The sequence below is a fragment of the Hemitrygon akajei genome, chromosome 6, assembly GCF_048418815.1.
Source record: "Hemitrygon akajei chromosome 6, sHemAka1.3, whole genome shotgun sequence".
NCBI classification, from domain to species: Eukaryota; Metazoa; Chordata; class Chondrichthyes; order Myliobatiformes; family Dasyatidae; genus Hemitrygon; species Hemitrygon akajei.
The window spans coordinates 54,235,222-54,375,805 of record NC_133129.1 but is presented as its reverse complement, the minus strand read 5'-3'; the positions used below and the strand labels follow the sequence as shown (position 1 = coordinate 54,375,805).

At 40.9% G+C, this 140,584-nt stretch overlaps 3 protein-coding genes across 3 annotated transcripts; 1 reads left to right on the top strand and 2 right to left on the bottom strand.

The window, feature by feature from the left end:
• Positions 1 to 27,778: 27,778 nt before the first annotated feature.
• On the top strand, positions 27,779 to 123,786 carry LOC140729792 (uncharacterized bromodomain-containing protein 10; the record flags this gene model as incomplete). Its single annotated transcript, XM_073050008.1, has 8 exons — positions 27,779 to 28,728; positions 51,919 to 52,107; positions 56,401 to 57,848; positions 85,369 to 85,451; positions 100,037 to 100,126; positions 100,832 to 100,947; positions 109,590 to 109,771; positions 119,437 to 123,786. Coding segments are annotated over 8 exons (6,690 nt in total), but the record flags the coding sequence as incomplete, so codon positions are not given.
• LOC140729071 (uncharacterized) lies at positions 65,378 to 69,086 on the bottom strand. The gene is made up of 2 exons (XM_073048371.1): positions 65,619 to 69,086; positions 65,378 to 65,485 (listed from the first exon to the last, which is right to left on the bottom strand). Exon 1 carries the CDS (start codon positions 69,032 to 69,034, stop codon positions 67,451 to 67,453), a length of 1,584 nt encoding a protein of 527 aa, XP_072904472.1. The 5' UTR covers positions 69,035 to 69,086; the 3' UTR covers positions 65,378 to 65,485; positions 65,619 to 67,450.
• Positions 123,787 to 132,391: 8,605 nt separating the features above from the next.
• Positions 132,392 to 140,226, bottom strand: mlana (melan-A). Its single transcript, XM_073047677.1, has 5 exons — positions 140,111 to 140,226; positions 139,780 to 139,872; positions 134,834 to 134,930; positions 133,492 to 133,608; positions 132,392 to 132,719 (listed from the first exon to the last, which is right to left on the bottom strand). The coding sequence occupies exons 2-5, from the start codon at positions 139,851 to 139,853 to the stop codon at positions 132,651 to 132,653; spliced, it is 357 nt and encodes a 118-aa protein (XP_072903778.1). The 5' UTR covers positions 139,854 to 139,872; positions 140,111 to 140,226; the 3' UTR covers positions 132,392 to 132,650.
• Between the last annotated feature and the right edge of the window lie 358 nt (positions 140,227 to 140,584).

Below are 140,584 nucleotides of genomic sequence, written 5' to 3'. Positions count from 1 at the left end.
AGCTGGGCTGTAAGTGAAATGGTCTTAGGTTTTAGAGCTGTGAAGGCCAAGGCATGAAATTTTCAAAGTGTGCCATTTGGTATGAGAAAAGATGAAGATTTAAATGTTAGCTTTATTTGTTACATGTATATTGAAACACTGAAATGTACAATACATTGCTTGTGTCAAATCTAATCAGTGAGGATTGTGCTGGGCCATGCTTCCAGAGCCAACGTAACGTACTCACAACTCACTACGCACTAGTCATAACCCATATATTTTTTTATCCACAAGTGAGACTGGGGGAAAAAACCTGGTCAGAGGAAGTTGAAGGGAGATGATTTAGGTGAGATATAGCTTGGAGGAAACATACCTGACTGAGGAAGGGAAGTGGAGGCAAAGGGAGATGTGAGGGTGTGGGAGAGGGGTAGCAATGGAAGAATGATGAGATGAAAGATTGGAGAAAACGTGGAGATGAAGGGAAAATATTAAAGTAAATTGAGTGGAAGACACAAAGATTAAAGAGTATCGATGTAGCAGAGGAGATCTCTAGAGGTAAGTAGGGTAATGCAGAGGATGAAGAAGTGAAAATCAGGCACACAGCTGAGTGACAGGTCTTGAGAAAGATGGAGGCTAAGTCTCCAACAACTTTCGTCAAAGATCAGATTGGTTTATTGTCATTATATGTGAGGATGCAAAGAAATTCCTTGCTTGTATGAAGCTCACAGTGTAAATAAAATAATTATAACAACAATTACTGCAAAAACTGCCAAAAACAGAATGGTGCAAAAATAGTTGTGCAGCCTGAAGTAGTACAAAAAGAATTAGTTAAGAGACAGTGACAGAACAATCAAGAGACTGGGAACATGGCAGCACCAACAGGAAGGGGGAATAAGCATTGACCCAAACCTAAATTTCCTCAGCATCACTTGCCCTAACTATCTCCTCTCTGTCCTTCTGTCATCATCAATATCCTACTACTGTGCTGCCATCCATTATCGATCACCCCACAACCCCAGCATTTCTGAAGTGTTTCCTGGCAGAGCAGTTCATTTCTGTAAAATGCTCCATCTAGTGGACTGATGCTGCTTTTTGCAGATTGTGTCAATGATGATGAAGCAAAAATGACAGTAACTTTTCATTTGAGAATAATCTGTGAAGTTATTCTGACAGAGATATTCTCTCCCAAACTGTTTGACTCTTTCTATTCTCTGTCCAAAAGAATATGGCCAGTCTGTTCCATGTGGACCAATGCAGTGGTACAGCTGGCAGAAATGTCTCATAGCTCCAAATACCTCTCTTGGACCCTGGCCACAGGTGTTTCCTGTAAGCATTCGCCATGAGTTTTCTCTATAAGCTCTGCCTTTCTCCTACATCTCAAAGATATGAGTTGGCAGGTTTACAGGGTGATGTAAATTACCTCTATGTAGGTGAGTGAGTGAATGGAGGAGTTGATGGAGAGAATGAAATAAGAGTTGATGTCAATGGGCGCTTGATTGCTGATCCCTACTTGATGGGCCTGTTTTGAAAGTTGGTGGAAGAAAAAGTAGTATGATTTTAACGTTTATATTACCAAGTGAAAAACTGCTGCTTCAGTACGCTGAATTCTTGTGACACTATTTTTCAGAAAATTACTTCAGAAAGGGTGATGTTGAAGTCATAGTCCAATAACAAAACTGAAAATCTAGCACATTCCCCTGAGACTTCAGTGCTTTCTTGCTGTGAACAATCATGGACCTCAGGAATGGAATTACCACAAGACTACCACATCTATTAACCCTGCACTGTGAACGTTTTTGGAATATCTGAACATGCATATTTTAACATGGAAATGATTAAACTGCAATCAGTGATTCAAACCCACTTCAGTGGCCTTTTTTTTTTACAGTTTCCTTTATAAATAATGGGAATCAAGTGAACTATTGCAACTTAAAATGTGCTTACAAGTAAGTCTTTAAATTGTTTATCAATATTCTTACTTTGTTTTATTACAGGGGTAATTCAGCCCATCAAGATTTATACTGGTCCTCAGAGCAATCTCATTCCACAATTATTTTCCTGTAACTAATTCTCTGACACAAAAACCAGCCTTGTCTTCATTGACTCTGTCTGCACTACCTGCTACCTTGGGAAAACAGTCAACAAAATCAAAAGTCCCTCCCATTCCAGTCATTCCCTCTTTTCACCCCTCCATTGGACAGAAGATTAAGAAGCTTGAGAACACGTACCACCAACCTCAAGGAGGCTTCTAACCTGATGTTATAAAACCCTTGTAGAGACCTCTTGAACAATAAAGATGAACACTTGATCTTCCAATCTAGTTGGTCATGGGCCTTACAGCTTATTTATCTACCTGTACTGTATTTTCTCTGTAGCTATAACACTGTATTCTGTCAGTGCTTTACCTTTTGTGCTACCTTGAGGTACTTATGTATGGAATGACCTGTTTGGATAGCATATGAGACATATTTTCCACTATATTTCAATACATATATCAATAGTATAGGTCGTCCTAATTGGAAGACCACAATCTGTGTGGATTGGTGATAACATCTCCTCCTCGCTGACGATCGACACTGGTGCACTTCAGGGGTGTGTGCTTAGCCCACTGCTCTACTCTCTCTATACCCATGATTGTCTGACCAGGCATACCATTCTCAAATATTATCTATATATTTGCTGATGATACAACCATTGTTGGTAGAATCTCAGACGGAGACGAGAGGGCGTACAGGTGTGAGATATGCCAACTAGTGAAGTGGTGTCGCAGCAACAACCTGGCACTCAACATCAGTAAGACAAAAGAGCTGATTGTGGACTTCAGGAAGGATAAGACATAGGAATACATACCAATCCTCATAGAGGGATCAGAAGTGGAAAGAGTGAGCAGTTTCAAGTTCCTGGGTGTCAAGATCTCTGAAGACCTAACCTGGTCCCAACATAGCAATGCAATTATAAAAAAAAGGCAAGGCAGCGACTATAATTCATTAGGAGCTTGAAGAGATTCGGTATATCAACAAGCACTCAAAAACTTACATAGATATACTGTAGAGAGCATTCTGACAGGCTGCATCACTGTCTGATATGGGAGGGGGGTGGAGGGGCTACTGCACAGGACCAAAAGAAGCTGCAGAGGTTTGTAAATATAGTCGGCTCCATCTTGGGCACTAGCCTACGTAGTACCCAGGACATCTTCAAGGAACGGTGTCTCAGAAAGGCAGCGTCCATTATTAAGGACCTCCAGCACCCAGGGCATGCTGTTTTCTCACTATTACAGAAGCCTGAAGGCACACACTCAGTGATTCAGGAACAGCTTCTTCCCCTCTGCCATCTGATTCCTAAATGGACATTGAACCCGTGAACACTAGCTCACTTTTTAAATATATATTATGTCTGTTTTTTGCACTATTTTTAACCTATTCAATATATGAATACTGTCATTGATTTACTTATTTATTATTATTTTTTCTCCTGCGTTATGTATGGCATTGAACTGCTGCTGCTGCTAAGTTAAATTTCATGACACTTGTGGTGATAATAAACCTCATTCTGATTCTGATAATATAAAACAATTACTTTTTCATATGTTCATTCTGACTCTGATGTTTCTAAAAGTCACCCAAGGGATAGCTTAAAATAGACAAATAATGAATACAGTATATGTTTTGACTTGTGGGTGGAAACTGGAGCACTGGGGAAACATCCACATGATCTCCAGCAGAGGTCAGGATAGAACCCCAGTTCTATCTACCTGTTGGATTGCTACAGTTCATGAGGTAAAAATGGATACTAATGAAATATTAAGCAATCTTTCCAAAATTACAAAACAATTATTTGTGTGGGATTATAGTTCACACAGATAAATAAATACAAATGTAATAGATGTTAATATTTTTAAATTGTTTCAGAAAAAGTTTATTTGATATTTCAGTTCCAAAATAAGTTATATATACAGTACTGTGCAAGAGTCTTAAGCACAAATATATAGCTGGGGGCTTAAGACTTTCACACAGAAATGAAGTAATTTAATAAATTTTCTGTACTGCTGCACAAAAAAAGCAAATTTCATGACATATGTGAGTGATGATAACCCTGTTTCTGATAGATATATTTCTTACACACGCACACACACACATCTCAAGCTCAAGTTTAATTACTTTGAAAGCTACAGAATATGGTCACTGTCCCCCAATCCACACCTCCACCTCCTGACTGGTTTCTTTTCTTAAAATAAGGTTGACTATTGCCCTTTCTTTGGTAAGCTATCTTTACACTGTATCAAAAGAATTATTTTAGATTCACTTAATAACTGCCACCCCATCTAAGATATTTGGACTCGGATAATCCCAGTTAAATTCCCTCTAAAATCTGATTTGTCTTTACACCTTCTTGCAATATGCTTGCATATCTGTTGCTCCAGTTCTCTCTGACTATCGGGAAGCCTATTGTATAACTCCAGCAAAATAATTGTCCCTCTCTTATTTCTAAGTTCTTCACGTATGGCTCAGTTAAATGATCCCTCCAAGATATCATCTCTACCGACTGCTATGATGCTCTCCCTAATCAGATGTACCACCCCTCCTCTTCTTTTGCATCCCTATCTGTCACTACTGAAACTTCTCATTGAGCACATTAAGCTGTCAGTTCTACCTTCACTCAAACATGTTTCTGTGATGCAACAAGGTCATATTTCCATCTGATGATTATGGACGTAGTGGGTCAAAATCATGTTTCTGTGCTATGTCACCCAATGGATCTTACTTCCAAGTCTATGCCAAATGCTTCCTTTTTGAAATATATTCACTCTTCTTAAACTGTGGCTTCCACACTACTATAGTGGACAGTAGCACACCTCTGCTCTCAGCCCTGGACAGAGTAAAAATAGTGTTTCCCTAGTTCTCGCCTTCCACCTCATCACCCTTCAACTTTCCTAATATAAACTGGGACCACCTTAGTGTATGGGGTTTAGATGGAGCTGAATTTGTTAAGTGTATCCAGGAGGGTTTCTTAGATTAATATGTGGATGGTCCAAAGAAAGGAGGTACTGTATTGGACCTGGTGTTGGGTAATGAACCTGGCCAGGTGATTGACCTTTCAGTTGGTGAACAGTTAGGGAACAGTGACCACAACTCCTGAACTTCCAGGATAGCTGTAGATAAGGATATGGTCCTTGTGGGAGAATGTTACTTGGAGTAGGGCAAATTATGAGGGCATTAGGCTGAAGTTAAGTAACATTAAGTAGGATCACCTTTCCTCTAGCAAGTCCACATCAGACATGTGGAGGGTTTTTAAAGATGAATTGCACAGAGTCAAGGAAAAGTATTTTCCCATTAGAAGGAAGGATGGGGATGGAAAGGTAAGGCAACCTTGGATGTCAAGAGAGGTGATAAATTTGGTCAAGAAGAAAAAGGAAAAGTATGTAAAGCTTCAGATGTCAGGATCAACCAAAGTACATGGGGAGTATAAAAAAGCCAGAAAAGAACTAAAGAAGGGAGTTAGGAGGGCCTGGAGGGGCCATGTCCTCTCTAGCCGCAGGCGAGGTCCAGGAGGACCGGTGAGTGCAAAGGTTGTACCTGTATGTAAGAAGGGAACAAAGGAAAATCCTGGGAACTATAGACCGGTGAGTCTCACATCAGTTGGAAGGAAATTGCTGGAGAAAATTCTTAGGGATAGGATATATGAGCATTTGGAAACCCATGGCCTAATTGAGGGGAGCCAGCATAGCTTTGTGCACGGCAGGTTGTGCTTACCAACTTGACTGAGTTTTTTGACAAGGTGACGAGAGAGATTAGTGAGGGTAGGGATGTGGATGTTGTCTGCATGGATTTTACTAAGGTGTTTGACAAAGTTCCTCATGGGAGGCTAGTCCAGAAGATTAAGATGCATGGGGTCCCCTGGGACTTAGCTGTTTGGATTCAGAACTGCCTTGCACCTAGAAGACAGAGGGTAGTGGTTGAAGGGGCTTAGTTGAGTTGGAGGTCTGTAATTTGTGGTGTTCCACAGGGATCTGTGCTGGGACCTCTGCTGTTTGTTATGTATATAAATAACCTGGATGAAAATGTAGATGGGTGGGTTGGTAAATTTGCTGATAATACCAATTTTGGGGGAGTTGGGGATAGTGTAGAAGACTGACAAATAATAAAGCACAATATAGATCATTTGCAGATATGGACTGAGAAAAGGCAGATGGAGTTTAACCCAGATAAATGTGAGGTGTTGCACCTCAGTAGGGCAAATGCAAGGTGACAGTCCACTGTTAAGGGTAAGATCCTTAACAGTGTTACTGAGCAGAGAGATCATGGGATCCAAGTTCATAGCTCCTTGAAAGTGACTACACAGTTTGATAAAGTGGTTCAGAAGACTTATAGAATGCTTACTCCTATTGGTCAAGGCTTTGAGTTCAAAAGTCAGGAGGTTTTGATGCAACTTTGTAAAACTCTAGTTAGGCCACATCTAGAGTATTGCATACAGGTTTAGTTGCCCCACTCTAGAAAGGATGTTAAGGCTTTGGAGAGGGTGCAGAAGAGTTTTATCAGGATACTGTCTGATTTAAAGGGCATGTGCTATCACGAGATTTTGGATAAACTTGGGTTGTTTTCTCTGGAGAACCAGAGGATAAGGGAAGATTTACAAGATTATGAGAGGCATAGATAGAGTGGACAGAGTGCATCTGTTGCCCAGGGTTGAAATGTTTAATACCAGGAGGCATGTATTGAAGGTGAGAAGGGGTAGGTTCAAGCGGGATGTGAGAAGTAAGTTTTTTACTCAGAGAGTAGTGGATGACTGGAATGTGTTGCCTGGTATGGTGGTAAAGGCAAGTACATTGGAGGCTTTCAAGTGACATTTGGATAGGCATATGCTGTCAGTTTGCTATAGCCTGCAAAGTCAAAAACTAATGTACTGAAGTAAGATTATATTGTTATCATTGTAAACCCACACATTTGTGGTCCAATATCTTTCTCTCTATTTCTTCAGATGTCAATAATTCTTCATGGTCCTGTGGACATCCATAGCTCTCTCTACTCCCAGTCTGTTTGCAATCCATATATCTGTGCCCTTTTGTATCAATGATCTTTCCTCAGTTGTTGGGTATGATTCATTCACTGCCCTATTGCAAACATGAGATTCCATTTTTGTGGTTTCACTAGAAACCACAGTCTGTGATTGTCTCTATTTGACCAAGTCTATGAATGGTTTTGTTTTGTACCTGAAGTCTCATTGATCTGTCTGTATATGTATATACGGTATCATCTTGATCTCTGACTCAATTTGTACTGATATTTCTCTGTTTCCCTCTCTAATATTTCCACAACAGCTTCATTATGACTATGGTTTACTCTCTGTATGTCAGTGTTCTTTTAAAAAAAAAGATGTTCAAGAAATGTGTTTTTTGTTTCTTTAACTAACGGCAAAATAAATAAAAGAGAAATTAAAGATTGCCTTCTGAATTTGCTGCGGCATTTGGTAAGACCATATCCTCAGTGCCACTTTCCTGCACTAACCCAATGTCCCTCCGATCCCCTCGTTCCATCTGCCCGGCATCCCCTTCCCAACTGTTTCCACATATCACCTAAAGGTGTCCTTCTCTTACTCACCACCTCCCCCCCAACTAGTACTGCTGTACACTGGCAATCCTTCTTCTTCCTTCTCAGGCCTGTTGCAGGGTGTTGACCCAGCATGTCGACTTGCGTTTTGATACATTGGGAAATCAGGTTGGTGCTGGATCCCAAGAGAGGAAATTTGTAGAATACCTACAAGATTGCTTTTCTTTTTAGAGCAGCTTAAGCCCACAAGGGGAAAGGTAATACTGGATTGGGTGTTCTGTCGTGAAACAGATTTGATAGGGAGTTTACTGTACAGGAAGCTTTAGGAGGCAATGAGCATAATATGATAGAATTCACCCTGCAGTTTGAGAGGATGGGTGGCAGGGTGGAGATGGGTCTCTACCAAAGGAGGTGTAAGACACCCCTTCCCTCAGCGAGCCTACACCCTTGGGTAAGGTGTAACACCTGCTTAGTCACCCAATAGGGGTCACATTTGCTATGGCAGCAGGTGGTGGATGGTTATATGAGTTGCTGGTGTATATCACAAGACCTGGTTATACGACCACTGAAGCTAGACAGGCAATCTCTGAAGAGTATTGATAGTGGCTGGGGTCACTTGCCTTGTAAAGACACTGCCCAGAAGAAGCCGATGCCAAACCACTTCTGTAGGAAAAGAACAATCATGGTCATGAGGCCATGATCACCTACATCATATGACACGGCACATGGTGGTCATGATGATGAGTTTGAGAGGGAGAAGATAATGTGAGATGCATCAGTATTACAGTATAGTAAAGAGAATTATAGAGGCATGAGAGAGGAGGTGGTCAAAGTTGATTGGAAGGGAACACTACCAGGGATGACTGAGTTTCTTGGCAATTCAGAAGGCACAGAATAGATGCATCCCAAAGATGAAGTATTCTAAAGGGAGGATGAGGTAAATGTGGCTGACAAGGGAAGTCAAAGGAAAGGAGAGGGCATTATAATAGAGCAAAAATTAGTGGAATGTTAGAGGATTGGGAAGTTTTTAAAACCCAACAGAAGGCACCTTAAAAAGCCATAAAAAGAGAAAAGATGAAATATGAAGGTAAGCTAGCCAATAATATAAAAGGGGATACCAAAAGCTTTTTCAAATATATAAAGAGTGAAAAACAAGGTGGGAGCAGATATTGGATTGCTGGAAAATTATGATGGAGAGGTAGTATTGGGAGAATAAAAAAATGATGGACGAACTTAATAAGTATCTTGTGTCAGTCTTTGCTGTGGAAGACACTAGCAATATGCCAGAAATTCAAAAATATCATTCTTGATATTCTTGGGCAGAAGTGAGTGTTGTTGCTATTATGAAGGAGAAGGTGCTTGGGAATCTGAAAGGTCTGAAGGTAGATAAGTCACCTGGTCTAGATGGACCACACCCCAGTGTTTTGAAAGAGATAGCCAAAGAGAGTGTGGAGCCATTAGAAGTGAACTTCCAAGAATCACTAGATTCCAGGATAGTTCCGGAGGAATGGAAAATTACAAATGTCACTCCACTCTTTAAGAAAGGAGGGAAGCAGAAGAAAAGAAATTATAGACCAGTTAACCTGACCTCAGTGATTGGGAAGATGTTGGAATTCATTATTAATGATGAGGTTTTGAGGTACTTGGAGGCACATGATAAATTAGGCCAAAGTCTGCATGGTTTCCTTAAAGGGAAATGTTGCCTGACAAATCAGCTTTGAGGAAATAATGGACAGGATAGACAAAGGAGAATCAGTGGATGTTGTGTTCTTGGATTTCAGAAGACCTTTGACAAGGTGGTGCACTTGAGGCTGCATAACAGGATAAGAGCTCCTGGTATTACAGCATGGATTGAAGATTGGCTGACTGGCAGGAGGCAAAGCGTGAAAATAAAGGGGGCCTTTTCTGGTTGACTGCCGGTGACTAGTGGAATTCTACAGGGTTCAGTTCGTTTCACATTATGTCGATAATTTGGATGACGGAATTAATGGCTTTGTAGTTTTTAGCCAATACAAAGATAGTTGGAGGGGCCATTAGTGTTGAGGAAGCAGGAAATCTGCAGAGGAACTTAGACAGATTGGGAGAATAGGCAAAGAGGCTCATTCTCCCAATCTGTCTAAGTTTGTAGGTAAGTGTATGGTTATACACTTCGGTAGAAGGAATAAAGGCATAGTCTATTTTCTAAACCTGGAGAAAATTCAAAAACCAGAGGTGCAAAGGGACTTGGGAGTCCTCATGCAGGATTCCCTAAAGATTAATTTGCAGGTTGAGTCCTTGGTAAGGAAGACAAATGCAATGTTATGATTTATTTTGACAGAACTAGAATACAGGTGCAAGTATTTAATGCTGAGGCTTTATAAGGGATTGGTCAGATCGCACATGGAATGTTGTGAGCAGCTTTGGGTCCCTTATCCAAGAAACTAGGTGTGGGCATTGGAGAGGGTCCAGAGGCGGTTCACAAGAATGGTTCTGGGAATGAAAGTGTTAATATGAGAGAAAGGGTCTGCATAATAGATCTGTGCCTGTAATCGCTGGAGGTTAGAAGAATGGGGAGGGCAATTTTATTTTAAGTTATTCAATATTGAAAGATTTGGATAGAATGGATGTGGGGAGGATGTTTCATCCAGTGGGTAAGTCTAGGACCAGAAGGCAGAGCCTCAGAATAGAGGGACACCTGTTTAGAACAGAAATTAGGAGAAATGTCTTTAGCCAGAGAGTAGTAAATCTGTGGAATTCATATCCACAGGTGGCTGTGGAGGCCAAGCCGTTGAGTTTAAAGTGGAGTATTTAAAGTGAAGGTTGACAGTTCTTGATTAGTCAGGGCATCAAAGGTTACGGGAAGAAGGTGGGAGAATGGTATTGGGAGGGATAATAAGTCAGCCATAATGGAATGGAGAACAGACTCAATGGGCCAAATGGCCTAATTCTGCTCCTTTGTGTTATGGTCTTATGCTCTTACAGCTTTTGCTCTGGAAAAGCTGCTTGACCCATTGAGTTATTCCATGACTTGTTTATTTTTGTGTTCAGTCCTATCTAAATATATGTTAACAGTTTTTTGTGGATGATGAATGTACAATTTTTTCTGTTTAGCTTAAAACCAACACACCCACTCCCATGCACACTCAGTTTCTTCTCCCATTGTCCACCTTTCTCATAACCACCGTCTTCCCCTTCCTGTTGCCCTGCCCGTCATCTCCATCCCCTCACCTGATTTCACTTATCAGCCACTGAGCCACTCCACCATCATACTGCTGTACAACACCAATTGTTCGTCTTCCCTCTCAGCCCTGATGCAGGGTCTTCAGCTGAGGCATTGTCTTACAGCCTTAGCCTCCCCAGATGCTGCTTGAACCTTTGAGTTTGTCCACTATTAGATACTGTAGCAATTATACTACCTTACTCACAACAGAAACCAATATGTTTCTTGTTCAGCTTTCCTCGGTGTACTACATGGGATCCAATTGAGCGGCACATTAGCATAGCAGTTGGTGTAGCATCAACGACCCGGGTTCAGTTCCACCGCTGCCTGTAGGGAATCTACACGGTTTCCCCATGACCATGTGTGTTTCCTCCCACATTCCAACAACATACAGGTTTATATAGGTTAATTAATCACATGGGTGTAATAGGGCAGCACACATTCACTGAGCCAGAAGGACCTGTTACCGTGCTGCATCTCTAAATAAATAGATAAATAAATTCTGTCCACACCTCCTACATTACATGTTAAAGGAACTTGAGGCTGCAGGATTACCTTAAAGCATAGAAAGAGATGCAGTAAATGGATAAAAGTTCTTTACTTTCTTTCCTCCCTGTCTAGTATTAACTGGGCCACTTCTGAGGCAGCATATCCCATCAGGACACTGAGGTTAAGGCTTTACACACCTGACCCAAGATATGTCTCAGGAGTTACTGTTGCCTTACCTATCTCTTTTTAAAAGTTTTATTTCAGCATCTGGACATTGCTGCCAATTTAAATGTTTTATTGTCCATCTCTAAATTCCCATGAATTAAATTTCTTCCTTGGTCATTTCAGATTTGTGGATCTGGAGTCAAATTGAAGCCACACTGAAATCCATTAGTGAACAAATGGAGTTTTAATAACTGATATCTACTAATCATAGCCAATGGCTTTTCAAAATAAATCCATAAAATTAAGTGAGTATAAATTTCACCACTGTCATGGGATCTGAACTCATCACTGAATGACTAATCAGCAACTTAACCTCTGCACCTTCTCTAGTACTGTATCAATGAATCAACTCCATTTCATGTTTAGCGATCCTTCAACAATTAATTTTTAAAAAACACAAATGAGGGAGATTTTGCAAATTGCAGCAGTGCCCTGCAAAGAAGACATCAAAGCTGGTTCACTAACAGCTAAACTTATGCAGCACATTGTCTACCCCATGTTCTAGTCTCCAGAAACAAGAGAAAAATCATTATCTATCTCTTCACCAAATCTTACAGCTTCAGCATTCCTAATTTCCATTGAATTCCCATGCCCAACAAGTTGACTTTCAATCCTTTTGTTGAACTTGTAATTACTTTGCCAAAACTACATGCTCACACACTACCAAATTCAGTCAGAATTATCTAGATGGAGCCCCTCTCCTCAGACATGGAGATATTAATTTCCCACCACTCTCTGCCACCACTGGTGAGCCCTCCACATGGCAAAAAGCTATTGATATCTACAACTCCCTACTGAAATCTGTACCCCATCTATGTAATTGCTTTCTACACATTCAAAAGTCTTTTTAAAACTTTGTCCATGATAGTACATTTCCTTTTCTTTGACTCCCATTTATTGCACTCTCCATCTTATATACTACGTCTTTGTCTGCTATCTTGCAGGATACCTGAGCATGAAGATCTCATTTGGAAAACAAACTGTTGTTGCAATTTAACTTGGCAAATCATGGGGAGCTGATTTGCATCCCAGTAAGAACTTCATACCTGCAGGAAAGGAGGAATGGAGACAGGAGAAGATTGGTGGGGTGGGAAATAAAAGGAAGGTCATGCTGTGAAATTGTTGCATCACTCCAACCGTTCACTAGGGGGAGTCAAATTAAAAGTCAAGCTACCAGTAACTTAATACATTCAATCTTACCAAATGCATTTATCATGTTTCTGAAAGAAGACTCTAAATGCTTTGTGCAATTTTTTTTTATGGTATACAGTTGTGGTATGTAAGTTAAACCATCAAACCAGTAATCTAGAAACAGCAACGTTGAAAAAACTCAACCAGTCAAGTAACATCTACAAAACAAAACCCAATAGAATGAATGGCAGCGATGCTTCACTACCAGATGAACTCAACCCCTCCCATGCATGCTTTGAAAGGGAGAACACAACTACAGCTGCACCTGATGACCCTGTGATCTCTGTCTCAGAGGCTGATGTTAGACTGTCTTTAAAGAGAGTGAACCCTCACATGGTGGAAGGTCCCAATGGAGTACCTGGCAAGACTCTGAAAACTGGTGCCAACCAACCAGCAGTATTCAAGGACATTTTCAACCTCTCACTGCTATGGGCAAAAGTTCCCACTTGCTTCAAAAAGGCAACAATTATACCAGTGCCTAAGAATTATTATGTGGGCTGCCTTAATGATTATCACCCGGTAGCACTCATATCAACAATGATGACTGTGTGGCTAGGCATAGCTCAAATACGATCTATAAATTTGCTGATGATACAACCATTGTTGATAGAATCTCAGATGGTGACAAGAGGGTGTACAGGAGTGAGATATGCCAACTAGTGGAATGGTGCCACAGCAACAACTTGGCACTCAACGCCAGTAAGACAAAAGAGCTGATTGTGGACTTCAGGAAGGGTAAGACGAAAGAACACATACCAATCCTCATAGAGGGATCAGAAGTGGAGAGAGTGAGCAGTTTCAAGTTTCTGTGTTTCAAGATCTCTGAGGATCTAACCCGGTCCCAGCATATCGATGTAGGTATAAAGAAGGCAAGACAGCAGCTATACTTTATTAGGAGTTTGAAGAGATTTGGCATGTCAACAACTACACTCAAAAATGTCTACAGTTGTACTGTGGAGAGCATTCTGACAGGCTGCATCACTGTCTGGTATGGAGGGGCAACTGCACAGGACCGAAAGAAGCTGCAGAAGGTTGTATATTTAGTCGGCTCCATCTTGGGCACTAGCCTACTAAGTACCCAGGACATCTTTAGGGAGCAGTGTCCCAGAAAAGCAACGTCCATTATTAAGGACCTCCAGCACCCAGGGCATGCCATTTTCTCATTGTTACCATAAGGTAGGAGGTACAGAAGCCTGAAGGCACACACTCAGTGATTCAGGAACAGCTTCTTCCCCTCTGCCATCCGATACTTAAATGGACATTGAAGCTTTGGACACTACCTCTTTTTTTTAATATACAGTATTTCTGTTTTTCCATGTTTTTAAAAATCTATTCAATATACGTAATTGATTTACTTGTTTATTTATTATTTTTTTTCTCTGCTAGGTTATGTATTATATTGAACTGCTGCTGCTAAGTTAACAAATTTCACGTCACATGCCGGCGATAATAAACTTGATTCTGATTCTGAACATCTATGACAAGAGAAACCAGATATAATGAAGCATCTTTGACCCAAAATTATTGACTAGTTTCTCTGTCCATTGATTGTGCTTGACTAGCTGTGCTCTTCCAGCATTTCTGTTTTAGTTTCAGATTCTAGTATCTGCAGTTTTATTTATTTCCCGGTGATCCAGAATGTGTAAATTCTGTGTGCCACAGTTCCCGTGGGGATGTCGGATTGTGTGTTGCAGGAGAGAGATTTCAAATGAAGTGAGCAGGAGCAGTCTGGATATTCTGTATCCCACAACTCCTTTGGAGCTATTGGATTGTGCATATTTAGGCACTTGGCAAAGGCCAATAAAAGCTAGGATTAAGTGGAGCAGCCACAGCGGGAGCAGCCATCATGTGAGTGGGCCAGTGGTAGAGTGGCGAGTTCAGGCTTTGGCTCGCAGAAGCTTCGGCGAGGAGAGGCGAAGGCTGTAGGTGTATTTTTTCGCTTAATTTTTCTTTCTTTCTTTCTTTCTTTCTTTCTTTCTTTCTTTCTTTCTTTCTTTCTTTCTTTCTTTCTTTCTTTCTACACAGTTAAAGCAGTGGGGATATCAGGCAGGATAGCGGATGTGGGAAGGCTGGGAGACCTCCAGTGTCACTGATGACTACACCAACAAGAAGTGTATCCAGCTGCAGCTTCTTTCAGACTGTGTTAAGGAATTGGAGCTGGAACTGGATGAACTCGAGATCATTCAGGAGGCTGACGGGTTGATTGACAGGTGATACAGAGGGGTAGTTACATCCAAGGTGCAGGACACAGGTAACTGCAAGACCATCAGGAGGGGGGAAAGGATAGGCAGAGTACACCTGTGGCCATTCCTCTCAACAACAGGAAACTGCTGGAGGATGACCTTGTAGAGGAGAGCCACAGCAGTCAATTATCTGGCACTTAGTCTGGTTCTGTGGCTCAGAAAGGAAGGGGAGAAGAAAGTAGGGATTCACTGGTTTGGACAACAGACGATAGATTCTGTGGACAAGAATGAGATTCCTGGATGGTATATTGCCTCCTGGGTGCCAGAGTCAGGGATATCTTGGATCACATCCTCAGCATTCTTAAGTGGGAGGAAGAGCAGCCGGAGGCTGTGGTCCATATTGGTACCAATGATGTGGATAGGAAGGTAACTTCAAACAATAAAACTAATTGAAAGAAAAGCAAGGGAGCCCACAAGATGTAATTAAACTTGCTTTTTAATTTTTACAAGGTGCACGCATATGATGTGGTGGTGTAATGACGTATGTCATTCACATAATTTTACACATAACCCGGAATGAATAACGTAACAACAAAGAATACTTAGTCAAACAATACATTTACAATATTACTCAAATATTGCTGAAATATTAAATACACTACACTCTTTCTGTTTAGCTATAAATTTCAACTCAATATAGAAAGCATCACAACTTATATACATATATATCAGTTTTCTTCATAATATAACTACTATATAGACATCCACAGCATAGTAAATTTTAAGCTGTCCCATTCAGGTCTACAGATTTAATTGCTGTGAAGGCTTTCTTACTCCTGCGGGTTAACATCTTTCCTGACAAGGGAGATCACTCTGCTTGGTAGGTGAGATTTGTGGCTGTGAAACGATCTCAGGTCCAGAGATGGAGATTCCTGGAGATTCCTCCATGGTGGTTGTAGGAATTCATTCTAAGACTGCAGGAAGTGATTCTGACAACTCTGGATGCCCTTCTTCTCTAACAATTGACTCTGTTCTTCTCAACTGATCGATGAGTCATCTCCAGATGATAGCAGACACAGTCTCTACTACATAGAATGGTCCTATTTTGTCCTTAATCTTTCCAAGCACTCGCTTTTGAACACTTCTGTAGGACTGCTTGTCCAGGAATGAAACATCCAACTTCCTAATCTGAGAAGTCCGCAGTTTGACTCAGCTGTTTGTCCTGTATACACCTGATATTGAGGAGATCCAAACATGAACCCAAGGCATGACCCAGGAACAGCATAGCTGAAGAGTATTTATTTGTGGATTGTGCTGCATTGCGGTATGCAAGGTGGAAATCGCAAGCTTCTGATTCAGTGTCAGTGTTGTGTGTTCTGCTGACACTGCTTACAGTGCCTCCATTAAACTCTGGACCGATCTTTCTGCCAACCCATTTGTAGCTCGGTGGTACAGTGCAGATGTAATAATTTTTTTTTCCATTCATTTTCAGGAATGACTGAAATTGTTCTGCAAGAAACTATGGTCCACTGTCACTGACTAAGTGTTCTGACTAAGGCTTCTCAACACATCAGCAGTGTGCAAGACTGTAGTGGCAGCTTGTGATGGACATGGACTGAGCCTTTAAAAGAAAGAGAGAGAGAGGGAGACACTGACTACAGTACTGCTGCCTGCTTCTGGGTTGCTATGGTGAGTGAGAGGTGGAGTTATGTGATAGACTGTTGATGATTACAGTTGCTTCACAGCGTGTTTATTTAAGTAAGTTCAGGTGATTCTCACACAGACACACAGCTGGAATCGACCAGGGAAGGAGACCGGTGACAGAAGAGTCACTGGATGGAACTTTCGAGTGCCCACAAGGGTGGGTTGAGGATCGATCAGGAGAATCGAACAGTAGCTATCACGATGTGTAGAAGGGCTGACCCTATGGAGGCCACCGGTGTGTTTACCCTTGCCTGGGTTGTAGGTTTCCCTCAAAGACCATACCCTTTGTGATAAGCTATGTTTAGTTAACTCAAGAGTGGATTCGGAGTCCGACGACGGAAGACCAACGATATCTGTTTATTCGTTCTTCTCCTGTTGTGGATTTCACCTCGGCTTATAGACACTCATTTCTGGTGTGAGTCTGGCTTGTCTATTGTTAGTTTTCACATTGTAAATCTCAAGTCTACCCACTCACATCATTATCAGATTTTTCATCAACAGTTTGCAGATTAGCATTCTTTTTGAAACTGCAACTTGACTTTTTATCTTTTTCTCTTCCCTGTGTAGTCTATTTATGTTTGTTTGCCTGACATGCTATTTGAATGGGTTTCACTTTGTTGCATTTTCTGCAAGTTTTGCCTTTAAATATGCATTAGTCTTTTTGAGCTCCTGGCAAATGGTGACACAATTTGTTCAGTCAGGCCATTTTCTGTTGAGATGTTGCAATTTTATGCACATTCACTTTCGTTCCTGACTGCAACTCAATTGCATCTCTGTCTGCTGTTTTCATTGATACAGAGATTACAATTGCTTTTTAAAATATAAGTTGTGTTTCAGATGAGAGCCATTTTTAAATGCTTTCTTGTAAAATTTCAGAAACTGAGCGATCTCTCGGTGCATCATTAGATCCATCACTGACAATGCTCAGTCAATTTCTTCAATTCAGCCAAATTCGCTGAACTGGACTCCTTTTGATCCACTTATGAAATCTAAAGTGTTCTGCAATCAACAGTGGTTTTGGTTCTACATGTTCCTGCATTACTTTCACAATATCAGCAAAGCTCATTTCATTGGATTTGGTTAGAGCAATCAAACTTCTAAGCAAACTGTACGCTCTCCCACCATATATACTCAGCAAAACTGGCACTTGACCAAAACATTGGCCACTTCATTTGCTTATAAATACTGCTTAATTTGCTCAGTATACAATATCCAGTTATCTCTTGTACAATCAAACACATCTATCTTTTCAAAGTAGTCAGGCATTTCTGCTTTTCTTTAATTTACATTTATTATCACTGTACTCATTGTTTATCAACCCATGCAATTTGCTTGTATTCTGCCTTTTAAAAAAAACTGTAATGCCATGCTGTGCTTTTTTTTAAAAAAACTCAAGTGTCTTGCAGCACTTCAACAGGTAGGTAATCAGCTTGGGTTAATTTAAAACTTCATTGTCACCACTGTTATGTTTTGTAATTCAAAATATAAAACTAATCAAAAGAAAAACAAAGAAGCCCAAGAGTTGCATGTAAACTTGTTTTTTACTTTCAGTGAGGCATACACATATGACATGGTGATGTAATGGTGCATGCCATTCGTGTAGTTTTACATATAAACCATAATAAATTATGTAAACAACAAAGAATGCTTAATCAAACACTATATTTAAAATATTACTCAAATATTACTGAAATATTAAATACACAACAATGAGTTCTGGGACTTAGGTGCTAAGTTAAAGGACAGGACCTCAGTGGTTGTGATCTCAGGATTGCTACCTGTGCCATGTGCCAAAAACAGGAAGATCATACATTTTAACACATGGCTAAGAAGATGGTGCAGGAGGGAGGTCTTCAGATGTTTGGATCATTGCGCTCGCTCTCTTCCAGGGAAGTCGGACTTGTGCAGAAGGGATGGTTTCTACCTGAACTGGAGGGTGACTAATATCCTTATGAAAAGGTTTGAGAGTGCAGCATGGTGGAAGGAAGGTTTAAAATAGAGTTGTGTGGTTATGAGAATCCAGGCGCCAGAGCAGGTAATTGAGTGGTTGTGGAGTAAGATGTTGTTGAGCCTACATACAAAGTCAGGCATTGAAAGGTTGAACAATGTGGGACTAATGTTCTGAATTGTGTATATTTCAATGCAAGGAGTATTGTATGAAAGCAGATGAGCTCAGGGCATGGATATGTATGTGGAAATCTGACAGATAACCTGCTTTCTCTGTCTGTATCAGAAAGAGTTATTTTTGCTCTAAGTCTGTGATATTAGCTCGGTGTTTCTCTCTTCTCTATTAACACACACTCATTCAATATTTTAAAGTACCACTCTCTGTCACTGTCCCATTAACAACCCTGAAACATTAATTCTGATTTTCTTTCCACCGATGCTTTCTGACCTGTTGGAGTATTTCTAGTATTTTCAGCTTTTGTTTCAGAATTCCAGTGTCAGTAGCTTTGCTGGAAGCGAGGATGCCGTGCTTGGTCTACAGTACAATTGAAATGCAGAGGCCTTAGATTTCCACACCTGGCTCTCCTGCTGGTGAAGGTACAGTACCTGGCAAATAAAACTGAAGGCCTCAGAGGGACTGCTGTGTACTCTGCTTCACTGAAACATGGCTATCCCCTGCTGTTTCAGACGCACGATGTAGCTCGAAGGCTTCTCCATTCTCCGCAAAGACAGGACAGCTGAGTCATTTAAATGCAGAGGAGGTGGAGTATGTTTTATAATTAATTCATTGTGGCGCACAAACAGGGTGGTTCCTTATTTGTGGCCTGTTTTTCTTGTGCCACAAGCCACAGGTCGTTAACTGATATGTCAATTGTGAGTAAAGTGAATTCTGTGTAAAATCTAAACAGCTTATTGCAAAATTTGGTGTCTTAAAACATAAATAAACTTTTAACTTTTAAGTGTGGAGGTGATGGATTTGTGAAAGTTAGCAAAAATAGCTGGTAAATGGGCTTGCTTGATATTTTGCATCCTCACAGGATTGTTTGGTAAATCACGGTGTGCATTTGATTGAAGTAAATATACTTGTGGTTTGCTCATCAGAAAGATGCTGATAATTGTTTGTTAGAACAAGTGCATTATTTGCAATTTATTCCTAGGCTGGATCCTGTTGTTAGAGGTCACATTGATGAAGAAAACAACTGCTGGAAATTAGTTCAGGTAGTGACAAATAACCACAAACTACCAATCTTTGTGAAAAAAAGGAACAGATACTATCTACATATGATCTGGTCAAGGTAATTATTTAGAGTTCCTCTTTATTCTTATTTCTAAAGATAATGAGTCAAATTCTGGTTAATTTTAGTGGATAAAATGCAAGACAGAGCTGGACTTAATTATTTTAATCAACATACTTTGTATTACAAATTATTTTCAACATGAAGACCTTTACTGGAATGCATGACTACTTAAAAACAGATGGAAAGCAAAAATCAATCTTCTTGACAACACAGCTGAGGTTGCCACATAGCGAGAGAGGAGAAACTTACAATGTTCATTCAGCCGGTTGGCTCTTAAAGTCAGGCATAGCAAAACAAATCAAAGATATTAATTGATAAATGATGTCTTTCACTTATTTCAATGGGAAGCAAGTTGCCTTGATTCAGAGCTTGCTGCATAAACATCATGACAATATTAATTAATAAATGGCCTAAAAGATGTTTTTTTAAAATATATTCTTCACTCCCCATTTTCAGGTTCTAGTTTACTGAAGCTGAATGTGCAGTGACACTTGCGGGTGTCCCAGCACATATAACAATTACAGCACGGAAACAGGCAATCTCGGCCCTTCTAGTCCATGCTGAACGCTTACTCTCACCTAGTCCCACCAACCTGCACTCAGCCCATAACCCTCCTCACGTTGTGTTGGTAATTAACATGAACGACGCTTTTCACTGTATGTTTCGATGTACATGTTATAAATAAAAGAAAGCTCACTGCCCGTAGACTGAACAATACAGAGTCAGACAGTTGAAACGGTCGATGGAGCAAATGGGGGGGACGTGGTAGCGTGGTGGTTAATATAACACTATTACAACGCCAGAGACCCGGGTTCAATTCCCACCACTGTCTGTAAGGAGTTTGTACATTCTGACCATAAGCACATGAGTTTCCTCCGGGTTCTCTGGTTTCCAAAGACATACCAGTTAGTAAGTTAATTGGTCATTGTAAATTGTCCTGTAATTAGGCTAGGGTTAAATAGATGGGACGCTGGGTGGTGCAGCTCATTGGACTGAAAGGCCTGTTCTGTGCTGTATCTCTGAATAAATTTTAAAATGAAGTTAGATTCTGAAAATTCAGGGAACTAAATGCCAATAGAGTGCCTGGTTAAGAATGCAAAAATTAGGAATAGGGACACCTGACCCCTTGAGTCTGCTCTGCCATTCATCAGGATAAAGCTGATTTTCTATTTCCTGTTTCAATATCCGGAAAACAATCTATCCTTATTTTGAATGAAATGAATAATTGAGGTTCCATAGCCTTCTGAAATAGAGAATTCTAAAGACTCAAGGAAATTTCTCATCTCAATCCCAGGTGGCTGGCCTCTTATTCTGTAGTTGTTCATAGGAGTTAACCTCCTCAGTCATTCCTACTTGGAGAGGAAATGGAACTAGATTTTCTATTGTGGAATTGTCAATCAATGATTAAATAGGCTGCAGGGAAATATCTTCACCACAAAGAGCATCTTTGGAATCTGGAAGTTGCTACCTCTGAGATTAATTAACTTAGATGCATTTAAGGGAATCCAGATAAACACATTAAAATAAGATTGGATGGAAAAGGATGAAGTGTGAGGATCATGAGGGATCTGTATGCAGTGCAGATTCCAGCTGTAAATGCTGGAATTATACACTATATGTGGAATTTAGCATGCGGTTGTGGGGGCGGAAAGGATCGTGTAATGTCCCTTGCTTTCTATGGTACATATGTCAATGACCTAGATTTAGAAATAGCAGTCATGATTAAAAAGCTTGCATATGCTGAGATGATTGAGTCCAGAACAATAGGCTATGGTCCAAGGTTTAGCTACTTATGACTGGGTTGATGAATTATTTCTATACGTATAAGCTTTAGGTCTTTGGTGTTTTCTACTCAAAAGACTGTTGATGCTTAGCCTTGAACACACTTAGTGATTGAGATTGATAGAATTTTGGATGCTGGGAGAATCAGAAGGTGATCAGGAGGCCAAGTGGATAGAACTACAAGAATGGAAGACCAGGTTTGAGGTACAGGGTTACAATAGATATCCTTACTGGGATTAACAAGCTATATAGAACAATTGAGTTTTGTGGCCAATGCTTAGAATAGAATGGAAGATAATGCCCATACTATTGAACCACAGTAGTTTGGCCACAGCCACAGTATTGTGTACAATTCTACAAATTACATCACAGAAGAATTGCACTTACACTAGAGAGAGTCCAAAGCAGTAATGAGAACATTGCTAAGGCTGCAGAATATTCATTTTGAAAGGGCTGGATATTTAGATTCATCTTTGCTCTTACCCCATTTACCTGCAAAGTTTTCCTTGTCATATACAATTCCCTTTAGAGAATTTCTGTTGACTCTGTTTCAACTTATTGGAAGTACAGACAATTGGAGTAGTTGATGCTGAGGAGCAACATTCCCCCTTTTTTTTTGTACAGTACAGCTGCACGGACCAAACATAGCTCTGAGCAGGAAATTTTTGCATGGCCTGAAAACTGTCTGGCACTTTAAGTGTTGATTTGCAAAATGAATACTATGAATATTTAGAATGAAAATTTTAAAGTCACATGTGTTTGATTTTATTTATTAATTGAAGGGTATAATGAAATAGATTGGGTGGGGGAGGGGGGTTTGATGGAGATACATCTCTACAGAGAAAGTGTAAGGTGCTCCTTCCCTCCACTAGCCTGCAGGTCACCCATGGGTAAGGTGTAGCACATGTTTGGCTCTCCAATCAGAGTCAGGTGAAGCCATGGGAGCAGCTGGTGGACGGTTGTATGAGCAACTGGTGCATTTCACAAGTCCTGGTTATGCAAACACTGTCGCCAGGTAGACAATCTCTGACGGGCATTGATAATGGCTGGGGTCACCCATCTTGTAAATACACTGCCCAGAAGACGACAATGGCAAACCACTTCTGTAGAAAACTTTGCAAAAAACAATCATGGTCATGGAAAGATCATGATTGCCCATGTCATAGAACATGGCACAAAATAAATGAACAAATTAATACAATAAACCAAAGTAAATCTTTCTCATTTCATAAACTTTTTCTCCTTTGTCTTTATTCCAAATCCATTGCCTATAAACACAGTCCAGATTAACTTCACATCCAGATGAAAGATACATCTTAATCCTCATTAGATCATCCAAATGTTCCACTGCATTTGCACTTGATTGATTTCATAAGACTAAATCCACTTTCGCAGCCAGCACTGGAAACCTGAATTGTTCCAGTGATGTAAACAAAAAGTGACAGTTCTTCAAATTCTTTGTTCTTAAGCATAAAATTCAACATATCAGTGAGCGGCTTAATTGAACCAGTTTTAACTTTCTCAGCAGGCCAGCAGTTTATTAACAATGAACTATTGACTTCCATTCTGTGTTTATCACTACAATGTAACAGTGTTGTAGCTTGAAACACTGACAATGTAGCATGTTGAAGCTCTTAAAATGTTTCAAAGTAAAGCTTGTGGGGGTATGTTTATTATTTAGAAAATGTCTGGATTATATTTATTATCACATAATTAATTACAGGGTATCACAATTATATTAATATAGATTTCAACATTATATTAACATAATTTAAAAATTGTATTGACATTATATAAAAGAAAATTGCAGTTGTGCAGCCACAAAGGCTATGTGTGCAGGAGCATTTTAGTTATTGTGCGGCCATGCACCTGCACAGCTTAGAGAGAACAGTGCTGAGGAGGATGGCCATAGGTGTATAATCAATCAAATCACATCAAGTTTAATTATCATTCAGACCATACATGGATACAGTCAAACAAGACAGCGTTCCTCTGGGGCCGAGATGCATACATACATTAAAAATAACTAGATAGAAACACACAGATGCACGCATCGTTACGCCAAGAAAACACATGTATAGAACTAGTCCCTGAGCGACATGCAAATTGATGGTACCGCTCCCGGTGATCAGCCTGTCATTCTGACAGTCAAACACTGGAGGGCAGCACTGATGGGAGAGGCCAGCTTCCAACCGAGGACAGACTCCACGCTACTGCCTCCAGCATCGTCTCACCTGGACTGCTGCAGCAGGCAAGCCCATTTCAGGCCTTGCCCTCACTACAACCAAGACTGCACTGCTGCCTCATCACCTGTCTCACCACCAAACAAGGGAAACAGGCCTGCAGCATCTCACGTTATCAATGTCCAACAGGCTCTTACAATCAGAAGAGAAAAGTTCATGACAGTGACTCACAGTTACATTGCACACTGCTTTCATGCACCAACTCCCATGTCTTCAAGTAGCTGGCAGCAGCACCGTCTGCACCCTGGTCAGCTCCTCTGAACCTCTACTGGCCTGTTCACCAGCTTCACCTTCTCCAGGCCGAGTGCCATAGTGGCCATTGGAGAGCAGCACTGCAAACCTCCATCCAGCCTGAGAAACAAGAACTCAGTCCCGATGCAGGGCCTCACCCTGAAACTTTGACAACTTATGTCTTCCCACAGATGCTGCTCAATCTACTGAATTCCTCCAGTCAATTGCTTGAAAGAACAGGCCCCCAAAATGTAATAACATGCAACATGACATGTAACAGATATGGCGAACTTAACCCTAGCAGTCTGGGTGAACTCTGCCTAAGGAAATTAAGGAGTCCCTGTAAGAGTATATTGACTGGCTGCCTCTCAGCACAGCGTAGTATAGAAACACCAATGTCTTTAAACAGAAAATTCCACATAAAAGTACTGGATTCAACACAGCACATCCCAGATAAAGCTCTCCAAATCATTGAGCACATCTACATGAAAAGCTGTCATTGGAAAGTAGCATCTATCACCAAGGATCCTCTCCACCCAGGACATGCTCTCTTCTCACTGCTGCCATCAGGCAGAAGGTACAAGAGCCTCAGGACTCACACCACCTGGCTTAAGAACAGTTACTACCCCTCAGTCATCAGGCTCTTGAACAAAAGTGGACAACTACACTCAACTTCACTTGCCTCATCATTGAGATGTTCCAGCAACCAATGATCTGACTTTCAATGATTCTTTATCTCAGACAGATAGACAGACAGACATACTTTATTGATCCAGAGGGAAATTGGGTTTCGTTACAGTCACACCAACCAAGAATAGTGTAGAAATGTAGCAATATAAAGCCATAAATAATTAAATAATAATAAGTAAATTATGCCAAGTGGAAATAAGTCCAGGAACAGCCTATTGGCTCAGGGTGTCTGACACTCTGAGGGAGGAGTTGTAAAGTTTGATGGCCACAGGCAGGAATGACTTCCTATGACGCTCAGTGTTGCATCTCGGTGGAATGAGTCTCTGGCTGAATGTACTCCTGTGCCTAACCAGTACATTATGGAGTGGATGGGAGACATTGTCCAAGATGGCATGCATGTCATGTTATTTATTTATATATATTTGCATTGGTACAGCTTGTTGTCTCCTGCACTCTGATCAATCTTTCATTGATCCTGTTACAGTTACTGTTCAACAGATTTGTTGTGTATAGCGACAAGAAAATGAATCTCAGGGTTGTGTATGGTGACATGCATGTACTTTAAAAACAAATTCAAAGTTCAAAGTAAATGTTATTTTCAATGCATTTGTGCTTGCTAACTCTTTAGTAGTTAATTCTTATTCAAAAAATTATCAGTTTTACTCTCTGTATCAGTGTCAGCAGCTCCCCAGCCACCAAGATTAAACTAATATTCTCTGCAGAGGACTCTGCACACATATTGCTTGATTGGTCTTTTGTGTTCTTACTCTTTACATTACAAAAAAGTGCACTTCAAAAGGTATTACATCAGCTCTGAAGAATTTGATCATTTTATTGATGCCTATTTCTTGTTATACAAAACTTCTCCTCACCAACTAAAGGATTAACTAGATAAGTCAAAAGATATTTAAAAAGGGCAACCAGATGTTAATGGAAGATAAAACAATTAATGGTTGAGGTAGCTTTTGGCTGCTGCTGAGGAGCAAGGATAGAGGGGTCACTGCCACTGATCCTCCACCAGGAGACAGACCAGGGCTAAGGGAGCGAAACCCGTAAATCTGATTAAACCGCATTTAATTTGATGGTGTGGTACTGCACTGTCATTAAAAAAAAAATTTGATGGGAAATTAGAATATATTTAGACCTGACTTGCAGATTTAAACTGATATTTTGTTTTAATGCTTGCTCAGCCTGCACACGGGATATGGAATTTAAAATATCTCAAGCTTTAACCTGCCAGCCCACCTTTCACATTAAAAAAAATCACTGTGCAAATCGAGGCTGAGAATTGTGTTGCGAACATCAATTGACATCCCTTAGTCAGAAAAACGTTCAGAATTTTTAACAATTTGAAGTGGCAGGAGGATCTGTTTCCAAATGACAATACTTAAATGAATCATGGAAGCGATGTTTTAATTTAAAGAGACAGTGTAGAGCTACCAGTGTAAACAAACTACGATTCTTTCACAGCACCGGGAAAGGCAGAATTGGCCGAATGGTCTCAAGTATTGATTAGAGGAATGATGATAATAACTAATTGCGATATTAATTAATAATAGTATAGGTGCGATAACAGCCAGCCAGTTTCTTACAAGTTGAATAGATTGTGCAATTACTGCGCAATACAAGTGGCTCTGACTACCATTTGGCTGGAGTACTAATTAATAGAACAAAACATAAATGTCGACTTAAAACTAGATTGTCTATAAATCCCGATCTCAGCAAATCGAGATTTAAGTCATCACTCCGTGAGTGCAAATTTGGCACATCAACGAGAACTTCCAATGAGACAAGTTCAGCTGCAATACTCGTCAGGTCGATTAATTTACCGGGAACGTTTGCCGTTTCTGCATTGATGCTAGAGCAAAGCATAAAAATGCTGGGGGAAATGATCAGATAAAGGTCTAGACCCGAAACGTCAATTGTTTATTTCCCTCCACAGATGCGGTGTGGCCCCACCGACTTCTAGTGTCCCTGTGTGTCGTCGCACCTTCCAGCACCGACACATTTTTGTCTCTGTATAGATACTGCCCGCGCCAACGAGTACCTCCAATAGTTTCTGTTTTTCATTTCAGGATAAACCAGCTTCCTGAACTCAAATCAGCCTCGATTACGTCGTGTCATTAAAAGTAAACTTATTATCAAATTTCGTACTATTACCACCCCGAGATTCATTTTCTGGCAGGCATTCACGATAAAGAAACAATAGCATTTTACGAAAAGCTATATTGAAATTGACTGACGAACGCCAATGGCAAAACCCCCTTCGTCGAGAAAAATAACACTGAGAAGACAAGTTGTAATAAGTTCTTAAAGTGAGCGCATAGATGTAGAGTCAGTTCAGAGTTGTGGTGATTTAAGTTATCCACGCTGGTTCAGGAGCCTGATTGCTACAGGATAACAAGTTGTTCCTGAACCAACAACCAACTTCCCGGCCAATATAGCAGTTCAATTACTGCAGTGTGGTTCTTCGCAATAATGTTAAAATGAAACTCTTGCGATATAAAAAAAATGTGAAACTGCGGCGAATGCATAATGTGCATACAGAACACTCGGGTAAATTCTAGATGCAGCGATTAAGCATTTATTCGGCAGACAGTCGGGGTGACAGGTACAGCTTACAACTAAGCTTAAGACTACAACAAGATGCTTCTTTAAAAAATTCTTGGACATGGCAACCAGTCTCCAATGAATGCAACTGATATTTGATGTTCATTGTGGCCAAACATTTCAATAGTCCGAACACGTTTATTTATTTTGCAACGCTAGGATCGATTCTTGGACCGAGCATCCTCTCCCTGCTCCTCTCCGCGCGACGCCGGATTTTCTCTCGCGAGGGTCGGGCCGACCAATAGCGCACGGCGGGGCTCTCGCCGCCCGGTGTCAATCAGGTGGCGCCATCCAATTGGGGCAGGGAAGGGATGGGAGGGAAAGAGCGAGGCCGAAGCCAGCGCTGGAGGGTGCCCGATAGCGAAGCCGAGGGCTGTAGGCCGAGCCGGCGGTGGTAGCGGCTCCGTGTCGCCACCATCTTCCCGGCTCGTTCCATCAAGGGCGGCGGCAAGAGGGGAGTTGAGGTCCGGCTCCGGCCCGAGCCCGGGGTCTCCATCCACTACCAGCCTCCGCCCCCCTTCCTCCTCCCCGGCCCGGCTTCAGAGCGACTCCGTGGTGCCTGCGGCCTGGCGCAGGATGGAAGAGGCGGCGGTGGCCGCGGCAGGAGCTGGTGAGGGAGGCGGCGGCGGAGAGGTGGCATCTACGGCGCCGCGGCGACGGAAAAAACGACAGCTCGGTCGAAGAGGACAAACCGAACCCGACGGCGCGGAGGAGAAGCAAGAGGCCGCGGCCTGCGAGCGATGAACGGAGCGGCGCCGGTGTAGCAGCAGGCTCGAGTGTGGAGCAGTCGCCCTCGGCCTCGGAGTGCGCGCCCAGTGATGAGGCGGGAGACCCAGACGGCGGAGACCAGCATCAGCCAGAGGTCCCCGGAGCAGCGCACAGCGGCGGCGAGTCGCCGCAGGAGAGGGCCGAGGCCACCGGGCCCCGGACTCGCTCAGCCAGCATCAGGCTCTGCAAAGTCAACGGCGTCAGCGGGCGGCGCTCCACTCCGCCCAGTAGCCGGCCCCGAGCGGAGACCGACACGGACGGCAGGTGCAAGGAGGCCGAGTCTCCCGGGCACGCCGATAGCGAGAGCGACGGTGAGGCGGAGACCGAGGACCCGAGTTATGAGGTGCAGCAGGGCCGCAGGATCCTCAGCGAGTTTCTGCTCGATAAGCACAAGACCCTGACGGCGCCCTTCGTGCAGCCCGGCGAGTCCGAAGGCGGCTGCCAGCCGCAGTCGCAGCCCGTTTGGTTCCGCAAGATGGAAGAGAAATTCGACAATAACCAGTACGGTGGCATCACGGACTTCGTGGCCGACTTTCGGCTGATGCTGGAGAACTGTTACCGCTACCACGGCGTGGACCACTGGCTCTCCAGACAGGCTCAGAAGTTGGAGATGATGCTGGAGCAGAAGTTGACGTTGTTGTCAAGGTGAGCTCTTACAACGTTGCTGGGAAACACGTGAATTTGTACCCCGGGCAATTATGAAACGACAATCGAAGCTACAATTTGGTTACAAAGGTTCTTTTTTGTTTAAAATGTCAGCGGCATTTATCTCAATCAGTCTGAAGCTATATTCTCTCAGGGATGAAAATAATTCAGATTTATTATTGGTGACGCAAACAGCGTCGCCGACTCTTACTGGTACGTTGGTTCATCTTTCTTTCCCTTCTTCCACTACTATTTTCTGTTTTATCTTCCTTTGCTTCTCTGTCCTTCCCCGAATTTTCTCATGCAGAAACTCAATTTGTAATATTCAAAAATAAAATGGTTAATCTGCTATTTTAGCACAGAATAGGTTGTTTTTCGCAAATATTTTTAAAGACGTTTATTCTTTCTAAAAGCCTTCTCCCACGTTAGTGATATACTCAGTAACCTCTGGGATGTTTTTCATTTGTCATTGCTTTCCATTCCGAGAGAACGTCCAAGATATTCCCCAAAAAGTTAACAGGAGGATGTTTATCCATTGGCTGTTTTCAACTTGTATTCTAACTAAATGAATAATTTTGCTTCAACCTTCCTTTGCACATTCAGTGCAACTTCTTTAAACTTAGATTATTCCTTTTAGCCAGCATGCAGGTAGTTTGTAATTTTTGTTTCACTGGATTTTTCATGAGCAAATTTAGTTCTCCATATTCAATTCAGTTTTTTCATATACAAATTCTCTGTCTTCATTGGTCAGTTAGTCCTAACCTAAATCTGTTTATGGTTCTCTACCAGAACTTTTAGGAGCAATTTGTTAAATTCCTTTATAAATATGCAGATGTGAAAAAGCTCTGATTTAATACAGTATCTTGTAGGAGCATAAAATCCAGGAATGTTGTAAGGAAAAGTTCTTTTCGGCAGCAGTTATGGTCCGGGATGCACAGCCTGGGTACAGATTCAATTTTAAGTAGAATTTGGATGAATATTTGAAAGTGACATTTGTGGGGTAAAGAGAAGATAGTGGGACTTGTGGATTGCTTGAAAAAGCAAGCCAGAATAGATAGGCTAAGCAACCAATGCTGTGATGTAGGAGAAAAGTTAAAAAGAAATTGGTGTTAAAGTCTATAGTGAATTTATTTCTCATCGTGTTCTTACTGCACCTGCCATTAGAAACTGTTTTGCACGTTCAGTGTTCTCTGTGTTGAAGTACAGTATTTTGATATAACCTATGGGCACTTCTGTTTTCCAAGATTAAACAGAACACTGTGGCCCTTAATTTGAAATTAGTAGCTGCTTGTTTCAAAAAATCTTGAATATGAGCTCGACATTTCTTCTGAGTAGAAGCAAGATTTCAATGTGTTTTCTCTTTGCTTCCTTCTCTAGCGATATATCCTTACATTATGTAGACATCATCCAGTGTTAGTTAATGGGAGTTTGGAGAGTATCATTAAACTTTTCTGAACTGCCATACTCTGCAAAAAGTTTCAATGACTGATCTGTCTTTTTGTTCACATTTTGACATTGTCTGGTCTAGTTACCTATTCTTTGACCATTTATATTCCCATTATGCATGTCCATCTATGCTTCTCATTCCCCATTTGCTATTCTCCATTGATTGAACCTGCTCCCAAATTTAATGTCATCTTGCGTTTTGTTTCTGTGTCCATCTATTCATTCATCTATTTGTGTTCATTTTCTTCAGTTCATCAAATATAATGTAGTTTCAATCTGTACTGAATTGAGAAATTCTGTTCCACATAATATTAATTTGTTTATACTGTGGAAAAAGTGTGGGCAAATTCGAGGCTTTGGAGAAGATGCAGAAGAGATTTACCAGGTTAGAGGGCATATGCTATAACAAAAGGTTGTGCGAACTTTGGATGTTTCTCTGGAGCAGCAGAGGCTGAGGGGAGAACAGATAGAGATTTATAAGATTATGAGAGGCACAGATGGAGTAGGCAGGCAGTACCTCTCTCCCATGGTTGAAATTTCTAATGCCAGAGTATGCATTTGAGTATGAGGGGGTATTTTTAAAGGAGATGTGGGAGGCAAGTTTTACTACATTGAGAGTGGTGGGTGCCTGGAATGTGCTGCCAGGGTGGGGGCAGAGGCAGACACATTAGAGATTTTTAGGAGAAATTTAGATAGCTACATGAGTATTTGGGACATGGACATTGTGTAGACATAAGGGATTAGTTTAGTTGGCCATTTGATTACTGATTTATTTGGTTTGGCACAACATTGTGGGCTGAAGGGCCCATTCCTCTGGCTGTACTGTTGTATGTTCTAAATGAATATGATTTGATTTTGGTCATCTGGAACAGGAGGAGACATATCAACATTGCTTCTTGTGCCTTTTTTTAAAAATTTAAAGACATCCATTAAAGAGTTCTGTGCAGATTAAGTCTCCATTTGATATATATAGAATGCATTGTATGGCCAAATAACTTGCTATTTATGATTACTAATAACAAATCACCGCTTTACTGAAGCATCTATGAAACTATACCTCAAGATTATTGTCCGCAGTGTAAGAAACAAGAATATTCATCGAATGTTCATTTAGAAATGGTTCTGCAATATTTCTACCACTTATTCCCTTGGGTTAATTCTGTATTGCTGCCATTAAAATTGAATAATAAGCATAACAACATATTCGGGTCCATCTATCCATTTGGCACAACTTTGTGCTTACACTTCAAAAGCCAATGAAGGTTGCATAAGAAGCAGAAGAAACATATTTTTAACTCCTGTCTTAATCTGAAATTTGTGCACATTGCTCTTCATTGAAAGGTTGGAGACTTGAGAGTGAGCAGGCTTATGGTTCTTATCTCCACTTAAAAATGCCCCACAGACATGTGGTCCTACTTGTGGCCCTGTTTTTATTTACTGTCTATGATCCATAGAGATGGAATAAGGGAGGTATCAAATTTGGGCCCTTAATGATATGATACTTTCTGCATGAACATTAACATTTTGAGTCAATAGAAAGTTAGCACAAATATTGAAAGCCATGCTTTGTCAGTTTGCGTATAAGGAGAAGGTGGGAGTGGAGGATGCTATCACGTATTTGCTGCACAAATCACTCTCTCACCTAGAGGGGGTCAGTTGTGCTGTGAGGATTACATTCCTTGACTTCTCTAGTGCCTTTAACACCATCCAGCCCAAGATCTTAAGGCACAAACTAACGGAGATGGGAGTAGACTCTCACATGGTGGATTGGATAGTGGACTACTTGACAGATAGACCTCAGTATGTGCGGTTGGGAGACTGTAGGTCTGACACGGTGGTCAGCAGCACAGGAGCGCCGCAGGGAACCGTACTCTCTCCGGTCCTGTTCACCCTGTACACATCAGACTTCCAATATAACTCGGAGTCCTGCCATGTGCAGAAGTTCGCTGATGACACGGCCATAGTGGGGTGTGTCAGGAATGGACAGGAGGAGGAGTATAGGAAACTGATACAGGACTTTGTGATATGGTGCAACTCAAACTACCTGCGTCTCAATATCACCAAGACCAAGGAGATGGTGGTGGACTTTAGGAGATCTAGGCCTCATATGGAGCCAGTGATCATTAATGGAGAATGTGTGGAGCAGGTTAAGACCTACAAGTATCTGGGAGTACAGTTAGACGAGAAGCTAGACTGGACTGCCAACACAGATGCCTTGTGCAGGAAGGCACAGAGTCGACTATACTTCCTTAGAAGGTTGGCGTCATTCAATGTCTGTAGTGAGATGCTGAAGATGTTCTATAGGTCAGTTGTGGAGAGCGCCCTCTTCTTTGTGGTGGCGTGTTGGGGAGGAAGCATTAAGAAGAGGGACGCCTCACGTCTTAATAAGCTGGTAAGGAAGGCGGGCTCTGTCGTGGGCAAAGTACTGGAGAGTTTAACATTGGTAGCTGAGCGAAGGGCGCTGAGTAGGCTACGGTCAATTATGGATAACTCTGAACATCCTCTACATAGCACCATCCAGAGACAGAGAAGCAGTTTCAGCGACAGGTTACTATCGATACAATGCTCCTCAGACAGGATGAAGAGGTCAATACTCCCCAATGCCATTAGGCTTTACAATTCTACCGCCAGGACTTAAGAACTTTTTAAAAGCTATTATTAATGCTTTTTGAGATAGTGATTTAGATGCATATCATATTTTTTACTGAGTTAAGTATTGTATGTAATTAGTTTTGCTACAACAAGTGTATGGGACATTGGAAAAAAAGTTGAATTTCCCCATGGGGATGAATAAAGTATCTATCTATCTATCTATCTATACTGAAGGTGCTTTCTCAGTCACAGTGATGGTCCCTGAGCATAGGGTAATAGTGATAAGCCATTAAAGTACAGCCCTGTGAGCTTTTGGTTGTCATGTATAGAATATCTATGGTTTCATAATTAAGTTCACCTATAATAACAAAGTTGGTGAAGATTTAGACAGTTTCGTAAGAATGTAGAGGGACATAGATCAGCTGCAAAGTAGTGACAGAGTTTAACCAGAGAAATGTGAGGTAATGCATTTTCGTTTGTCTAATACTGGCTGTACATGCACTGTAATTGGCAGACACTTCAGAAGCGTTGTTCAGAAGGATCTTGAGGTGCAATTCATAGCTCCCTGAAAATAGTGATACTGGTGGATAATGTAGTGAATATGATATTTAGCCTCTCTTCATAGGCAGGGTATTCAGTATAAGAATTGGGACATGTTGTATATGACTGGTCAGCATACCATTGGAGAGGATGTGGTAGAATGAGAAAAAGTGCATCAGTGATTCTGAAAGAAGTTGCCTGGAATGGAGGGCTTTGTGTGTACACGTACTTTAGTTATAAGGAGAGATGGATAAGCTGGGAAGATTCTCAGTGGAGCAAAAGAGCCTGAGAAGTAGCCTTGTAGATGTTTATAAAATTATACAGGCCGTTGATAGGTTGAATAGTCAGACTTCATCCAACAGCAGTGAAGCTAAAACTAGAGGGCATAGGCTTAAGGTTGAGAGGGAAAGACTTAAAGGAGATCTGAAGGGCATGTTTATTACACAGGTTGTAGAGGCTGGTGCAGTCATAATGTTTAAAGAAATTTTGGACATGTATATTGATAGGAAACAAATAGAGCTGGGCAATCCCAACCTTAATTATGCCATGGACCAAAACCATTAAGCAAGGGGTTTGCTGAACCCTTGGAATCGAGGGATATAGAGCAAATGCAGCAATTGGGATCAGTGTAATTTGATGTCTTGTCGGCATAGATAGATAGATAGATACTTTATTCATCCCCATGGGGAAATTCAACTTTTTTTTCCAATGTCCCATACACTTGTTGTAGCAAAACTAATTACATGGATGAGTTAGGCCGAAGGGCCTTTTTCTTTGCTGTATGACTCTGACTCTATAGTTTTGTTTTATTGTTTTAAAAGCAATTGGATGCATTGTCAATCACTTCAGAGTCTCATCTGTAAAGAATCCAACTTTTGTTTCTGCTCTTATTAACATCTGAATACATTTCATTGCAAACTGATTTTTCACTCAACTATTGAGTAGAGAAAGTCATTCCAGAATGTGTATTAGCAGCTATTAATGCAAGGGCCAAATTTAATGCTATTTGCAAAACACTAGGTAAAGATTAATTTCAGATTGTTCAGAATTAGTCAGCTGTAACAGCTGGGTTTTGTTTTGATCTCATATTTTCTTGATTGGATCTTGGCTGTGGTTTGTAGTTTTGTTTCTGGAATTGCAACCAGTTAATTTTTATGTAGAATGCTTTGTACGTCCTGCTTTAATTGTTTACAATTCATTGTAGGTTGTGCAGCTGAGTGTGCTTACAGTTTTGACATGTTCTATGATGACCACATGAGAATTGCTAGTTTAGGAAAACCATTTTGCTCTTGTGAATGGTATCATATTTTCTTGTATACCCAGTCTCTGTGGACTTCAGAGATTCAAAGTACATTTATTATCAAAGAATTATACTGCTTTGAGGTTTGTTTGCTTACAGGTAGCCACAAAGCAAGAAACCCAAAAGAACCCAATTAATAAAAATAAAAGACCAACACCTGATTCACAAGAGAAAGGGGAGAAACAAATCATGCCAACAATTGAAGTGCGAAACGACATCCTCAGATCTGGACCCCAGAGTAGGCCCAAAGCTTCGCTTATCAGTTCATCATCTTAGTGAGTGCGGAGCACTGCAGGTGGGGTAGTCTTCACTGCCTCAGATCATAGAGAGAGGAGTGACCATTGCAGAGAGTGAGTGAAATCAGCTCTCACCTCAGTATCATAGTAACTTATATTAAATTTCTGGCATGGCGAGCCAATATATTATCCAAAGGTGACGTACTGCATTTGCTGGAAATCTAAAAGAAAAGAAAATGCAGATTGAACTTAACTAATGTACCAGGATCTTTTTCTCTCCATCATCCTGTAAAATAAGGTGTGAACCATTTGCGTGGTGAAGCTTTGCAATACTCTGAGGCAGAGGACCATGGACAAGTAGTCATTGTGTTGAAAACAAGTGCAAGATTTCTGGATATTGAAGGAATTGAAAATGTAGAGTTAGGGCAGGAAAATGATGTTTAAGGTAGAGAATCAACTATGTTTTACTGAATTGTGCTGGAGCTTGGTGGGCCATAATCTAATACTGCTATTTCTGTTCTGAGCTTTAACTTTAGATTCTCTATATAGACTTGTGCCATCTACAAGTTGATTTTAATATGTACAAACCTTATGTTTCTCCCTTGTACTGTCTAAGATTTTCATTTACAAAATACCCCAAGGTGCAAGTTATCAAAAATAAATTGATGCTAAGTCATGCAAGGAGGTTAGGTTTTTAGCTTTAAGGTGCATCTAACATGAAAGAGATGGAGAAGATTGTGAATGATTTTTGCAACAATGGTCACATTTGGCTTTTTAAAAAAAATTACATTTATTGGAATTTAGCTGTCCTGCTTTTCTGTTTCTCATTAAATTTCAGAAACTGCAATTTATATTATATTTTGACTGTAAATTTTGCTTCGACATCACCTCCCTCTTCATTGGCTTTCCATAATTTAGCATGTTAATTTCAAATATTAATTTACCATTTTAAAAGCCTTGTCACCTGAGGATATACATAAGAAAATGATGTGGTGGAACCCTTGGAGGTGCTGAGGAATTGGTTGATGCTAATACGCATGTATAAAGACTCTGGAAGCCGTCAGTTCAGGTAGATAGGTTGGCGAAGCAGTCACATAGTGTATTTGTCTGCCTTAATCAGGATATAGGATATTATTGCAGGGAGGTTATATTTCAATTATATAAAACATTAGTTGGGCCACATCTAGAGTAGTTCTGGTCACCACACCATAGGATGGATGTGATTGCACTGAAAAGGGTATGGAAAAGATTTACCGTAGATTCCGGACTACAGAGCGCACCTGATTAAAAGCCGCTGGCTCTAATTTTAGAAATAAAATCAATTTTTTACTTCTAAAGGCCGCACCGGATTTTCGGCCGCAGGTGTCCCACATTGTAATATGAGATATTTACACAGAAAGATATTACACGTGAGGATCTTTTAACTTTTAATTAAATCCATATGGTAACAAAAACAAATACATATTGCAAATGCTTTTTTTCGAACCGTGCCCGTAACGCGGCTACTTTTAAATATATGTTGCGTATACTTCTTTACTGAACAACATTCCAATATCTCCTAACGACTGGTAAAAAATATATATACTGCAGCCTACCAGGAAAAGTTATTGATCGCCTTTAACTTAAAAGCAGCGTTCGCTCAGATCCAAAGCCGCTCGCGTAATGTGCTCCCCCCCTCCTTTCCGTTTATCGCAAACGGCATTTTTCCCACAAGACGCGGCGAAACCGGGTGTGACGTCATAGCATCCCGCGATGTAGTACAGAAAACAAATATAGTTAAAACTCTTCTAACTTTAACTAGAAAATGAATTACTAAGCGAAAATATTATAAACTAAATAACTGCCATAAAGGCAGCACAATGCTTTTCTTCGAGTGTTTTCCATGTTGATGAGGGTGAGTACAAATGACTGATTTACAATAATTTAATTGTGAAAGTGCGCTTGATTTATCGTACAATTTCATTGGACCTCTGTGAACTACTCATCAATTTTATTGGTCTACTGTTATGAGGCAAAATGTTTACGAGGCGGCATGAAAAAAATCATGCATTAGCCGCTCCGGATTATAGGCCGCAAAGTTCAAAGCTGTTCAAAATGTGGGAAAAAAGTAGTGGCTTAAAATCCGGAATCTACGGTACTTGGATGGGACAATTCAGTTACGAGGAGAGGCTGGAAAAACATTTCCTTGAAATCTGGAACTGAATGCCTAGTGGGTTGGTGTAGTCTACCTGTTGGGATGGTGAGGGAAGGTATGCTCTCAATGCACATGCAGTATGAGCACATGAAGTAACATGGCATAAAGGCTGGATGTTGAAACTTGGAATGAGATTGGATTTTGGTGTTTGGCATGGATACTTTCTCATGACTTTCTCATGCTATGTCAATTTTTGATGATAAGCTGATGATTTGATCTGGTTAAAGATGGTGCTGATGAAACAGTGATGACTTGCTGGCAGAAAACACAACTATTAAGTGCTTTATTACTCATACTTTTTCTCAAAAGTGCATCACTGCTATTAATAGCCTGCAACGTCCCTTTCGAAGTTGAGCTTTCAAACTGCCTGTGTGGCCTGGCATTTTTGTGGTGTGAACTGAAGTCTCAAAGGAGCAGGACGGTTGTGGAGTGTACGGACTGAATGAAGATGGCAGGGCCAAGGCCCAAGAGAGGGGAATGAGACAATGTTTGGCTGCTGGAGTGGACTTGGAGCCAAGTGGCAGAACCAGGGAAGTACTAAGTTGAGGCAGCCAGGCCCAACAGCAAGCTGATGTTTGACCAACTTAAGCGTTGAGTTACATTGGAAAGGTCAGATACAGGTGGAATTGAGGTGGTGGGGCCTGAGCATATATCAAAGTGGCGGTCTCTGGATCTGAGAGCAAGGAGTGACCCACTGTTTGGTCAATTTAAGTGCTGGGCCAGATTGTTGGGTGTGAGGTGAGGGACTGGTCAGTGTTCATTTTGCTGCTTGCAGGATTTACTTGTCTCTGTGCTGAAGTGAGGCTGTGGCCTGCAACTAATGGGCTCCTGGATTGGCTGTGAATAGCTTCGTGGCTGTAAACTCACTTTCATGAACTTCAGTTCCAAATGTTGCTTGCTTTTATTGTTTGCACAATTTGTTTTTTTTCTGCACATTGGGTGTTCGGTCTTTTTCAATGAGTTCTATTGGGTTTCTTTGTTTTGTAGCTGCCAAGAAGGAGACGAATCTCAAGGTTGTATACAGTATACATACTTTGATAATAAATGTACTTTGAACTTTGATTATATTTTATCTTCATATTATACTTGAAAACCTGGCTTGCATTTTTCATAACTACTCTTACAACTTGTGCCATCTCATCAGGAGTTAAACTAGTTTCTCCATAGTACTTATGTTCCTTGAACAACTTTACTCCACACAAAAGACAAAAAAAAAATGCAATAAATTTCTGACAATCCTGCTAATGGAAAGATTGTGATAATGAATTTTAATAGTTGTTTCTCAGTTTTAAAAACAAGTGATATTTGGATAATTTGTATGTCACCAGACTCCAGCAAATTTCTATATGGAGAACATTCTGACTGGTTGCACACTGCTGTTGGATTGGGCTGTAGAATTGTTATTTTTATTGTAGTTTAACATTTCTATGCTTGCTTGTGTTTTATGTATCACCTATATTTGTGTTCTGAGTTTTTCAATGGTTACAATTGCCTCTGTATTTTTCTGGAAACTTCTTGGTTTCACTGGTAGATATATTACTTGAATTTGGCTATCTGATTAATGTTATCAATGGAATTTCTGTTATCAGTAGTTTTGAATATGAAGACCACACTACTCCCTTTTCCTTGAAGCTCCTTTTTCTCTTCCTTTTCTGCCCTTTCTTCATCCACTTTTTTGTTCTCTCTCTTCCCCTGCGCTGCTCCCTCATTCCTGCCCTTCCCTTTGTCTGCCTCTCGTTTCTCTGTCTCTCGCTATTCGTCTTCTCTTCTATTTGCTCTTGTAACACTTAATAAAACCACTGTAAGTAACAAGTTTTATGTCTCATTCTTGACTTCTGAAGAACCTTTGGATCACAAAAGCATCAGGATCTAACACGGCCTTGTACGATCGTTCCAAGATTTGCAGAGGCTTGCAGACACAGCTAGCTCCATTGTGGGCACTAGCTTTCCCACTATTGAGGATATCTTCAAATGGTGGTGCCTGAAGAAGGTGGCAGGAGACAGGGCCTTCTGGAGTATGCAGGACTCTCCTTTACATGTTCTACCAGTCTGTTGTCACCAGTACAACCTTCTATGCAGTGGTGTGCTGGGGCAATGGCATCAACACGGGTGATGCCAACAGGCTTACTAAACTGATTAGATTGACGGGCTGTGTTATAGGAATCAAACTGGACACACTGGAGGCTGTGGTAGAACAAAGGACCCTATGGAAGCTCATGGCAATTCTAGACCAATGTTTCTCACCCTCCGCTTGCTACCTTGGCTGAACAGAGGAGCACTTTCAGTAATAGATTAAGACAGCTGTGCTGCTGCAAAGAATGTTATATAAGGTCATTCCTATCCTTGGCCATTAGACTTTATAATGAGACAACTTATAGCCGGGGAAGTGATGACCCCCCTCCTTTTAGACTTTACCAGACCTCTGTTTAGCTCTTTTTACCACATCGTGCTATCAGGAACACCCTGCGCAATACGGTGCAATAATACCATCATGACTTATGTGGACGGTGTGAATGTGCACCCATTACTGTATAATATTGTGGTAATTCTTGCACTACCATCTTATCAGCGTGGAAGTCTTGTAATCTTTGAATTGTAAATCTCTTCTAATATTTGTATATCTGTGCACTTGTAATGCTACTGTGACACTGTGATTTCCTTTGGAATCAATAAAGTATCTATCTATCTATCTGTTATCAAGGGCCCTCAACATCCAGGAGATGCCTTCTTATTAGTACCATCAAGGAGGTGGTATAGGAACATGAAGATACACACGTGTTACGAATAATTTCTTTCCTCTCTGACATTAGATTTCTGAACGGTCCATGGATCCTTCACCACTACCTCACTACTTTATTCTCTTTCTGAATTATGTATTTATTTTACTGTATATTCCTGATTGTAATCTGTAAGTATACCCAAGAGTTCTGAAAGAGGAGGCGGAAGAGATCATGGAGGCATTAGTAAAGATCTTTTAAGAATCACTAGATTCTGGAATAGTTCCGGAAGATGGAAAATTGCAAATCACTACACTGTTCAAGAAGGGAGAGAGCAGAAGAAAAGAAACTATAGGCCAGTTACTCTGACCTCAGTGACTGGGAAAATGTTGGAGTTGATTATTAAGAATGAAGCCTCAGATTACTTGAGGCACATGATAAAACAGGCCGTAGTCAGTATGTTTTCCTCAAGGGAAAATCTTGCTTGACAAATCTATTGGAGTTATTTGAAGAAATAATAATTAGGATGGGCGAAGGAGAATACGTGTATTTTCAGAGGAGTGGTGCCCCACGGGTCTGTATTGGGACCAATTCTTCTTGTGTTTTATGTCAATGACTTGGATGGTGGAATTGATGGCAAAGTTTGCAGACGATATGAAGATCAGTGGAGGGGCAGGTAGTTTTGAGGAAGTAGAGAGGCTACAAAAGGATTTAAACAGATTACAGTGTTAGGAAGTGTATGGTCATACACTTTGGTAGAAGAAATGAACGGGTTGACTATTTACTAAATGGAGAGAAAATACAAAAAAACTGAGGTGTAAAAGGAATTGGGAGTCCTTGTGCAGATTCCCTAAAGGTTAATTTGCAGTTTGAGTCTGTGGTGAGGAAGGCAATTGTAGTGTTAGCATTCATTTCAAGAGAACTGGTATATAAAAGCAGAGATGTAATGTTGAGACTTTATAAAGCACAGGTGAGGCCTCACTTGAAGTATTGTGAGCAGTTTTGGGCCCAATATCTTAGAAGGGATGTACTGAAACTGGAGAAGGTTCAAAGGAGGTTCACAAAAGAAGATTTCAGTATTGAATGACGTCATATGAAGAGCATTTAATGGCTCTGGGCCTGTATTCACTAGAACTCAGAAAAATGAAGAGTGATATCCTTGAAACCTTTCAAATGGTGAAAAGCCTTGAATGAGTGGATGTGGAGAGGATGTTTCTCATGATGAGAGGGTCTTAAGACCAGAGGATACAGCCTCATTATAGAAGGGCCTCCTTTTAGAACCATAGAACATTACAGCACAGAAGCAGGCCTTTTGGCCCTTCTTGGCTGTGCCGAACCATTTTTCTGCCTAGTCCCACTGACCTGCACCTGGGCCATATCCCTCCAAAGACCCCACCCTGTCTCCTGCAAAAATGCTATCCCTTTCTCTCAATTCCTCCGCCGCATTTGCTCTCAGGATGAGGCCTTTCATTCTAGGACAAAGGAGATGTCTTCCTTTTTTAAAGAAAGGGGCTTCCCCTCGTCCACTATCAATTCTGACCTCCATCGCGTCTCCTGTATCTCACACACCTCTGCCCTCACCCCATCCCCCCGCCAGCCCACCAGGGATAGAGTCCCCCTGGTCCTCACCTATCACCCTACCAGCCTACAGATCCAACGTATAATCCTCCGTAACTTCCGCCAGCTCCTACGTGATCCCACCACCAGCCACATCTTCCCCTCCCCCCCCCCACTCTCGGCTTTCCGCAGGGATCACTCCCTACGCGACTCCCTTGTCCATTCATCCCCCCCCACCGACCTCCCTCCAGGCACTCATCCCTGCAAACGGAAGAAGTGCTACATCTGCCCCCACACTTCTTCCCTCACCACCATCCCAGGCCCCAGCCAGTCCTTTCAGGTGAGGCACCACTTCACCTGCGAGTCAACTGGGGTGATATACTGTATCCGGTGCTCCCGATGTGGCCATTTATACATTGGGGAGACCCGCCACAGACTGGGAGACCATTTCGCCGAACACCGGCGCTCAGTCCTATAGCAGTGGTGGGATCTCCCTGTGGCCACACACTTCAATTCCACAGACCACTCCCACTCCGACATGTCTGTCCATGGCCTCCTCTACCGTTAAGATGAGGCCACACGCAGGTCGATGGAGCAATACCTTATCTCCCGCCTAGGTAGCCTCCTGCCTGCCGGCATGAACATCCAACTCACAGACCTCCGTTGATACCCCTGCTCCCCCCTTATCCCCATCCCTATCTATTATTTTAGTCTGGTTTTCTCTCTCTTTTTCCCCCCTCACTATAATCTCCCCCCAGCCCTACCTTTCTTTCTCTTTTATTTCCCATAATTCTCCACCTTCCCCCTAGCCCAGGGGTGTCAAACTCATTTTAGGTCACGGGCCGGATTGAGCAAAATGCAGCTTCATGCGGGCCGGATCAGTCGGACGCGTGCGAACACAGTTTTCGTTGCCTCCGTTTTTTCAGCCTGCTCTCATGTGTCTCAGTCTCTGCTATAATTACAAAGTGTTTCACTTTACAAATTCCGTTTCTTATGAAGAGGACTGCCGAATAAACACTAAAAACCCTGAAAACCTGGTACCTGAATAAACTCAGCATTAGCCATATCATACGCCATAGGCACTTCGATTATTGGGGCCAGCTTTAATAGTAATTAGATATTATCTCGCGGGCCAAAGATAATTCCACCGTGGGCCAGATTTGGCCCGCGGGCCTTGAGTTTGACATATATGCCCTAGCCCATTTCCCTCTAGCCTATCACTTCCCAGCTCTCTACTTCATCCCCCCCCCCCCCCACTTCTTATCCCCTCTCCACCATCCCATGTTGCTTCACTCCAGATGAAGGGTTTCGGTCCGAAGCGTAGTCACTACCTCCTCTCGTAGGTGCTGTCTGGCCTGCTGAGTTCTGCCAGCATTTTGTGTTTTTATTTATTTCCAGCATCTGCAGATTCACTCGTGTGCCTTTGAACACAATACTCCAAATTCGGTCTCACCAATGTCTTACACAGCCTCACCATTACATTCCAACTCTTATACTCAGTACTTTGATTTATAAAGGCCAATGTACCAAAAGCTCTACTTGTGATGCCACTTTTAGAGAATTATGTATCTGTTCTCCTAGATCCCTCTGTTCTACTGCACTACTGTGTCCTACCATTTACCTCGTATGTTCTACCTTGGTTTGACCTTCCGAAGTGCAATACCTCACACTTGTCTGCATTAATCTCCATTTGCCATTTTTCAGCCCATTTTTCCAGCTGGTCCAAATCCCTCTGCAAGCTTTGAAAACCTTCCTCACTGTCCATGACACCTCCAATCTTTGTATCATCAGCAAATTTGCTGATCCAATTTGCCATATTATCATCCAGATCATTGATATAGATGACAAATAACAATGGACCCAGCACTGATCCCTATGGCACACCACTAGTCACAGGCCTCCAATCAGAGTAGCAATCCTCCACTACCACTCTCTGGCTTCTTCCATTGAGCCAATGTCTAGTCCAATTTACTACTTCTCCATGTATACCTAGCGACTGAATCTTTCTAACTAACCTCCCATGCGGGACCTTATCAAAGGCCTTACTGAAGTCCATGTATACAACATCCACTGCCTTCCCTTCATCCACTTTCCTGGTAACTTCCTCGAAAAACTTTAATAGATTGGTTAAACATGACTTTTTCTAATAAGTCCCTATCTATCCAAATACTTGTAGATCCTATCTCTTAGTATTCCTTCCAATAACTTACCTACTACCGATGTCAAACTTACTGGCCTATAATTTCCCAGCTTACTTTTTGAGCCTTTTTAAAATAATGGAACTACATGAGCTATCCTCCAATCCTCCGGCACCTGACCTGTGGATATCGACATTTTAAATATTTCTGCCAGGGCCCCTGCAATTTCAACACTAGTCTCCTTCAAGGTCCAAGGGAATACCCTGTCGGGTCCTGGGGATTTATCTACTCTGATTTGCCTCAAGACAGCAAGCGCCTCCTCCTCTTTAATCTGTATAAGTTCCATGACCTCCTTACTTGTTTGTCTTGTTTCCATAGACTCCATTCCAGTTTCCTTAGTAAATACAGTTGCAAAAAAACCCATTTAATATCTCTCCCATTTCTTTTGGTTCCATATATAGCCAACCACTCTGATCTTCAAGAGGACCAATCTTATCCCTTACTATCCTTTTGCTCTTAACATACCTGTAGAAGCTCTTAGGATTATCCTTCACCCTTACTGCCAAAGCAACCTCATGTCTTCTTTTAGCCCTCCTGATTTCTTTTTTAAGTATTTTCTTACTTTTTTTTATACTCAAGCATCTTATTTCCTCCCTGTTGCCTATACATGTTATGCATCTCTCTCTTCTTTATCAGAGTTCCAGTATCCCTCGAGAACCAAGGTTCCTTATTCTTATTCATTTTGCCTTTAACCCTGACAGGAACAAAACTCTGCACTCTTTTAGAACAGAGATAAAAAGGAATTTCTTTAGCCAGAGGGTGGTGAATCTGTGGAATTTGTTGCCACAGATAGCTTTGGAGGCCAAGTATTTATGTATACTTAAGGCAGGGGTTGATTGGTCAGGGCATGAAAGGATATGAGGAGAAGGCAGGAAATTTGAGGCTGAGAGGAAAATTGGATCCACCATGATGAAATGGCAGAGTAGACTCAATGGGCCAAATGGCCTAATTCTGCTCCTATATCTTATAGCCTAAGTAATGTTTTATGAATTGCATTGTTCTGCTACAAAACAACACATTTCACGACTTAGGTCTAATTCTGATTTTGAAATGAAGATTTTTTTTCTTTGAGCAGAAAAGGCAAAAGGCAAGATTTGAATGAAGCATTTAAATTAATGAGAACTTAGATTAATGCTCTGATAGGTCATTTACATTTCAAGTGATAAATGCATTCATTTTTGGGGGATGGAGGTGGTTAGTATGTTTTCATGCAAAGAAGAGATGTGGTTTGGATTGCACTAACAGAGGGTAGTAGATATAAATTCAATGATGACATTCAAGAAAACTGAATAAGTGTGCATATAAAGCTTGTCTGTCAAAGTGCTGATAGATTTGATGGGCCAAATAATTTCTTCTCTCGCAGTATTCTTATCAAGTGACATCAAATGTAAACAAACACAGCTGTCTTGAGAATTTTTTGCTTATTTTGATTCTTTCATTTGGGAATCAATGAAACATTTAAAAATGCCTTAAAGATAGGGCACAGTTTCCTTTTGGACACACAAGAAACAAAAACACGCAAGCACAGATTTATAAAGTTGTTCAACAGTATGATTCCCGGCAGTGGCTTTTGTAGTCAGTTTGAAGTTAAATGAATCATTATTTCCTCAATTTTTAACCACGTTCTGTTTTCAGCCATCAAGTTTTCATCTCTTTGTGTGACAGATGGTTAGCTTTTGTCAGTCTGCTTAGTCAGTGTATTTAGCTTGTCGGTCCTATGCATGATAAAATAAATTATTAAAATGTTGGTCTGTCTTGAGTAATCTGAGACAGAAAGCAAAATAATGTACTTTTCTTAGCTGTTTGTAGAATTGTAGTTGGTCAATTACAAGGAAATGTTACCTTAACAAAGTTCCTGGTTTCTGATTTATAGGATGCTTTTGATGAGACTGAAGTACCGTAGATTCTGGACTACAGAGCGCACCTGATTAAAAGCTGCTGGCTCTAATTTTAGAAATAAAATCAATTTTTTACTTGTACAGGCCGCACCGGATTTTAGGCCGCACCGGATTTTCGGCCGCAGGTGTCCCACGTTGTAATATGAGATATTTACACAGAAAGATATTACACGTGAGGATTTTTTAACTTTTAATTAAATCCATATGGTAACATAAACAAATACATATTGCAAATGCTTTTTTTCGAACCGTGCCTGTAACGCGGCTACTTTTAAATATACGTTGCGTATACTTCTTTACTGAACAACATTCCAATATCTCCTAACGACTGGTAAAAAATATATATACTGCAGCCTACCAGGAAAAGTTATTGATCGCCTTTAACTTAAAAGCAGCGTTTTCGCTCCGCCGCTCGCCCCCCTCCTTCCCGTTTATCGCAAACCGGTATCCCACAAGACGCGGCGAAACCGGGTGTGATGTCATAGCATCCCGCGATGTAGTACAGAAAACAAATATAGTTAAAACAGTTCTAACTTTAACTAACAAATGAATTACTAAGCGAAAATATTATAAACTAAATAACTGCCATAAAGGCAGCACAATGCTTTTCTTCGAGTGTTTTCCATGTTGATGAGGGTGAGTACAAATGACTGATTTACAATAATTTAATTGTGAAAGTGCGCTTGGTTTATCGTACAATTTCATTGGACCTCTGTGAACTACTCATCAATTTTATTGGTCTACTGTTACGAGGCAAAATGTTTTTGGCGGCATGAAAAAAAATAATGCATTAGCCGCACCGTATTAAAGGCCGCAGAGTTCAAAGCTGTTCAAAATGTGGGAAAAAAGTAGCGGCTTAAAATCCGGAATCTACGGTACTTACAACATCTTCATTTTTTAACTAGAGGTTAAAGTATTGCAAAAAATATGAAACATTTCAATTTTATGATAACATAGTATTTATTATATTAAAGAAAACCTCTAAGTAGGGAAATGATGATGTATTACTTTCTCTTCAAGTCTATTTATATAGTAAGTGGCCTGTTAAGTTATTATTAGTTCTTTATTGGTCACGAAACAGTTTCATGTCGAGCAATTGCTTTGGAATGGAATCGGCATCTGATTGATTGGAATGCAAATACCAATATGATTTAGAATAGGGGACTTCATAACTTCAGATCTATAAAATATACTGTTTACATTTTCTGCATGTGTTAGCAGCTGGATTAATTGTCTAGATGGAATAAAATATGAGAAATAAAACATATGTTATGAATATAAACTAATTCTACATTGGTGCTAAAAGACAATAAGATCATAAAACATAGCATAATTAAGCCTTCACCCCATCAAGTTTGCTCTACTATTCGATCATGGTTGACTTGTTTTCCATCTCTAACTCATTCTTCTGCCTTCTCTGCAGACTTGAAGGAGACTAGTGTTGAAATTGCAGGGGCCCTGGCAGAAATATTTAAAATGTCGATATCCACAGGTCAGGTGCCGGAGGATTGGAGGATAGCTCATGTAGTTCCGTTATTTAAAAAAGGCTCAAAAAGTAAGCTGGGAAATTATAGGCCAGTAAGTTTGACATCGGTAGTAGGTAAGTTATTGGAAGGAATACTAAGAGATAGGATCTACAAGTATTTGGATAGATAGGGACTTATTAGAAAAAGTCATGTTTAACCAATCTATTAGAGTTTTTCGAGTAAAAGGTTATTGTGGCACTACTCAACCATATTTTTAATCTTCCTCCCATATGCCAGTTTGTCACCTTGTTTGATTTGGCCAACAACAGTACTGTCTTAGCAAACTTAAAATACAGCATTGGAACTGTACTTAACCACACAATTATAAGTATGAATTGAGTGGGGTGGGGGGAGGGGGAAGTACATAGCACTATGGTGCTGTGAATATTTTATCAGGTCCCAATTGAAGCAAAAATAAATTTATTAACCACAGTATATCTAGAATCCAGCTAATTTGGTTGGTTTAGATATTTTCTGGGTGAGCATTCATGAGCATTGGAATATAAAAATACAGGAAATAAAACATGTGTTTTCTCAGAAATAGGATTGGAATAATTCATTTATGGATTTATTCTCCCTAGAATGTGAAAGCTGAGGGATGATCTGATTAGAAATATATAAAATGTAAGGGGAATAGAGAGGGTAGATAGTATAAATCTTTTCCCGATGGTGAGACAGATACTCTTATGACTTTTAAGAAGCATTTAGACAAGTACTTGAATTGCTAACCCATAGAAGGTTATGAAGCTGAAGTGGGAAATGGGATTAATTTGGATTGGTGCAATGAGTGGCATGGATGTGGCGGATCGAAGGACTTGTTTCTGTGCTATATGACTCAATGAGCTATATTAGATATCTCACTTACTGTAAGTGCCTATGCATTATCGGGGTGACACTATGACGGGTTGCACACCACTGAATGCCATGAAACATGTCTAGGCTCCTCTGGAGGAGAATCATATATTTTGTGAAAATTTCACAATTTTCCACTGCAGTTGATTGCTTGTTGCTTATTGCAATTAAATTGTGTGGAGCTGCGTGACCTAATTTCCAACATATTTACTCAGTGCTTCTGATTTTCTACCTAGTGCTAAAGTTTTGGGTTTCTACTGCAGGTACTTTGATTTACTGCTTTGTGAAAGCACTGCACAGCATTATTTTAATCACCAAGAAGATGTAATGCAAAGTATTCACTTACATTGTCCAAGGAGGTTAATTCTTTTTGTTTTTAATCCTGATATATTCCATTCTTTTGTCATCATAATGACATCCGTAATCCTGATCAGTCTACAGAAAAAGGATTAAAACATGCACACTGAATTTAAAAATGTAGACTAATTAGATGTGGAAATATTTTGACTTTTCATCCACATATTTCAATTGTCTAGTACTTGGAGGGTGTTAAGTCGTATGTAATAAAACACATTCACAATGTTTTGGAAGCATCTTTACACTAATCTGCAGAATTTCAGTATTTCATTATAGGTAGATTCTACAATATATTCTAGTAGGATGATTGAACACTCAGACCCCGCATATGCAAACTTGTTACAATACAGTTATTCAATTCCTTATAGAAATTTTTAAAAATGACAATAATTCATTCTGAACAACACTCAAAACTTCTAAGGAGTGGCCACTATTTGAGTAAGCAAATGAGAGTGACTTGCGTATGCCCTGAGCCACCTGCAGCCAATCATATATTAGTTCACTGTCTGCCTCCCCATTGTGTGTAAGTATTCTTGCTCCCTCGCCAAGTTATTCTGTTTTTTTCACCCATAATGTCTGGAAAATAGCGTACAAATCCCAGTGAGGATAGTACATCTAAGGTGTCTAGGAAAAGCATTAGCACGGATGTGAAACTGCAAGTGATACTGCAATTGGAAACTGGTAGGTGTCAGGTTGATGTTGCCACCTCTTTGAAATTGGCCACATTGAAGATCCGAACAATTATATAAAAAAAGACAAGATAAAAGCTTCTGCAACAGTTACCTCAAAATTATCATCAACGAAGGTGAATCATTCAAGGGGCCATTTGCTTGAAAAAATGGAAAATAGACTAAGTATATGGGTGGATGACTAAACACAAGAAAACATGCCCCTATTCCAGCTGATACTAATAAAAAAAAGCAAGAAGCATCTTCATATATATTCAAGAAGAAGATACATTGGTAAAATTCACAGCCAGCAGAGGTTGGTTTGATAGACTTACACATGTTATGGAGGTTACAGTGCTGTTTATCTCTGATGAAGCAGCTGGTATCCTGAATTTTCCTGAAACTCTGAAGGCCATAATCGAGAAGGACAGTTATCCTCCTGAGCTTGTCTTCAATGTGGATGAAATGGGCCTATTTTGGAAAAGAATGCCTTCTAGTGCTTTCATCTTCTGAGAAGAGAAACATGCATCTGGGTTCAAAGCTGCAAAGGACAGTTAACTCTCTTGCTGGGAAGCAATGCTAAAGGTGTCTTTAAGTTAAAGCCAATGATTGTGTATCACTCTGAAACATCATGAGCAGTGAAAGGCATTTTGAAGTCAAGTCTATCAGTGATTTGGAAATCAAACAAGAAAGCCTGGGTGACGATTGATGTTTAACAAAATTGGTTCGTTTCATTTTTGTCCAGCATTGAACCAGTATTGTGATGAGCATGACCTTGAACCAAAAGCATTGTTAATGCTTGATAATGCGCCAGGCCACCCTAAGAACTTTGACAGGCTGCGGACCTGCATTGCTGTAGAAGTGGTTTACCTTCCACCCAACATCACTTCATTACGCCAACTAATGGATGGAGTAATATCAAATTTTAAAGCCTACTACCTTTGTTGCACATTCAAGCAACTTGTAGAGGAAACTGAAGGTCAAGACAAATAATCTATCAAGCAATTTTGGAAAATCTACAGTCATGAAAGCTGTAGACCATATCAGAGCAGCCTGGTATGAAGTAACTTCAAAATGCACGAACGGAGTGTGGAAGAAGCTATGGCTAGAAGCATGCAACAACATCCTAGGATTTCAGGCAGAACCAGTCATCCAAAACATCGTTGAACTGGCCGATAATGTGGGATTAGAGGAGGTTAATGATGATGATGTTGAAGAGTTACTACATTCTCGTGGTGATAGGCTTAATAATGAAGAACTTGGAAATTGGCAGAGCAACGCATCCTGGGTGAATCTGAGGACACGGATGGAGAAGAGGAAGCACCAGCAAGAAACCTCACCACAAAATTCCTCTGCACTAGCATCACCATGATCATACAGATCGTGGACCAGTTCATTGATAATGACCATGGCTGGGCGCGAAGGAATAATGCAAAGAAAGTGTTCTCGACATGATTTTCTGCTTCTGAGAACTGCTGCATGAGAGGAAACTTAGGAAAAGGCAGTCAAATCTTGAAGCCTACCTGAAGAAGAAGCCAAAGTTAGAGGGGAACACACAGTCGGGCCCTTTTAAGATGTAACCACCACTCTCTTCCTCCACTGATGTTGCGATGTGTTGGTGCTCCAGTGATGTACAGATTAGGCCTATTTGTGTGTTTGTTACTGCATGAATTACTGTGTATACATAAAATAATATATCTTGGGTTTGATTATTTTTTAAAATCACACACATCGATTTACGTAATGTTATAATGACCCCACATAGCACTGATTTACATAAAGCTACAGCTTAAGAGAATGAACCCTCAGCATTAAGCAGGGTCTGAGTGTAACGACTGGCATAAATTTTTATACAACTGACAAATTAGTTCATTGCTGTAAAGATTAGCAATATTTGCAACTAGTACAAAACTCCAGTTCATTCTAGCTGTTTATGAAGTAATGTTATGTGGAAATGTTTTTCTCTGTGTGGTATTAAAAGCGAATCTTGAAATCTTGAATCTTACGGAGTTGCTGTAGTGAATTTTGTAAATGATATACATGACAGGCAGGATCTACTTTGGAAGGGATTAATGTTATGGATGAAGGACCTGAAGCCAATTAAATTGACTGCTTTTAATCATTGGTGTTTTGGTTTGGAAAATAATGGAGTTACACTCAAAAGATTCAATGTACACTTTTAAAATTCCAACTCTGAGATGCAAATTAAAAATATTAATTTTTCTGGTTTGTGGAAGGGTTTGATATGACAGCTACTTGCAGGATACTCAACTTTGAACTGCTGTTGCAATCACATTATTTATGTGATTGGTTTGTTTTAGATTCTGGTTAATGGTGCCAGAATTCTCTCAATTCTGTGAGAGATTGATAATGTGGGACTTGGTAATTGTGCCTTGGAAGATCAAAGATCTGCGATTAGAGTCTCTGAGGTGGCCATTTTCCTTCATACTGTGCCATGAATATTTCTTGCCACTGGTTTGGGCTGTTGATATTTCAGAGCAGACTTCTTGTTGGGTTTAGAATTATGTGCAGGCCAGTCTGGGGACTGCAGGTAGATCTTCTGTACACATGCAAAATCTACGTTTTTAATTTTTGTATGATTCATTTTGCTTAATTTGACAAACATACCTTTTCAGACTGCCTGCATATTACTGTCATATAATGTTTTCTCTATTACTATACAGTATATAATTTTCTTTTTAACAAACATATTCCAGCCTCTTGTAACCAAAAAAATGCTATATCTATAACATGTGCCTAAAGATAGAGGTACCTAAATATGACATCTGTTTACATTGCATATTTGGATATGTAATTCAATATTCTTTCATTCGTTGGGTATTGACATAAGACTTGTGTTTATGGTACAGCTCTAAAGCTTGTGAACATTTTAGTTGCTGCAGAATGTTTATTGTAGGCAGTTATGTCTGAGCAGTTCAAGACAATTTAATGACCATTATATAAAGATTTGGAATGTATCTTCCACTCCTAATGCATTTTGGTATCAATGCGTTAAATCATGCTTGTTGAATGACTTGATTCATTATTCAGCTTCTTTGGTCATTACTACTTTTTTGTCATGGATTATTGTTTCTTCTGTACATTCAAGACCGTTAAGAGAAAAGACGACCATCGCAGTTACGTCAAAAGGCCGTTATGGTTTGGAAGAGGAGCGAGGGGCCACTCGTCGACGTTCCACGCCACGCAGCTTAGGCGGCATGTCCACAGGTGTCACAGAGTCCATAATGATTCAGGCTTTGAGACAAGAGGAACAGCAGCGAGCAAGGGAAGAAAAGAGGTGAGGTATTATTCAAGATTATACTAGCATTTCTATTTGAACAGAAGTAAAGTGTTTGGTTCTTATAATTCCTAGAAATTCCAATATAGAGGAAAGCTATTTAATTTATCGTGTCTCTGCTGGTGCTAACAAAATAACCAGTGCTTTGAATTTCAGTCTTTTTTCAGTCTTTTTATATTCCTTTTCAAATCCTTATCATTAACTTTTGTAATATAGAATTCTTTTCCTTAACAGCAACACGCAGCAAATCCTAGTGTCATCTTTCCAATAATTGAGTTTCTTTTCTATTTGGTCCGTGTACTCTTATCTGTTTTCTGAGTGCTCTGTGTTTAATTTTAATTATCTGTTTGATTCCCACTTGGCATTCACTGTTGATTAGAAAAGTACATCAAATTGATCATTGCTTTTATATATTAAAAGTTATACAACAGATTAAATGTTTACAACATATTTCAGGAAAAAGGGGCTGTTTGACCTGTTAAGTCTGTATAGGCTGTGAGTTCATTCAGTCTAAGTCCACTCCCCATAGCCCTTCAAATTCTTCCTTTTGAGTGATAATCCAGCATTAAAACTGAGTCTTCTACTACTACCTGGCAAGTTTTTCAGATCCCACATCCTAGTTCTTTATCCCTTTGTCAGTGGAAACTCTTTCTACCTCTCTGTTTTGTCCATATTCTTCCTGATTTTAAATGTTTCCATTGGATTTTCCTGCAATCAGTTTTTCCAAGGAGAACAGCTCCAGCTTTTCCACCACTCTAGAGTCATTTAGGTAAATTGCTTTAGTAACCTTTCCAAAATTTTATTTGTCCACCAATGATTGGATTGTGACTTGCATTCTGTTTAGAACATATGGAACAAGCAAAGTACTAACATTCTATGTTTTTGTATATTTGTTAATTAAATTTATTGCTTCTGCTGTTAAGTTTCAGGTTTGAGGACATGAACTATTTCAGCATTCCTCCATTTTCTTTATGGGGATGATTTTTGCTATGGTGTGAGGAAGTCTGTGCAACTCATCTCAAAAATCATTGTGCAGGTTAAAACACATTTCCTAATGAAGTATTCACCCTAAGTATTGAGGGTGTGAATTCAGCTGGGATGTGATTTTATGATACTCAGTACACCGGTACCTCAGCTGGAGAGGAGATGTGCCTAAAAACTGGATGAGAATAAAGCACCCAAGAAAACTAAAAATACACTTTGCACACTAATAGACTTTCCAGTGCATTATCGAATAAGCAAGTATTTTGTATCTATTCATTTAATGGGTTGGATAGTAGGGGTACCTGAGGTGAGGTGATGTAGTTGGAGCTAAGTAGCTTTCATTATGTTGTGCTTGCTAGTTTTTTGCTGCTCTGGTGTAAAGTAATCAAATATCTGTGATTTTGAGCATTCAGGATTCCTTCATGGAATAGTAAATTGGAAGTCATGGAAGAAACTGTGCTCACTGTTAGGTGAATGTTATTCATCGTGACTTTCTTCCTACTGGTACTTAAGATCTTGTAAGAACCTATATCCACTATTGATCACACTGAGTATTCAGTTAGTGTTACCTGGCTGTTGAGTTTAAGGAGAGTAGAACCTACACATCCATGCCAGATTGTGCAGGAGGCCTGCAATATTGGGCATCTATCTCTACTAAAGGAGATGAACATTCCTTGATTTGTCAAACAATACAAATGCTGCTGATATGTTACTCTTCTTCTTACTGAGTTAAGTATTGTATGTAATTAGTTTTGCTACAACAAGTGTATGGGACATTGGAAAAAAGTTGAATTTCCCCATGGGGATGAATAAAGTATCTATCTATCTATCTAAAGGGATCAGTAACAGCCAAACTAAGAGCAGCATTGTGTATTAATATATAGATTACCATTATGTTGGATCTTGCCACTGGGTCTGTATTATCCCATTTCCAGGGGGATGTCTTGTAATTGACTTGTTTACCTTAGCTGAACACAGCTGCCAAGAGCCAAGAATCAGGACCTGCTGTGACTCGGTTATCACCGCAGGGATGTGAGATTAGCCCCTGTTCTACTTGCTTTACACCTATGACTATGTGGCTACGTACAGCTCCAACACCATCTGGAAGTTTGCTGATGACACCACGGTTGTGGGCTGTATCAAAGGTGGTGATGAATCAGTATACAGGAGGGAGATTGAAAAATTGGCTGAGTGGTGTAATAACAACAACCTCTCACTCAATTTCAACAAGACCAAGGAACTGATTGTAGACTTCAGGAGAAGGAAACCAGAGGTCCATGACCCAGTAATCATTGGAGGATCAGAGGTGGAGAGGGTCAGTAACTTTAAATTCCTGGGTGTCACTATCTGAGAAGAACTTATCATATAAATATTATTGCAAAGAAAGCACTATGGCTCCCTCTGCTTTCTCAGGAGTCTGCGGAGGTTTGGCATGCAATCAAAAACCTTAGCAAACTTATATGGATGTGAAGTGGAAAGTATGCTGTCTGGCTGATTGACGGCTTGTATCAGAACACTGATGCCTTTGAATGGAAAATCGTACAAAAAGTAGTGGATCACGTATATCACAGGTAAAACCTTCCCAACAGTTAAGCACATCTACTTGAAACCTTGCCATAGAAAAGCAGTATCCATCATCAAAAATCCTCACCAAGCTCTTTTCTCACTGCTGCCATCAAGTAGAAAGTGCAAGTGCCTCAGGACTCTCACTGGTAGGTTCAAGAATAGTGTCTACCCCTCAAACATCAGGCTCTTGAACAAAACACTCATCTGCTTTTGGTATTCCCGCAACTGGTGGTCTCACTTTAATGAATCTTTATCTTGTTATTTATTGCTATTTATTTAAATTTGCACAGTTTGTGTTCATTGATCCTGTTTACAGATATATAGATTTGCTGAGTATGCCCACAGAAAAAGAATCTCAGGGTGGTATGTAGTGACATGTTTGTATGTACACTGATAATAAATTTTACTTTGAACTTTGTTGTAGCTGTAAATAACAGCTTTTAAGAAAGGATATTACAGGGAGGATGTCATAGAGCTGAATCAAAGGATTCAGTTGTGGAAAAGGAGCAGTAATCTGTGAATGCAACAGAACAAATAAAAGCAAGCTCTGAAGCAAATGTTGATAATACTTTAATCACTTTTCAATACTTAGTTTCTCTTTTGCCTCTCATGTCATCATGAACCTTGTATTTATTTATTTATGCTTATTTACCGTATCACAGTTTCATCCTTCTCTTCCTCTTCTGACTCACCACAACCAGTTTTTATGACATTTTCCAGATCTGACAGTGTTATTGGACTGAAATATCAACTTTTTCTCTGAGTAGATGCTGCCTTTACATGTATTTCCAGTGTTTTTTTTTGTATATCCAGCATTTCTAGTATTTTGTAACATTTAACAACATTGATCATTGGGTGTTACTATCTGAGCAACTCAGTCTCAACTTATGACTGATTTAACAGTACAGAATTACGGTAATTTTAGATTGATTATGTAATCATGATGTTAACTTAGTGGACCTATTGCCATGATATATTTCCAAATCTGAATTATTTTATAGAAATTTAACTTCTGCACATAGCAGCTGTAATGTTCTTTCAGTATTCCTCCCCTTTCACTACCTGCTTGATCTACATGTCTGTCATAGTTCAATCACCCACCTCATCCCTGCTGTTGCCTCTACTACTCCTCCCCTGTAAATTGGCTATCTCCCCTCTTCACTCTCAAACCTGATGCAGGGCTTAACACAAAACTATCAACATTTCTTCTCCCCAGACATGCAGTTTGACCTGATGAATTTTCATGTAGATTTGATAGATTTCCTTTACACTGACAAACAGGGATTTATTCTTGACATAATATTTTTATGCACATAACAGGTTCTAGGATTATGAGACATCCATTGACTATCTCGCCACACTTTAGTTTATTTCTGCATTATATTGTATAAAATATTTTGAATAGGGACACAACATTAATAAATATAATTGATTTTGCAGTTGCTGGAAATCCAGGGCAACAAACAAAATGGTGAAGCAGCCTAGATGCATGATATCAAACATCTTTGACCAATGGTCACTGCTCCTTTTCCACAGCTGAATCCTTTGATTCAGCTCTATGACATCCTCCCTGTAATATCCTTTCTTAAAAGCCGTTATTTACAGCTACAAGAAAGTTCAAAGTTAGAATGTTTTAGGTGCTAGTGTGTGCACAATTCCAGGATTTTATATAAAATCATGCTTTTGTTAGATGACTTTAGGTATCTTTATTATTAGACTGATGTTGAGTTTTTGCATCTCCAGATTACGTGAACAGGAGAGGAAGGAGGCAGAGGAAGCTGTCCAAAAAGAGATTGAAGAATGGGAGAAGAATCTACGAGGCCTGGCTGAACCTACTCGCATGGAGACACTTTGGGAGATTCCTGCCATTGGTCATTTTCTGTGTTTGGCTCAGCAGATTCTTAATTTGCCCGAAATTGTCTATTTTGACCTTGAACGCTGCCTTCTAATGCCCAAGTGTAGTAGTTTTCTGGCTAAGATAATGACTTCTTTACTGAGCCCTCATCATCGCCGTGCAACTTTGCACCGTAAGCCACCTTTGCCATACAAAATGTGGGAGGCTGCATTGAAAAGAAAAGTGCAGCATTGGTATGTGGTGGTTGGACAGGCTGAAAATCCCAATCTTCAGGCTGAAAAACTTGGACTTTGTCCACAGTTTTTCCATGTTCTAGGAGAAACTAGTCCTTTGGAGACCAAGGCTTTCCACCAGATAACATTCTATAAGCGAGTTTGGTTGCTAAAGGGTCTAAGTGATCATGTATATGAAACACAGAAAGAGGTCCAAGATGCAGTTTTGGGGCAGCCCATCCATGAATGTAGGGAAGTAGTATTAGGATATGACTCTCATGAGAATGCTTATGTCCATTTTCCACAGTTCTGTGGTGCAGACTTGCGGGTTTATAAACAATGCCCTCTTCCACCTCCTGAATTTCCTATTCCACCGATCAAGATCTTCAGAATGTCACAGCAGAGATCAGAGGAGGCAAGAAACAGACTATCATTGGAAAGCCCGGAAAAAACAAAATGTGATAAAAAAGAAACCACTAACAAAATAACTCACAATTCCAAAATGTCCACTGAAGGAATTGACTCTAGTGACTTGGAAGGTTTTTATGTTAAAGTGGAATCAGGTTCTCAGTTTCTTTCTCAAAGTGAAGAAGAAATGAAAATCAGTTGTGAATGTAAAAATCATAGAATTTCAGCAGTGAAAAAAGAAAATGTTGGCTCCTGTAAAGAAAACTTGGTGAAGCCTGCTAGCCCTGGAGAAGTCGTAGGGTATGGGGAACCCCTTAGCCCGGGAGAAATTCGGATAACTGAAAATGGGGAGTTTTGTACTGATGACCCAGAACTGAGGAAAGGTGTGAAGCCATTGACAGAGAAAGCAATCAAAAGCTGCAAAACGCTCATTAATGGAAGTCACTCTGAAAATTTGGATGTTAGCTGTCTGGTTGGTAAATTAAATAATATTTCTGCAAAACATTACCTTGAAAAAATTGAGGAACTTGAGATGGTTAAGTTGCATGTCAAGAAAAAGAAGAAGAAGAAAAAGAAATTGAAAGATGCAATGAATAAGACCTCACAGTTAAGATCAGATATAGTATGTCCAAATCCACTGAAGATTTGGAAGCCAGGAATCCAGAAAAAATCTCTACTAATAAAGAAGAAAACAAAACACAAAAAGCACAAATCTGGTTAGTGGCCTCTTGTATTTTATATTCCATGTGAAGCTATTATGTGTATATGTTGATGTCTGTTTCTTCTGCCTAAAATATTAATATTTTAAAGATAGTGTACCATTTTTTATTACTATGTTTATTTCATACACGTCACAAACTGGAAGATAATAGCATTGAACCCCTTCAGTTGAGTTTGTTTGGTTAGCTGGCAGAATTCATAGACGCAAATGCATTATAATGCTGATATTGGTACATTGATATATGCAGCCAATGCTTGGTATTTTCTTATACATCCCTTCTCATCTGTAAAGTGCTGTTGAACTACCGTGGACTGGAGTCTCTGTTGTAACTTGACAATTCAAATAGATAAATACTGATTGATCAAAGAATTTAGGTCTACATGAAACTGCCACTGAAGAAGCCACAATCATATTGAATGGTGGGGTAGAGGGTACTCTGCCTCCTGTTCTCTTGTGTCAAAATTCCAAATGGCAGATGGAGCTTAATCCAAGCAAGTGTGAGGTGTCGTAAGTCAGAGGGATCTTGAGATGCAATGCAAGGAGATAGTAACAAATAAGGCATTCGACAGACTTGCCTTCATTGATTCGGACCTTGAGTATGTATAAAAGTCAGGAAGTCATGTTGCAGCTGTATAAAAGTTTGGTTGGATTGTACTTGGAATATTGTGTAGTTTTTGTCTCCCTATTATAGAAGGGATGTGGAAGCTTTGCAAAGAGTGCAGAGCAGAGAGAAGTTCACCTGGATACTGTCTGGGTTGGAGAATATTATGTAAAAGAAGAGGTTGAACAAATTTAGACTTGCTTTCTTTGGTTTGTGAATAGGGATAGCCAGAGCCTGTTGTACAGGGTTGAAATGCTTAATACCAGAGAGCATGAATTTAAGGCTGTAGTTCCCCACCTGGCATCTGCTGACCCCTTGCTTAATGGTAGGAAGCCATGGCATTAAAATAAAGTTGGTAACCCCTTATTTAAGATGAAAGGGGGAAGAGAGAAAGTTAACAGCGGATGTGCGGCAATATTTCTTCACACAAAATGGTGGGTGCCTGGAATGTGCTACTTGGGGTGGTGATGGAAGCAGATGTGATAGCAACATTTAAAAAGCATTTAGACAGGCACATGAATATGGAGGAACATGGATCACATCCAAACAGATTGGATTAGTTTAAATTAGTGTCATGGTTGGTACAAACATGGTGGGCCAAAGGTCAAGTTCCTGTGCTGTATTCTTCTATGTTCTTCGTTCTATATACTATTGAAAGAGCTTACTACATTAAATTTGAGCCACCAGAACTGTAATTCTAAAAATTTGAAAACCATTTTCAAAACATCAGAATTGGTTGAAACATGAAATATCTGCAATGGTCATGACATTTTCTTTATTAAATTCTGTGCTGGAAGGATGCTTTTGTTTTTGGAGAGGGATAACTATTATGCATTCCTCAAATCAAGGTTTACCTGGCACGAATGAATTTGGGTATATTTCAGGTAAAAGTTTATTTGTATAGCATAGTGTGCCAAGGAAAAATAATGGTAGAATTTGCAAATAATATTAAACACCATATGAAATACACATCACAAACCAAGATAGTTTATTAAACGAATTGAGTGCCAGAAATTTCTTAACTACTTTGCAGAATTGTGGTCCATACCAATCATCATCTTCAGGAGACTTATAATAGAAAAGTAACACGTTTAACCAAAAGTCATTGAGAGTTTTAGGAATCCTGAATATATCTGTGTTAACAAAGTAAGTTACTTGGTCAGAGAAAGCTTTCAGTGTTGCTCTGAGTGAGTAATAAAGCGTGGAACAGGCCTTTGGCCAATCTCATCCATGCCAACCATGGTGTGTACCAAACTATTCCTGTTTATTTAGTTTGGCCCATGTCCCTCTAAACCCCTCTCCCTATACATGTACTTCTCTAAATTACTTTCTCTATTGTAACTACCTTTTCAACCTCAATTCCTTTGTTTTGTCTACCCTTCATGTATAGGTTTCTTAGATTCCAACTTACTTTGCATTGACATTTTGGCATTTAACAATACTTAAGTCCTTTGGATTTTAACTTCTTGTCAATGTGGCAACATTCTTAAGATGCATAATTGTAGGCTCAAGCCATATAATAGTCTCAGGAGTTGCTGTGGATTGAAGTTTTAAGTGCAGTGATAACAAATGCTATGTGGTAGAATGTTCCACTTCCTATGTAAACAGTTATCTTTTTGTAGATGTTTTGATGTTATCACATCAGTTTAATGTTTAAAATCAATAATCTGCAGAGATAAGCAAAACCATATTTCCCCCTCAAAACCACTGTTATCAAAACAAATCAGGTTATCTGCCCATTCATGTTTATGATTTATTTTACATGAAAATTGGCTGGTATATTTTTCCTACATTGAGTGACTGCTCAAATATGATCCTTTATCTAAAACTGAACTACCTGAGGACTTCAAAGCTGTAACTAAATCAATGCTTTTTCTTGTATGTATTGTTATAATATTATTTCCTGGTTGGGGAGAAGCCTCTTCCTGTTTCCTCTATTTATTTTAATTTTCTTGGTTAGATCATCCCTTGAACCCTCATCACAATATGATTACTTTAACCTAAACTTCAACATCCTAGTATTCCAACTGCTTTCATCCCAACCGTGAATTTAATTTAGGCTATTTATGTGTTTGCTCACTTTTCTTGTTCTCGATTTACCCCCCCCCCCCCCATATTTTGGATTTCAGGAGAGTCCCAGCTTCTTGTGACTTTGGCCATCTTTACTGGCCGAGTTGTTAACATTACCTTTTGGTAATAGTTTATGATAAAGTTGCTTAATTTGGGCCATTTTATCTATGGAGTGAATATTTAAGACGCAACATTTGGGAAACATCATCTAATACAAGAATATTTTCATTTTTATTTCAACTTGTTTTCCAGCCATCAAGTAATTTAAAATCTTCATTATGCAGTTGCTTTTTAACTTGTTTTTCCATATTAGTAGTCTTTTAATGTGCAATTACACATTAGCCATATGACAAGGCTTGAGGTTCTAAGGACTTCATTGTAGATACAATTAATGATTTTAAAGAATATTTTCAACCTGCAGTAAAATTTTGATTTAATTTCACTATTAGGCGAGGAAGCCATTCTACAACTAATGTCATTGCTCGACAGAAAGGCTATTAACATTTGTTACGGAATATTTAGAATTATACTTAAACTTTTGGCATGAATGTTATTTAATTGAACAAGCCTATTGCAAATGATCACAAACATAGTTGGTTTTGATCTCCATTTTGAATGACTGACAGTTGATTTCTGATAGAGGAAAGCAAGAGTTCCCTTATCACTTGATTATGTTGAGCACTGCTCAAACAAGAAATAGTTTGTTGGGTTTTGCAACCTTTTTTAAGTTTTATGCAAAATCAGTCTGGAGACAGTTTAAACTAAAGCTAGAGTACAGCAATTTCTACAATAAATTTGTTTAATACCATTGTGAACAACATTATTCAGTAATGCAGGTTACACTTATGTGTCGTTCAAAGTAAAATGTAAGTTTGTTGAATATGTTTATGTAATCTACTTCAATAAGAGTTGACAGTAACACGATGTCAAATGCGACATGTCAGTTTCCTGAGCAGGTGTTCAATGATCCTTGGGTTGTGCAAGTTTTCAGCTTCATTTTGTCTGTGGAAATGTGAGTTTAGTATGGCACAAAGTAACAGGACTGCTTACAGTAATCCTTGTGAAGCTGAATGCAAAGAAAACCCCTCTAAATTGCTTGACATTTGCTATATGAAGACTGGAAAATTGCAAATGTCACTCCACTCCTTAAGTAGGAAGAGGAGCAGAAGAAAGGAAACTATAGGCCAGTTAGTCGGACTTCAGTGGTTGGGAAGATGTTGAAGTTGATTATTAAAGATGAGGTCTCAGGGTACTTGAAGGCACATGATAAAATAAGCCGTTGTCAGCATGATTTCCTCAAGGGAAAAATCTTACCTGACACATCTGTTGGAATTCTTTGAAGAAATAACAAGCAGGATAGACAAAGAAGAATGGGTTGTGTTGTGTACTTGAATTTTCAGAAGGCCTTTGACAAGGTGCCATGCATGAGGCTGCTTAACAAGCTACGAGTTAAAGGTACTACAGGAATTCCAGGACTGAATGGCTTGTCATATGAAGAGCAGTTGATGGCTCTGGGACTGTATTCACTAGAATTCAGAAGAATGAAGAGTGACTTCATTGAAACCTATCGAATGATGAAAGGCCTTGATAGAGTGGTTGTGGGGAAGAGGTTTCCTATGGTGGGAGAGTCTAATAATAGAGAACACAGTCTCAGAATAGAGGGGTGTCCTTTTAGAATGGAGATGAAGAGGAATTTCTTTAGCTAGAGAGTGGTGAAGCTGCGGACTTTGCCACAGGCAGCTGTGGAGGCCAAGTTTTTATGTATATTTAAGTTGATAGATTCTTGATTGGTCAGGGCATGAAGGGATACCAGGGAGAAGGCAGGAGTTTGGGGCTGAGTGGAAAATTGGATCTGCCATAATGAAATGGAGGAGCAGATGTAATGGGCCAAATGGCCTAAATCTGCTCCTATATCTTATGGTCCAGTCATCTTAAATCATACTGAAATGCATCAGCCAGTACTTTCCAAAGATGCCTTCTGTTCTGATTATGTTTTATACCATTAAGCTACCTATTTGCTATTAATGTTTTCTTTCTACTGAAAGTTACATTTTAGTGTGTGCCAATTCAATGCCAAAAACATAACTACTTTTATTTACAATATATTGCACCCCTTGTGTATGGAGCGAAAGTAATAGAAGTTGGTGGCATGTGACTAGATGGTTGTGCTTCTTTGCTTTTAATCTTCCTAAACATAAAAGGAATAGAAAGATGAAAAATCCCTATTTTCAAGAGAAGGACAGAAGAACTAGGACATAAAAGGAAGCCCATGCTAATCTGGAGTTATAGAATGACACTCAAAAATTTGGTTAATAAGTTTGGGTAAACCAAAGCATGCTATAGATAATGGCATGTAGTTTTCAGTGGTAATTTAAGATATGATGGAATAGGTTTGGAAAGTGATCAACAGAATCTTGAAACTGCATCCTTTTTAGGATTGAGATACATGGAGGAAGAATTAGTCACAACGGAGCTTGAGTAGTGGAATTTGTCCAGTAGTGTTTGTCGGTTGCTGAATTCTGTACTGGGTAGTACTTTTGAAGACTTAAATTGAAAGGTCAAAGAGATGGACACTGGAATGTAAGCATTGTCAAACATTAGAAGCTGTCAATTAATGTAGCTGTTGTTTTAGTGAGAAGATGTGAAGCACAGGTTAGCAATGATTGAAAGCAGTGATATTGATACAAGATATCAGCTGCATTAATTTGCAGTAATCAAACATAGTAGAGGGTAGTGTATGAATGGGGGACATCCAGGACATTAGGTGCCCTTTGTTTGAAAATGGCCCTTCTACATGCATTAAACTGGATGAACCAAGTATTAAGGAATTGGTTATGTTTTCCTCAATATTTTCCTTTCCTGCTCTGGAATCAGCAGAATATTATTTCGGTTCATTTTCTGACCTTTGAATTCCTGATTCATTGTCAATCTAGTTCTTTTATATGCAATGTTAATAGGCTTTATAATCAAAGGAGGCAGAGTTTTTTACAACAGCAATGTTGATGGGATATGGAACATTATTACCATCATGATCCATTGTTGGATTCCTGTCTCTCCATGCACCACAATTGCTAATATTTTAAAGTGAAGAGGGTTGCTGATATGTTATAGGTAACATGATATTTCATTGTTATTTGGTCTGGTGGAAGAGATTAGCCCATTATTGTAAGAAAGAATCTTGGTGATTTGTTGAGTTAAGATAATATCTGGGTATGCTGTATTTGGCTTTCAACAGTTTGTCCCCTGTAGTTGAGAATTATTTGTGAACTAATGCCAGCATGATATACTGTATGATAAGAAAGTTCCAAGAATCAGGGCCAGCACAGCTGGAAGATGATGAATATTATTTCTATTCATTTGCTAGCAACTTCACTCCCCCCACCCCAGTCCACTGCATGTGAATATGCACATAGTTCTTGATCCCCATCTCTCCTTCCACGTCATTTCAATCACTCCACCATATTCACAGGTCCTGAAGCGTACTAACTCTTAAAAGCACAATGCTTTTGAGAGTTAGAATGCTTTTGTGTTGGCCATCAATTCCAGAGAGGACAGGGTAAAGTGGGTAAAATTTGTACATGCCAACTTCTAATTCAATATCCAGTGTTTTAAAATGCATATAGTCTTGGTACACTGGTTGTTTATAGTTTACAACTTGTGTGTATCCTTGCTTTTGTGGGTCACTTTGTAAATAGTTTTCTGTTATGAGTTACATTTTGTGCAGGTTTCACTGCAATTGAAGTTGGTATCGTGAACCAATTTTTGCACTAGTCATAGAGTAATACAACAAGGAACCAGGGCCTTTGGTCCAACTGGTTCATGCTGATCACAGCATCCTCCTTTCTAGTCCAAGTTGCTCGTGTTCAGCCCATAACTCTCCTAGCTTCTCTGTTCCATGTACCTGTCCAAATGCTTTTAAAATATTGCAATTGTATCCACCTCGGCCACTTCCTCTGGTAGCTCATTCTAAGTACTCATTACCCTCTGTGTAAAGAAATTACCTCCAAGTTCTCTTAAACCTCTGCCCACTTGTATCTGTGTCCTTTAGTTTTGGACTCCCCAACCCTTGGAAAAAGACCATCACTGTCCACCTTATCTATATCCCTCTGATTTTATAAACATCTATGAGGTTGCACTTCATTCTCCTACTTTCCAAGGAATAAAAGTCCCATGGCCAACTTCGAAAAATTCAGGGCTTCTATCCAGATAGCATCCTTGTAAATCCCTTCTACACCATTTACAGCTTGAAAATGTCTTCTATAACATGGTGACTAAAACTGTTCACAGTATCCCAAGCGTAGCCTAACAACAACTTGCATAACTGCCAGATAATGTCCCTACTCCGAAACTGGGTGCCCTGATTGATGAAGGCCAGGATTCTAAACGCCGCCTTAACAGTTCCATTTACTTGAGCGGCCACTTTCAGTGAGCTGTGCACTTGTACTCCCAGATCCCTCTGTTCCACGACACTCATCAGTGACCTGTCATTTATGAAGGTTTCTAAAATGCAAGAGGGCAATACATTTAGGGTCCAGGAAAATGTGGCATGATAGCATTGTGGTTAGCACATGCTTTATAGTACTCCTGACCCACATCAGCTCCCCGTGCTGTCTGTAAGAAGTTTGTATGTTTTCCCCGTGACCTCATGGGTTCCCTCCGGGTGCTCTGCTTTCCTCCCTCAGACCAAATACTTGCTGGTCAGCTGGTTATTGTCGTGGTTTTTCGTGCCTTACAAATGACCAAGAGACGCAGAAGATTCTTCAAGAAGGGTTAAACTTTAATTTGCAAATCAAAGCTGAGACAGTCATTGAGCTAGTCGCTGATTTCCCCCCCCCCCCCCCCCCAATCCCCGGACACTGCAGCTTTTATAGCAATCTCTAGTTGCATACTGCACGTACATCATGTCCCTTTTGTTCCTATCAATTGGCTTAATCATGTTTTAATCTACATCTCTTAGCTACCTCTCATTAACACACCATTGTCTTCCACATTTTTAAGACTTCGGTCTCCTACCAAATTGGATACATGCATAGAAAATAATAAACTCAGAACTGAGCAATGTTCTAATCTACATTTCTTTAGTTCTTTAGCTACCTCTCATTAACACACCATTGTCTTCTACATTCCTAAGATTTCATTCTACTAAATTGAGTACATGCATAGCAAATAACTGACTTCATAGTTAAAGTTTATACTTTTATACTCCAATATATCCCCCCTTTGAGACCCAGAGGGTCTCACACAGAGAAGGAAGACGAAGAGTCTGCGCACAAAAGCGCCAATAAACTCAAGCACTTATTCCCAAATCTCGGGTTAAACTATAATTTTCTGCGCCAAGACCTCAAAGTATTCTCTCCCTGTTACCCTGGGCTGCTGAGCCAAAAACCTGTCCCTATGTATCTGAGACAGGGAAAAAGACTCAGAAGCCCTTACAATCTACTCCCACACTGTCGTTTTGCTCCTGTTCATCCTGCAGGTGTTGTAGGCTGTAACAATACATTTTCGGTGTTTCTTTCTCCACTAAGCTTGCTTCAGTAATTGCCACGAGCATCGGAAATTGTTTGGTTGCAGCACGCACTATAAGAGATTTGAGACAAGGAAGAAAACAGCACAGCACAAACGCACAGCTCAACAATATAATACTGACAGTTATTGCTATTTTAGTCAGCCATGCTCCCCATCCTCCGAGTCTACTTTCTAACCAATCAAAGAACTGATGTCCGAACCCTGCATTCTGTTTGACCTCCGTCCACAGATTCTTTAACTTATTCATTGCTCTGGTGAAAGACCCTTCTGGGCTAGTATTGTTCGGTATGAAAGTGCAGCATTGTTCTCCAAACATTACACACACCCCCCCTTTCTCTGCCAAAAGCCAATCTAGTACCTGTCTGTTTTGCCACGCCACCCTGCTAGTTGCATCTAGCTGTTGCCCTAAGGCCTCCAGTGCATCATCGGTGTAGTTGATGAATCTCTGCTGATTATAGTATATATAGTTTATCCATTCAACATTTTTGCTCACCCCTATCACAGGTATGATGGCTTCCCAGCCTGCAGCAATCTCATTTCGTGCCTTGAATTCATTAGGTATACCTCTTGGCTGCCCTATACTGTCAATCCGGATTGTCGGATCCGGGTCATATTTTCTCTTCTGCCGTAGCAGAGTCCACTGCTCAGGGAAGTCAGCATTGGACTGTACTTCAGGGGACATTATAACTTCCTGAAGCAGCATGACACGCGTACATGTTCCTTCCCACCTGAGGGGGAGCGTAGATCTCAGCCCTCCTTCCTGTCCACACAGCCACCAAGTGTCTGCTAATGGGGTAGTCTGAGACTCCATTGCACCCTCAGGAGGAGGGGAACCCGTCAAGTGTCTTTTACCTGGGGTTACATCCCATGTCTGAGTGCAGTTGCCTCGGAAATGGCCAACCGGGTGAGTGCCCACCTGCATGAAACATTCATAATTCAGATGGTCCTGCATTATAAGCTGTTGCAGTGTAGGTGTCTGGCTTCTTTTGTTTATAGTCCAGGGTCTGCTATAATTACAGTGATAGGCAAGCTTGTCTTGGTCAAACTGCGAGGACACCTGATATAGCATACACCAATATGGGCACATTGGTGCATTGTTCATACAGTTTTGATAGCAGGAATCTGCTTTAATGCAAATCCTCATGAAACAAGCCCTACCCGGACCTGGACACTGTCGTTCGCATTGTTCCCTGTGCTCTCTTTGCCACCGCGTGCAAGTGGAGGAGTTATAAGGCATGGGAACTACATGCTGAGTGGGGCTTTCCCTTGAGCACAGATAACAATTTTGTCTCTTCATCATTCCTGCCGTGTAAGCTGCCCATTGATACCACTGATTAGTATGTGTCTTTAACCATGGCGAGGAGGTAAGTGTTGTGCTCCTCTTACTTCTTTTCTGCAGGTTACCAGTCCCATTCCATATCTGCCCCACTAATGGTACCCAAGTCTGCACTAGAGTATGTGGGTGATTTGTCCCCGGGGGCACAACTGGTCGTTCCCAGCTCATCCCCATTATCTGAAGAAGCCCTATTATCCACCACCACATCCTGAGGGTCTTGAGGCCCGTCCTCAGAATCAAAAATTTCCCTTACTAATTGATCAAACTCCTGCGGTGCAGTGTCAGCTTCTTGTTCCCCCTGTCTGTCTCCTGCTAGTTGCTCTTCTGCATCACTTACATCGGACACTTCACCTGATTGCCCTTGCAGGACTGCCCTCGTGCAATGGTTCAGGTGGTACCAGGTGGAGTGTCCTTCTACCTGAACTGCGGTGGGTGATGCCTTAGTCACCGTAAAGGGTCCCTCCCTTCTTGGCTCGTTCCACTTTCTCCGAAAAACTCGCAGGTAAACCTGGTCTCCTGGTTTAATCCATCCTTCCCCTTGTACGGTCTCCGGCTCTTTCTGTTTTTCCTGGGCATAAATAGACCTATGTATCATAGTTAGCTGCTGCATGTATTGTTTCAATTCTATTTCCAATTGTTCCAAGCTAGGTCCCTTATACGGCCCTCTCCACTGGGGCACTGGCATGGGCCTCCCAGTGAGCATCTCATGCGGTGTCAGGCATGTCATTCGACTAGTTTGCATGCGGTAACTCATCAATGCTAACGGTAAAGCATCGACCCAATTAAGTTTAGTGTCTGCACAAATTTTGTTTAGTTTGGCTTTCAGGGTTCCATTAATTCTCTCTACCATGCCCTGCGACTGAGGGTGGTATACACATCCAAATCTTTGCTTTATCCTCAGCGCCTGTAGTACCAGTTTGACCACTTTCTGGATAAAAGCTGAACCATTGTCTGAGCTAACTTCTGTAGGTATTCCAAGCCTTGGGATCACTTCATTTGTCAGAAATTTTACCACTGTCTTTGTCCCTTGATCTCTTGAAGGTACCACCTCCACCCATCTGCTAAATCGATCAATTACTACCAGCATGTATCTTTTCCCTCTCACTGTCTTTATCATGTCTACGTAATCGATCACTAAATGTTTAAATGGTCCTTCAGGTACAGGAATGTGACCTATTGGGGTTGTAATTCCCTTCCAAACATTATTTTGTGCGCATACCTCGCACTGTGACAAAACAAAGTCCACTGAAGCCTGTAAATAAGGTGACCAAAAACCATCCTTTATTTTCCTTATCACTTCCCCCCTTGCACAATGGTCCATCCCATGCGCTTCTGAAATCAGAATCGTCAGTAGAGGGGTGGGTGCTACCAACAAACCGTCTTCCGTGCTCCACAAGCCTTCCGGGTTCTGCTTGGCCCCCCTTTTTCTCCACATTGTCTGTTCTGCCAAAGTTGCCTTACCTTGTATTTCAATTAGGTCCTCTACGTCAGGTTCTGGAGTTAGGCTTACCTGGGGGGCAATGACGGCTGACGTACATCCAGACGCTTTTCTAGCTGCCTCGTCTGCAGCTTGATTTCCCTTTGTTATTACATCGTTTCCCTTTTTATGTGCCTGGCATTTTACTATAGCCAATGCTTTAGGTTTCATTATGGCTTTTATTAAGTCTAGAATTTGCTGACAATGTTGTATGGGATCTCCGCTACTTTTTTAAAAACCTGTCTACTTTCTCACCTTCCATCATTTCACACGCAGCTGTCAGGGCTTTGAGTTCTGCTAGTTGGGCGGAACACGGTTGGGGACAGGACTCCATCCTAATAATCTTATAGCTCGACTGATCCTGCTGCACCACTGAGAATCCTGCGTGATTTTCATCATAACCCCTATAACAAGAGCCATCTACGAACAGAACCTTTTTATCTATATCCTCTAGTGGTTCTGACCGTAAATCTGCTCTCAATTTGGCAAATGCCATCGTCTTCCCTACACAATCATGGGGTTCTCCTTCATAGTCTAAAGGGACAAAATCGGCTATATTACTGGTAGTGCACCTCTGTATAGTTATGTCAGGAAATGTCAATAGCATCTGATACGCTGCTATCCTGGCTGGCGTCAGCACAAATTTCCCTTTTTCCAGCAATTCTGCTACTTTGTGGTGTGTGTACAGAGTTACAGGATAGCCCAGGGTTACCGATGATGCCTTTTCATATGCATAGTACAGTGCCGCCAATCCCTGATAACAGGGTGGGTACCCCTGAGCCACCTCATCTAGTCTCGTACTGTAGTATGCTATCGGCTGCTTTGCTTTTCCTGTGCCTGTCTCTTGTGTTAGAACCGCTGTGACATAACCCTCCTGTCGATTGGATACATACAAATAAAAAACCTTCTCGTAGTCAGGCAAAGCTAATGCTGGTGCTGACTGCAATTCCTGCTTAATAGTATTGAAAGCTATCTCCGCCTCTCCATTCCACTGTAAGCCGTTCTTCAAATTTGTATGTCCTGCTTCTTTCATTATTTTTCTTAAAGGTGCCACAATCTCAGCATATTCTCCTATCCAATCTGAGCTGTACTCTGCCATTCCCAAAAATGTCATCATCTGCCCTACAGTCTGGGGTTTTGGGGCCTTAGCTATTGCCTCAATCTGATCTGGTCTTAGTGGGTATTGTGGTCTCCTGGGTGGAATTGCTCCTTTTCTCAGACTAGCTGTTTTTATTTTTCCTACGTCCGTGTCATGCTGTGACCACAGAATAGACGGCAACTCATCTAACCTTTTATCTTTCTGCTGGCCTCTTTCCTTTCCCAGCACGGGCATGTGTGGTTGGGGAGTTATTTCGACCTCTCTCACTGTCCCTACCATATCTACACTTACCATTATTTTAATACAATTGTTGTCTTCTGATATCCACACCTCTGGCGTGATTTTCCTCCACGCTGTTACGGTTTCAGCACTCTTAACTAAAGGTCCTAAGTCTTTAGGCTGATATCCCTTATTTACCAACAACGTTACGTGGGGCGCAGCCTCCGGTATCCTGTACCATTTTTCTAAAAAGGTGTTCCACTTAACTTGTAAAGCTGCCCCTTGCTTTCCAATTATCACAGCCTCCCCTTCCAGGTGCTGCTGGGTACATGCCTCCAGGTGCCATCTCTCCTCTAACTCCCTGTTCTGAGTCTCGTCAAAAATCACTGTACAATGTAGCTCAGATTTGGGCATTACAGCCCTGGGTAATATAGCCTGCACGCCCTTTTTCCATTTTTCCCAGGTTTCCTGAATCTGGTCTGCGATGTCTCCTATCCAAAAGACATTAGCCTTCTTGTCTTCTCGCACTATCAATTGAGCCCCTGCTCTTTTCACACTCAGCCCATTTTTGGTGCATTCTAATTTTAATTCCAGTTTCAACAAGGCATCTCTGCCTAACAAATTAATCGGAGTTCCTTTAAATACTAGCACCGGCAAAACAATTTCTTTATTTCCCATTCTCAACCGCACTGGAGCCGTGCACTGTGTCAACTGTGTTTTCCCCGAGAACCCTACCGTCTTAATAAACTTTCCTGACATGGGAAGGTGAAGGGCATTCTGTGGCTGTACGCAAGTGTACGTGGCTCCAGTATCTATCATCATTGGTGTCAGTTGCCCTTCTAACATAACCTGAACAATGGGTTCCTCATCTGCCTCCCCTTTGCCCATAGCTTCTCTGTCCCCCTCCTTGGAACTTCCAGTCCTGTCTGGGCTGTTTGAATTTAGTCTGTTCCTGATAGGGCATTTGTGGGAATGCTCCCCCATAGACGATTATTGGCATGGGGTTTTCCAGCCCTTGTCTTACAGTAAGATCAGTCCCTCCATATAGCAGTGCTTTGTTCAGTTCGATGGCTGTACTCGAACCGGTGGCTGCTGGCAGCATCTTTTTGTTTTTCTCTTTTTCCTTCTTTCTGAGTTCTTCGAGCTGCATTTGTATTAACCTTCTTTACACCTCTTCCTGCTGCTCAGCCAACCTTTGTTTGTCTTTCCGGTATTTCTCAACCGCATGGACTACGTTGTCTCTAAATTCTTGTGGGGTCTTTGACGTTAGCCCAACCACTTCCTCCAGTTTGGATTTTACTTGTGGTGGCATTGCATCCAAAATGCTATGTCGGAACAGTGAGGTCATAAATAAGCTATTCTGCACCTCTTGCTCAGTCTCCAGTCTCCACCTTTTCAACTGGTTTTCTATGTAGGCTGCTGGGTTTTCAGTGTCTCCCAGTGGATCCTCTTTTAAGGCTTTGGGGTCCACTTTGGGTGGATAAAGCTTTCTGAGGGCCTGCCATACCCTCTGCCTCACTCTGTCAAACCCATCTCCATCAGTTCTTGGGTCGTTCGAGTTTACTATGCCAGCCATTTCCATTAGTTCGTTAAATTTGGAGGTTCCCATCAACCTTATCAACAGTGCCTTCAAATCTCCCATAGCCAATAATCGTCCTGCTGTTTCTTCTTCAAAGGCTCTAATCCATTTCCCTGCTCCTTCATGTAAATTGGGCAGAGTGTTTTTCAGCCCTTCTAGGTCCTGGGATCCCCAAGGAATATACTGCACTTGTCCTGATCCTTTAACTAACAACGGCATCATTCTTCCTCCTCCTTCCTACCTGCCCTGGCTTTCCTCCTCACCTGACTCCCCATCTGTCTCAGGGTATGTCTTTACTGCCTCCCACACAAATGTCTCCGGGGTTCTGCTCTTCCCTCGGTCTCCCTGTGGAGTCCTTCCTTTCTGTCTTGATTCAATACTTGGTTGGCCCCTAGAATATTTTTCGCATCTCTCCTGGCAATCCCCTTTCAGTAACTTATCTGGCTCTCTCTCTACTTCCGCAAGTCGCTCCCCTACTGCCTCCTCCTTTCCTTCTAGGCTTCTGCCTCCTACCTCTTCCCCACAAATTCTCACATCCTCTCTCTCTCCACTTAACTTTTGCTCCTCCAATGAGTCACTTTTTCTAGTCTGTTTATTTCTATGGTATAATCAATACTCCTCATATTCCTTTTCCTCTCTCAAGTATTTCATCCGTTCAATCTGTTCTTGCATTTCTCTCTGTACCTGTTCTATCTTTATCCTTTCTGCCTGTATCTCCTGCCATATCGCTGCTTTTTCCTTCTCGTATTGTTTTTTTTCCTCCTCATTATCCCAAACTTGGACTTCTCCCTGCATGTTTACTGTTCCCATCAGCAGGGGGCACTGCTTAGGGGTTCCTTCCTCATTATAGGGAGGGGGTTTTTCTGTTTCTTTCACATCCGGGTACGGAGCCGAAGCCAGCTTCTCACAGTACCCTTCTCTCTCTTTAACAGGCTGTTTCTCTAGCACCTTAGTGTCTTCCTCGCTTGTAATCAATATTCTACCTGTCCTCCTCAGCCTTTCTCCCTCCGTTCTGAAGAGTTTTAGCACTTCCATTTCTCGTTCTCTTTTTTGCTCTCTTTTCTTAGATTTATCTTTTGATTTGTAATTTTTAATTAGTCCCTCCATTTCTTCGCACAAACTTACATCAAATGTTCCTTCTTTTGGCCACTTTGTGACCAGGTCTTTGGTTCTTTTTTTCCCATTTTTCTGAAGTTTTTGTGATCTCATTTTGAACTAATGGGAAATTTTTGCTCAGAATCTCTACTGCTGTTCCTTTACCTGTCATGTTATTCTCTCTTGTTAAGGTATTTCAGAGATTCACAGTTTGTTTACTGGATAATATTATTTACTCTAATTCTACACCTAGTCCTAGTCTAACACCACGTGGACTTTTTCTTCCTATAACACCACGTGGACTTTTTCTTCCTATAACTTACTCTAATTCTACGCCTAGTCTAACACCTCGCCCGTTCAGACCCTTATCTCTTAAGGCAGTATCCACGAGGACTTTCTACTCTAATTCTATTCTAACACCTCGCCCGTTCAGACCCTTATCTCTTAAGGCAGTATCCACGAGGACTTTCTACTCTAATTCTATTCTAACACCTCGCCCGTTCAGACCCTTATCTCTTAAGGCGGTATCCACGAGGACTTTCTACTCTAATTCTATTCTACTTTCCCTGCCCGTTCAGCCCTTCGTTTCATACGAAGCGGTACCCACAGGGATTTACCAACACCACGTGGACTTTTTCTTAACGTATTAACTTATTTGTACTTACCCTCACTGCAGTGTTCTTGAGCAATCCTCTGAGCCTCCTCTGTTAACCCCCAATTCTGCCAGATTCTTTGGACCGGAGAGACCCTTTGGCAGTGGTTCCACACTTCTGAGACTCCAAGACCTCCCCAAAGCCAACAGAATTCTTAGTCCAAATTGTCGCAAAAAGCGCTTTCCTTTTGTTTGGGTGGACCCTTAATTCTGTTAGCCTTGTGGGGGTCCCTAGAGGACCGGGAAGCGTTCCCAATCTGCCGTTTCCCTTCCGCGGGTCTCTGTCCGGTCCTGTCACGGTCGCCAATTATGTCGTGGTTTTTCGTGCCTTACAAATGACCAAGAGACGCAGAAGATTCTTCAAGAAGGGTTAAACTTTAATTTGCAAATCAAAGCTGAGACAGTCATTGAGCTAGTCGCTGATTCCCCCCCCCCGCCCCAATCCCCGGACACTGCAGCTTTTATAGCAATCTCTAGTTGCATACTGCACGTACATCATGTCCCTTTTGTTCCTATCAATTGGCTTAATCATGTTTTAATCTACATCTCTTAGCTACCTCTCATTAACACACCATTGTCTTCCACATTTTTAAGACTTCGGTCTCCTACCAAATTGGATACATGCATAGAAAATAATAAACTCAGAACTGAGCAATGTTCTAATCTACATTTCTTTAGTTCTTTAGCTACCTCTCATTAACACACCATTGTCTTCTACATTCCTAAGATTTCATTCTACTAAATTGAGTACATGCATAGCAAATAACTGACTTCATAGTTAAAGTTTATACTTTTATACTCCAATATTATTTGGTCGTTGTAAATTGTCCGGGGGATTGCTGGGTGGTGTGTCTTGCAGGGCCTATTCCACATTCTATGTCAATAAATTAAAAAAAACATTCTAATGCACATGGACTTTGATACTTGAGCATTTCTACTGACAGTCAAGAAATCAATATGAAGCTTCAGTTGAATACTTTGAATTTGCACAACAGACCTGAAATTTAATATCTAACAATTGGCACTAACATATTAGTTGTTGAGTGGGGAAATTTCTCTTGCTCATTTTGCTGTAGCACATGGTGCGTGACTGCTATAAAAGAGTGCTATTTTCTTTTTTTCCCAAGTTTGGTAATATTACATGTGAAAGAAATTCTTGTCAAAATTTCAATTGCTTCTATGTAGCAAACTGGAATTTTCATTCAATTTTGAAAATTATCGTCAGGTCTAAGTTTTAGATAGAAGTTGTGCTGAATAAAGATCACTATATTCACATTGGGTTCTTGTGGAGATTCTAGCAGCTACTTCACTCAAGTGGCCACTTTTAATTCTTTCGGCTGAGTATCCACAGGCTTTTTTTAAAAACCATGAGAGAGTTGGATACCTGCCCTGAATGTAATTCTCCCAGTATATTTCTCTTCTTAAGACTACTGAATAATGGATAGCTAGAAATTTGGGTGACCCTTTCTCCCCATTCATTTAAAGAAAGTGATGATAAATGTGTTTCCAGTGCATCCCTGTGAACTCGAACGTAGAACCACCTTTGCTTATTGGTGCTCTGTCATTTGAATTCCTCAGTTTAGCATCATTTTTACACTTTATTTTGTAATTTGTTCTTTTTAAAATCTGGAAGAATAACATGACAAGTATTTTTTGACTTGTTACTGTTACAGTGCTACATAAGCACATTTTTGAGATTGGCACTTGAGTTCATTACAACATTGTTTAATCTTTATGGATTAAAAATTGGATTGAATGGATTGAATTGAATTGCATTTTTTAAAATGTAAAACTGGCCAGTTTGTTGTCGAGCTAAACCTGGCTGCATCCCAAATCTGCAAGTTATTTCATCTTCAATTCGCTAAAAAAAAGCTCTGGACCTCTGTTTCCCTCTCCCAAAGTCTACAATCAATTCCTTGGTTTTACTTGAGGTTGTTGTTCTGACATCATTCTGCCAAATTTTCAATCTCTCTCCTATATGCTGATTCATCACCGCCTTTGATTTCAGTGCTTTATGTATTATAGAATTGTCAAGATTTAAGAAGGCAAGCAAAATAAGTAGCTTTTGTTTGACAGTTCCTAAGTAGGCTTTGGGGTTCTTGAGAGGTGAGATGAGTAACTCACCAAGGTGTGTGCAATTCTGAAAGAAGCTACAAGTATACCTTCATTGAGGATTATGATGCCCACGTGGAAGTGACTTGTTTGATTATACAGGTCTTGGTGGAACTCTACAAATGTGCATCCACTTGTGGTCTTCTCAAAGACCAAGTCTAGTAAATTAGATCTCTCAATACTTTTGTATTATTTTGAATTGATGTTATTTTTTTCTCTCTGGACTGGTGCTTGTTTCTCAGCTTTAGACTGCACAAGGTTCGTGTTCAAAAATTCATACATTTTCACAATGAAAAGCAAGGTACTGGAAATGTTCAGTGGATCTATAGGGAAGGGAAGAAAGTTAGTATTTCAGGTCTGTCAGTCTTGCCTCCAGCCATTTTCCTCTTGGACTGCTTAACTGTAGGCTCTTTCTTATCTATATATAATAGCAGTATAGCCTAATTTTGAAGGATTCTTTGGGAGTTGAATATATTGCCTTTGTAGGAACAAAGCATGATATGGTGTGTCTGAATAATTTCAATGCAAAAGATTTCCCTGTATAAATTGTTAGTGATACAAACAGAAAACATAATAGCAAGTTTGATGGGCACCTGTGCTTTCAGTGAATGATAAAGTTTGAAAGGTTAAGAAAGGAACAACACTTGAGACGGTCTGTATTGAAGGGAAAAAAAAGTCAGGTGCCATAAAGATTTGTAGAGAGATTTGATTGACAGAGGGGGGAAAAGTGGAGGAGAAAAAAAGTTTAGTGAAAGTCTGCAACACGTTGATTGACAGTTCAAGCTAATAAATCTCACAATGAAATGAATTATTGTGCTGCTCAGCAGCTGTGCCAACTTTCTCTAGTGAAGTTAATTGGCAATTAAAAGTAAGTACAGCAGCCTCAAGAAAATCAAAGGCTGCTGTCTTTCCAAGACTAATAATGACATTGTGCAAATTATCTAACAGTTTATAGGGATTACTTTTTCATGGGGTATATCTGCTCCATCACAAATTTCTTAAGACACATATATTAAGGTTGAATGATAATAAATTTGTGGTATTTTTAGCAGACTAATCAGGGTCATTCAGTCTACATCAATAAACTATATAATGTTATATTTTTGATTAGCCCCAGGACTATCAGTTTTCCCCATTCCAGATTTTTGTTTCTATCTGAAGATCAGTGATCTCCCATGTTCAAACAAAATGTCAGTTTTATTACAAAATCAGATCATTAATATTTCCATTATCAAATGTTTATTAATGTCTAATCCAGATTTATTTAATATAACCTACTTGGTTTTGTTTTATTTTTAATGACTGTTGAAGGCCATGTTGCAAGAACACAGTGAACCTTCAGAAATTATTGTCCTTAACCATTTTCAAAAGTCAGTATGCGAAAGAGGATAAATCTAGACTACTTGTTACATTTTAATATTTGGTGCTCATGAGCCATATAGATATGCACTATAGATATTTGGGTTACTTATGGTGTATAAATGTCAGTTCGCATTAATCTGTAAATATGGCATGTTGCTGATTGCAGCTGAACTTGATGCTTAGGTTGTGATTTAACCACATGTGAAAATCCCTTACCCAATGTTAGTAACCAGATTTTTTAAACTACAAAAATGTAAGAAACAAAAACATGGTTTGAATTTAGGACAGGAATTTTCTTCTGTTATTTGCAATCTTATGGTTGTATATGGAGTTCCTTTTCCATGTCGTCATAATTAAATCAAGTAGACTGTAGCTAATCCTTTAACATAGGCTGAGGAAAGTCCATTCCCCCCCCCCCCCCCCCCCCCCCCCCATCCTCATCACATTCTACAGGGGTTGTATTGAGAGCATCCTGAGCAACTGCATCACTGCCTGGTTTGGAAATTGCACCATCTCGGATCGCAAGACCCTGCAGCGGATAGTGAGGTTAGCTGAAAAGATCATCGGGGTCTCTCTTCCTGCCATCACGGACATTTACACTACACGCTGCATCCACAAAGGAAACAGCATTATGAAGGACCCCATGCACCCCTCATACAATCTCTTCTCCCTCCTGCCATCTGGGAAAGGCTCTGAAGCATTCGGGCTCTCACGGCCAGACTATGTAACAGTTTCTTCCCCCAAGCCATCAGACTCCTCAATACCCGAAGCCTAGACTGACACCTTGCCCTACTGTCCTGTTTATTATTTATTGTAATGCCTGCACTGTTTTTGTGCACTTTATGCAGTCCATTGTAGGTCTGTAGTCTAGTGTAGCTTTCTCTGTTTTTTTTATTACGTAGTTCAGTCTAGTTTTTTGTACTGTGTCATGTAACACCATGGTCCTGAAAAACATTGTCTCATTTTTACTATGCACTGTACCAGCAATTATGGTCGAAATGACAATAAAAGTTGACTTGACTTGACTTGACTTGAAATGGCAATGAACTGTTTAGATCAGGGCAGGGTAGTAGATGTTATTTACATTGATTTTTGAAGGACCTTGACAAGGTGCCACATGGGAGACTGGTTCAAAAGAATAGTATTCAGTTGGCAAACTGAATCCAAAATTGGTTTGACAGTTGGCGACAGAGTGTGAGGCTAGAGGCTTGTTTTTTGAGATTGGATGCCTGTAAGTTGTGATATCCCAGATAGATTGCTGGGAGATAGTTTTATCTAGACAAATGTGGGAGCACAGATAAGGCTGAGACATACACCTTAAATGGTAAGGTCTTAGTGAGTATTGAGGTACAGAGGAAGCTTAGAATACATGTCCATGGATTCCTGAAAGGGGCAAAACAAGATGTTGTAGCTAGGAAGGCATATGGAATACTAGTGTTTATTAAACGGTATTAAATACGAAACCTTGGTTAGCTGGAGTACGCCATACAATTCTGTTTAGGAAGGTATAGGAAATAAGTGTTAGTGCTGGAAGATGGAGACTCACCAGGGTGTTCCAAGGATGTGATGATTCAGTTATGAGGAGAGGCTGGAGAAGCTGGGTCTGCTGTTCTCTGGAGCAGACAGCATTAAGAGGGGACATGATTGCAGTATATAATTCTATGAAGCCTGTCGATAGGGTAGACTGCGGGAAATATTTCCTGATGTCAAAGGTAAATAAAACTAGCTTTAGTGTAAGTGAGAGAGGGATCTAGAGATTAGAAGGGAGGGGAGTGCATTCCAGGTATATTCACAGAGTAGGAAGTACCTGGAATGACAGACAGACAAACATACTTTATTGATCCCGAGGGAAATTGGGTTTCATTACAGCCGTACCAACCAAGAGTAGTGTAGAAATATAGCAATATAAAACCATAAATAATTAAATAATAATAAGTTAATCATGCCAAGTGGAAATAAGTCCAGGAACAGCCTATTGGCTCAGGGTGTCTGACACTCCGAGGGAGGAGTTGTAAAGTTTGATGGCCACAGGCAGGAATGACTTCCTATGACGCTCAGTGTTACATCTCAGTGGAATGAGTGTATTCCACTGAGTACATTCTGGCTGAATGTACTCCTGTGTCTAACCAGATGCAACTTGGACAGTATCCTCTTTTCAGACACCACTGTCAGAGAGTCCAGTTCCACCCCAACAACATCACTGGCCTTACGAATGAGAATGCACTGCCTGTGAGCGTGATTGAAGTTGAGTCACTGAACACATTTAAGAAGTTTCTAGATGAGTAACTGAACTGCTTGGGCTTAAATGTGGTACAACCTGCAGTTTTCAATAAGGAACATCAGTAAATGGTTGGCTCGAGGAGAAATGTTGCTGATAAGGTAGTTAGTATCAGTAGCTATTCTCACTATCGGGTTTGTAGTGTGAGCTTGCAGGTATTATTAGGGAGCACTGAATACATTAACTTCACAATATTTCTATTCTCTCTATAATATAAAGATTTTTCTTTGTACTTCTCTAATTTTCTCTTTAGTACCTAGATTAATACAGATTCAATGACCACTTTGTATGGTATACTGTATTTCATCCTTTGGCCAATTCATTGATTGCATCTGCTTTTTAATTGTAGACTGGTCTGATTTGCCTTTCACTTATAATGCTTTGTATTAATGACTGGTGTTTGCCATTTGTGTTGTTAACAGCCTGCCATTTCCAGCCCTCCCAATATACTTCATGTCAATACAATGAAAATTTGAGTTTAAGTATAGATAAAGAAAACCTATACCAACATGGGAGGGATATTACATAGCTGTGGCATTTGTATCAATGTTGCTGCATAGTATTGATGTGACTGGTGTATTTACGGATATCTTCAACCCCTTGCTGCAGCATGTGTGATACCCACTTGCTTCAAGTAGTCTTCAATCTCAACAGTGCTCAAGAAGAACGTGGTAACCTTTTTAAATGACTATTGCCCAGTGGCACTTACATCCCCAGTGGTGAAATGTTATGAGAGGCTGGTGTTGAAACGTATCAGCTCCTGTCTGAGTGGCAACTTGGATCCACTCCAATTCACCTACTGAAGGAACAGGTCTATAACAGATGCTATCTTGTTCTCTTCATACAACCTTGGAACATCTGGACAGCAAAGGTGCATACATCAGGATGCTCTTTATTGATTACAGCTCGACATTTAACACCATCATCCCCTCAAAACTAATCGGTAAACTCCAAGACCCAGGCCTCAATACCCCCTTGTGAAACTGGATCCTGGATTTCCAGTTTTGTAGACCTTAGTCAGTTCAGATTGGCAAAAACATCTCCACAATCTCCATCAGCACAGAAGCACCACAGGGATGTGTACTTGGCCTTCCTGCTCTACTTGCTTTACACCTATGACTGTGTGGCCAAGTACAACTCCAACACTATATACCAGTTTGCTAATGACACCACTGCTGTGGCTGTATCAAAGGGGGTGATAAATCAGCATACAGGAGGGAGGTTGAAAACTTGGCTGAGTGGTGGAATAACAACCTGTCATTCAAAGTCAATAAGACCAAGAAACTGATTGTAGACTTCAGGAGAAGGAAACCAGAGGCCCGTGAGCCAGTAATCATCAGAAGAAGATCAGAGTTGGAGAGGGTCAGTAACTTTAAGTTCCTGGGTGTCACTATCTCAAAGGACCTGTCCTAGACCCACCTAGACCTTCCCATGCGAATGACTGCCCTTCCTGCTGTCCGGAGTTTCAGACTCATTCCATTCTGTCGAGGGATCCTGGTCCTGAATCATGATCAGTTTCCCTTGGCTCTGCCAGATCTGTTGTGTGTTTCCATTGTGAGTTGTCAAAGAAAGCATGATGGCATCCTCTGATTTCTCAAAAGTCTGCGGAGGTTTGGCATGTCATCAAAAACCTTGGCAACCTTCTATGGATGTATGGTGGAAAGTGTGATGACTACCTGCATTATGGCCTGGTACGGGAACACAAATGCCTTTGAGTGGAAAAGCCTACATAAGGTGGTTAATTCAGCCCAGAACATCACGGGTAAAGCACTCCCAACCATTGAGCACATCTACATGGAATGCTGATGTATGCTGCTTTTCTACAGCAACAAAGATGCTCACCACCCAGGTCATGCTCTTTTCTTGCTGGTAGAAGGTGCAGGTGCCTCAGAGCTGGCACCACCAGGTTCAAGAACGGTTACAACTCCTCAACCTTCAGGCTCTTGAATAAAAGTGGATAGCTACCCTCACTTAAGGACTGCTATATTGTTATATCATGCTCTTGTTATTTATTGCTATTTATTTATATCTGCTTTTGCACAGTTTGCTTACAGTTTACAGTTCCTGATGTTTAGTTACTATTCTATAGCTATGCTAAATATGCCTGCAGAAAAATCTCAGGGTTTTATTTGGTGACATGTATGTACTGTCATAATAAATTTTACTTTGAACATGGGACGAGTACCTTTACACTGTCACAATCTATCACATTTTACGTACGATTAATACTGTTTCATTTTGTTTACCGTAACAGGCAAGTATATGATGCTGTATGATCATGATACAGATCAATGGCCAGTTTTGACCCTTTGCACCATTATTTGTTCCTGCTACCAATACAGTAAAATGCTGTATATTACTGCTTTAAAATTATAAGAAAAGATCTGATAGGTTATTGCTATGATGGTGTAAGAATGTTGATCCTATTTGGCATTGGATTATAGCAGTTTTTTTGTCTGTCAAATGTTAGTCATTCTTCTGCAGGTTTCATGACAGCAACACAAATATTATGAAATTAATTTGCGAATAAATACTTTGAAAACTACACCTCTTGCTGTTTTGTTTGCTGCAGATAAAAACAGCTGTTCTCTCAACGTTTGGGCTCGGATATGAGAAAGCAAGGCACAGGATAAATGAAGGTGGTGTTGAAGCACAGTGACAACTTGCTGACCGCAAACAAAACTATAAACTATGAACCTCACTTTTTCTCTGAAACAATCACTGCAATCAGTAGCCCATAACTTCCCTTTTGGAGCTGAGGTTTTGAACCACCTGCATGACCTGGCATTTTTGCAGTGTGAACTTGAGCAACAAGCCAATATTTGGCCATTGCTGGAGTGGACTTGGAGGCAATTCAAAGCAGCAGAACTGAGGCAAAGCAGTGAGGCCTGGGCTCTGAAAGTAGGGACAAGTAGTTTTGGCTAATATAAGCACTTGGCCAGATGGAAAAGGCAATGGTGTTGGTGCTGGAGTAGAGAGGTGGGCATGTTCAGGTTGCTGCTCCATGAGGTTTACCTGTCTCTGTGCTGAACTGAGGTTGTGGTTTACAACTAACAGGCTCCTGGATCCGGTGCAGTGATGACTGGCTTTGTGGCTGTGGATTCACTTTCATAGCTTCAGTTCTGAATATTATTTTCTTTCTTTTATTGTTTACGAGATTTTATTTTTCCTGCACAGTGGTTGCTTGACAGTCTTTCTATTTCGCTTCTTTGTTTTGTGGCTGTCTGTATGGAGATGAATCTCAAGGTTGTATATAGTATTTGATAATAAATGTACTTTGAAATGATTGAAGGACAAGGGAATTCAAGTGAGAACTGCTATTCCAGTGTATTAAACTATTAAACAATACCCTAGTATGATAATATCAACTTTTGTCCTTACAATCTACCTCAATCTTGCTCCTTTTGTTTACCTGCACTGCACTTTCTCTATAGCTGTTATGCTTTAATGTGTGTTGTTGTTTTACCTTGTTTCTCCTCAATGCACTGTGTAATTATTTGATCAGTACGAACAGTATGCAAGACAAGCTTCTCACTGTATCTTGGTACATGCGACAATTATAAACCAAATCTAATCCCAGTATATTGCAATATTCTGGTCATAACAGCCTTGTAAAAGTATTCGGCTCCAACCCTTTATTCACATAAATGCGTATTACAACCAGGGATTTTGATCAATTTAACTGTGAATTTTTAATTGTGAATCACATGACCCTTTGTTCCCAACAGTTAAGCCCAAAAATTAGGGAAAATTGTAAAGCATGAAAACCAAAAAATGAAGTATCAGTATTATAGTTCTATTAGCTTTGTACAACATAATGGAGCAAGATTTGCCCATTTTTGCTTCCAAAATTGTTCAAGCTGTGGCAGTGTGCTTTGGGTTGTTGTCCTCTTGGAAGACTAACTTCCTCCCCAGTTTAAGGTTTCTGGCGAAGGCTCGCAGGTTTTCTCTATATTTAGCAACATTCATCTTCCCATTAATCGTGTCCATATTTCCAGTCCCTGCTGCTGAAAAACATTCCCTTAGCATGATGCTAGCTCCACCACACTTTGCAATAGGGATAGTGTTGCCTGGCTGCTGCACAGCATTACATGTACTGCTGTACTACAGTACTACATGTACTGCTTAGTGTAAAAAGTTCCATTTCAGTCTCATCTTCCACATTTTTACAGTATCTTTTAAGTGACTTCTTGCAAAGTCTTTACGGGCAAGGATATGCTCTTTTTCTTTAAGCCAGGTCTTCTCTCTTCCCACTCTTCCATGAATACCCTTTTTGTGCAAGGGTATTTATGGAAGAGCGGGAGTTCCCAGTCTGGGGTGCGCAGACCCCTTGCTAAATGGTATTGGTCCATGGCATAAAAAAGGTTGGGAATCCCTGCTTTGGAGATTGTGGAGTCATGCACATTACCTCCAGTTGCAGCACTGACTTCTGTGGCTCACTCAGTGATTTGTTGTCCCTGTAACCTCTTTTACAAGTGCTGTTCTTCTTTGACGACTAAGTTTAGAGGACTGACCTAGGCAGTGTGGCCATGGTTGCATGTTTTTCCAACTTTCTCAGGATGATTTCTGAGGTATGTTCAGTGCCTTTGAGTTGGTCTTGTACCCTTTCCCAGATTTGTGCTTTTCTATTATCATTTCTCCAGCTTGTTTTGAATGCTCGTTTATCTTCATTTTGGTTTGGTCTATTCGAAATTTAACATTGTTGGATGTTAATGAGAGAAGGGGTATTCATTCTTATGAATTAATTGAAAACAGTTGATCCTCCAATTTTCTACATCAAAAAACTTAGCTGAGTTGGTAAGGCAATAGTATATTGCACCTGAGGAAAGTTAGCGTGGGACAGGCTGTCCCCAGGTTATGAACAAGATCCGTTACTAAGTCTGTCTTTAAGTCAAACTTATAGGTAAGTCGGAACAGGTACATACAGTTCTTATTTAGCGTCAGTTAGTCAAATGTTTGTCTTAGTATATAGTATATATTTTACCTTTCTATGCAGATCTTTTCTTCTTCTCGTCATAAATGGCCTTGTAGCAGCTGAGGCCCTCGGTAACTGTACGGTAAACTTTGGTGAATTTCTCTGTATTAGGATCGTGCTCTTCTAACTTTGCCATTCCTGCTTCAATGAGTTGAAAGGCTTCAGCTAACTCTTTCGTCAAAAACTTTATCGGTTCTAGAGTTGTTAGGTCCCAGTCTTCTTCAAATGCTATCATCACTTTATCCTTTAAAATTGTTCTGATCGTTGACCGACTGTAGCCTAATGCTTTTCCAGTGACCGATGGTATTTCACCTCTTTCCGATTGCTTTATTGTTTCCACTTTATTTTCAATTGTGATCGTTTTCCTTTTCTTTGATGCATCACCAGCACTTGCATCGGATTTATGCTTTGGAGGCAAGGTTACAAGGGTAAATAAGAGAAAATTTTAAGCCAAATACAAAGTTACACACTCAACACAGTGTTAACGGCAACGTGATCCGACTTAAAATGGCGGATGGCATTCTCCTTCCACGAGCTGGTGAACCGCTGAAGTCGCACAATGTTTTCATGAGCATCACAAAGTAGTGCGTGCATTCGTTATTACGAACCATTGTATTTAACTCAAATTTTTAATATAATAGGCTTTATGGCAGTCTGTTCATAAGTACGAGTTGTCTGTAAGTCGGATGTTCGTAACCCGGGGACTGCCTGTAATTACAAAGGGGATGAATAGTACTTCTACCTCACAATTTTAAATTGACAAGTTTTAGATTTTTCCTTTTGATTTGACGTGATGCACCATGTTTTGTAGATTAGCCTAAAAAGAAAGTAGTTGTGGGGGCCAAATGCCTTTTCAAAGCATTGTATTTTTAATTTGCACTTCTGTTGGCAATAGATTACCTGAAAGGATAATTGTACAGTGAGGTAAAGGCTACAATTTTGTTTTCTTCCAACTTTATTTCTTTTTGAGTATGGGTCCTGCCTCTTCAAATTAATAATCTAGGTTTGGAGGTTTTAACTCTACATTAGTAATGCAAGGATTATGTTAACTTCAAAAAATATATTTTTATATATAGCTGCTTAATACTACTAGGAACTCTTAATTATTTGAACATATTTCATAAATGTTTGCAGGAAAGAAACCAGACTCAGAAAAGACCGATGAGAAGAAGAAGAAATTGATATCACCACCATTGCCTACAACGCCACAGTTCCAGGTGGGTGTAGTGAAAAATTAAAATGGTGTGCTGGAGAGAGCAAAATACTATAATACTACAAACCTGAAATAACAGAACATGCTAGAAAGAAACAAGGTCAGACAGCACCCATGGAGAGAGTAACAGACTTAATTACTGGCAAAAATATTCCTAGGAAAATTACTTTGTGCTAAGATGGTAAAGTTCGTGAATTAAGTCCCTGATAAACGTGACCTTAATCTTAGGATGACGAAAAACATTGTATTTTAACCTTTTGAAATTCATTGTGAGGTCATGATACAAGTGTATTTTGTTTGTGACTACATGACATGAAAATCCAAGGTATTATTCGAAGGGTTGGGTACAGGTGGATGGGGATGTGGGGAGGAGAAGAGGAAAGCAATTAATATTGTAGACAGATTTTAAACATTTCTATGTATTTCATTTTAGAGGAAGGAAGAAATTCCCTGATAACTTTTGTATATACTGTTAGGTAGTCTTCAATTTCCAGAAGGTGAATTTCAGCCATTTTCTCAAGTTTGCACCAGAATTCTGAATTCCCACATGCAACTCTTAAGTGAGGGCAGCTCAGACAAAATGCACTGTTTCTCCCCAGATATGAAGGGCTTATGAATGGTCGTAATCAGGGTCAAGGGCTGGCTTGGATCATCAGGGTTCTCGACCTGACATTGCCTGACCTCAATAGGTGCCATTCTGGTAGATCTATCTGGGTAAAACCTCTCCCTGAGATACCTCCACACTAATTCCCACACTACGCAAAATATAAAAGACCAGTTAAACAGCACATACTTAAAACTACAAAAAATATACTCTACAGTACAAACACGAGGAAATCTGCAGATGCTGGTGTTACGTACCCCGTAACTGGGTCACTTACCAGCAAAGATAGAGAGGTCCGTTGAAGTCTGATGGTACTATTTTTAACGGTATTTATTGATAAAAATACACAAAAATAATATCAATGCAAACATACATATAATATACGTCGTCAATACTAAATCTAAAAGCGCGGGTATAATAATAATCAATAAGAAATAGCTCTATCGTTGTCTAGGGGATAATGTATTGTCTGATGGAAATATAAAAGTCACTCAAGTTCATTCAAGCTGCAGCTTGTTGGTTGGAGAGAGAGACGGAGGTTTAACTTGCCCATTCCTTTTATGATGTCAATCCTTCGAGAGTCGTTGGGGGCTGATTTCCCCGTTGTGGTTAGCTAAAGCCGGGCTTCCGTGGTAAAGGCCCCACCAATTCCGAGGCAAACGGAAAAGGACGCACGTGGGCTTTTCTACCGGCTCTCGCTATTACGCTGTTACAGGAGTTCTAGCATTTCTTCTGGTGCGTCTGAGGGGCTGTCCCCCCAGACCCTCTTTTATCCTGACTCACAGGGTCTCAGATGTCAATCAGGTTGGGATGATGCAATCCCTCCACCAACCCCCCTCGGTTCATTGCCTGGGGGGCTTCGATGAATCGTATGGTATTCAATACACAATTCCGTCTCCAAAAGACAATGACCTGTTCCGTGGCTTTGTATCTCGGAGGCCCAGGACACATTCCAAACATTGAGGAATCTGCATGGCTCTCTCTCATTTCCTGGGTCTCCTGACTCGAAGCAATAGCGATCCTGCGATTCTCAAAAAGGAGGGGGCCACAGGCGTAACACTGGTAATTCAAGCAACACACACAAAATGCTGGTAGAATGCAGCAGGCCAGGCAGCATCTATAGGGAGAAGCAATGTCAACGTTTTGGGCCGAGACCCTTCGTCAGGACTAACTGAAAGGAAAGATAGTAAGAGATTTGAAAGTAGGAGGGGAGGGGAAAATGTGAAATGATAGGAGAAGACCGGAGGGGGTGGGGTGAAGCTGAGAGCCAGAAAGGTGATTGGCAAGAGGGATACAGAGCTAGAGAAGGGAAAGGATCATGGGACGGGAGGCCTAGGGAGAAAGAAAGGGGGAGGGGAGCACCAGAGGGAGATGAAGAACAGGTAGCATGATGGGCAGAGAGAGAAAGAAAAAAAAAGGAGGGGGAAAAACAAAAAAAAAAACTAAATATATCAGAAATGGGGTAAGAAGGGGAGGAGGGGCATTAACGGAAGTTAGAGAAGTCAATGTTCATGCCATCAGGATGGAGGCTACCCAGCCGGTATATAAGGTGTTGTTCCTCCAACCTGAGTGTGGCTTCATCTTGACAGTAGAGGAGGCCATGGATAGACATATCAGAATGGGAATGGGACATGGAATTAAAATGTGCAGCCACTGGGAGATCCTGCTTTCTCTGGCGGACCGAGCGTAGGTGTTCAGCGAAACGATCTCCCAGTCTGCGTCGGGTCTCACCAATCAAAGGCCACACTAGGAGCACCGGATTCAGTATACCACACCAGCCGAATCACAGGTGAAGTGTCTCCTCACCTGGAAGGACTGTCTGGGGCCCTGAGTGGTGGTGAGGGAGGAAGTGTAAGGGCAGGTGTAGCACTTGTTCCGCTTGCAAGGATAAGTGTCAGGAGGGAGATTGGTGGGAAGGGATGGTGGGGGGGGGGGGGGTAATGAATGGACAAGGGAGTCATATAGGGAGCGATCCCTGCGGAAAGCAGAAAGGGTGGGGAGGGAAAGATGTGCTTGGTAGTGGGATCCCATTGGAGGTGGCGGAAGTTACGGAGAATTATACGTTGGATCCGGAGAGTGTTGTGGTGGTAGGTGAGGACAAGTGGGGACCCTATCCCGAGTGGGGTTGTGGGCGGATGGGGTGAGGGCAGATGTGCGGGAAATGGGAGAGATGTGTTTGAGAGCAGAGTTGATGGTGGAAGAAGGGAAGCCCCTTTGTTTAAAAAAGGAGGACATCTCCTTCGTCTTGGAATGAAAAGCCTTATCCTGAGAGCAGATGTGGCGGAGATGGAGGAATTGTGAGAAGGGGATAGCATTTTTGCAAGAGACAGGGTGGGAAGAGGAATAGTCCAGGTAGCTGTGAGAGTCTGTAGGCTTATAGTAGATATCAGTGGATAGGCTGTCTCCAGAGATGGAGACAGAAAGATAAGAAAGGGGAAGAAGGTGTCAGAAATAGACCAGGTAAATTTGAGGGCAGGGTGAAAGTTGGAGGCAAAGTTAATGAAGTCAACGAGCTCAGCATGTGTGCAAGAGACAGCGCCAGTGCAGTCGTCAATGTAGCGAAGGAAAAGAGGGGGATGGATACCCGTATAGGCTTGGAGCAGGGACTGTTCCACAAAGCCAACGAAAAGGCAGGCATAACTGGGATCCATGTGGGTGCCCATGGCTACACCTTTAGTTTGGAGGAAGTGGGAGGAGCCAAAGGTAAAATTATTAAGAGTAAGAACTAATTCAGCTAGACGGAGGAGAGTGGTGGTAGAGGGGAATTGGTTAGGTCTGGAATCCAAAAAGAAGCGGAGAGCTTTGAGACCTTCCTGGTGGAGGATGGAGGTAAATAGGGACTGGACATCCATGGTGAAAATAAGGCGGTGGGGGCCAGGGAACTTCCAGGTGAGGTGACATTTCACCTGTGAGTCGGCTGGTGTGGTATACTGCGTCCAGTGCTCCCGGTGTGGCCTTTTATATATTGGTGAGACCCAACACAGACCGAGAGACCGTTTCGCTGAACACCTACGCTCGGTCCGCCAGAGAAAGCAGAATCTCCCAGTGGCCACACATTTTAATTCCACGTCCCATTCCCAGTCTGATATGTCTATCCTTGGCCTCCTCTACTGTCAAGATGAAGCCACACTCAGGTTGGAGGAACAACACCTTGTATACCGGCTGGGTAGCCTCCAACCTGATGGCATGAACATTGACTTCTCTAACTTCCGTTAATGCCCCTCCTGCCCTTCTTACCCCATCCCTGATATATTTAGTTTTATTTTTGTATTTTTTCCCCCCTCCCCTTTTTTTCTTTCTCTCTCTGCCTGTTCTCCATCTCCCTCTGGTGCTCCCTTCCCCCTTTCCTTCTCCCTAGGCCTCCCGTCCCATGATCCTTTTCCTTCTCTAGATCTGTATCTCTTTTGCCAATCACCTTTCCAGCTCTCAGTTTCACCCCACCCCCTCTGGTCTTCTATCTTTTCGCATTTTCCCCTCCCCCTCCTACTTTCAAATCTCTTACTATCTTTCCTTTCAGTTAGTCCTGACGAAGGGTCTCGGCACAAACCGTCAACATTGCTTCTCCTTATAGATGCTGCCTGGCCTGCTGTGTTCCACCAGCATTTTGTGTGTGTTACTCTACAGTGCCATTTTTGAGCACCTGAACTCATGATGCCTGCTGTATTCCTTTGTATCACACTTGCAAAACGTACACTAAAATGCAGCTCCCTGAACGAGTATACTTGTCCCCACTCTAGCGTCCCAAACTGTCGGTAACCACCCTTCGCAACTGGTGGCTCCGTCTCACCAAGTTCCCTCATTACATAAACACACATGCACGCGCACACAGTACTTTTATATCTACCAGTTCAACTCTGCGTTCGTGATACCTCGTGTTCCCATGTACCACTGACCCGAACAGATCCAAGTGTGAGTGCTGTATTAGAAAATACTCACCCACTTAGACTGCTAAGATCGCTAGCCACACGATCGGTCATGAAGATATCCCACTCCTTACACCAAATGTTGCGTGAATGAAATCACCGGAGAGAGTTACTGGTAGATACAAAGCAGCTTCTTTATTTGACTAAACCAGGTACAGCATACAATGTACTGAGACGCTTTCGGTGGAAAGGTCTACTGACCCAACGTGGGGCTTGATATTTATTTGCTAAACACAAAGGACAATCCACATTTACAAAGTATGAACAATGCTTTCTTTAGAAGCTACATACAAACTTCACACCTTCTGATTCGCTTCCATCCCACAGGCACTAGATGGTCTGTGGACTGTGAGTCATAGCTTCTAGGAATGCATTGTTCCAAGTTAAATCCACAATACATTGTCAAGGAACAGAAGACTGATAGCCAAAGCCATTTGCTAAATGTAAATAACCTCAACCCAAAAATCACTCTAATAATCTATTTTCATAAATAAATGAAGATGTTCAGTGATTAACTATACATCAGATCATATGCTTTGAGTTGTAACACAGTACAGACCTTTTTTCTTTTTCTTTTTCATCCCTTTACCCAATGTTTCTATGATCTTTACTAAAATGTGGGATTTTTTTGTGGATGCAGAACCAATCTGGACTTGTTCAGTGCTGTATGTATCATGTCTCTCCAATTTACAGTAGTTATTTCCCTGTAAGACCTATTGAAATTGCTTCTCTGCTGGCTCAGATGTTTAAAATTCTGAATGATCAATGATGAATCCATCCTTCTCAGTGAGGTGCCTGTCTCAAACCTCAGTTCACACTCGGTTTATTGCTATGGGTGCAAAAATGAGGATTCTGAATTCAGCAAAGGATATTATTTCAAAGTAAACATTGATCCCTTGGTAGAAACTAGGAAAATAATAATGGGATAAAGGAAATACAGAAATGTTAAATAACACTTTTGTGTTTGTCTGCAGTCAAGACAATAAATGCATTTCACAGTTAGTATGTAATCGAGAAGTATTTAAACAACTAATATTTCCAGGTAAAATGGATCTAATCAAAGTAATGTAAGAAAGAGATGACAAGTGATAGTGGATGCATTGCTTATAATTGTTCAAAAGTCAGAATTCTCAATACTCAAGAGCCCAAGCAAAGGTGAAGGAAATCAACAGGCTTTTGAATTGACATGATATTGATCACTGGGAAATTCCTGAAAATTTTCATAAGAAAGGTGATAAAAGAAAAGTAATGGGTTCATCATGATTAGGTAGTCATTATGACTGTGTACAGCAGAATATGTAACCATCAAATTTATCAGAGTTCTTTGATAGTATAGTCCTATTGTGGATAAAGTGAAACCTACAGATCTATTTAGATTTCAAAATGACAAGGTTTAGAGGATCATGTTGGTGTATATTTCAGTTCTGCAAAATGGTGCTGATTGGTATGTAAAGATGGTTAAATTAAGTTGTGAGGAGGCTTAAGTCTGCAAAGGGACATAAGCAGGTTAAGTAAATGTGCAAGAGTTGTCTGATGGAGTATTCTTTGAGGAAATTATCCACTTCCATAAGAGTAGAAAAATTCTGAATTATATAAACACTGAGGTGTTAGGGAGTGGAATGTGTATCCTTTTTGGTGAAGGGAAATAGGCTACAAGGTAAAGGAAAAATTGCTGCAGCTGTACAGAGCTTTGAATACACACTTGTAGTACTGTAGTGCTGAAATAACGACACGTAGTCGGTGAGCTGCAGTTGCAAAAGAGGTTTATTCAAACTTCGTGGCCTCGCTTTAAAGCCTTCCTGTTCCCGCCCTCCCCGAGCGGGAATGCTGTAGGGAACGCGTATTCATAGTCCCGTCCCGCGCGCGGGCTTTTCCCCTTGCTGGTGAAGCAGGCTTGGCGCCCACTTTGGAACCAGCCTCAGTGCTGGCGCGCGCCACTTTGTGAGCCGGTTCGAGTGCGCTGGGAAGTGGGTCGCCACATAACCACCCCCCCCAGAACCGGCGATACACCCCCCAATGTCCTCAGTCTAGGTTGGACTCTGTTTGGGAGGTCTGCCTCTGTGCCGCAGTGCCTGAATCTTGACCGGCTGCGCCGTCCACATGGGCCGGTTTGAGTCGGTCCACCGTGAAAACCTCCTCTTTCCCCTCAATGTCCAGCATGAATATGGACCCGTTGTTTCTGATAACCGTAATCGGCCCCTCGTAGGGCCGCTGTAGCGGTGCCCGATGTCCGCCCTGTCGTAAAAAAATGAACTTACAGTTTTGCAGGTCTTTGGGTACGCAGGTCAGGTTCTGCCCATGCTGTGAAGTGGGTATGGGGGCCAGGTTACCAAGCCTCTCGTGTAGCCTGCCCAGAACTGCTGTGGGTTCTTCATCTTGCCCCTTTGGGGCTGGTATGAACTCCCCTGGGACGACCAGCGGTGCGCCGTACTCCAACTCAGCCGATGAGGCGTGCAGATCCTCTTTGGGCGCCGTGCGGATTCCGAGCAGGACCCAGGGAAGTTTGTCTGCCCAGTTAGGCCCTTTGAGGTGGGCCATGAGAGCGGACTTCAGGTGAAGGTGGAAACGCTCCACTAGCCCGTTCGACTGTGGGTGGTAAGCAGTTGTGTGGTGCAGCTGTGTTCCCAAAAGGCTGGCCATAGCTGACCACAGGCTGGAGGTGAACTGGGCGCCTCTGTCGGAGGTAATGTGGGCCGGTACACCAAAGCGAGATACCCAGGTTGCAATCAGTGCTCGGGTGCAAGATTCGGAGGTGGTGTCGGTGAGCGGGACCGCCTCTGGCCATCTTGTGAACCGGTCCACGATAGTGAGGAGGTGCCGCGCTCCTCGCAACACTGGCAGGGGGCCCACGATATCCACATGAATGTGGTCAAAACGCTGGCGGGTGGGGTGGAACTGCTGTGGCAGAGCTTTGGTGTGCTGCTGCACCTTGGCTGTTTGGCAGTGCATGCAAGTTTTGGCCCCTTCACTGACCTGCTTGTGGAGTCCGTGCCAAACGAACCTGTTGGCTACCATCTGGACGGTTGACCTGATGGAGGGGTGCTCTAAGTTGTGAATGGAGTTGAAAACGCGCCGCCGCCAGGCTGCCGGGACAATGGGGTGGGGTTGGCCAGTGGTGACATCACAGAGTAGGGTCCTCTCACTTGGGCCTACGGGGAGGTCCTGGAGCTGCAAACTGGAGACTGCAGTCCTGTAACTCGGGATCTCCTCATCTGTCTGCTGCGCTTCAGCCAGCGCTTCATAGTCTACCCCCTGGGACAGGGCTTGGATGTTAAGGCGGGAGAGGGCGTCTGCCACAACATTGTCCTTTCCTGAGACATGCTGGACATCCGTCGTGTATTCGGAGATGTAGGACAGATGTTGCTGCTGGCGGGATGACCAGGGGTCGGATGCTTTCATGAACGCAAAGGTAAGAGGTGTGGTCCGTGAACGCGGTGAAGGGCCTACCTTCTAAGAAGTACTTGAAATGCCGGATTGCCAGGTATAGCACCAACAGTTCCCGGTCGAAAGCACTGTTTTTGAGCTTGGGTGGTCGTAGGTGATTGCTGAAAAATGCCAGGGGTTGCCAGCGACCCTCGATGAGTTGTTCCAGCACTCCACTGACTGCCGTGTTAAATGCATCCACTGTGAGGGCGGTAGGGACGTCCGTTCTGGGGTGTACTAGCATTGCGGCATTTGCCAAGGCTTCTTTGGTTTTAATGAAAGCGGCGGCAAACTCCTCGTCCCAGGTAATGTACTTGCCCTTACCCGACATCAGGGCGAACAGCATGATTCGGGCAGCTGAAGGGAGGAAGCGGTGGTAGAAATTCACCATATCCATGAATTCCTGAAGGCCTTTGATTGTGTTGGGTCGGGGGAAATGGCGGACCGCGTCTACCTTGGCGGGCAGAGGGGTTGCCCCATCTTTAATAATCCTGTGGCCCAGGAAGTCGATGGTGTTGAGCCCGAACTGGCATTTGGTCGGGTTGATTGTCAGGCCGTATTCACTCAGTCGGGCGTAGAGTTGACGGAGGTGGGGACAGATGCTCCTGACGACTGCTGCTTGCTATGAGGATGTCGTCCAAATAGATGAAAGCGAAGTCCAGGTCGCGTCCCACCACGTCCATTAACCGCTGAAACGTCTGCGGTATTCTTTAGGCTGAACGGCATGCGGAGGAACTCGAAAAGGCCAAAAGAGGTGATGAGAGCCATTTTGGGGACGTCGTCCAGATGCATCGGGATTTGATGGTAGCCCCAGACGAGGTCTACCTTGGAGAAGATCCGTGCGCCGTGCAGGTTTGCTGCAAAGTCCTGAATGTGTGGCACAGGGTAGCGGTCTGGTGTTGTAGCCTCGTTCAGCCTGTGGTAGTCGCCGCATGGTCTCCAGCCCTCTGTTGCTTTGGGCACCATGTGCAGGGGGGAGGCCCATGGGCTGTTGGACCGCTGTATGATCCCCAATTCCTCCATCCTCCTGAACTCCTTCACCAGTCGGAGATTGTCCGGGGGAAGCCTTCAAGCACGGGCGTGGAGGGGTGGCCCTTGTGTCGGGATGTGGTGCTGTACGCTGTGTCTGGGCATGGCTGCCATGAACTGCGGCGCCAGAACCGATGGGAAATCCGCCAGGACTCTGGTGAAGTGTTGTCGGACAGTGTGATGGAGTCTAGGTGTGGGGCCGGCAACTGGGCTTCACCCAGGGAGAACGTTTGAAAGGTCTCGGCGTGGACCAGTCTCTTCCTTGGCAGGTTGACCAGTAGGCTGTGAGCTTGCAAAAACTCCGCTCCCAGGAGCGGTTGGGCTACGGCGGCCAGTGTGAAGTCCCATGTGAACCGGCTGGAGCCGAACTGTAGCTGCACTGTATGGGTGCCGTAGGTCCTTACCGTGCTGCCGTTTGCGGCCCTCAGGGTGGGACCTGGTTCTCTGTTGCGGGTGTCGTAACTCGTCGGAGGTAAGACGCTGATCTCGGCTCCGGTGTCGACCAAAGAGCAGCGTCCCAACTGTTTGTCCCAGACACACAGGAGGCTATCCCGATGGCCAGCCGCCGTAGCCATCAGCGGTGGCTGGCCCTGGCGTTTCCCGGGAACTTGTAAGGCGGGCTACAGCGGCGGGCTTCTGTCTGTTTGTTGGTCTCCTCACCCCTGCCTCTGGGGTTAGCGGGCTCTGCGGCTGGGTCTGGTCTGGTTTGCTGCTGGGAGTGTGGCCTGGTGATCTGTGCGACGGACGCCCCACTCTCCTTGGCTTTCCACAGCACATCTGCCCGGGCCACCACCTTCCGGGGGTCGCTGAAATCCGCGTTGGACAGCAGTAGGCTTATGTCCTCGGGCAGCTGCTCCAGGAACATGAGGCAGGGCTTGTGACCTCCAGCCAGGGACAGCATCTCATTCATCAAAGCCGACGGTGGCCTGTCCCCCAAACCATCCAGGTACAGTAAGCGGGCAGCTCGCTCACGCCGTGAGAGTCCGAAAGTCCTTATGAACAAGGCTTTGAATTCTGTGTATTTGCCATCCTCCGGGAGCGACTGTATGAACTCCTCAACCTGGGAGGCTGTCTCCTGGTTGAGGGAGCTCACCACATAGTAGTAACGTGTGGCATCCGAGGTTATCTGCCGAATGTGGAATTGGGTTTCTGCTTGCTGGAACCATAGGTGAGGTCGCAGCATCCAGAAGGTTGGCAGTTTTAACAAAACTGCATGAACAGATGCAGCGTCGTTCATCTCTGGTCCAAATATCGTTTGGGCCGTCGGGGTCACCAATTGTAGAGGTGTGCTACACGCAGCGCTGAAATAACGACACGTAGTCGGTGAGCTGCAGTTGCAAAAGAGGTTTATTCAAACTTTGCGGCCTCGCTTTAAAGCCTTCCTGTTCCTGCCCTCCCTGGGCGGGAATGCTGTAGGAGGCGTGTATTCACAGTTCCGTCCCGCGCGCGGGCTTTTCCCCTTGCTGGTGAAGCAGGCTTGGTGCCCTCTTCGGGACCGGCCTCAATGCCGGCACGCGCCACTTTGTGAGCTGGTGCAAGTGCGCTAGGAAGTGGGTCGCCACAGTACTGCATTTAATTCTGGTTAACTCATGGGAGGATCCTTCCCTGCAGTGCAGGCTCTTAGCACGATGAGGTAATTTTTGAGGAAAAGCAGTCTTTGTTCAGTTCTTTAGGAAAAAGTAGGCATGATCTCACTGAAATGCAAACTTCTGAAGCTACTGGGCAGGTTTGATGTTGTGCGGGTGAGGCAACTTCAAGATAAAAATATTGCCCACAATATTGAGCTGAAGGGTTTTTTTTTTCTCTTTAAAAGGTACCCAGAAGTGTGGGTGACAAGTGATTAATGCAGGCGTGACTGCTTTGAACTGTGGGAATTTTGAGAGAGAACTGATGCCAATGAATAATATTAGTGTAAAGCATGGTTTTGGTGTTGTTTTGCCTTGTTTAACAGCTTGAAAATTATATTAAAAAATAGAAAAGTGGAAGTAAGGGTAAGAACCCAGGCAATAAGAAGAGAAAAGAAATAAAACCAAAGAAAGTAGCAGATGTTTGAAGGCAGCAGGATACAGTAGATAAAAATGCAAGTGAGAGAGTTGCACTAAATAGTTAGCTAAATGGAAGAGGGATGGAACGAAATTGAGAAATTGGAGGAAAAATAGGTTATTTTAAGGTATCACTGCTTGCGTACAAGAAAAAAATTTAAAGCAAACTGTGTAAGATTAATTCCATAAACTCCCCTGAATTTTCAAGGCAGCAATTTTGTTCATGAGTGAAGTTATCCTAAATGATTTTCAGTTATTTTGACAGATGGGCTTATGTGTGTCAATGAATTCTTCGTGAGAACTTCAAAGCATTTAATCTATGTTATAAGTATCGAGCAACGTTTTCCTCCAAATATTTAATTATCTTGCCTGCAAATGAATATGTTATAGTTTAAACATAATTGTTATGTCCCCCTATTTGGAGTAGAAAGGAAAGAAAGCATTGTAGGTGGCCCAGAAGGTTGATATTGTACAGTGTGATAAATTTGGTTCATGAATGTGCTTGACTAAATATTTAATAAATTGAGTCATTGTGAGATTTGTTGTGGACACAATGATTGCTTGGATTTGGCCAGATTTTCAGTTTTAACTTCTCTTAACACAATTAAACCATAAGACCATTAAATATAGGAACAGAATTATGCCCATCCACCCATTGAGTCTGCTCTACTATTCCATCATGGTTGATTTATTATCCTCCTCAGCCTCATTCTCCTGCCTTCTCTCCTTAACTTTTGACAGCCTGACTAACCAAGAGCCTGTCGACCTCTGCTTTAACTATACTCAGTGACTTGGCCTGTACAGCTGTCCATGGTAATGAATTCCACAGATTCACCACCCTTAGGCTAAAGACATTCCTTCTCATCTCTGTTCTAAATGGGTGCCTGTCTTCTGAGGCTGTGCCCTGTAGTCCAGTGGTCCCCAACCTCTGGGCCGTGGGCCGATACTGGGCTGCGAAGCATGCAGGGTACAGCGATCGGCGGAACGCACCCAGCACATCTTTAAGAAAAAAGCCAAAATAAACAAGCTAATTAATTAGGTGCCGCCCAACACGTAAATGCCGGCCCAGTTCAGAGGCGATTGTCGATCAATCGCCTCTGATCTGGGCCGACATTTATGTGCCAGGCGGCACCTGATTAATTAGCTTGTTTATTTCGGCTTTTTTCTTAAAGATGTGTTGGGAGCACGCTGGCTACCGCTGCACCCCTATGCTTCATGGCACGGTATCGGTCCGCAGCCCGGGACCACTGCTCTAGTCCTAGCCTCATCCTCTCCATATCCACTCTGTCTAGGCTTTTTGATATTTGATAGGTTTCAATGCGATTTCCCTTCTCTCCCCCCCCCCCCCCACCACCCCCCATTCTTCTAGCTCTAACGAGTACCAGAACCATCAAATGCCCCTTGTATGTTAACTCAGTATCATTCTCTTGAATTTCCTCTGGACCCTCTCCAGTGCCATGTTTCCTTTGATAAGGGGCCCAGAACTGCTCATAATACTCCAAGTGTGATCTGACTAATAACATACAAAGCGTTAGCATCACATCCTTGTTCTTGTATTCTCATCCTCTTGTAATGAATGCTAACTACTGAAGTCAGGCTAACTGGCCTATAATTTCCTTTCTTCTGCCTCCCTCCCTTCTTAAAGAGTGGAGTGACTTTTGCAATTTTCCAGTTCTCTGGAACCATTCCAGAATCTAGTGATTTTTGGAAGTTTGTTGCTTATGCCTCCACAATCTCTGAAGCTACCTCTTTCAGAACCCTCTGGTGAAGTCCATTTGGTCCAGATGACTTGTCTGCCTTTATCTCCTCTCTCGTGCTTATATAATTCCCTTTACTCCACTGATGCATCTGACTCTCGCTTCTCTCAAACTGCAGGCTGAATTCTATTATATTATGATCATTGCATCCTAATGGTTCCTTTACCTTAAGCTCTGTAATCAAATCTGGTTCATTGCACAACACCCCACCCAGATTTGCCTTTCCCCAGTGGGCTCAACTACAAACTGCTATAAAAAGTGATTTTGCCATTCTACAAATTCCCTCTTGGGATCCAGCACCAACCTTATTTACCTATTCTATCTGCATATTGAAATCTCCCATTTCATTTTTTCCTGACAGAGCCATCCCACCCCCTCTACCTATCCACCTACTTGTCTGTCTGTTTGATACAAGGTGTATCCTTGGACGTTATGCTTCCAACTCTGATCTTCTTTCAACCACTTGTCAGTGATTCCCACAATATCATACCTGCTGATCTCTACCTGTGCTATAAGACCATCTAGCTTATTCTGTATACTGCATGCATTCAAATATAACACCTTCAATCCTGTATTCATCACCATTTTCGATTTTTGCCCTGATTCTACACTTCACCTTCTCCTATTTTCTGCAATTTTGCCCTATCATCTACCTGTCCATCCTCACAGTCTCATTATACAATGCATGGACTTGTATATCAATCGCTCCATCCTCCTATCACTCCAGTTCCCGTAAACCCTGCCAACATAACTTTGGTCTAGCAAAACTGCCCACAAGAATATTACACCCCTCACCCCCATTTGGGTTCAGGTATAACTGTGTCAGATTTGCACTGAATTTTCTCTTTCCTGGCATTTTGGTCATCTGTTCAGAATTTTGTTCTATTGAGGTGCAGTTCCTTGTGAGAGGAAGCTGGGTGCTTTTCAAATCCACATCCAACCTTAGTGTTATACATCAGTAGAGTATATAAACCTAATCCTAACTTCATTATGTATCTATTACAAGCTGAGTCAGAAGTTGGAGTCCAACATCACTGAGGACTATTTCAATGCAACTTGATCATTTTCACATGACAGCAAACTCAGAAAAGAAACTCAAAAATCAATTTGAGGCTTTGCATTTTCAGTGAAGTTGTAATTGACATATCTCACCGAGAAACTAATTTCTGTTTTAAAAGAAAAACTTTTCCCAATACGTTGTTATGCAGTAGTACTAATTTTTCTCTTATTAATCAATATTGGCATGTATTTAATGCCCTACATGTTTTCATACATAAAATAAAATGTATAAAATAAAGTAATTATCAATTTGCTCTTAAGAAATTGCCCAGCCAGTGGATCTACTTTCAGCTCTAGTGGCCTATGTTAAATCCTCATCTTTGATACTGATTGCATGGAATTGGTACATTCTGCCTGTGACTGCACAGGTTTCCCTTAGTGCTCCAATTTCCACCCACATCCCATATATGAGTGGCTGTGGTAAATTGCCCTGAATGTGTAGGTGAGTTGTAGAATCTTAGAAGAGATGATGGGAGAGTGGGGCGAAGGAGTAGAAATGGTATGCAAATGTTTGGTGAATGGCATAAGCCTGTGTTTCCATAATGTTTGACTCTGATGTGTTTTCCTTTAATCTTACTGTGTTCAAATGGGAACTCTATATTGGTTATTTCATTCACAGAAATGTTAAAATATTGTTAGTTTGATTGGTTAGAAGGTAAATTGTACTTTATTAAGAGCAAAATCTTTTAAGTTTTTTATGCATTTATTACGTTACGATTTTATTAAGTTTTCTTTTAAATTTCTCTTTGTAGCTTGTTTGCACTAGTCTTGATGAACTCAGGGAACTTATTGCCAAAATAGAAGGAGAGCTCAAAGAACTGGAAAATAACAAGAAGAAATCGGTAAGTTACTAGTTATTCTGTGACTCCAGATATGAAAATCAAAAATTCTCTAACAAGTCATTGACCCTGCTCATGATTTATTTTGGATTTGTTGTCTCGACTGGATGGTGTGGTTTATTTTTAAAGAATTCCTCCAGAATCAATTTTTAAGCTGTTTAGCAGCTTTGCACATGACATAAATACATGTATTTGCTAAGTTTAGAAGTCACTAATGAAAAACAAATTTTCTGTAAAAGAATAGGACTGTATAATTTTGTAACAGTGCTTTCTGTTGATGCACATTGTATTGTGCATTTTGGATTTGAAATGCATGTTATGTGCATGTTTTAGGATGGTCAAAATGTTGTAAAAGTAGCTCACATTTAAGATTTTTTTCGTTTTAACTCCTCTTTGTCTTTAAGTAGGTTGCTGTTGTTTTGATACTTCCCTAGACAAGACTTCTGATTTCTAGAGGCTTCCCTAGTCATTCTTCTGATTTCTAGGAGTGAAATTGATGGTTGTATAATTAACAATTGGGGCCATCATCGTGCTCCAGAAATTAGTTGATTCAGCAACTCAAAAGAGTAATCGCAGAGGAACTATATTTATTGATAACGTGTGCTGTTTATACCCAATCAGTCACAATTTGATAATTAAAGCATTGGGCTTATAAAATCACATAATTCTTGCATTACGGCTAAAATATACAACTTTTGTTATTTACAGGAAAAATGGTTTTACAGGCGACAAGCTTTAAAAGATTTGCATAGTACCCTAGGACGACTGTTGAATGAGCTGTTACCATGGGAACCAAAGCTAATCAAGGCTTATCAGAGAAATCGGTAATTTTTGCATTTTATGTGCATTTTCCTTATGTCTGCTAATTTCTTCACTTCATTGAAAGAAAATAGTCATGGTGGGGAGTGGTTTTGGTGCTCTGAGGTAGTGGGTCCAAGTGATTTTCTAGAAACAAATAAGCAGCAACATCAAAATGTCCATATTTCCTCTCAGAGCACTTTTCTCCATGAAATGCTTTGGTCTAAGCTTGTTTTCTTTCTCACTTGTGTTTAAGGTTCTTTTCAATTAGTTAATGACTTTCTGAAAATTATAGAGCCAGTCAGTGCACCAGAAACAGCTTTGTGATGTCTTGCTGCAAATTCCAGGAACATTATTTTCACCTAAACAGTTTATGAAATTATTTTATTTTTATGCAGCCTGGCTATTTTTATTTAGTCATTAAAAGGCATCTAAGAATACATTTCATGTTTACTCACCAGATGATAATTGGCACATTAGAATTATTTCTTTCTTTTTAAGCCAGATTTGAAATAGTCTTTGTATGATGGAATGAGTACTGATGTTTGTTTGTGTATGTGTGTGTGTGCGCGCGTAACTAGACCATAAGGCATGGGAGCAAAATTACCCCATTTGGCCCATAGAGTCTGCGCCACCATTCATTCATGGCTCCTTCTCCTTTTTCTCCTTCTCAACCTCATTTCCTGGCCTTCTCCCCATAACCTTTGATGCCATGTCCAATCAAGAATCTATCAATCTCTGCCTTAAATACACCCAGTGACTTGGCCTCCACAGCTGCACATGGTAACAAAATCCACAAATTCACCACCCTCTGACTAAAGAAATTTCTCTGCATCTGTTTTGATTGGACGCACCTCTATTGTGAGGCTGTGCCCTCTTGTCCTAGACTCTCCTACTATGGGAACCATCCTTTCCACATCTGCTTTGTCTAGGCCTTTCAGCATTAAAAAGTTTTCAATGAGATCCTTCCCCCCCCCCCCCCCAACCATCCTTCTGAATTCCAGCGAGTACAGATCCAGAGACATAAAACGTTCCTCATATGATAACCCTTTCATTCCTGGAACCATCCTTGTGAACCTCCTCTGGACACACTCTAATGCCAGCACATCACTTCTAAGATGAGGAGCCCAAAACTGTACATAATACTCAAGGTGAGGCCTCACCAGTGCCTTATAAAGCCTCAACATCACATCCCTGCTCTTGTATTATAGACCTCTTGAAATGAATGCTAACATCGCATTTGCCTTCCCCACCTCCAACTTTTAGAGTATCTATCTGCACAAGGACTCCCAAGTCCCTTTGCATCTCAGATTTATGGATTTTCTCCCCGTTTATTTCTACTACCAAAGTGCATGACCATGCATTTTCCAACATTATATTTAATTTGCCACTTTCTTGCCCATTCTCCTAATCTATCTAAGTCCTTCTGCATCCTACCTGTTTCCTCAACACTACCTGCCCCTCCACCAATCTTTTTATCATCTGCAAACTTGGCAACAAAGCCATCTATTTCATCATCTAAGTCATTTGCATATAACATAAAAAGAAGTGGTCCGAACACCAGCCACTGCAGAACACCACTAGTCACTGGCAGCCAACCAGACAAGGATCCTTTTATTCCCACTGGCTGCCGTCTTCCAATCAGCCAGTGCTCTAACCATCTTAGTAACTGTCCTATAATACCATGGGCTCTTACCTTGGTAAGCAGCCTCATGTGTGGCACCTAGTCAAAGGCCTTCTGAAAATCCAAATATACAACATCTACTGCATCCCCTTTATCTATCCTACTTGTAATCTCCTCAAAGAATTCCAACAGGTTCGTCAGGCAGGATGTTCCCTTAAGGAAACCATGCTGACTTTGTCCTATCTTGTCCTGTGTCACCAAGTGCTCCATCACCTCATCCTTAACAATTGACTCTAACATCTTACCAACCACTGAGATCAGGCTAACTGGTCTATAATTTCCTTTCTGCTACCTTCCTCCTTTCTTAAAAAGTGGAGTGACATTTGCAGTTTTCCAGTCCTCTCCCAGAGTCCAATGATTTTTGAAAGATTGTTTTCTAATGCCACCAGAATCTCTAACGCTACCTCTTTCAGAACCCTAGGGTGCAGTTCATCTGGTCCGGGTGACTTATGTACTTTTAGGTCCTTCATCTTTTTGAGCACCTTCTCCCTTGTAATAGAAACTGCACCCACAGTTTAAAAACTTCCCAATTCTCTATCTTCCCACAAATTATTGCTTTGTTGTATGCCCTCTCTTTTGTTTTCACATTAGCTTTGACTTCCCTTATCAGCCATAGTTGTACTATTTTGCCATTTGAGTATTTCTTCATTTTTGGAATACACATGTCCTGCACCACCTTCATTTTCCCCAGAAACATACGCCATTGCTGCTCTGCTGATGTCCCTGCCAGCAGCTCCTTCTAATTTACTTTGGCTAACTCCTCTCTCATACACTGTAATTTCCCTTACTCCACTGAAATATTGCTATGTCAGACTTTACTTTCTCCTTATCACATTTCAAGTTGAGCTCAAGCATAGTATGATCACTAGTTCTTAAGGGTTCTTTTACCTTAAGCACCCTAATCGCTTCTGGTTCATTACTTAACACCCAGTCCAGCAGAGCTGATCCCCTAGCAGGTTCAATGACAAACTGCTCTAAAAAGCCGTCTCTTAGGCATTCAACAAATACCAGCCTGATTCTTCCAATTGACCTGCATGTTAAAATTTCCCATGACTATCATAACATTGCCCTTTTCTATTTCTTGTGGTAATCTGTGGTCCACCTCCAGCCACTGTTGGGAGGCCTGTATATAACTGCCATCAGGGTCCTTTTACCCTTGCAGTTTCTTAACTCAACCCACAAGGATTCAACATCTCCTGATCCTATGTCACATCTTTCTACTGATTTGATGCCATTCTTTACCAGTAGAGCCACACCACCCCCTCTGCCTACCTTCCTATCCCTCTGATACAATGTGTAACCTTGGACATTTAACTCCCAACTACAACCATCCTTCAGCCACGACATCATGCCTGGCAATCTGTAATAGCACAACAAGATCATCCACCTTATTTCTTATACTCTGCGCATTGAGATACAATAGCTTGAGTACCATATTTGCTACCCTTTTTGATTTTACATCCCAAATATACTGATACTCGTCCCGTTGGTTCTGACTGTGTCCCATCACCTGCCTGTCTTTCCTGACAGTCTGACTGCATGCTTTCTTTACTTTGTTACCATCCATCCTATCCTGAGTCCCATCATTCTGGTTCCCACCCCCCTGCCAAATTAGTTTAAATCCTCCCCAAAAGCTCTAACAAACCTCCCTGTGAGAATATTCGCCCCCTCCCCCCCGGTTCAGGTGCAACCCATGCCTTTTGAATGGGTCATTTATCCCCCAGAAGAGATCCCAATGATCCAAGATTCTGAAGCCCTGCCCCCTGCACCAGCTTCTCAGCCACAGATTTATCTGCCAAATCATCCTGTTTCTACCCTCACTTGCGCATGCCACAGGCAGCAATCCAGAAATTACTACCCTGGAGATCCTGCTTCTCAGCTTTCTACCTAGCTCTCTCAAATCTCTTTTTAGGACTACTTTGTTTTTTCTTCCTGTGTCATTGGAACTAATATGTACCAAGACATCTGGCTGCTCTCCCTTTCTCTCCAAAATGTTGTAGACGCAATCTGAGACGTCCCTGACCCTGGCACTTGGCTAACAACATACCATCTGGGTGTCCCATTCATGTCCACAGAATCTCCTGTCTGTTCCCCTCACTATTGAGTCCCCTATCACTCCCACACCCTTCTTTTCTCTCTTTCCCTTCTGCACCATAGACCCATGCTCAGTGCCTGTATCCCGGTTGCTGTGCCATTCTCCCGGGAGGTCATCCCCCACAAAAGTATCCAAAGCGATATACTTATTTTTGAGGGGAATGGCCACAGGTGTCTAACTGCCTATTTACATTTCCATTCCTCCTGACAGTCACCCAGTTACTCGTCTCCTGCAACTTCGGGGTGACTACTTCCCTGTAACTCTGATCAATGATCTACTCACTGTCCTGTGCAAGCTGAAGGTCATCTAGCTGCTGCTCCAGATCTCTAACATGTTCTTCAAGGTGTTGGACTTCCTAGCCAATAGACCTAGTCAGGATGCACAACTGCTACTCCCTCTCCATCATTCTCAATACAAGTGCCTCCACCCCTCCCAGGGTTGTGTGCTAAGCCCAGTACTGTACACTTTTCTCACACATGACTGCATGGTCAAACACTTTAGTAATTGCATTATCATGTTTGCCGATGACACGACAGTGGTATGGCTGATTACCAACAATGGTGAGGTGACTACAGAGAAGAGGTAGAAGAGCTAAAGGCCTTTCATAATGTCAACAAGACAAAGTTCAAAGTAGATTTATTATCAAAGTACATACAGGTTTCCCCCGCAATCCAAAGGTAGAGCGTTCCTATGAAACCGTTTGTAAACTGAAATGTCGTAAATCGAAGAAGCAGTTACCATTAATTTATATGGGAAAAATTTTTGAGCGTTCCCAGACCCAAAAAATAACCTAGCAGATCAAAGCAAATGACACATAAAACCTAAAGTAACACTAACATATAGTAAAACAGGAATGACATGATAAATATACACCCTGTATAAAGTAGAAATCTTGTAGGTACGGTGTAGTTTCACTTATCAAATTCGGGAAGACAGCGAGCCAAAATCAATTTGGAGGAAAAAAATCTGCACGTACACGCATACGCAAACAACTGCCCGCACAAGGCTTCACGATCATTGTAGTCTTTGTCGGGGTAAGCACACGTATAAGGCGGGCGTCTTATTCGTAAAAGCGAAAATCCTCTGGTTAGAGAAAACAGGTACTAATGCAAGTCTTTTGTAACAGTGAGTTGTCGTAAAGCGAATGTTCGAAAAGTGGGGGCCACCTGTATATGTCACTACATATGACCCTGAGATTCATTTTCTTGTGGGCATACACAGAAAATCCAAGAAATACAATAAAATCAATGAAATCCATGCCCAACAGAATGGGTGAATAATCAATGTGCAAAAGACAACAAACTATGTCAACACAAAATAAAATAAAGTATGCACTAAATACCAAGAATGTGAGATGAAGAGTCCTTGAAAATGAGTCCAAAGTCTGTGGGAGCATTTTAGTGATGGGGTGAGTGAAGTTGAGCTAAATTATCCGCATTGGTTCAAGATCCTAATGGTTGAGGGATAATATCTGTTATTGAGCCTGGTGGTGTGGGCCATGAGTCTCTTGTACCAACTTCCTGGCAGTAGCAAGAAGAGAGCATGACTAGATGGGGGTGTCCTTGATGACGAATGCTGCTTTCCTGTGACAGCAATCCATGAGTATGTGCTCAGTGGTGCGGATGGACTTAAGAGCCCCCACACTCACTGCTCTTTACATTAACAGCACAGCAATGGAAGCTGCAAGCAGTTTCAAACTACAAGGAATCCACATCACACAACCTCTCATGGTTCCGGAGCACATCATACACCATCGGGAAAGCTCATCAATGCCTCTGCTTTCTGACGAGGCTGAAGAGAGCTGGGCTATGCACATCCATGCTCCTCCTCCGCCATATGTGTAATACCCATGACTGTGTCGCCACCTGCAGCTCCAATCTGCTAATTAAATTTGCTGACGATACTACATTGATTGGCCTTATCTCAAATAATAATGAGGCAGCCTACAGAGAAGAAGTCATCACCTTGACACAGTTGTCAAGAAAACAACCTCTCCTTCAATGTTGCAAAAACAAAGGAGTTGGTTGTGGACTACAGGGGTAATGAAGACCAGCTAACCCCTATTGACATCAGTGGGTCTGGGGTTGAGAGGGTGAACAGCTTTAAGCTCCTCAGCATACACATCATTGAGGATCTTGCTTGGTCTGTACATACCAGCTGTGTGGTGAGAAAAGCACAACGCCTCTTTCACCTCAGATGGTTGAGGAATGTTGATAAGGGCCCTCAAATCCTAAGAACTTTCTACAGTGCATAATTGAGAGCATCCTGACTAGCTGTATCACTGCCTGGTATGGGAACTGTACCTCCCTCAATTGCAGGACTCTTCAGAGAGTGCTGGGGACAGCCCAGTGCATCTGTAGATGTGAACTTCCCACTATTTAGGACATTTACAAAGACAGGTGTGTAAAAAGGGTCCGAAGGATCATTGGGGACCCGAGTCACCCCAACCACAAACTGTTCCAGCTGCTTCCATCTGGGAAATGGTACCGTAGCATAAAAGCCAGGACCAACAGGCTCCAGGACAGCTTCTTCCACCTGCCCATCAGACTGGTTAATTCACATTGATACATTGATTTCTAGGTTATATTGACTGTCCTGTTGTACATACTATTTATTGCAAATTACTATAAATTACACATTATACATTTAGATGGAGACATAACAAAGATTTTTATACCTCATATATGTGAAGGATGCAAGTAATAAAAGTCAATTCAATTCAAGGTCAATTCAATCTATACTCATGTCATTTCTACAAATGTGCAGTAGAGAGCATCCTAACAAGCTACATCATTGTATGGCACAAAAACTATGCAGGAGCAGACAGGAAGGCTCTACAGTGAGTAGTCAAAACTGCCCATTGCATCATCAGCACCTGCTTACCTGTCAACAAGAGCATGTGTACAGAAAGGTGCTGGAAAGGACCGGTAACGTGATGAAGGATCCTGCCAACCCAGCTCATGGACGGTTAGCATACAGGCCAGGACCACCAGACTCAAAAACTGTTACTTTCCCTAAGCAGCAAGGTTGATCTACACCTCCACCCACCAAGCCACTCCTCCACATCCTCAATCATCACTACTTTATAATTGCCTGTCAGTCACTTTATGTACAGACACTTATGTGCCTAGCATCACTTTATGAACATACAATCAATCAATTAATCTATGTATCTAAGGTAGTGGTCGATTGGTTGATCTTTGAGACTTTCCCAGTAGATCCCAATTTTTAAAAAAGAAAAGAAAAATAAATACACAAATACTGTTGAGAGATTGTTTCCGGGTTGCGGGGTTTTAGTTCCGTTCTTTCTACCCAGTGCGCATGTGTGTAGCTCCCCCGCCACGCACTACACAGTGTACTTCAGTGGTCCCCAACCACCAGGCCGCGAGGAAATGATATGATTTGGCGATATGAAACCATATGAGTCAGCTGCACCTTTCCTCATTCCCTGTCACGCCCAGTGTCGGAACTTGAATGCACGCGAGGTCATCAGCTGCCTAAACGCAGTGATACCCTCGCGCCAGGGATCACTGGTTGGCCTTGGGTAACTGGCCGCCTTGTGTGGCCAGCGGGAAGTGCCGTTGCTACTGGCCTGGAGTGCGGACAGATGGGTGCCACCTCTAAACCTGTTTACCGCACTGAATGTTTGTGGGGAAGCCGGTGCTAAAATATTTGTAGATGACCTAATTCGGGCTCAGGCTTTCATAAGTAGCAGAGGAGCTACCTTGCTGCGATCTACTGAAAGTCATCCCTCCAGCCAAACTTTTGTTGGCCGATAGATGCTACGGGGGGGGGGAGGGTGCGGGAGCACGCCCTGTTGTGCTCCTCGCTTAGTCGGTCGCTCTCCCCGGACTGCAACTGCCGCGGCCCCAGCACGGGGACCTCTGGCCCTTGTCCTCTCACCCCACCCTGTGACCAGCTGCACCTGGCCAGGGCATCTAGTGGCGGGCGGGTGGGAAGCTGGAGTTCGAGCCCGGAAGCTGTCTAATGAGGCAATGAAGCACTCAAAACTGCTTCGGTATCTTAAGTCCAAGCACCCCACACTTAAAGACAAACCCACTGAGTTTTTTCAGTGGAAAAATCGTGAGCAAGCGGGGCAGAAGCTAAATGCTAAGAGCCACGTAAACTAAATTGAGGAATAGACTGGACATAAGGAACCTGCTTCGAGTATCGCTGTATTCCGCTCGTGTTTAACCCCCCCGCCCCGGTCGGCCGGTCTGCAAGAATATTGCCGATATTAAACCGGTCCGCAGTGCAAAAAAGGGTGGTGACCCCCTGGTGTACATACATTATTTCTCCTTCTGGGTTGCGGGGTTTTACTTCCGGTCTTTTCTGCCCAGAGCGCATGCGTGTGACTAACCGATTTAGTAGGTCGGTCTTGCCTTTCACTAAGGCCGAGGTAGGGGATCTTGGGCTTAAAAAGGTTGGTGACCACTAATCTAAGGAATCTTGCAAATTTATATTTATTGTGTTTTTTTTTGTACTGCATTAGCTTCAACATAAGTTATTTGATCACCTTTACACTTGAATACAGGAAGTAGCATTAAGCAGTCTTGTGTCTTGAATGTATGAAGGTCTACCTGAAACATAGGCCTCCAGAAACCTTTATAGTATTTACATGAGATTTTAACTCTGAACAGCCTGTTCAGATGAATGTTAAAGATCCCTAGTACTGAATTCTCTCCATTTTAGAGTTTCTCACCATCATTATGTAACAACAAATAAATAGTTTCTTATTGTGGATTTTTTTTGTTGCTGTAACATAACTCCCATGCAGTCTGAAATTAAGACATGTATGAATATATTTTTCTTTGTTTATTTTAAATGAAGGAGAAATGTAAAGTGCTATTTTAGAAGTCTAATAAATAAAAATACTTTTTTTTATATAGAGCTCGAATGAAGAAAGATTTTGATGACTTTAAAAAACAGCCTGATGATGATGCATTCATTAGAGATGCTTCACAAAATGAAGAAATGGATCGGGAGCTCATAAAAGACATGTCTCTAAATGAAGCAGGATCCTCAAACTCTGATCATCAAGAAATAGTTAAGAAGGAATGCTCCGAACTAGGTATCATCACATTTTTAATGAAATTGAGATTAGATCGTCATAATTCCATTTTGGATAGTTAATCTTAGCTTCAGTAACTTACTTGTTTGTGCATAATGATGAATTTTTGTGGTATTTTACGGTTATGTAAAAGGAACACTACCAGAAGCATTCACCTGATTTGTAGCCAAGTATGGCTTAGTTGTTATTTTGTGCTAAAGGATTTAGAACCATTTTGAACTTGTATATAAGAATTAAATTCAGATTAGGTAACTGTTCATTATCAAAGTTCAAAGTAAATATTAATATCAAAGTACATATATGTCAACTTACAAACCCTGAGATTCATTTTCTTGTGAGCACTCAATAAGTCTATAGAATAACAACCATAACATAATCAATGAAAGACTGCCCAACTACGGCATTCAGCCAGAGTGCAAAAGACAACAAACTGCAAATACATAAGAAGGAATAATGATAAATAAATAAGCAATAAATATCGAGAATATGAAATGAAGAGTCCTTGAAAGTGAGTCCATTGGTTGTGGAAACATTTCAGTGGTGGGGCAAGTGAAGTTAGACCCTTTGGTTCCAAGAGCCTGATGGTTGAGGGATAGTGGCCAACTAATGATTGAGAGTTCCAAAGCATTTTCTTATTTTCACTAGCATTTGTTGCTGCCTCAAATGATGCTCATTCTCCTGTATCTTCATGTGGTGATAATTGTCAATTAATTAGTAACGCAGTAGATTCCAGTTAATTGGGGCAGCTGCTTATTTGGGACAACTCTTAAAGAACAAAAGCAAATCAAGAAAATTGCTGGGATTCCCTTCATTTATTTGGACACTATGCCACTTAATTTGGACAGGGGAATTGCTGAACAGTTTCTAACTAGCTTCATTCACATGTAGCTGTGCGTGTTCGTGTTTAAAAAGTGATTTTTGTCACTGATATCAGCAGCAAGAAATGAGCAGCAAGAAATGAGCAGCAAGACAATTCCAAGTTGTTTTGCTCACCACAGTTTCAAGTATTCAGGTTTGGTGATGTCAGAAACGGCTGAGATTGAAAATGAAACTATTTACAACTTCAAGTTAGGAACTACGAAGAATTTGAAGGTATCTACACTGAGACCCCGCTTAACGCTGAGGATGTGTTCCTCAGAGGTGGAGCGCTATGCAGGGTCATTATAACATTACCTAAATTGACATGTGTCTGATTTTTTTTTCTAAAAGAAATCAAACCCCAGATATATATTTTATGTATACATAGTAATTCATGCAGTGACAACGCAATCAGGCCTAACCTGTACATCAGTGGAGCAGCAACACATCGCAGCAGTAGTGGAGGGAAGCTGGGGTGGTGATTACGTCTTAGAGGAGGGATCAGGCTGTGGGTCCTCCTCTAACTTTGGCTTTTTTTTAAAGTTTCCTCTCATGAAGCAGTTCTTGGTAGCAGGAAATCATGTTGAGAACACCTCTTTTTGCCTTATTGCTTTATTTCCAGTCAGGGTCATTGTCAATGAACTGATCCATAATTTGTGTGAGGTATCTTGCTGGTGTTTCTTCTTCTCCATCTGTGACCTCAGATTCACCCAGGATGCATTGCTCTGCCAGTTTTTGAAGCTCTTCGTTATTAATGCAATAATTCTTCAACATTGTTGTCATAAACATCCTCTAATCCCGTTTCATTGGCCAGTTCAATGATGTTTTGGATGACTGGTTCCACCTGAAATCCTAGGAGTTTCACATCCATGCTAATGCTTTTCCGAGACACCTTAGATGTACTGCCCTCACTGGAAGTTGCAGGCCATTTTCCAGACATTATGTGTGGGGGAGAAAATGGAATAATTGGTGAGGGAACAAGAATGTTTACGTACACTGGGGAAACAGTATGAACTAAAACGTAATTGGCTGTGAGTGACTCAGAGCGTACATAAAGCGCTCTCATTGGCTGATTGAATGTTTACTGTAATGGCGGCTGCTCTTGTGAAGTTTTAATTGGTGTTTGCACTGACTGGTTCATTGGGTACACTGGATGAATATTTCAATCGATAACCATTAGAAGCTAATACCTGGTTTATAGTACTGTAGTACTATTGGCAGTTTTCTAATTTATTCTCTATTTCATTCAAATGCATTATTTGTGATTCAAATTGTCTTATTTGTACCTTTTTAACTATTTTCATGAAGCTTCAGCCAGTTGGGCCAAAATATACTAGTCCCAATTATGCAAAGTTCTATATTTTATGCATGTTCAGTGCTGCCTTTGAAAATCCCTTAAGAACAGTGTTAAGCTTTGCTCCTTTGGTATATATCATCATCGTCAAAGCCTGTTATGCTGCCAGCATTTCAGGCAGATCTGGCGTATGTAGCATGTTAATATTCCTGTTAAACACTGACATAAAAAGCCCCAGTTCATTATCCTGTTTTTTCCCCCCTCTCCCCAGGCACTAATTTATCACTGAAATGTCTTTATATACTGTAAGAGTAGAACAGAAACTGTAGATATTTCTGTTTGTGTACTTGGTCAGGCCATTTTTTTTTACTCAGCTGTATGTCCAGCAATTAATATATAACAAACCACTTTATGAAATTAGTTGCTGGACAACTGTTATACTACATCAAGAAGCAATAGCCATGTGCCTGTCTGCTTTTTGCGATGAAATAGATTGTCTGAAAATTAGCAGATTCTGGTTTTCTTTGGTGTGAGAAATATTTCAGGAGAATGCAGATAAGGGCGATCCTGGAATCTTTGTCATCTGCACAATTAGTTTGCACTATTGTGGGCCAGTTCTTGTGCCTCACAGTCGGCCCTCCTTATCCGCTGGGGATTGGTTACGGGACCCCCCCACCGCAGATGTGCAAGTCTCTTATTTAACCTATCTCAGTGCGGTGGACATTAGGACCGGGCAGTGCAGCTCTGAATCTACAGTGTTTATGTTCATGAAAATTACGATGATCACAATTGAAAATAAAGTGGAAGTAATAAAGCGATTGGAAAGAGGTGAAACGCCATCGGTCATTGGAAAAGCGTTAGGCTACAGTCAGCCAACGATCGGAACAATTTTAATGGAGCATGTGAAAGGCCCTGCCTCGATAAAAGCACCAATTATTACTAAGCAACGCTGTGGTTTAATTATTGAAATACGTATGTTTCTTAAGTGTTTTATATGCATAGAAAGGTAAAGTATATACTATATACTAAGACAAACGTTTGACTAACTGACGCTAAATAATACCGGATGTACTTGTTCCAACTTCAAATCCAACTTAAAGACAGACTCAGGAACGGTACTTGTTCATAACCCGGGGATTGCTCGTACTTTAAAATCATCTCTAGATTACTTACAATACCCAGTACGATGTAAATGCTATTTAAGTAGTAGTTATACTGTGTTGTTTAGGGAATAATGACAAGAAAAATGGTCTGTACATGCTCAAACAACGAGTGCTGGAGAGAGAACTTCCTGGTTTTCCGGATCCGCGGTTGGTTGAATCCGCGCATGCAGAACCCGCGGATAAGGAGGGCCGACTGCACTGTTCTTTGTTCTTATAAGAAAGTAAAGCATGGTGGACATATCATGAAGGATTATTACATAGGACAAATCCTCAATGAAGAAGGCATAAACATAGCTGTTATCTTTTTGAACACTTGTATTTCTAACACACACATCCTATGTGTAAGATGGAGGGAATATATTTTTTAATTAATTAAGATGGAATTAAACTATGGATAGCCTAGCACATCTCAAGACTACATTGCAACTATAGCTGGTATGTACATTGTTTGGCTGCAGTACAGTGGCCTGCTATATCTTTGTGATTCATTATTTTGGGTCACGATACTACTTCTCTTGGATGAGTATCCAGACAGAGTATGCAATTGTTGTGGAATCCCTTTTATTTTACAGTTCAAAGCACAGCTCAATTGCTTGAAATAGTTTGAGTATCTGGGATAGAAGGCTATTTACCTCATCCTATAGCTACCAGATGCTGTGTTCCTGCTGAATGGTGGAAGTCTGGTAACATTGGCAGTTTTGAGAGTGGTCTATCTCCCCTTTTTTAGAATGTATTGTTCCTCTAAAAATCTATTCTGCAGAATAATTGAAAATTTGCAAGGAAATCATGGCAGTTGTTTGACTAAGTCTCCATTAACTTTCAAATTTAGCTATTCTTGGCAATTTAGAATGCTTGTATGATGCGACGGAAGCCAGTTAATCCTAGTTAATTACTAGTTAACTTGTTGGAAGACTGTATCTAGTAAATCACATTTATTTCTGGGGATTATGCTAATTGTTCTTGAGCACTCAATGTTATGATTGATAAGAAAGTCTTGCACCAAGCTGATTAGTCACATGTTGCGATCTTTGTTTCGGATAAAAAATTAAATAATCTAATTTTGTGTGTTTAAATGTAACTATTTTTCTTCCCTGGCCTATTTAGAACATCAGGGAATGACTCATTAGCGTCCTGCTTTCAGCAAACTATTTGGAGAATGCTGAATTAAGCCCTCATTGGTTTACAACTGACAGAGTCTTTCATGCTCCCACTGTGCAAACATCTCACTTCATTTCATGCATGGAGAAATGCATTGTTGATGGGTTTTTTCAGTGTTCAGTGTTAATGAATTGCATATCTTTATTGTGAACCAATCATACTTTATCTTTAGAAGTTATTCACTTAGGTGAAAAGATCATTCAGTTGTTTTAATGGCTACCATAAAATCGATTTGAATATTGCTTAGATCCACTTTGTCTTAAGGATATAGATCCTGAGAAACTGTATGAACTGAAAATGATGTTGCAGGCTGTTTTGATATCTTGGTGGTAATTCCATTTATTGTGCAAGAATTGGTAACTAAGCAGCAAGCAACCAACGACACCAATGCTGTCATACAGGGAGCAAGGTTGAGAGGAGATTCCAGCTTTCCATTTATTTTGGATATCTCTCAGCAAGACAAATAAAAAGCTACCATGGAATAAACTCTGCATAATTTTAATTACCAGACACAAAATGCTGGTGGAATGCAGTAAGCCAGGCAGCATCTGTAGGGAGAAGCACTGATGAAGGGTCTTGGCCCAAAACGTTGACAGTACTTCTCCCTATAGATGCTGCCTGGCCTGCTGCGTTCCACCAGCATTTTGTGTGTGTTGCTTGAATTTCCAGCATCTGCAGATTTCCTCGTGGATAATTTTAATTACAGTTGATTTTGACCACCCCTATTGACAGCTGATGTTATCACTAATTTTCAAGAGTATTTTCTTCTGCTTTTGTAGTGTCGTAGAGCAGTACAGCATAGAAGTAGGCCACCATGTCTATGCCAACCACCTGCCTGCATTAATTGCTCAGCCCTATGCCCTGTTCATTCAAGATTCCTCTTAAATGTTGTTATTGCTCCTGCCTCTGCCACTTCCTCTGGCAGGTCATTCCAGATTCCAACTGCTCGTTTGAAAATTTTCCCACTCAGGTCTCCATTAAGCTACCTTCCTCTCACTTAAACATATGGCCATTAGTTTTAGACACACCTACCCTGGGAAAAAGGCCTCTTGGCCTTCTGCACTGCAGGAAAAACGGGTATACCTTTCCAGTCTGTCTGATAACTCAAGTCCTCCATTACTGGTAACATTCTTGTCATTTTTTTTTTTCTCTCTGCACCTTCTATAGCTTAACCATGTAGTATGGTGACCAGAACTATACAGCCCTCCTTATCCACGGGTTCTGTATGCACAGATTCAACCGCGGATCGGGAAAACCCAGAAGTTCTCTCTCCAGTACTTGTTGTTTGAGCATGTACAGACTATTTTTTCTTGTCATTATTCCCTAAACAATGCAGTATAACAACTATTTACATTGTATTAGGTATTATAAGTAATCTAGAAATGACTTTAAAGTACAGGCAGTCCCCTGGTTATGAATGAGTTCTGTTCCTGAGTCAGTCTTTAAGTCTGGTTTGAAGTTGGAACAGGTACATCCGGTATTATTTAGCGTCAGTTAGTCAAACGTTTTTCTTAGTATATAGTACATATTTTACCTTTCTATGCATATAAAACACTTAAGAAACATACGTATTTCAATAATTAAACCACAGCGTTGCTTAGTAATAATTGGTGCTTTTATCGAGGCAGGGCCTTTCACATGCTCCATTAAAATTGTTCCGATCGTTGGCTGACTGTAGCCTAACGCTTTTCCAATGACCGATGGCGTTTCACCTCTTTCCAATTGCTTTATTACTTCCACCTTATTTTCAATCGTGATCGTAATTATTTTCATGAACAGAAACACTGTGGATTCAGAGCTGCGCCACCAGGTCCTAATGTCCACCGCACTGTGACAGGTTAAATAAGGGACTTGGGCATCTGCGATTTTTGGCATCCGCAGGGGAGTCTCAGAACCAATCCCCCACGGATAAGGAGCGCCGACTGTATACAATATTCAGTTAGTACAGCCTAACCAACATTTTGTACAACTCCTACTGGATCCACTGAGTTCATCCAGCATCATATGTTTTGCTCCTGCGGATTTCAGCATCTGCAGTTTCTTCTCTCTCCAAATTTAAGGAGCTCCTTAGAGGAGGAAATAGATAAAAGAGACGCAGAGTTTTATTGCTGGACTTTCAGAACCCTGGTCCTTGCAACTAAAGACAATATTCTGAAGGAGTGATTTAACTCTTTTGGTGGCAGGGTGGAGATACCAAAGGAGGTGTATGGCACTTCTTCCCTCTGCTAGGCTGCAGATTATCCTAAGCACCTATTTAGCCCCCTGATCAGGGTCACATGAAGCCAAGGAAGCAGGCCATATGGTTATATGAGCAGCTGGTGCACATCACAACTCCTGGTTATGCGACCACTGAAACCAGGCAGACAATCTCTGAAGAGTATTGATAATGGTTGGGATTGCCCGTCTTGTAAAGACACTGCCCAGAAGGTGGCAGTAGCAAACCACTGATGACCACATGGTAAAAACACAAAATGCTGGCAGAACTCAGCAGGCCAGACAGCATCTATGGGAGGAGGTAGTGACGACGTTTCGGGCCAAAACGTCGTCACTACCTCCTCCCATAGATGCTGTCTGGCCTGCTGAGTTCTGCCAGCATTTTGTGTTTTTATTTATTTCCAGCATCTGCAGATTCACTCGTGATGACCACATGGTGATGGAAAGACCATGATCGCCTGTGTCATATGACACAGCACATAACAAACAAATGAGTAAACTCTGATATGAATGGCAGAATAGAACTGATGGAGTTCAGATGCTTAGGAAGGTTAAGAGATTGGGATTTGGGATTGAGATCATGAATTTTAATATGAGGGTTTTTCTTAATCATAAGCTTGCAGGTCAGCAAGAATAGGAGAGATAGAACCAGGGTCACACTCAGCATAGTGGTGAGCTGGCTAAGTTGTAGCAAATTTGTCAGTAAGTTGTATGCTTAAAGATTCACCTCCCATCTCAAAAGCTTGATCTTGAAGCCTAGGTTGACAGTTTAACCAATGCAAAACATCTTCCTACCTACCCATTTGAGTGCCGGTAAAAGTACTTTTAGCAGCATTCTGAAGATCAGGCCTAACTGATACTTGGTCTCTTGCAACTGATTTTCCTCCTCATCATCACACTACTTTTGCAGGAGTTATTTTTTCCAGAGGTTCCAATAATTCAGGAATCTGAATGCTTGCCCCTTGCCCAGTTCCTCACCCACAGATTCATCTTACTGTCTTTTTATTCCTCCCCCGACTAGCAATTGGCAGCAGAGGTCTTGGCACTGTCCCATCTGTCTGCATTTGACCCATCTCCTCCTCACTGCTACCATCAGGCGGGAAGTGCAGGAGTCTTGGGACCCATCCCGCCAGGTTCAGGAGCATTTGCTGCCCTGCAGCCGTCAGGTTCCTGGTCTGGTCTCACTTCCAGGGCACTGCAGCTCATGTTCTGTGGATTAGTTGTTTACTTATTTTTTATTATTTGCACTGTTTGTCCTCTTTTGCACATTGAATGTTTGTCAATTGTATGTGGTTTTTCATAGATTCTATTGTTTCTTTGCTTTGTGGGTGCCTGTAAGAAGATGAATCTCAAGGTTGTATATGGTATATGTACATTGATAATAAATTTGAACTTTGAATTTAGAGATTTGAGTAATCCAGAGATTACTGCCTTCAAGGTCCTGCTTTTGAGCTCTTTCCTAACTCTCTAACTTCTACCTATTTCACTTGTGCCAATGTGCAACATTACCTCTGGCTACTCAACCTCTCCCTTGAAAATGTGCTGCAGCCATTCTGAGACGTACTCCACCCTGGCTTCTGGTGGGCAGCAGATCACCCTGGCGTTGCCTATCATATTGCTCTACCTGACCTTATCCTTCCCTACCTAGCCTCAGAGTCAACCACTGTGCCACTGATCTGCTGCGCCTTGATAGTCATTGCTCCCACCCAACCGCCCCCCAGCAGTATCTTAAATGGTATACTTATTGCTGAGAGGAAATGGCCACAGGGTGTTACTGTATTGTCTATCTCTTCCTCCTTAACTTACTCTCTGTACCTTAGATGCAATCAACTCACTAAAACTTTTGTCTGTGATGTTCCAGCATTCCAGACAATCCTAAGAACATGGAATGTTTGTGGGATAGATTATTGATTCCAAGTGGCCATTTTCAAAACTGGAGTAGGCTCCCCACAAAGCTCAAATTTCCCTTTGGGCCTGATAAAAGTTTAAGCCATTATCCCCACTGTTTAGTACCAGCTAAAGCAGTTTAAAACAAAAGCCTGGGAAATATGACATACAGTTGGCCCTCCTTATCTGCAGGTTCCGCATGCATGGATTCAACCAACCGTGGATCAGGAAAATCCAGAAGTTCTCTCTCCAGCACTCGTTGTTTGAGCATGTACAGACTATTTTTTCTTGTCATTATTCCCTAAACAATACAGTATAGCAATTATTTAATAGCATTTACATTGTATTAGGCATTATAAGTAATCTAGAAATGACTTAAAAGTACAGGCAGTCCCCGGGTTATGAATGAGTTCCGTTCCTGAGTCGGTTTTTAAGTCGGATTTGAAGTCGGAACAGGTACATCCGGTATTATTTAGCATAAGTTAGTCAAACGTTTTTCTTTAGTATATAGTACATATTTTACCTTTCTATGCATATCAAACACTTAGGAAACATATGTATTTTAATAATTTAACCACTGTATTGCTTAGTAATACTTGTAGCTTTCATCGGGGTAAGGCCTTTCACATGCTCCATTAAAATTGTTTCGATCGTTGACCGACTGTAGCCTAACGCTTTTCCAATGACGTTTCACCTCTTTCCGATTGCTTTATTACTTCCACTTTATTTTCAATCGTGATCGTGATTATTTTCATGAACAGAAACTGTGGATTCGGAGCTGCGCCGCCAGGTCCTAATGTCCACAGGTTAAATAAAGTCCGGGATTCCGCTGGGTGCTAAAGACCACCACACTGAGATGGGTTAAATAAGGGACTTGAGCGTCCACATTTTTCGGTATCCGTGGGGGGTCTCGGAACCAATCCCCCGCGGATGAGGAGTGCCGACTGTATGTTAATCATATTCATCATGAACTACATGTGCAAAATTCAGTGTTTAACTTAGCAGTAGAGTTGTGGTGTGTACATCAGCTGCTTTTTTACAGGTTTGTCTGCGATATATTGTTTAATGTTAATCATTTTAATGTTTTTCAGATGACTTTTTGCAACCGGACGTTGAGGTACCAACGGCCAGAGTAAAGCCGCTCAGAAAAGAATGTTCCAGTAAAGAAACACAGAAACAAGCTTCCAAGAATCCTAAAAGGCAAATTAAATGTAATGATCTTGAATGTTTAAAGGAATCTCCTCCTTGCAAAAAGACCAAAATAAGCACAAATGAAGCTGCTGCAAATCTAAACACACTAGATGTGACATTTGACTCTGATATGGGAAAGCAAAAGATTGAATCAAAACCTGCAACATTACAGCTTTCGACTGAATCACCCAGTTTAAGCGGAGTGGATGAACAGCTTGTCAAATCAGATCATTCAAAAGGGGACGTAGTCAATGTATCACGATCAGTTATGCAGAAAGGGACCAAACCTATCCAAGCTTTACTTGCAAAACACAATGGGAACAAAGTGACCTTAACCAGTCAGATATCCTCCTCTGTAACAGAGACTAACAGCCCAGAAGAGAGAACATCTCCAACCACATTGCATCCTAGTCCAGTAAAATTCTGTTCGCCCCCTCATGTGTCTCCAAAAGGGCCTCTGCAAATGTTGTATAAAATGCCTGATGGATCTTGTGTGCCAATTGATTTAAGTAACAGCCAGATTAAGATTGCAGTACAACCTGTTATTGACCCAAAATCTGGAGAAAAGATCATGCAGCAGGTGCTTATTTTACCTAAGAACTTCTTGTCTCAGCAACAAGATGGTAAATGTGTTGAAAAAGGAAGTCCACCCAAGACACCAAGGGAACTGGAGAAACAGCCCTTGGCTGTGTCTCAGAATACTAACTTGGGACACTCTCCTTCAGCTGATGACCAATCTCTGTCATCTGTTAAAGTTCAGTCACAGGTTTCCAGTTTAACAAAAGATAGGAATACAGCAGGTACAACGACAGTAACAGTTTCTGCTAGTCAATCATTGAAAGTTACATCATCTTCGTATAATTTCTTGGCATCATCTACTATGGTTGAAACAGAAGGAAGGCCAGAAATGCCATCAATCATGGCAACTACAGTTACAACATCAAATACTGGACATAGACAATCAGCATCTATTCAGCCAGCAACACCGACAAAACTACAGAGCAAGTCAACTAGTAACACTGGAACAACACCAAATTTTAACTTGCAACAATCAAAAGAATCAACTGAAGCAAAGCAGGAACTTAAGACTGTGTGCATAAGAGATTCTCAGTCCATTTTAGTCATGACTCGTGGAGGAAACACTGGTGTAGTTAAGGTGCAAACCAACTCAGACCAAAAGTCACCTAATGCTATTACTCCTCGGCCAATATTTACTTTTTTACCAGAAGTTCAGAATTTTGTAGTATCAAAAACACAGCCATCATCACCATTGACCTCTCTAGTTCCTACACAAACTTCCATTTCAAACCTTGGTCAGCTCCCTACTTCCAGTTCTGCTTCATCAGTTCCATTAGGCTTAAACCATTTGGCTGGGGACAAAGTTAAACTCGGGCCTAATAAAACTGTGAATAATTCAGGGGTTGTACCTGTTCGTGTACCTCTGCCTACAATATTGTCATCAGTTTCAGATAGTCCAACTGTGAACAGCACCACCCAAAATGCCATGAATATAGTCAGTGGTCCCGTGGGTGGATTATCTAGTGGAGGTCCTGTCCAAAATAAAGTAACGTTAGCTCAAGCACCATCACTGCAACTCTCTCTTGATGCCACAAGTTGCAAACAATTATTTCTTACCTCACCAGAAAGCAATAAGGCAGGAGAGAGTACATTTTTGGCTGGAGCCACAGTGCCAAAACTTCTATTGGTTCCAAGTCCCTCTGCTGCACCTTGTGGAACAAATCAAGTCACCATGGCTGCTAATGCACAACCTCAAAAGTTGATCTTTATGAGTCCACCTGTGACTCCAATCTCCTCATCCTCCAACTTAATATTAACAAAACTAGCCCACCCACAGCATGCTCCACTAATAAATGCAACACAGATGACAGTGAAGAATGCAGATCCTTGTCAAGTTGTGCTGTTACCATTTACCAGTGAAACACCAATTAAGACCAATCCATTGCCTGGCCCTTTTCAGGTAACAGATATAAGTAAGGGAAATCCAGCTCATCTTGTTCAGAACAATGTCCCAAAAATCCCAGGAATCAATGTTTTGCCGAATATATCTGCAAAGGTTGGAGATGGATTATCTACCACACGTGCAGTCTTACCAACAACTTGTGTTACCACTTCAGCAATTCCTTCTGTTGTCGTTGGGAATCGAAGCTCTTCATCTTTTAAGACCTCTACAGGAATTAAGACGTCTGTAAGAAATGTGCAGACACTAGCAACAACAGCCGCAGGTGTATCTCTTCCAACATCAACTTTCACAACTTTTGGTTCACGTCCCACTACATTAATTAAAAGAAATGAAAATCCATCTAGATCTAATCAAGCAATGCTGTCAGCTAGGCATCCCGTTGCTATTTCAACAGTGAAAGCAGAACACCTTGCGTCATCAATGCTTCTTGCATCTGTACAGCCAAAAGTGTCACAGCAGTCCCTGACTCCATCTTTCTCTTTGCCGATTTCTACTGCTTTACCAAACCCAATCACGGTTAATTCAAAGAGAGTACCAGCAAGCCCTCAGCCAATGAATATAGCCTTTACCCCACAGAACTCGCATTTTTCAAAGGACAGTTGTCAAACAGTTATTCGATTCCAAAATCCAAACGCAATAGCATCACAAATTGATTCAAGTACTGCTTCCAGGTTTGCATCCGTGCCAGCACCTGCTCGGCCAAGTCCACCAGCTATTGGCAATGTGTTGTCTCCTGCTGCTTTGGGTCATAGTTCAGCCCATCAAACAACAATACCCAGTTTAACAAAACATTCTGTAAGTACTAATGCAGTTACTGCAGCTGCTTCTCCAATGCAGCCTATGGTACCTGTGCCATCTTCTATCAGCAGAGCTTCTGGACCGTTAGATGAGTCTTGTATCCGACAGAAAATAGTCATCAACACAAGTACTCCTCTGGCCCCAGGGACTCAAATAGTTATCAACAACCATCGGTTTATTGTACCACCACAAGGCCTTGGATCTGGTAGCCATGTCCTGCTAATTTCCAATACACTGAAGCAAAGTAGTCCAGGATTTCATGCAGGAACTGATGTTACCACTGCTTGTCGTAAGGGCATGATGGTTCCTGCTGTGTCACACTGTTCTCAGTCCTCTGTGTCTCCTTCTGTTCCTCCCTCTGAAAGGTTACTTCAAACTCTGTGTCCTCAGAGTGCTCCACAAATTATAACTGCTGTTTCTAAATCCACTCAGTTTACCACAGGATCGACGCTGATAAATGTTTCTACAGCAAGATCTCAGCCTCAAACTATTGTATCTAACTTCCAAGCTCCTACAACCCAGAGTGCTGCAGTTCTTCCTGTAGATACAGCCTTCAGTAAATTATTGGTCAGTCCAGAGGGAGCTGTTTTAAATGCTATTAATACTGTTGGTAATCCAATTGCAAAAGTGGTGTCACCATCATCTCTGACTAGTGTTTCAGCAAATTCAAGTGCTGCTGTTGTCTTCCCAGCATTAAAGACATCGGAAGTCCGTGACCCTACCAGAACTATTTCAGCATCTTCCAGTCTTTGAATTGTAACTGCCATGAGTCCAAACCATGGGAAACACACAAGCCTTGAACAGGACTGAAATTATTCTTAGATTATGTTTTTGGCTTGGGGATAAGGCACAATTTAATACAACAACCGAGTTCTGTAAAACAACAGTGACTGAGATGTCTAAGAGGCACAATATTTATTAATCTGCAGTTCCTAAATTCTTGTTGCAAGGATGCTATCCTAGTGTTGTCTCTGTGAAACTTGTGTATTTCAATGTACAAAACAATGTTTAAAAAGTGTAAGACAGCAAATTTTGAAGGTACTTGTAAATTTTCCCAGTTTATAATTTTAAAAAAACTCAGCAATTTTATTGATTGCTTACTGTGCACTCAAGCTTCTTGCACACTTGCAGTATGACCTGTATTGATGTTTATATCTTTGGTATGCTGCAATGTTCACTTTAAATGTGTGACCTTTTTTTAGAAAATGTGCAGTCGAAAACAAAGCATAAGACTTGTTTATATGCTGTTGCTGCCTTTTTAAAATATTTAACGTAGAAAACCTCTGCAATTGTACAGTTGTAAATACTTTTGAATCCACAAAGTTGTACTAAAGTGAATGTACAAAAGAATTTTGCTAATTTATTTGTTTGTTTATATAATGTATAGGTTTTTAAGCTGTTTAGTAGCTTTTAAGGACCAGTGTTTAGAGAAATGCAGACAAATCTGCATGATTAAAAACGTGTGCAATCATTATTTGCTGAAAGTTTTTTTTTAAATTTAAATGCAGCTTTCCTCCCAGACTCTAGTTTTTGATTCACTTCCAAGCTTATAGTAGTCTTTAAATTTGACTGTGTAGCTTGGCTTATGAGTATGTGATTATATGATTGGAAAATGTAGCTGTAGAGAAAATACTCCATATATTTTCTAATCACCCTTCTCTTGGCAGTGCTTAAAAATTGAAGACCATGCCAAAGTTTTTCAAAAGCAACTCAAAATTAACCTATTTTTCCTTTGTAACATTGATTCAGCTTTTTCTCAACTCACCTTTCTCTCAAATGCAGTTTGTGTGTTCTAATAGCAAAATGGAGTTTACATTTCTGATAGAACACAGCAGGCCAGGCAGCATCTATAAGGAGAAGCACTATCGATGTCAGGATGAAGGGTCTCGGCCCGAAACGTCGACAGTGCTTCTCCTTATGCTGGCTGGCCTGCTGTGTTCCACCAGCATTTTGTGTGTGTTGCTTGAATTTCCAGCATCTGCAGATTTCCTCATGTTTACATTTCTGATATGTCCTTCTTGTCTCATGGCAAAAATAAGTTTTCCATAGTATCCATTTTGTCCAAAATTTCTTCCTGTATACAGTATCTCAGGAAATTCTGGTTCTAGTATTTGGTCTTTCAACTCATAATTACATCTGTTGTTTAAAATACACAAGATATTGGCTTGTATGATAAATAATAATCTGTTCAGTTTCTCTTCGAATAATACTTTAGGGATATTTGTTAGCAGATGGGTAATTCAGTGCAAGGTGTTTTATTTGTGAGTTAAAAGGATCCAGTTGTCGCTGCAAAGTTAGCCATCATTGCTTATCCCTAATTGCAGATGAGATGATGGTCCTATGGCACACTCTTGAACCACTGTGATCCTTCTGGTGAGGGTTCTGTTGGAAGCTCTAAAAATTTAGACCTAGCAATGATAAAGGAATGATGATGTATTTCCAAGTCAGATTGGTGTGTGGTTTGAAAGGAAATCTGCAGTTGTTCTTCCAATTGCACCTATCTTTTTCCTTCCTTTCTAACCACAGAGGTCATGAAGAGCATTTAAAAATACTCTTGATTTATACCCTGGATGGAGGCACAGGTAATTTGTGACATTGGTCTTCAGTACCATAGTAATAATGTCTGGTTTAATGGCCTTTACCAGAGTTCTCAGCCACTTTGATAATATGTACAGTGTAGTAATTAACTGAAGGCTGTCTTCTATGTTTCGTTTGTGAGAAGGAAACCAGTTTGGATCATCTACATGGTTTTTGGCTGAACACAGTGGTAAGCACTTTAGCAATGAATTCTGTACTTGCATGTTGGATCCTCTGTCATTGAAATTGAGGATACCATTGGAACTTCCTCCCATTCTCTATTTATAGAGTACCACCATTCATGACTACATGTAGTTGAGCCATTACATGCTGCTACAAAATTGAGCACTGATTGTACCTCTCACATAGCTGTGCCCTACCTCTGCAAATTTGAATTTGCTCTATAAATTTAAAAGTTTGCCTTTGTCCTCCCCAAGTTACAAATGTGCAATTTATATGTGCCTATGCTTACAAACTAGTGTTAAATTTGACTTCAGTAATCATAAATTATTTCTATTGGTATGTAAGGAAATAATGTATAATTCACCTATTTAACCCTGATTTTTTTTTTAATATGTAGGTCATCCTCTTTTTTTCTTGACTAACCTTCTCACAAAGAAAATGAGAGCCAAGAATCTACTTAGTTTTATGTAGCAACAGCAGTTGGCACTTCAGCCCTTTATTGGAAGTAAACTAGGCCTTCTAAAGCTGAGGGAGCTGCAGGGAATAAGGAAATGGAAGAGACATTAAACATAAAGAAACAATACAAACTGGACTAAGGGCATCCTGGACTGCTGAAAGATGTGGAGACATCAGTTGTCATATTCCTGAATTATAAAAAGGGATCCTGCGAATTAGAAGGCAGCAAATGTAGCACTAACTCAAGAAAAACAAGAAAGTCAGTAATTAAAGACAAGTTGGCCTAGCCTCCATAGTGGGGAAAACACTAATCTGTCACTACAAAACACTGAAAAGAAAAGCACAATCTGATCAAGAGTGTGAACATAGTTTTATGAAAGTGGAAATCTGCATATAAGTACTTTGATCAGGTAACTAACAGTTGGAATTAATGGGAGACACTTGGTGTAGTGTATTTGGATTTCCAAAAAAGCATTCAATTAGCTGTAGCATAAAGGAAAGCATTATGGTGAATCCTATTTTGGCTTCAGTCATTTACAATCTGTATTAATAACTCAAATTTTTAAAAAAGTGTAATACATCCAAATTTGCTTATTTTATAGGTTGAGAAATTGATTCAGTCCTATTCACAATCTTATCAGGGAATATAGACTTGTTCAGTGGGTGGGCTAAAATAGCAGATGTAGCATGAGTGGAAATGTAAAGTTATTTGTTTTGTTAGAAAGAATTTGAAAAGTTTAAATTTTGAGATTTTGAATCTGTGAGATATAGGTGTCCCTGTGCACGTGATCACATGGATACAGCAATTAGGAAAATGGAATGTCGTTGTTCCTGGAGCAATGAAGTATATGATTAAGGAGGTTTTGCTCCTGCTTACAGATCTTTGACAGGAGCACAGCTGGAGTACAGAGTGTTAAGACAATCTTATTTAAAAGTCCATATGAAATAGTGAAGCAAAGTTTAAATAGATTTCTAAGATGGTCTTTTGACCTGTGCAAAAAGGTTCTGCAGAATAGTTTTATAAAGCTGTCTGTGAAACATAATAGAGGATGTTTCCCTGGCTTGGTGGTTTTGCCTGGATTAGAATGAAACCTCAGAATAAAGAGGTGTCCATTTAAAGTTTGCATGCATTTGCTGTGAGAGCTGTGGATGTACGGCTTATAAAATTTAGTCAAACTGAAGATGCTTTTGGCTTTAAAATGCCAAGTTACTGAGGCCAGGATTAGGTCAACCATAGTCATTTTGGCTAAACTGACATCAGGAACTATTTTCCTATTTCCACTCCTCTTTCTTGTCTTCTATTGAGCCAGCAGTAGAGGGAAATATGACTATTTTGTCTTCACCCATCTCCTGCCTCACTTGACATCCTTTCACAGATGCACAACAACACTGGATTGTATAGTCTTTGTACCATATAGTCCATAGTTATACTGTATAGTCTTGGCCCAATTGAAATCCTTTATAACTGCGGAGCATAGTTTCTATCGTGTGATGTAACATCTGTGGAGAAGTAAGTGATTCAGAACTCATCAAAACTGAATGTGCCTGAGGTGCTGAATGGCTTTTGCTATCAGAATTGTATTTCACAACATTGTGACCACATGACCCATTAAGTATCTCTCCACAATATCCTTTCAATTCAGGAAACTAACCATGAGTACTGAAGTAGCTTTAGGCGTGCTTTAAACAAGCTGTGAGCTTGATGAATGAGCAACACGAGTGTAAATGTTTACTAACAAGGCCATCTCAGCCAAGTATTGGACTCAAGTTTTGTAGTCCTGTCATGTAGGTCAATAGAGATTCCCATTATCAAAGGAGTCAGTTCACCTCATCTCTTAATGTGCATTGGAAGAGACGTATAGTTTTGCAACAGCCCATTGTGTCCATGCTGACCATTGAGCACCCATCACCGTTAATCCTACACTCTGCTTATAATTCTGAATACATTGCTCCCAGCATTAACTGTGTCTCCAGCCAATGCAGATGTAACTGCTGCTTAACCATGATTTCCTCTGTCCACAGATGAGCAGAATAGGTTTTCTCAGGCAGTCTCTTGGGATTGACAATGATTTGTTGTCATTCCATTTCATAGGAATGAAAACTGCCATTGCACGAATTTTTGAATGTGGGGTGACTGTTGCACACCAGTTGTCATACAGTGTTGATGGCCTGAGGTTATTGTCCAATGGGAAGGATATCCAAGACAATTGGAGACCAGTATCTGGACAGGCTTAGTGCATGTACTTAAACACATGCACCTTATAATCATACAGTCACCTGAACTGCATTCACAATTTTTCCTTGTCCTCTCCCTCGTATCTCTCCGTCTTCACTGTACACGTAGCATCATGATGTATTTTGATTCTAATCCAATGATTGTAACCTGTTATTGACCCAATGGTTCAACAGAAAATGTCTATAAAGTACTATCACAAGTAAGTAGCAGACCCGTTGACCTTCCCGCATCATTCAGTATGATTACAGCTGTTCTACATTGGTCTTGTCTCTTCTGCACCAGTTCCCTCAGCACTCAATCTTTTAAATATTTTTCTATCTTTTAAACTATATCAATTTTACAGCCTCCACCACTTCCAGGGACAGAGAATTCTAAAGGTTAACTACACTTTTCCCACCAGACATTACTTTTCATAAAATGAATCTGTTCAATGCTCATTGTTGATATAATGACATCATTTGACCCTACGTTTCGTTATGGCCACAGGGCTAAATGCTGAGATGAATTGGGATAACCTGCCTTTGGCATTTGGCTGAAAATTTTATCAAACAGCCCTAGTAAAACTGGAGTAAGAAGGTAATATATGTTAAAACTTTACACTGGTTGCTATCACCCTTAGCACATTGGAGAGTAGAACAGCTTCGAACTGTACAAAATTGAGGTAGGATTCAGTCACGTGTCCCTGTAATGCCTTTTAGTAAGATCATTATTGATCTTTTACTTCTGTTATTTCTTCTACTATTGTGTCCATCGATTTTTTGACCACTCTCGGCTTTGTTGGGTGGAAATTTCCAAAGACTCACTGTTCTCTGTGTGAATATTTTTTTCTCTCATCTGTCCCTGACTGGTTAAACTCCAATTCTGAAACTTCAACAAAATGCTGGTGGAGCACAGCAGGCCAGGCAGCATCTATAGGAAGAAGTATAGTCGATGTTTTGGGCTGAGACCCTTCATCAGGACTAACTAAAAGAAGAGATAGTAAGAGATTTGAAAAGGGGAGGGGGAGATCCAAAATAATTGGAGAAGACAGGAGGGGGAGGGATGAAGCTAAGAGCTGGAAAGTTGATTGGCAAAAAGGATACACAGCTGGAGAAAGGAGAGGATCATGGGATGGGAGGCCTAGGGAGAAAGAAAGGGGGAGAGGAGCACTAGAGGGAGATGGAGAGCAGGCAAGGAGTGATTGTAAGAGGGACAGAGGGAGAGAAAAGAAAAAAAGGGAAATAAATACGGGATGGGGTAAGAAGGGGAGGAGGGGCATTAATGGAAGTTAGAGAAATCAATGTTTATGCCATCAGGTTGGAGGCTACCCAGACGGAATATAAGGTGGTGTTCCTCCAACCTGAGTGGCTTCATCTTGAAAGTAGAGGGGGCCATGGATAGACATATCAGAATGGGAATGGGACGTGGAATTAACGTGTGGCCACTGGGAGATCCTTCTGCCCCGTTCTCATTCTGATTTTCACGTCCCATTCCCATTCTGATAAGCAGGATCTCCCAGTGGCCACATATTTTAATTCCACGTCCTATTCCCATTCTCATAATGTCTATCCATGGCCTCTACTGTCGTGGTGAAGCCACACTCAGGTTGGAGAAACAACACCTTATATTCCGTCTGGGTAGCCTCCAACCTGATGGCATGAACATTGATTTCTCTAACCTCCATTAATTCCCCTTCTTACCCCATCCCTTATTTATTACTTTTTCCTTTTCACTTTCCTCTCTGTCCCTCTCACAATCACTCCTTGCCTGTTCTCCATCTTCCTCTGGTGCTCCCCTTTTATCTCTCCATAGGCCTCCCATCCCATGATCCTCTCCCTTCTCCAGCTGTGTATCCCTTTTGTCAATCAACTTCCCAGCTCTTAGCTTCATCCCTCCCCCTTTTGTCTTCTATCATTTCAGATCTCCCCCTCCCACCCCCACTTTAAAATCTCTTACTATCTCTTCTTTCAGTTAGTCCTGACAAAGGGTCTCGGCCCAAAACATCGACAGTACTTCTTCTTATAGATGCGGCCTGGCCTGCTGCGTTCCACCAGCATTTTGTGTGTGTTGCTTGAATTTACAGCATCTGCAGATTTCCTCGTGTTTGTGTTCTGAAACTTCAACTTGGTTTTCAAGACTAGCCAGAAGCAAACATCCTTCAGCATCTACTTGGCGAACTCCTTAATAATTTTCTACACATCAATGAAATCAACTGAACAGAGATATACAGTATAGCTGTCTCCTTAATCTGGCAAAACAAGCTTATCATCTCTGGAATTAATCGGATGGACGTTCTGTCTTCTCTGTAACTTGCTATTATCTCCTCTTAGTAAAATTACCTTCACTATGTAGTTCAAAGCTTCTATGTGCGGTCCTCCAACCTGATGGCATGAACATCGATTCTCAAACTTCCAATAACGCCTCTCCAGCATTTTGTGTGTATCTGCAGCCCTAATTATTTGATTCCTGAGGACACTGGTTGAAGCCAGTTCAGGTGAAATGTCCCACACGAACAACTCCTTCTTTACCAGCACTGCTGCCTGCAGGTATTGCTGCAATATTCCTTGATAGAACCATCTTTAACAGCTTCATTGATTTTAATACTACACTGCTGCTAAATTGGCACACTATCTGATAGGTGGCAGGTACTGTTTGTATCACAAGTGCCAGTCAACTTTGATCTCGTGCAAGAAATTGTCTTACTATCACCTCTAGACATTTTACAGAGTTACCATTGCCAAAACCCAAGCAACAATATCCTGAGGAGCACCAGGGATGAGAAACTTAAAACTGATTCAGATGTATTAATACTGTGGCCATGAGTGTAAACCTAAGGCTGAATATTCTGGGGCTGAGTGAGTAACTTGCCTCCTGAAACTTCATAGCCTTTACACCAACTGCAAGGTATGAAACAGGAGTATAAAGGAACACTATCTAGGATGTGAGCAATTTCAATGGCAGAGACAGTGCAATCTGCATGATGGCGTGCAACATGTCTACCTGATGTACTTTTTAGGAGGTGCATGCTGTGAAGGGCGAAGTTGTCTTTGAGAGCATCTCACACACCCATGGTCACTCGACAAGGTAAGGCCAGAATGGTGCAAAGTAAAATTACCCTCTTTCAAATTGCTTTCCTTCCTGATATAGAAATGTATTTGCACTGGGTCAAATACTGCAGGAATGTCTTTCATACAGTCATTCAGATGTTGAAGAAGGCAGCTCACTGGTGCCTTCTGATGGACATTTATAGATGAGCAATAAACGTTTACCTTCTAGAGTTGCATACATCTTACAAGTAAAGAAAAGGTGATATATTACCATTTATTATCTTCAAAAAAAATTGTTTTTCTCACTTGTGCTAGAACATAGAACATTACAGCACAGAAACAGGCCCTTCAGCCCTTCTTGACTGTGCCAAACCATTTTTCTGCCTAGTCCCACTGACCTGCACCTGGCCCATATCCCTCCAAACCCCTCTCATACATAAGCCTGTCCAAGTTTTTCTTAAATGTCAAAAGTGAGCCTGCATTCACCATTTCATCTGGAAGCTCATTCCACACTCTCTGCGTGAAGCCCCCCCCCCCCATGTTCCCTTTAAACTTTCCCCCTTCACCCTTAACCCATGACCTCTTTTTTTCATCCCTGGCCTCAGTGGAAAAAGCCTGCTTGCATTTACTCTATCTATACCCATCATATACACCTCTATCAAATCACCCCTCATTCTACGCTCCAGGGAATAATGTTAGCGCTAGTTAATGTTGCTCCTCACTCTAACTTGTGATAACTACCATCATCAAAGTAATTGATAATTATAGTAAAGGCCAATGAACAAATACTGATTCTCAGGTGCAGCATTTGTAACATCCGAGAAAGTATCTTTTGTCCTTACTATTTTCCATTTTTCCAACCAATTTACAATGGTTGTAGCAAGGTAGATTCTGATTTCATGCATTTTCTCTTTTTTTAATCTCTCATGCAATAAATTATAGTTTGTCATCTAAAAATCCACAGAGAGAGATTTGTAAAATTGCCCTATGTGTTAACAAGATACTTATAAAATGCTTTGGTTGCTCAAACATAGCTTGCCTTACATAAATGCAGACGGGTTCTGATTATTGTTATCAAAATACTCAGTCACTGCTCCTTGCTATTAATTATTCTGAAAATGTTCCATAACTGACATCTTTATATTTTCCTTGATTCTTTTTCCTCCTCCTTGAATAATCTGGGTTAATAATAAAGATGAGCAACATATGTGCCACAACCTTACCCTTTTGTATCTTTAAGGCAAAATATGAATATTAAATACTGATCTGCTCAGATTTATTGGATGAAGCCAATTTTATTTCTTGATTGTAAACTTGCAAAGCTATACATTCTGCTTTGTTGAACAATATGATGTTGCCTCCGAGTTGCTGCCAATTTGCTTACAATTGTTTTCTGATAACTTCAGAGGCAGAAAATATCGCCAGAGTTTTAATATCAAGTTATATCCCGAAAGCCAGTGAATCCCTAAGTCACTGCCCTTATGTTGGGAACAGGAAGTTGTAGGTCCCGTGATTCGATTAGCACTTGCAGTTGCAAGCAGGTGAAATTCTATGGTGCAATTTGTGTATCAGTTAGTTATAATATTTCATGACAAGTATTTATTTCATCAGTCTTGTGCAGTTTGACTCATTTATTAAAATTCAAACAAGCTCTAAAGTGTTAGTTATTATTCTGAACAGCACCCGCTTTTTATGCAAGAGATTTTCCATACAAACTAAACTTTGATTATTAAAACACATGCAAATATGGCATCAATATGCAATTTACTAATGTACAGCATATAAAGATTACATTTGTATATAACCAGAAATGATTGAAGATTTATTGGAGATGCTCAATTAATATGCACTGTCAATTCAAGGAAAATAGGCTGGTGGCACTTGGTCTGAAGCAATTTTCTCATATGCAGGTGGAGCATTGGGAATCTGTTGAATGGAAAACAAATATTGTTTTTAAGGCTAATATACACGATAACTCAAAAACACAGTTTAATATCATTAATAGTTTACTGCATCATTGTTTTGTTTCACAGTGCTTAAATTAGATTTATTTAATGAGGGAAATAAGAAACGATTAAAGCTTGTCAGTTATTTTAAGAAATACCTGGTGCACAATGCTTTAGATTACAATATTATTTAAACTTTTAATTTGGCAAGAATATGAAAGGAATTATATATAGAGTTGTGATTTTGAGGCATAATACAAAAATCCAGATTTTAATGGAGACAGTTAAGAGAGGACAGCACATCAGTCAAGTCCTGTGAGATATCAGATTTTAATGGTGAACTTGCTGGGCCATAGATATTCTTGGGCTTTTTAACTACTTAGTCTCTGTGGAGAAATTTATTTCCTGACAAATAGTTGTAGACATGAGTCACTGTGAGGTGCAGCTCACATCTAACTGTTCTCACCAGCCATGCTTTGTTCTCTGGTATCAGTCTTGACCTATGCGCTCAGGTTTCTTCAATTCTTTTAAACAATTCTTTAAAACCTCAAAGTCCACTTCATAGTGAACATTGCTTTTGATGTTTATTGTTGAAAATGTTACCTAGATATCAAGGATGTAATTTTATCTTCAAGTTTGAACGCAATACAACTTGCCAAGAAAACTTGAACAAGAACACTTATTCATACCTTTATATCCTGGAAATCTAAATGTGCCAATTAGATAAATTTATGGAATAGGCAACTTCGTACCATATTTGAATGTGTGTAATCATTCATGGGTATTTTTGTCTCTGAAGAGATCTCTTCTTTGCTATGATGAAGGGTTGGTGTAAAGGAACTCACTGCATTATCAGGCGCACGTTGATTCTGAAATAAAATGGGTAAGTAAATTCAGTTGGGGCATACCACGAATCCTTCAAATGGATTATGCAAAGATTAATACCAAGTATGAAAGTGAAATGCAGTTTAAATTTATAAACTTAAAATGTTACCGAAACTTCTATTCCCAGTTGTAATAAAAAGAGTAAGATAAATCATCTGGGTTGCTACAATAACTTTGCACTCAAAAACAAAGAACTGATTGTGGACTTCAGGAAGAAGTCTGGAGAACACATACCAATCCTCATTGAGAGGTCAGCAGCTTCAAGTTTTTGGGTGTCAAGATCAAGGAAAATCTGTCCTGGGCCCAGCACATTGATGCAATCATGAAGAAGGAACTCCTGTGGCTCTACTTTGTTAGGAGTTTGAGGATATTTGGGATCTCACCAAAGATTATTACAATTTTTTATATGTGCAATGGATAGCATATGTACAGCCTCATATGAAGTCTACAATTGACAGGGTTGTACACTCAACTAGCTCCATCGTGGGCATAACCCTCACCCCCTTTGTGAATGTTTGCATGAGACAGTGCCTCAAGAAGATGGAATCTGGCATTAAGAACCTTCGCCATCTGAGGCATGCCACCTTCTCATTACTGCCATCAAGGACGAGGTACAAGAGCTTGAGGACGCACACTCAATGATTCAGAAACAGTATCTTACCCTCTGCCATCAGATCTCTGAATGGTCTATGAACGCATGAACACTACCTTGTTATTCCTTTCTTTTGCATTATTTATTTTAGTAATTTATAGCTTCTTATGTCTTTGCACCATAGTCTTTGTCTATATCTTTGTATAATAGATTCTCTCAGTCTCTTCCTTTGCACAGATATTCCCTTGGTGTCTGCACCACCTTGACTTTTCCTCCATTCATATTTTCCTAACTAACTAAAGAGTTCTAACGTTTCCTAGAAATATTTACTCTATTTATTTCTCCACAGATGCTACCTGACCTGAGTATTTAAGACATTCCCTGTTTTTACAGTTCACTGTGTTCATATTTTAATGCAAGGGTTCCCAAACTGGGGTCTATGGACCCCTCAGTTAATGGTAAGGCTCAATGGCATAAAAAAAGGTTGGGAACCCCAGTTTGATTGGTACCTTTGCATTTTTGATTCACAGAATACATTATTGCTTGACTGTTTTTCATCAAACTACCTTCTAGTCATGAATGTTGAAAATGCAGAGTCGGGTACATGAAAAAGATACCTGGAGTATTAAGTATCCATTGCGTTTTTTGTAATACCAGCACCCAATTATCAGTAGTATTAGAAGTATTATAACCAGAACAGCAATGCCAATGGCCCTGGAAGAAAAGAAATGGGAATGTCAATTTGTACCACTTAAACTTCCTCTGTTCTCCATCTGACAGAAAAGACATTTTTAAAATATATTTCAATAATCATTAGAAAGTCAGTGAACCTAAATCTTGATTATCACTGATTATAATCAGGTTTCTTGACACTTTTAAGAAAAAGATATTTAGTCAATTGAGCTAGAACCACTGTTTCACTATATACATATATCTCAGTTGTTTTGTCTTAATTTAATTTATTTTGGTTTTGTAATCTTTGATTTTCATTCTCTGTTAAATACCTATTTTATTTTAGAAATTTTCAGTTTCTCCTTATTTTGACCCTACAAGTTTTTGGGTGAGTGTGTTCTAGATATTTTTGATTAATTATTGTGTGAAGGAGTACTTCATAATATCTCTGAACACTCTGGGTCTAATTTTAAGGTTATTTCTCCTTGCTCTGAATTATTCTGGCAGAGGATGTAACTTAGCCAGTAATGGTTTATATCGTATAATCACTTACTAATCTGAAACAGTTCTTCAAAATTGCCATTTGATTTTTGATAAGCTGGGAAAACTGAGCATTGTTTATGCATACTGCATAGCTCAGTTAAAGTTTTAGTAAATGTAAATTGCATACTACCAAAGTTCAATACAGTGGGCCAATTGGGCCATTGTTTAATCAGGGCAGCCACATACTTGGGACAAGTCTTAAAGAACAAGAACTAATTGAGAAAATAGCTGGGATTCCTTTTGTTTACTTGGGACACTATGCCGCTTAATTGGGACCGCAGACTGTTGCCAAACAGTTTCCAACTAGAGTCAGACATGTTCATTTGTGTGGCTGTTAGACACTACACCATGTTTTGAGTGAACATTTTAAAAATAGCATCAGTTGCATTTGCTTGCATTATAAAAAGCTGCGATTTTTATCACCGTTAGTTTCCGAGAAATTAGCAACAAGACAATTTAAAACTGTTTTGCTCACTGTGGTTTCAAGCATTCAGGTTTGAAGGTGCCAGGAGTGATAACGAAACAATTTCAAAACTTCGAGTTAGGTATTACAAAGAATTGAGGTATTGATGATCATCTTCAATGTTGCAGTGAAAGTGAAGACTTAGAGGATGCAATCATTGATAGTACTGTATGAAGACAGTCCATTATCGACATTAGTTGTCTGCACTGATTCTGTACATTTACAGTTAATGCTGCAAATGAAATTCTCCTTCGATAACTGTTGGTCAAACAACACTACAGCACAGAAATAATCCCTTTGGCCCATCTAGTTCATGGCAAACCATTAATCTGCCTAGGCATATTGACCTGCACCATAGCCCTCCATACCCTTCCCACCATGCACCTATCCAAATTTCTTGTAAATGTTGAAATCGAACCCACATCCACCACTTGCACTGGCAGTTCATTCCGCACTCTCACAACCTTCTAAGTTAAAAATTTCCCCCTCATGTTCCCGTTAAATATTTCACCTTTCATTCTTAACCCATGACCTCTAGTTCTCGTCTCACCCAATCTCAAAGGAAAAAGCCTGCTTCTATTTACCCTATCTATACCCCTCATAATTTTGTACTCCACCATCAAATCTCCCCTCAATCTTCTATGTTCAAAGGAATAAAGTCCTAACATTCAACCTTCCCAAGAACTTGGGTCCTCAAGTCCTGGTAACACCTTTGTAATTTTTTTCTGTGCTCTTTCAAACTTGTTTACATTTTTCCTGTAGGTAGGTGACCAAAACTGCACATGCAACTCCACATTAGACCTCGCTACTATTTTATACAATTTCAATATAACATCCCAACTCCTTTACTCAATACATTGATTTTTGAAGGCCAATGTGCCAACAGCTTTCTTTATGACCCTATCTGCCTTTGAGAGCACTTTCACGGAATTATGAATCTGTATTCCCACATCTTCTGATTCTACCATTCTCCGTGGTGCCCTATCACTTACCATGTAAGACCTACCCTAGTTAGTCCTCCCAAAGTGTAGCACCGCATGTCTGTCTGCACTAAATTCCACCTGCCATATTTCAGCCCATTTATTCAGCTGGTCAAGGTCCCACTGCAAATTGAGATAGCCTTCTTCACTCTCTACTACACCCCTCTAATCTTGGTGTCATCCACAAATTTGGTGATTTGGGAACTAATACATAACTATTAGGAACTAATGCACCATTTTATAGTACTGTAGTAGTATTGATAGTGTTCTAATTTGTTCTGTATTTCATTTAAATTCTTTATTTGTTACTCAGTTAAATGGTAGTTCACTTTATTTAAAAATAACTTTTAAACTATTTCAATGAACCTTTGGTTAGTTGGGGTAGCTGCTTAATTGGGCCAACATGTACTGGTCCCAATGTGTCTCAATTAACTGGAGTCCACTGTATATCAAAAATATTTCAATGACTGAAGATTATTTCTACTAGTTATATATTTGCATTACAAAGCAATCTCATTAGGATAATAGTGAACTTGGTATAATCTTTGGTTCTCGATATCTAAATTTTTAAAAAATCACAAAAAGGGTATTGATAGAGTGAACACACAGTTTTTTTTCTGCAGAAAGGGGAACTAAAATCAAACAGCATAGCTTAAATGTGAGAAGGGAAAGATTTAAAAGGGATCGGAGGGGCAAATCTTTGGTGGTGAGTCTAAGAATCAAACTACTGGAGAAAATAGTTGAGGCAGGTATAATAATGATATTTTAAATATATTTGCATAAGTACTTAGCAAGGGTTCAGATGGATATAGGCCCAAGATAGGTGAAGAGTGCTTGGTGGGCACTATGGTTGGCAAGAACTCATTGGGTCAACGGGCTTGTTTCCATGCTGTATTAATCCCAACAGTAAATGCATCTTCATCCCTGATGAAGATTGCGGAGTTTGTCATCAAAACATTGGTTATAATCGATACCTGTACTCAATTGGAAGCACAAGAGGAGTTTATTTGGCATTATTACAGTTATTTATATAATTCAGCCATTTACAGCTACCGACAAATTGAACAACAAAGTTAAAAATGTCAAGATGATATGGATTTATGCTTCATAATCTTCAAACAATCTTTTTAAATGTGGACAGTTGAACTTACGTTGATCATGTCAGATAAGTTCACCTTTTAAATTCAAAATTGGTATTAACCTATTTAAAAAGGCATTTTATACGCTGAAACATGCTGAAATTGTGGGTCTTCCTGACATATGATTTTTTTTTTGTGAGGTTTGAGTGGAATGAAATTCTAAACTCACAACAAGCAATGTGATTGCGATTTTAGATGCCGAAGTTGCACTTATTCCACAGTAGCAATAGGGAATAGTTCTTAATTCATTTGGGTGTTAATTGTGTAACTGGTAAGTTAAATAGGATACCTTTTTGACAAATGTTTAGATGTGAATCACATATTGAAAATTAATAGTTTTGGACATTGATTACAGATGTCTTAACACAATGGTGATATTTAATCCTGTCTAACAGTGGTGACTTTGTACTATAGATTTGCCTCTGTGAAGTAAGTCTGTGTTCATAAGGTATCTCTTTGGGTAGATGATGTAATAAACCCTCTAGGATATCATAATGAATTTAGTCATTTAATTCTGAAAGCGCAAAACATGAACATCAAGATGGATGTGTTCTAGTATTAAGGGATATTGTCTTCAGGGAAAAATACTCTGTTTAGAAAGAGAAGATGTATTGACAGGCAGCAGAACAGAACACGGCTTTACTGTATATTCAACATAAATAGATGTACTGTGACAATTATTCTGAAAAAAAACTAACAGACTTTTAATGCACAAAAAATAATTTTTACAAAAAAAAATCTCATTTGTATCTTTGTTTAACAATTAATTTGCATTTGTACTCAAGTTTTCACTGACTCTTGAATTTTCAACCCTCTTATTGAATGAGCATCTGATCAACAGAACAACAGTATTTTCACCCCATTTAACATATAATTCTGTCCTGTTTATACATTGCACACAAGTTTATTTTTGCTGCTCATTTAACAAGAATGATCTCCCAAAAAACATGCTGAAATTGTGGGTCTTCCTGACATATGATTTTTTTTTGTGAGGTTTGAGTGGAATGAAATTCTAAACTCACAACAAGCAATGTGATTGCGATTTTAGATGCCGAAGTTGCACTTATTCCACGGTAGCAATAGGGAATAGTTCTTAATTTGTTCTTCAGCCTCAATATGTAAAGTTCCAATCTTTCAACTTTGGACTTTATATAAAATGTGTCAGACCGCAGCATTTATAGCAAAAAACCGGGTCATGCATCTTAACAAGTATATGTTGGTACTTCGTAGGATTGTTCTCCCACAATGTTTAATCTCACTCCATCAACACTTACTATTTAATTCTTCCTTATACATTTAACTGAATTATCCTTAAACATAACCTTTTTGTTAAGGAAGGCACTGTTAATTCATGCTTCATCTACTCAAAGTATTGAACCACAAACACATGTAAATAACACACATACCCATTCTTTAATTTTGCATGGTCTGCCAGTAATTTGACATTTTGCTTCCAGTCTCTATTTCATAAATTCAACAATGATATTTATAGTCTCTTCAATGATTTGAGAAACTTTATGTATGTATAATCAATGTTTTAAACCAAATTACAGAGAACTTTTAAATTGAGTTCATATTGCAATTTATACAATTGTCAAAATCAGAACTTGGGTTATGAGAGCAGATGTAGAAATTACAGAACCAGTTCAGCAAATGTTTAAACACTATAAGCAATTAATACCACTGGTGCATTAAGTTAGCTTGGAAGTAGTGAAGGGGAAAAAGTGATCAGAATGCTTGCATTCTCACAGGTTATTCAAACTTACTCTTCTAATTTCAGGTAAAGTCCATCTCCCCTAGAACGAAAACCTCCTTGCACAGTATAGTCATTCTTTGGCATTTCTGGTGAGTCCGTTGGTCTAAGAAGCAAAAAAGCATAAATATGAAATATTACTAGAATGTATTCACCTTGAAACAATTTGACTGTTCAGAACCATCATCTGCAATAGCAAGATAAACTTCAATATTACTCAGTGTAAAAGATGGAGAGGACAGCTGCAAACACATTATTAAATGCTCTGAACATAACTTGAATTATTGTATCGAATTAAAACTGAACTATTATTTTGATTGCTTCAGTTAGCACTAGTAACTTACCCGTGTTAGAAGCAGCTGGTGATGTATGAAAAGGTCTTAATTCCAGGGCTGAGTAGTGATGGTATTAGCAGTGCCTTTTGTATTCCACCCCCCCAAACCCCCTGCCTGGAGTTCTCATGACTATCATGAGATCAAGGCCTGACCAGTAGGATTTTTTTATAGGTATAATTGGTGTGAATAAGCAGCAAATTGGCAAAAAAAGGAAATTGTCAGATGTTTCAAGTTTGATCTGCCTTTTATGAGCACAAGATTGCAATTCAGTTCTGAATCCAAATAGTATCTCCCTGTGGTGCTTCCTAGCATGTATTTTACCCCAGTGCTCCTAAACTACTTGAAAGAGGCGCAAGTTCCATTTAATAATTGAGCTAGGTTTCAATGAGGTCTCCGCTTTTGAATCTATCAAATCATGAAAGGCCTTGATAGAGTGGATGTGAAGAGGATGTTTCCCATGGTGGGAGAGTCTAAGACCAGGGG

Bases quoted from the DNA above. Each gene is read 5' to 3' on its own strand.
- LOC140729071 (XM_073048371.1), bottom strand. From the start codon at position 69,034: ATGAAACCTAAAGCATTGGCTATAGTAAAATGCCAGGCACATAAAAAG.
- mlana (XM_073047677.1), bottom strand. From the start codon at position 139,853: ATGCCAAAGAATGACTATACTGTGCAAGGAGGTTTTCGTTCTAGGGGA. The intron at 133,609-134,833 runs GTATCTTTTTCA...ATTTTATTTCAG, and splicing joins ATGGATACTTAATACTCCAG to AATCAACGTGCGCCTGATAA. The intron at 132,720-133,491 runs GTACGAAGTTGC...TCCATTCAACAG, and splicing joins ATTACACACATTCAAATATG to ATTCCCAATGCTCCACCTGC.